The sequence below is a fragment of the Sturnus vulgaris genome, chromosome 15 (assembly GCF_052056855.1).
Source record: "Sturnus vulgaris isolate bStuVul1 chromosome 15, bStuVul1.hap1, whole genome shotgun sequence".
NCBI classification, from domain to species: Eukaryota; Metazoa; Chordata; class Aves; order Passeriformes; family Sturnidae; genus Sturnus; species Sturnus vulgaris.
The window spans coordinates 8,755,953-8,900,131 of NC_142257.1; the positions used below are offsets into that span (position 1 = coordinate 8,755,953).

The 144,179-nt window shown below is 41.0% G+C and overlaps 3 protein-coding genes and 2 long non-coding RNA genes across 9 annotated transcripts in view; 2 read left to right on the top strand and 3 right to left on the bottom strand.

The window, feature by feature from the left end:
- The first annotated feature begins 6,725 nt into the window (after positions 1-6,725).
- On the top strand, positions 6,726-72,967 carry TRPC7 (transient receptor potential cation channel subfamily C member 7). 2 transcript variants are annotated; one of them, XM_014883373.2, is made up of 12 exons: positions 6,726-7,500; positions 26,869-27,051; positions 42,699-42,863; positions 48,618-48,834; positions 53,561-53,794; positions 55,592-55,856; positions 62,063-62,258; positions 65,194-65,415; positions 67,409-67,489; positions 69,172-69,225; positions 70,499-70,574; positions 71,288-72,967. In XM_014883373.2, the coding sequence occupies exons 1-12, from the start codon at positions 6,748-6,750 to the stop codon at positions 71,428-71,430; spliced, it is 2,589 nt and encodes an 862-aa protein (XP_014738859.1). In that variant the 5' UTR covers positions 6,726-6,747; the 3' UTR covers positions 71,431-72,967. The 2 variants fall into 2 exon arrangements, with proteins under 2 accessions (XP_014738859.1, XP_088029812.1); XM_088173686.1 differs by lacking the exon at positions 69,172-69,225.
- On the bottom strand, positions 13,854-27,283 carry LOC148221974 (uncharacterized). Its single transcript, XR_015806981.1, has 3 exons — positions 23,692-27,283; positions 19,667-19,768; positions 13,854-18,761 (listed from the first exon to the last, which is right to left on the bottom strand). It is a non-coding gene; the product is annotated as an uncharacterized LOC148221974 (long non-coding RNA).
- A 22,576-nt stretch (positions 72,968-95,543) lies between the features above and the next one.
- LOC106857389 (uncharacterized) lies at positions 95,544-119,576 on the bottom strand. The gene is made up of 5 exons (XR_015806982.1): positions 118,711-119,576; positions 115,106-115,154; positions 109,165-109,294; positions 107,717-107,918; positions 95,544-101,384 (listed from the first exon to the last, which is right to left on the bottom strand). It is a non-coding gene; the product is annotated as an uncharacterized LOC106857389 (long non-coding RNA).
- A 641-nt stretch (positions 119,577-120,217) lies between these two features.
- Positions 120,218-144,179, bottom strand: part of SMAD5 (SMAD family member 5) — a 38,739-nt gene continuing 14,777 nt past the window's right edge. For all 4 annotated transcript variants that reach the window (XM_088173688.1, XM_014883425.2, XM_014883423.2 and 1 more), the window contains 6 exons: positions 140,257-140,785; positions 138,784-139,035; positions 137,486-137,605; positions 136,628-136,849; positions 134,069-134,325; positions 120,218-133,124 (listed from right to left, as the gene is read on the bottom strand). In XM_088173688.1, coding sequence (XP_088029814.1) covers positions 132,981-133,124; positions 134,069-134,325; positions 136,628-136,849; positions 137,486-137,605; positions 138,784-139,035; positions 140,257-140,659 — 1,398 coding nt within the window. In that variant the 5' untranslated portion in view covers positions 140,660-140,785 and the 3' untranslated portion in view covers positions 120,218-132,980. The remainder of the gene's footprint in view (positions 133,125-134,068; positions 134,326-136,627; positions 136,850-137,485; positions 137,606-138,783; positions 139,036-140,256; positions 140,786-144,179) is intronic.
- Positions 121,510-122,006, top strand: SMIM32 (small integral membrane protein 32). The gene has a single exon (XM_088173689.1). The coding sequence runs from the start codon at positions 121,510-121,512 to the stop codon at positions 121,828-121,830; it is 321 nt and encodes a 106-aa protein (XP_088029815.1). The 3' UTR covers positions 121,831-122,006.

Consider the following 144,179-nt stretch of genomic DNA (forward strand, 5'->3'; position numbering starts at 1 on the left):
TCTAGTATGATCCAAGCCTAAGTTTTGAAGCACTTCAACAGGGTGAATGAGGGTGAATAATTCCTAGTTCCTAAAGCCAGATTAAAAAGAAAGAAAATTAGAGCTCATTCTTCTTGTGACAGTTCATTTGGTGGTCAAACATATTAATGAATGAACAATGGGAGAGAATGTAAAAATAACCTTAATTTTTCTGCATCTGTCTCATGTATTCTGTGATAAATTTGTAATAGTTGGCCAACTTTACAATTAGAGATTGAGGGGAAACAAGGAAGGAGGGGGGGGGGGAAGGACTTATTTTATAAAACAAGATGAAATTGAATAAAAGAACAAAGATGGTTATTTTTCAGTCTCTCCTGCTGTAGAAGTCTTGTATTAGTGCATGACATTTTATGGGATGGGAAAGAAAATGCTGATGATTAGTTTATGAGAAAGAGGAGGGTGAGACAGCTGAAAAGCAGTGGATCTTTTTTTTTCTGAAAGATAGCTGGTAGAAAGCCAAATTCCATTTCCTTTTTTTCCAAACTACAAGACAGAGCTGCCTCCTTTCTAGCACAGACCAGGGAGGATTTGAAAATGTAGATGCTGTTAAAGATTTGGTGTTCTGTCCTAAATGTTTCTAGGCTATTGTCCTCAGACTTTATGCTTCATGTCATAAAGGTGTTAAAAGTGTTTGTGTGTGTCATTGATCAGCATTTTTAATGGCACCAGAGGCCTGATTTGTCTTCCTGAACATTCTCATGCTGCCATTCCCTAAAAAGATTTGAAAAGGTGTGGTTTTTCTGACTTCCCTTGTAATTCCACAAGGAGATACACCTCTTTCCAAATTTTTCTTTTATCTATGTGAGCAATGGGAATGATGGGGAAGGGATATTACTTCCTGCATCTGGTTTGTAGGGCTACTCTGCAAATTAATGAATATCTGCCTGCAAAGGCTAAAAATTTCTATTAATTACATCTAAAAATCTATTAATGAAAAATCTAATACTACATCATAGACATGTACACAATTTTTTATGTAGGAGAATGACCACATTGCTGACAGTATTGAATTGGGGTTTTCAATGCTGGTCACAATCCAAGAATAAATGAAGTGACAGTTCAGCTTTTCAAAGCATAGAAAACTTCAGAATAAGCTGTTGTCAATCAAGGCAGCCATCCCAAATTATACTGAGTCTGGTTACACAGTAAACCAGCAATATGTGAAAAAGGATACTTAAAAGTCTTGTCTTATAGGGGAAAAAAAAAGCTTGACTTAAGGTAAGATTTAGAAGGCTGATTAAGACATCAAAAAAGGGAGTATCAGAGGACTCTGGCAATACGAGCCTGTGCAGCATTTGGAATGCCAGAGTAGCATATTGTATATAGGATAATAAATATATGCAGCTCTCTTCAGTCTGTGCTCCTTGCCTGAAGTCTGGAGTATACTTCAAAATAAGTTGCAATTTTTAATTAAAAGATTAAACATCCTACTATTTTTACTCTGAACAATTTGAATTATTCTTTTAAATTGATTGACTTCTATATCAGTTTGTACTTGCTTTTAGAACCCAATTTCCTTCTTTTTTGTTCATGTTTATAGCATGTCTTGGCTGGCCAGGTTTTCTCTGTGGAACCAAGAGTTAACAGAGAAAAACGATCTTTTTATATATAAGAGCTGTGTCAATTCCAAAGAGGCCTCAGGAAGTCTGCAGATTCTTTTCAGAAGTATTGATGTAAGTAGAAAGAAAAATAATAAGTAAAGTGTCAATTTGACAGTTTCTGAGGCTCTGCAGGAGCTGAGGAAAGTGCTTTCAAAATGGCTTTCAGAAAATGAAATTTTATTTTCAACAAGGCAGAGTCAATGTCTCATCAAAGCCTCCTCTGATGGGTGCTTATAGAGCTTATATAGCATAGAAATGGTTTTATATCCAGAGTCTCTTCTGTAGTTTCTGGACAAAGGGGGCCATTGAAAGGGCACAGGGAGACTCCTACCAACCTCTCCCCACATAGTGAAAGCAAACCCAAAGTGTAGTCAGAGGCCATCCATTCCTAAAGCTGCCTTTGTAAATGTCCTGCTCAATTTCAAGGCTTAAAGACAAGTAAAGGTTGACATAACCTGAGAATTCCACAATTGCTGCAGTTCCTAATACCTATTGATTTCAATACCTTTTATAGACTTCAGATGTTTTAAAAACTCAAGCAGGCACTATTAAGCCTCTCCTACACACTTTCATAGCTCTGGTTCAAAGCCATGTGTAAAAACTCCTATTCAATCTTCTAAGGCACTTGGAACTTTGAAAATTTTCTCTAATCCTCAGCTCCAGGTGGTAACCCTGCCCTTCCATAGGTTTTTGTGTGGGACTAGATAGGCACCAGAAGGTCTTGAATGGCAGAGTGCGGAGCACTGTGGAAAGGAAGGTCAAGTAGAGGCTATTTGCTGGAATAAGCTCAAAATGAAGCAGCTCAACTTCTTTCTTATGCTCACCCTGTCTTACATGTCAGCACTCAGATCAGTTAAGACAGTGTGGTTGTGAAAAAAAAAAAGAGAGTTTTAGCTTCAATGTGTTTCTAATGTCACCACATTAAGAACAAATCTCATGTTACGCCATGTTCCCCTCTCAGACACTGAGTGTCTCAGCACCGTCAGAGCCAATTACAAGGACCTGTTCTTAGTCACTTTAATTAGAAACTAAAATGCTCCCAGAGGAAGATTTGTTATGAGCTAAATCACCTTTCAGAAAGAGCTATTCTTCTCCACTCTCCTCAGGAGTTCAGACATCTTGTGGCTCCCTCAGCCATGGAAAGCTGGATGTGCTTTGCTGCAAGCAGTACTCAGGCTCTGAAATTTTAAATTTTCTTTTCCTGGACCATTTTGTCTCCAAGAGCACTTCATGCATTGGCGTCTTTTCCTGGAAAAACACAATATTTAACTACAATGCCTGATGACTTTGATCACTAGCTGTCTCAGTAAAATATGCAAATAAAGAATCATTTCAATCCAAAGCACCTTTGAAGAAAAATTGTAAGATAAATGCAATCAAGTCACAATTACTTTTATTAAGTGAGCACATTACACATGCTCAGTAAATATAATTATTTCTAAATCTGCCTGCACATAACTGAGAAGCAGAAGAGAACAAGGTGTTGAGTACAATTGTGACACTGCAGTACGGTTCAGTTTCCAAGAGCTTCAGCTACTGCATACATTGCTCTTTGCACTTCTCTCTTGTCATGATTCAGGTTAAGTATAACTGCAACATTTTTTCAGAAGGGGGTTTGATAGCTGAGCATGTCTAATGAAATTTTTCAAAGTTAAAAGTGTAATTTTTTATATATCTCTACTTCTCTATGAAGATGATAAAGTGGGATAGTTGAGATATTGATCTTCTCTGCTGATGAGCAAGAGGGGAGGGTCTTAATTCATCTGAGGTGAAGCCCTCTGAAGGATGGTGCTCTTGCTCCTACCTGCAGGGAATGGAATCAGGTCTGTGCTATAGGGACATCCTGCAGAACATTTATTGCAAGATAAATATCGGATAGCCATTATCTCTTTGAAGAGCAGGTGTTCTTTCCTGTTTCCTCTTTTTCTGATACGATTTCTCTTGTTAAAAACTGTGTATGAAACCAGTGTTCTCTTTGAATCGAAGAAAGTGAAATGAAGGTCCTTTTTTTCTGGCGTGTTATTACATATACAACAGACAGGTGTGAATTAGCTCTAGGCCAAATCCTAACCTCTTTTTTCAGGCAAAAATCTTAACTAGGCCAACAGTAATATTTTATGTGGGTTTATGTTTACTTGGGGTATGATTATAAGATTATCTGTCCCATCTATCTGGGTTGTCCTTTAGAGGTAATAACATACCTGAAGAGAAAAATTTTTCTAACAAAAAAAAAGATAAAGTATCAAGAACTGTACTTCTGCACCAGGAAAAAGATCTAATAGATTCCTCACTGTTGGAAATTATAGATATTTCTGAGTTGCCTCCAGTACTGACACTTAAATATAACAACAAAATAAGGTTGCCAAATGTTTTACCATACGTGGGTTTTGAATATCAAAAAAGCCCAGTGGAATTCCTCCAGCTTGAAGCAGCTAATAAAGTTAACTGTCCTAAAATACTCAGGCATGTGCAATCCTGCTGCACTCATGGGTGATTGCTGAGCGCTTACCTGATCTGGACTGGTTTCCACTTGATCTCGGCAATGATGGCTTAAGTCATCACCAGTTTGTCCTTTCAAGTTTCTTAACTTTTTAAGAGATTTAGTTCAACATTCAGGAACTCCCAAGGCTGTAAATTTTTGAAGTGCTTTCTAATTCTATAACTCCTCACTTAACAAAGTCACAGTTCAGGAGTGTTTATTTGCATGTGTAGTCCTTGCTTGAACTCAGCAAGGTTTCACTACATGTTTAAAACGTAAATGCTGTCCTGAATAGTTAAGGACAGGAGCTCCAGTTTAGAAAATAATTTGTGCATATGATTAAACGCTTAATTTAACCACATGTTACTTGTCCTGGCCTTGCTGGAACTGCTTCTGAGATGAAAGTTAATTGCTGACAAAAAATGTGTGTGTATGCATATATGTTTCCAAAATTTAGTCTCCACTGAAATCAACAAAACTTTTAATGTTTCCTTCAAAGGGCCCCCAATTTTACACCAGGCACTTTTTGGCTTTAGAGAACTCTATACTCTTGTTAGATAGGTTAATTGTGTACTTTATTTATTTAACTGTTATTGTTTTCTCTTACAGTAAACTTCATGCAGTCCAGGGAATTATTTCACTTAACCATATCTCCTTCATTGTTCTTGTATCCCTCACCTATGTGCTTCTTCAACTTCAAACCACGCTGGAAGGAAATAGTTTTAAGATTCATACAGCACTTTATCTCTCAGTGAAGTCTGGGATAATATATTCAGTTCCTACTAGCTTTTATGAAGTTGTTACAGTGATGTGTCAAAGCTTAGGGGGAGACGTTCTTGATTATGAACCTCTGTTTCAACCTTGTGGGGTCACAGAATTGATTTCTTAGGATTTGTTTAAATTTTAATACAACTTTTAAAAATTGCTGTAAAATTTGTTTGAAACTCTCCAGTCCAGATCCACACAAAAGAGATGAATTAAAATGATAGATACATACATATATATTAGTTCCATAAGAGCAGCTACCTTGAGAATTTTGGTGTCCTAGATCTTTAGGTATTTTGGGTTTCTGATAACGCTGTGTTTTACCTCTTTCTTGCTGATTCCTTTACTCCTTTGTTACCTATTTTTGAAGGAAATGTACCTACTCCACTTTGTCTCCTGGCACAGTTCCCTCTCCTCATTCACTGCAGCACTTTCCAACTTCAGTAGTATTTTTTCAGAACAACTTTTCATTGACTGAAGGTCATGACTTAGAGAACAGATGGAGTGTGGAAGGATGAACCTTTGCCACCCACTGAGCATTAACACCTGCTTATTTGTTACATCTGTCCACTGCAGCTCAGAAGCTCTTGAAGATTTTACCCAAGTGATTTAGGACTTGCTATTGGGCTGAGTGCAAACATTGTCTGTGAAAAAAGTTGTTGTTTTTACCTTTTTACTCAGGCTGCACATTCTGTGGGCTTTGGATGGCAATTAACTCCACATGCTAAACTCTAAAAGGCACTATGAATTTGTTAAAATGCTGCTGCAATAAAATGTTTTAAAAGAGCAACATTGAGACAGCGCTGAATATAAAAATGTGAATGTTTTAAAGGCACAGGTACATTTAGAATTCCATACAACAGTGCATTTTCTCACCCATGAGACCAACTGCACATAGCATAACTTTCTTTGGGACTTCCAGAGAAGGTGGAATAAGAACAGTTTGTCTTCATCTTACCAGCTCCAAGTGAAGGGCATTTCAGCCACATAATCAGTGGGGAAATTTATGACCATTTTTCTCCTGCCCTCTGTTTGTGGTGAGAGACCTGTGTCTTGTCTTTCTGCAGGAGCTCTCTGAAAGATGCTTACTGGAGACTGATGTGACACTATATCAGGAGTTATTCCTGTGTTTTTCTAGACTCTTCCCTGGATTTGGGTACTTGTATTTGGAGTAGCAGCCAACTGTATTTCAGTAAGAAATTAGACAGTTCATTATTAAACTCCTCTAGATCAGGAAACAGAAAAATGGTATTATGTACCTTGAAAAAAAGCAGGGGTTGAATAGGTGGTTTGCTTGTACCAGCTGAATCTTAGCAGAATATGCAATATAATTATGCTTGTTAACATCTGCTTAAAATTAGGCACATGGGTTTTAAGTTTATGGAACATAGTTTATTGGCCTGATCCAAGATCTATTGACAAGAGAGAATCCTGCTAACTTTCTTTAGGGCTCATGCCCTTAAGGACAAAATTCAAGAAGAGTAATTCAGAGAAATATTGTCTTGTGTATATTAGTCCTAAACACGATGTAATGATGTTCTAAACAATACAAATGGAAAATTATATATGTGCATTTCTTTTTCTATTTATCAAGTCAAGAATGTGCTGAGCATCCTTGTTGCAATCAGGAAGGGTGAACAAATCACAGGAGAGCTTGTCTTTTGTTCAGAAGCTAATCTTTATTCCACATGTGTCCTGAATGATTTTAAGTGACTGCTCAGACCATAAAAAAACTAGCCAGATCTGGTCATAATGACACATTTCCAACCTTATTTCAGATTCTGTGAAATGATAACTCCGATAGGATGTAACCAACGTTCCTTTCTGGTTTTCTGCAGGTTGAGACACAGCAATTCTAAAGACATGCATCGGAGGCATGCGACCCTTCGCGAGAAGGGCCGGCGCCAGGCCATCCGGGGCCCTGCCTACATGTTCAACGAGAAAGGCACCAGCCTCACTGCAGAGGAGGAACATTTTCTCGATTCTGCAGAATATGGCAACATTCCTGTTGTGCGAAAAATGCTGGAGGAATCCAAAACCTTGAACTTCAATTGTGTCGATTACATGGGACAAAACGCCCTCCAGTTAGCAGTAGGGAATGAGCACCTGGAAGTGACAGAGCTGCTCCTCAAGAAGGAAAATCTTGCTCGAGTTGGGGATGCCCTTTTGTTAGCCATCAGTAAAGGATATGTGCGCATTGTAGAAGCAATATTGAACCACCCAGCCTTCGCACAAGGACAGCGTCTCACACTCAGCCCTCTTGAGCAGGAAATGAGGGATGATGATTTTTATGCATATGATGAAGATGGAACTCGTTTCTCCCATGACATTACCCCCATCATACTTGCTGCCCACTGCCAGGAGTATGAAATTGTTCACATCTTGCTTCTAAAAGGTGCTCGGATTGAAAGGCCACATGACTATTTTTGCAAGTGCAATGAATGTATGGAAAAGCAGAGGAAAGACTCCTTTAGTCACTCTCGCTCAAGAATGAATGCCTACAAAGGATTAGCCAGTGCTGCTTATTTGTCTCTGTCCAGTGAAGACCCTGTCCTTACTGCTCTAGAGCTTAGCAATGAATTGGCCAGGCTAGCCAACATTGAAACTGAATTTAAGGTAACTCACCACTGTGCCTTTTTTCTCGGGCTGAGAGTGTTCAGGCTATTGTGTAGTTTATATGTTTGATCAAATTTTGGCTTGCTGTTTGAGGGGTGGGGGAGTGAGACTGGCAGAGGCTGCCAGATGTGTTAGCTATGCATAGATTCAGATCACTGTCATTCTCTAGGTAATAAATGCTTGGAACTGAACATTGCATATTACAGCAGAAGCTGAAGTTTCTATGTTGCATACTGTGATTGCTTAGAATCTCTAGTTCACAGTAGGAATAAAAATTAGATTATTAAAAAAAATGAAGACTCATTTTTTGTAAGAAAGGTAAGTTTTGTAATTGAGCAATCTATTTTAGAGGCAGAGTTCTAGAAGCTGTTTTAAGAATCCAGTACATCTAGTTCTGCTACAATGAAAAAAGGTATAAATCAAGAAATTTTGGTTCTCTGTAAAGTAATTTAAACTTCATTGCATCTTATTGGTTTGGTGCTACATCTATACATGATGAATTTCATGAAAAAGGAAAAGAGAAACAACCAATAAATTTTTTGAAGTTTATCATCATGCCAAACATAAGAGTAGACCTTGTGGAACTGTCTTAAAAGTTATTTGAGATTTCCATTATCATAATGATTTTCTAAATGCCCCATGCCATTTGCAGCATTTCTCTAGGTCATTTACATGACAAACATTGTCTCCCTTTCTAATATAAATTAGTTGTTAAACCCCTCATTTTCAGTGGCTCAGCCATCAACATAAGACTTTTTTCTGATTTATGGCTATTGGGCTTATGGCTACAACCATTATCAGTGACTCTGAGGTAATAAAGTCCATATTGTGAGTACACTGAGGTAGAATGTTCATCAGGAACCCATTATTTTTGATTTAGAAAACTATTAGCGTGTTGAAGCATCTGTTTCAGGATTTGGAGCTCCATACTAGAAAGGACTAGGGAGGAGATCATCTCCCTGCACCGGGCACTGGTGAGGCTGCCCTGAATCCCAGCCCTTCACTCCAAGAAAGACATTGAGGTTCTAGAGCAGGTCCAGAGAAGGGAAACAGAGCTGGGGAAGGATCTGGAACAGAAGTCTGATGAGGAGCAGTTGAGGGAGATGAGGGGCCTGAGCCTTGAGAAAAGGAGGCTCAGGGGGCACCTTCCTACTCTCTACAGCTTCCTGAGGGGCATTTGTAGCCAGGTTGGGATTGGTCTTTTCTCCCAGATAAAAAGAACAGGAAAAAAAGACTCAAGTTGTGCCAGGGGAGGTTTACGTTGGATATTAGGAAAAATCTCTTCACAGAGAAGGGGGTCAAGCCTTGGAAGAGGTTCCCTAGAGAAGTGGCAGTGTCACCATAATCTTAAATCCCTGAAGTGATTTAAGAGACATGTAGATGTGTCACCTGGGGACATGGTTTAGTGGTGGCCTTAGAGGGCTTTTCCAACCTAAATGATTCTATAAATCTATGGTCTCCAATTTAAAAGCAAGAAGAAAACATATTCTCGGGCTTTGCAACCCTTTAGTGACTCTAACAGGAAAAAAAATTCCCAAAGATATTTTGAGATATTTTGGTCAATAAAATCAGGGTAAAATTTTGCAAACTCTTTTCCCCCATGTGCATCAGAATGCAAGGACACAATAATTTGAAGGGGAAGTTTTATTAGGACTGAAGCAATCTCCTTGGTCTCAGTGAATCTGACTGCTTGAGTGAGAGTTGCTCCAGTGTGAAAGCACTGGAGGCTCATGCCCACACTTAACATTAATCTCTCATTAATGCTCCAGCTTCTTCTCATAGAAAACTGTATATTGAGAGGAGCATGAGCAGCCTCAGCACTGCATGCCTGTCAGTCCTGGTAAGTGTCTTGCTGCAGAAGAGTAAAGTAAATCTATTTCTACCAGAATCCTTCCTTTTGTACCTGGAGCTGCCAGTGGGGTTTACATTGGCACTGGCAGGTACACGAATCCTCCAGGAGCAAACCAATAATCAAATTTTGCAGAGTTTAATGGTGGTTATATCTCTGCACTGGCAAATGGATGGGAACAAATCAATACCAGGATAAAACCCAAAATATTAGAAACCACTTGGCAAATGAATGAATTTCCAGGTTTTCCAAGTTCATTGCCTTATTGGAAGGGTCTGTGCAGGACACATCCATATATGTTAGTGAACTGCCTACCCATACTATTAGTTTGCTTCAAAGATTTCACATTCTTTTAATCTGTTAATTCTTCCAGAAATAAGAAATTTCTCAAGATTCTAATGTATTCTCACTGTAGCAAAAAGACTCCAGAGGTATGTATTTATGTAAAAATATTTATTCTTATTAACATAATCAGTGTGATGTGAAATAGGGTATTAATAAAGCAGTGGGGGTTTTTCACAGAACATGACAATTTCAGAATTTATTTTGAGGAAAGGACACAATTGCTGAAAACGTATTTAAGAAGCCCACAAATGAAGAAAATGTATTAAATTAGAGAAGTTCTAGAAAGCTTTTTTTGTGACCAAAATAGTATTTTCTCAGAATTTTAATATGTTTGATTCCTAAAGTTCTATAATTAAAACTGACACTCAACAGATTTATAAAATTATCACTTGGGATTATTTAAAAACATTATTTAAAATTATGTGCAATTGTACAGTTTTTGGGAGGTTTTCAGGGTGTACCAAGAGTCCTTGAAACGGAAAGACACAAAATTTTAATAATGTAGGTGGACAGATAGTAATTTAGTAACCTCTGAAGAAACTGCTAGCATGAGCTAATTAAAATATAAATGCAGTGCCTCTCACCTGCTGCTTGCTGCCCCAAATCTCTTATGCAATAACACCTTTCAGCACATCAAAATGAGAAGCCAATACATGTGCTAATTTTTTAGAGAACATGAAATTTTTTGAGCAAGTTGTCTCTGTACAGGGAAATGGGAAACAAAACAGCCACTTTAAAGAAGAAAACTTGTGTTACCTGTGGTTGGCCAATTTACTCATTCTTTTGGTTTTTTTACTGTGGCAGAAACTGAATAGATTTTTTATCATCTTAAATTGCTAAGATTCAGTAAAATGCTGCAAATCTGATGAAACAGCTCTGCAAAATGTTACCACCAAAAAATTTCCCTTATTATTGAAAAAAAAAAAAAAGCTATTAAATATGTAGTCTGTTACTCTAGAAATAAACAGTTTCCTTCTCCAAAGTAAAATTAAAAATATGGAACCAGTTGATTCTATGAAAATACATGTAGAAATGGGGTGGGTGGGAAACCCCTGAGATGGATTTCAGAAAAGAGGGAAGTAAACATCGGAGTCCTTGTGTATGCTTGCAGGTCTTTATGCAATCATATTCTCCTGTAGTGGAGGCAGTCCAAATTGAAAGAAAATAACCTTAATTAAATGTTTTCTCATTTTTGTATATCCCACTAGAAAGCTCAAAATTAAGAACCCATTCATGACTTTTTCTCTCCTTCTAGTTTTAATATTTTGTTTTAAAAAACCAAACCAACATCCATTGAAGCAAAGGCAGTATAGATTGGGGTCCTCATTTAGTCCAGTGGATGGGTTCCTTCTTCTATATCGCCCTTGGAAAAACAGAGAAAGAGGGGATCCTGTGTGGGTTGAAGGATTCTAAGTGGCCATGCTTCTGCAGAGTGTAGGAAAAACTGAGTGGTAAACTGAGGGACTCATCAATTAAAAAATCAAAAGTACAATTAAAACAGAAATCTAGGACAAAATTGATGTGTTTTGTAGTTTTCCATAAAGGGTGGGAAACAGACATTAGACTAATGATCAATATGTGAAACTGTTTTGAGACAGCATTTATTGTCAACCTAACAGAGCTAAGAGCCCTTTAGTCCACACAGGAAGAATCTTCCCCTCTCCTTCTCCCCTTTTTCCTCAGAAAAACCCTCTGCACATTCCAATTTCTTTAAAAGCTTGCAGATCTTGGACATCAGTCATAAAGCAAATAATCCTTCTGCCATCTACCAGACAATTCTGTTTGTTTTGCTCATATAAAAAAGTCTGATGTCACTTGCAGTATGAATAACATGGCCAGGATCTGTCCATTTGAACCAGTCATCACCCCTGAGCCAGGCTGATGAGAATTGCTCTCCTCTTTGGTCCAGAGAAATCGATCTCCCTCATGGCAGCTTGGTGTGAAAGCATATGCAGATGTCTGCACAGCTACCAGCTGTTCACAGCCAGGTGACTCATTTCAAAGACTAGAATATTAAAACCAGAGTCAACAAAATCATTTTTATATGTCCATTGAAAACCTTAGGAGATTGAATTTCTAGCAAATAGCCTGCAGGAAATGGTTTTGCAACTGTCTTTAATAGCAGCATCAGCTTAATATTACTGTCGACATTGTGGAAACTGAGTGAAACCCAGAATAATAGTTCTGTTTACTTTTCCTAAAGCAGTGACTGTGTACTCCTTTTTCTGGTGAGACGCCACTCCACAGCCAGGACTGTTTTACAGCCTTGCATGCTCTCAAATTAGACCACATGCTTGTGTATGTTAGGAAGCATCCTTGTGATGAAGTAAATCAGGCAAATCATTTAGCAATCCAGACAAAATCAAATTAGAGACTCACAAAGGAGGCTTAGAAAAGATCTCACCAACCGTAAGCGGTAAATCAGATCTCAACTACTCTTGATTAAAATGTTACTAAAAACAAGATCAAAATCTCCACCTGGAAGACATATGGTGTTTGGTATTTGTTTACTGCTCCCACCAGCATTGTCAGTGAATTTACTACAGCATAACATGTTTTTTTCTCTCTTATGTTTCTTGCTGTCTCCTTCTCCTGTAAAACACTTTCTCTAAAAGCTGTTGGGATCCAAAAGCAGGTCCTGGCAGTGAGCCTGTCCTCATGTGCAGGTGAGCATCAGGTCCAGGCTCAGCTGGCTGAGGGACTGTGAGTGGCTGTGGGATGGGTGGCTGGTGGGGCAGCAAGTCAAGCGTGTAGATGCCTGCAGGGTTGAGCCTGCTGGAACTGCCTCTTATTCCATTGGGGCTGCAGTGATGCAAAGCAGCTAAGACTCAAATTCCTCCATTCTCATAATGCTGAAAGAGTAACAAAACAACCCTTGAGACTTAATGACTTAGGGACGATCTGGCAATCTTCTTGCCGCAGTAAGTCAGCTCCAACTTTTATTCTACCTAACTACCTAACTTCGCAGAATATGCTTAAGTTAAACTTTTTAAGAGAAATTACTTTGTCCATTTTCTCAGTATTTCTTGCTCCATGCTGCAGGGAATGAAAAAAAATCATTATTAGACTCTTGGTCTCTTGAAATTAGTGACAAAAAGATAGAAAATGGCATAAAACATTTAAGAGTAAAATAATAGGAAGGGGAAATCCTTTGAGCGAGTGGAGGATAGCAGTGAACTTGGAAAGAGAAAAATACTTGAAAACCCTCAGACTGTAAACCAGCAAGGCTGCACTTAAACGCTGCTTCCTATCCAGGCTGAACAGACTCAGATTTGTTTCCTCTCAGGAGTGACTGATGGGAGCTGGTGCCTGCAACTCATCTCCCACTGAAACCAGAAACGGGCATGGGAACCTCCCTAATTAGCCTCATGAGCATTCTTGTAAATCCATCACTCAATATTTCCACTCTGGCCCATTCTTCTTTGAGTGATCTTTTAATCTTTTCTTAATCTGTGCCCTCAACATATTATCTGGCGGACGTCTTGCTTCTGTTATGTTTGAGAATACTTTTTATCACTCATTTATTATTTCAGCAAGCTGCTCTCAAAGGCTTAAGTATGTTTATATGGCATTTTTCAAAGTTTTCACTTAGTTTTTCAGACATTCTGTTCTTTTCTTTATTTTACATCCAGACAGAATTTGCATATTTTAAAGAGATTTATTCTTTACTTAAGCAGCTTTCATTTCTTTTCCTCATGTTTCACTTTGCTAGGTTTTAAGGAGAGAAGGCAGAAGGGAGCTTCAGAAATTTGGTCTGGTAGGCAGAATGTATTCATTGCCTTTTACTACTGTTTTTATTTTCTCTTGCACAGCTCTTGATCTTACTTAGTGCCTGTTTTGAAAATTAAGCATCACCAATACAAATACTTATGAGTATATGAACAGTCACTACTCCCCAGTGATTGTTTTTTGGATATGAATTTTTCCAGGTCAATCTTTAGTGAGAATATTATTTTTTTCTTAAGGATGGAGTCAGGGATATGGTTTGGTGGTTTTTAACCTTTAAAAAGAACTGATCCTTTTTTTTCATCTCTCATTTATAAGCCAATTTTCCCCACTGCTATGAAAACACACACAACATTTAGAACCTATGATTTTTTTATTTTAATTTTCACTTGTGCAAAGCAAATGCACAAACAGGTACAACCAATTACCCAACTCATAATACAGGAAAGAATCAAGTCCCAGAAAAGCAGGAAAACAAATTTCCTATTGTTAGAAATTTAACTTCTCGTTGGAACAAATTAGGTATTAAAATAAGAGAGGAAATAAAAAGTGATAATGGAAATAGCCTGGGAGAAGGAGAATGTATTTAAGCCTTGTAGTGAAATTAGTATTTGGCTCACTGAGTGGGACTTGCTCTGTGCAGAAGGAACCCATTCTCTATGCTGTTCTTTTTCAGAGACAAATTCACTAATAATAGATGCTACCAGCTTTATCTTGGGAGCTAAATTAATTAATCACAGTTACATTTTTCCATGGATATATAACAGAGAATGGAAAAAGGATATATATAGTCTTTCTGCCCTTAAAATCTACCAAATTTGTGACTCTTGTGTTGCTTTCTTTAAGTATTTATAAATTAAGAAATATCCTTTATATTTTGAGAGCTGTTATGGTAAGTGCTCTTTCTAGGTTCTGTGATTAAATAATTTTCTGCCTGGCATATTGCCCAAGAAAAATGGTTTTAAAATGTTGCATGAGAAGAAAATCTTCAAAGCTTTTCAGAGGGGTGTAGAACCACTGCCAAGGCTGTGATGTCTGGATCTGTCTTGAGAAACCCAGATTTGTGTCTCTGTGTGTGAAGGTGTGTTAGCATCAGTCTGTGTCTGTTCAAGTCAAGCAGAGTAGTAGGTGCTGTGATTCATAGTGAAGGGTGTAACTCAGTCTACTACAACCCACACCTGGAAAAATTAAGGCCATTTTTCATGGAAGTTGTAGGTCTGTTGGCAGCAGAAGCCACTGAGCAGTCACATAAAATTGGATAATATCCACTGCCCACAAGGTTATTTCACCTACCTTAGGAGTGGCATTGCTAAAATCTCCCAGCTAAAATAAAACCTCTCTAAAGTTATCAAAGTATTTTATATGCAGGAAAATGTTTTCTATGCTTTCCTGGGGAACCAGCCCATTCTCTCTTTTGAAAGAGTAAAAGGGGACAAAAGACCCTTACTACACATCAAAGCATGGACAATTCACCAGTGTAAGAAAATGTAATATTTTAATTAATGCCTTAAGGGTTTTGCTCCCCTAAAACAACCTCCAAAAATTGAAGGAAACTTTCAACATTTGAGGATGGCAAGACAGATGCTACCCTAGAAATATCTGACTCTGCCAGAGAGTATAGCTGGGATACTTTTCTTTCCTGTGATGCTACTGCAAGCAAGATTTTTGGCAATTCCAGTGTGCACACCATCGGTGCAATGTTTATTACTCTTTACAGCTCCCTGGAAAGTCATTTTTAGTCCTACTCAGTTAAGGATGAGCAACATTGCAACAGCAGCACTTAACATCTTACTGCTTCCAGCTTGATTGAACACACCCCTGGAGCAGGATTTTAGTTTAAGTGAGCAACAGAAATGACCATAAAAATATAAAATAACATGGAATCCTCTTATAATCATTAATGGGACAAAACATCTGCGAAGTAGAGAGCAATAGAAAAGTGTCACATAAGGAAGTAGTACAGCAGTTGCTTCACCACTGCCGAGAAATTTACATTTTTTACATATAAAGCTTTTAAGCCAAACACTGTGATGCTTTAGCCAGGTAGAGAAAATCTGGAACCAGTTGAAATTGCTTTAGGGTAATTTTCATGGGATTTCAGTGTTTCCTTACAAATAAGCAGCCCATCCTCCATCAAGAGCACATTTCTGAGGAGCTGGAAAGTCCCTATAAATATTCTTAAGGGACCTGAAAGGCAGAAGCTGGTAAGGGTGGTGAGCAGACTGAAGTCCCTTACACATTAATAATCCTGGGATAAAAATGTAGGAAAAAAAGGGGGGAGAAATCCAGCAATATAAATGAGTTTGTTTCTCCCCTGCCAGAAACATCTGATGTTAAACTTCTGAATCTGAAGCCTCAACATTCCAGTAAATGGGTTGGACTGGGACAGTCAGTGTGCTTCTCTTTGTATACATGGCTGGTGACTTCTACTTTTTCCTTTTGTAGCCTGCTGTAATGATCATATTAAGTCCAGATTTTCCACATAGCTCTTAAATTCTGGATGTGATGAGGAATTTGGAAGTTAATTTTTGTTATGTGAGATGACTTTTGTAAACCATCCCAAGGGCCTTGTGGCAAGTAATTTTATTGAACCCTAATTTTCAGCAAATATATTTGTGTACGTGACATCTCATATACATTAACATGGAGCATATTGAATATATTTAAAAGGAGTTTAGTGCTGAGAGATCTCCTTTTTCTCCTTCTTAAACCTAAACTTCTGTTAGTGAATACAAGAGCCATTTACTTTTGATACAGGCAGTTGATGGATATTCTGTAGTTAGGGTGATGTACAACAAAGCTTGCAACATATTACTTGGGAATGCAAAGTTTTTAGTATATAGAAGGAAAATAAACACCTGTCATTTTGAGATAATTTGTTTTATTTAGGGAGGACTTGTGTGAAGGCAAGGTTAAATACAGTTATATTAATTAGTGTTACTACAATATAAGGGAAGTGAAATAAGATCAAATTAAATTAATATAATGTCCCTGTGTGTTGTAGAGTCATGCATACCACATATGTCTGAGGAAAGGACAGTAGATCACTGCTGTGAAGATTTAAGTGGCATTTAACTGGCTAATGGGAGCTCTTGTAGCAGAAGTGATGCTGATACCTGTTCCTCAGCCAGTTTCTGCTTCTCAGAGACAAGGAGTTAAGAAAATTATTTGGCTTTAGAGATTATTTTGAATTTAGGAATGAAGATGACCTGCCTCTATTATCTTTTGTGTGCAAGCACCACTCTGCTTAGAAGGTTGACTCTAACAGACACAATGACTGTCAGAAACCCAGCAGAGAAGCAACAGATAGTTTAGAAATACTTTCAAAATTTACATGTAAAATTTTGGCTTACCACAATTGTATTATTGTCACATTTTGATCTTTATAACAGCTTTAACATGGGAGAAAAACTCAGCAGCCGGCAAAATCATGACCCATTTGACCATCGAGTCATCTTCAGATTTGTTAAAGCCATAATTTCACCCTCACCCTTTGAAAGAACGATGTGCAGTAGAGCATGGGGTGACCAGTGGATGTGATCCAAGGCTGACCCCTGCTCTGTCTCTATACAAATGAGGAATAACTTACCATGTCTCGGGTACATCACAGCAAGGTGTGATCAGCTGGTGTAGGTGGGATTTATCCCTACCACAATCTCTCCCAGTGATCTGGATTCTCCCACAGGATGGACCTTTGTCTCTCCAGTCTCTAAGCAATAAAGGTGAGACAAACTCCTCCATGCCACCTCCAGCTGTTCCTTTGGCTGCCCTGTCCCAGTGCTGGGGCCTTTCTGTGGTGCTCAGCTGGAGCCTTCATGCTGATCCAGAGCAGAGCATCCCACATTTCCCTGCCAGGTCTGCTGCCAGCTGCTCGGAGAGCTCTGATCAGTAGGGAGAATGATTTGGCCAGCTGCCTATGTTTAGTTAACAGTGACAGAGTGTTTTCCTTTCTTGCCCACTGAGCATGGAAAGCAAAATGAGTCCTGGTGCTCAAATTGGTGCATGCACTCGATGGCAGTGCAGTAAGGAGAGCTCCTGCTGCCCTGAGCTGGCTGGTGGAAAGAAAAGACTTATTGGGCCTTTCCATCCCAGTCACTGGGTCCTCTGCAGGGAGTACAGAGCTCATCTGACTTTGTGCTTGCCCTTACACACTTATCATTCATCTAAGAGAATTTTCTCAGTGCACTTTCTGATATGAAATGACACAGCAACACAATTCCCCTTCTTCCTCCCCTCAGCAATGTGTGGTACCAAGAGGGGTCCACCTTAGAGCACCAAAGATGAAGGTATTTTTCAGAAAGCCAAAATCCAATTCTTGTTGCGGAAAACAGACAGAAAAGGCTGCGATCACTACCGTGATATCAGTCCAACACAACATTGGTAAGCTTTGCATTTAATTAGCACCACCAAATGGCCAACCATTCAGCTGGTATCAGCACTGGGGTTTTGGGAATAGTTAGGAGCTGGGAGCTTTATTATGGGCAAGATGACTGCTTTCCAAAGAGTGATGCTCATTATTCACGTTGGGAAGGGATATCTACTGGAACTACAAATGAGCATAATTAGGATGATTGCTCCGAATAGAATAATGATGTTAGATCAGCAGATGGGAGAATGGAGTCAGGTACGTTTATCCAAGGCACTGTAGGGAATCAATATCATATTAATGAATGTAAACGAAGTAACACATTCTGAGGATCTCAAGTCTGACATCAAATAGGATGCAGATGGGAAGTGATTTAGTTTATCCCTCATTATGTTGTTAATTGTTGTTATTGTAGATAATTATGATGAACTTATCTTCACTGAGTCCAGGCATACTATTAAGAGAATTGTGGATAAACAGTAATGGTATACAAACAGTTTCATATTGCTTTAAAATGATGCTAGGTACTGTAGTATCTATGGTTTTTTGGCATTTATGTGATCAAGAATGACGATTTTCTGGAATATAATTTGTTGTAGGGAAATTGTCACCAGTGCAGCATGGAAACAGCTCATTGCCCACTGGATGTCTTTTCATTCTCACTGTCCAAACCCCAGGATCTGAACTAATTTCAGAACTAAGAGATATAATTATGTACTTTTGATATTCATATTTCTGACAAAGAAAGGTCTGCAGCACAACTTCTAAGTCTGCTCTTCATAGAGAGAGGACAATTTCCATTTGGTCAAGAGTGCTCTGTTCCAGGACTCAGCAGCTGGGATGTTTCCAAAGTGCTTGGTTTCTTCTTATGTGCTGTGTGAACCAGAATTTCACCTACTCTGATGCTTGTGACCAGTTTTATTAGAAGTTATCCTTTCTGGACATTGAGAACTGTGGTAGCTGGTTGTTTGAGACCTGGAAAACATAAGGTTATTTTAATTATTAATATCACTTGCATTGTGGCACACAGTTAAGCTAACGTTCACTAGCAGGATGGATTTAGGAGTCTTTTTTCTGACATGCATGTCCTGCTTGTAGCTAAAATTGCCCTATGAGAGGAAGAGCTGCTAGCACCCCTGAACATATAAATGTGTTGCTCAAGCAAGTTGAAGGTGCCAAATTTACCTCAGCTTTAGGGATAAATGAAGCTGTCTTGAGCAAACAATTACTTTGAATTTAAATGCATTCTTTTCTCCTGATTTTTTCCCATCTAGTTTTCAGGAAACACAGAAATTTCAAGCACCTGAGCTAAAAGGAGTCACAGAATTAAGGGACAGCAGCTAATTCTTTAGTGTAAGGAAGCTATTTCATCTCAATTTGTATAGGAAATAAAAATCTTTCCCAGTGAAGCTTGCAACAAAGGGATCAGGAATGTAATATACATGGGAAAATATCAAAGAGAAAAAGCATGGGTGGCGTGAGGAATGAGAAGCTTGGCCCAGAAGTAACTTTGTGCTTTGATAAATCTCTCACATCAGAGCTGCAGAATGATCTGACAGGAGGTTGTGGTGAGTTGAGGGTTGACCTTTTCTCCCAGCTAAGCAGTGATTCTCAGTGTCATATCCCCACATAAGGAGTGAACACATATTTGAATGTCGTGGAGAGGGATTTGGAGCATTGCATGCATCATCATGAGTTTGATTTTACTGCTGATGTGAGTAGATCCTAAGCTCTTCTTTAACCAGAAAATTATCAGAGTATTACTTTAAAATGCATAGTTTGCATTTAAAGAGAAGCTGTTGATAGGACACAGGAGACAGACCCTCTCCTTGGCTGAATTTGTGTATTCCCCACATTTGGCATGCACATTTTGTTAATACCTCTGTCTAGGCTGTCCTGTTTATGTCACATCCAGGGACTTGATAGTTTATCTTCTGAAAACAGGTGTTTCAGCATAAACATTCAAATGAGCTAGGGAAAATCTGCAAGAAAAAAAACCACTTTTCACTGAGTTGAGGGATAAAAAGCTGGGGCTTATTTGTGATGTGTGCTTGAAAACAAGCTGAGGTGATAGGAAAGAGAAGTACATTAAGCATCAAATGACATCTTATGTTGAAAAGCTGCTATGCCAACCTTGAGACTTTAAATATTCTCATTTTTAAAAAAATGTAAACTAATATCATTTCTGTTCTAGGTTAATTAAATATTTTCAGAGACTTGGAAAGGAGTGGTAGCTCTCTGCTGAATAGCTGCTGATATTCCTGCACAGGGGTGCTCAGTAATGGCACCAGTCAGGCTGAAGATGACTTTGGGGGAAAGGAGTAGAGGAGATGGAGGTGTTTTTCTGGCAACTCATTAGGTATGAAAAGAAAGATTGTATTCTGTTCAGGGTGAGATAAGTCAAATTATCCATTAATTTCAGTGTAGAGGGAGTTCACGTGTACAGGAAACTTATTTTAAGTTTCATATAGTAAAGAAAATCAATAGAAGAATTAATAAAGGCTGAGAGTGGACTAATTCTGGAATTTCTTATGCTAAGGAGTAGAAAACTTTAGTTGAAGAATCAGGAATTGTACTCAGTCTCAGTCCTTAACTTCCTTTAAGGATTATGTTCAATTCCTGCCTTTGCTTCCCCAAATAATCCATCCATTAATTTTAGATTAAAAAATCACCTAGACATCTTATAAAGAAATTGCTCCAAGGGGAAGTCGAAGTAAATTATTTTTCCTTTTCTTATGTTTTTATTGATGGAAAAACAGCTTCCAAAATTTATTTATTAGTTTTGGTCCCACAGAAGCTACATTTATCAAAAATACGAATAATTTCCCAGAAAAAGTTATTGGTAGAGTTGGTAAATTTGTAAGAGCTAAAGCAGAAAAGAGCTAAAGTGCAAATTAGTAGAAACAAAACAGAGAGGTGCAAACGTATTCTTTCTGCTGCTTTTGACAGTGTGAACTGCCAAAACTTCCAGCTTAAAGTTCTTGGAATATTATTGCTGGAGATTAAACATACACCTGGACCTGCAAATGATGCTGCAAAAGCATGGTAACAAATTCTAAAGGATTTTCAACTCCACAACTAGAATCATTACCACCATCTTGTTGAGCTTCTTTATGAATTTGGTGTATCTACCAGTCAACAGGTATAAGGTGAAATCCAAAGTCAATGATTTGATTGATTCTTTACTGCTCTATTCCCTTGGTGGAGGGACATGCTCTCTTAGAGATGAGCTTCTGCAGGGAATATAAAGATGAATTGCAGCTATAAAGCTGAGGAGAATAAAGACAAAAAAATTTAGTCTTACAGTAAATTGGTCAGTGCAACTGCCATTGACATCCTTGCAATGATGCAAGGGATGGCATCATGGGATATTTCCATGGCTTGTCAGAAGTCAGAAAACTTTTTGGTCCTCAAGCCAATGATCTTTTTGTTTTCTGGGCTTCTTTGGAGAAGAATAATGTCAACACAGACAGCACTCTGGTTTGTTCTTGGGATCTTATATGTGTCCTTGGGCTCTGGCCACATATCTTAGTGTCTCCTGACAGAATCTAAGATCCCCCTTTGCCTGGAGGCCCCTCTGCTCTGCCATGCTGCAGCCTGGAACTGCTCAGAGGACAGATCATGGACATGTTTATCTTGGCTCCATTTAGAAGGGTCCAAATTACTTGGAAAGCAACAGAGTCATACTTTTGAAATGTCAAATTCTTGTATATTACCAGATTGCTTATTATATTATGCTCACTGGCGATTAAGAAGTCAAGGTCTGATCATTTTAAAAATGAACAGAGGCATCTGTTCCTACCTCTAGAAACATTTAACAACCTGCACCTGAGTAGGGAAATGTTTTAAACAAGCACTGGGCTTTAAATTCAGAGACATGCCCATGGGTATGGCACAATATAACCAGAGGTCCAATAATTCTCTGATGTGCTGCCACTTAAGAAGCAAGAGAACACAAACCAACTGGATGTGCTTTCTGGAAATTAACTGTACAGACTTGGCATAGACTGTGGATGTAGGCATTTAGCCTAGAAACAATAAGAATGCACTCAACTATATTCAAAAGTGCCAGCAGCTGGCAAAACTCTTTGGGAGGGGTGCTCAGAGCATTTCAGAGGTTGACAAAGTTACACGGTCAGAATCAGTGTAGGGCCCTTCCTCAGCATCTTCTCTCATCACCTTCCCTCCTACAGGCCTTCTGTTTCTTTTCACTCCCAAATATATATGGCCAGCCAAAGACATTGTGAATACCCAGAAGGAAATCTGTTCCACAGCTTTTCTATACAAGCTCGTGCATATTTCACAGGATATCTAATTGGTAAATATTTATAAGCATTTTGAATATTTGAGAAGATAGTTTATTTAACAATTTCATTTCAAATCTTGCATGAAATATTTCTGCTTTTTTCCCCCTCCTTTCTCTCAGCTTTGTTTTCTTTCTACAAGAATTTTTACCTGGGGGAATTTTCTGTTCATATTGACAGAATTACGTCTCCTTTTTTTTTTCTGCTGTCTCTTTTCAAAATGCTAATCTAAGCAATACAATATTTCTCTCCTTGATATATGTGTATGTGTGGTGTAGATTAAATACAAAAAGCCAAGAGCTCAAAGAAACAAAAAGAGACTCCGTGCAATGCATCTACAGCTTTCATTTGCACAGCAAATTTAATGCTACCCAGATAAGTCTCTGATCTTAGTTTTTTCTCATTTCACTTAACTTTTTACTCAAACTCCGTCTCTCTGACCTGAAACAGCTCTTTTCTGAAAAAATCTGGTTGGTTTTGAACAGATGTGGAGACATGACAGAGTTCATTTAGAACATAATCAACAGATAATAATAGGGTACTCAGAGAAATTGCAGTGAATGGCAAGTACCATCAGCCTTTTCAAAACATCAAAATTAGACATTTTTAACTCCACATGCACAACAGTGTTAGAAGAAGCAGGAAATGACTAATTTGGAATCCTTTTATTATGTTCTAGTTTTAAAAAATTATATTGTAACATACTCAGGCATTATCCTGATCCTTCTCTGCTCACTGCCTCTATTGGAAATAAAATTCTCTTCCATGTGTTATTTGAAACAGACTGGCTTTCTTGCCTATTTAGTTGTATCCCTCATCTTCCTCCCTGAGGCTTGATAGTGCTCAGCCTGTCAGGATGAGGCCCCAGCATCTCTCATGTGTGATTTGCAATTTTTATTACTGTAAAAATCCATCTGGTTTATGAGCCTCATAATCCTCAGTCTTTCATAATATGGCACCTAATTGGGGTGCTTGGGAAGGTTTGGGTTATTTCATTGCCTGTGTCTTCTGCACTGCCAGGAGAACTGAGCTGGATTTTGTGTCTCTAGCCCTGAGTTTCTTGTTGTGGTACAAGTCTGACCCCATTTGTCACCCACTGCCTGTCCAGGCTTGCTGCCAGGATGGTTCTCCACAAAACTTATTGAGTCAGGAGCGCCATGAAGTTTCTGATTTAGGGGTCAAACCTGGCTGGCAAGGCAGTGGTGGAGACTGTCCCTTTGCACCAAGACACAGTGACCATCTGCTCTTCTGTGCTCTGGCAGAGTCACGGGAGTCCTCAGGGCTATGATCTTCAAAAACCTTGGTGTTACAAGAATCACAGAGAATCAGAGAATCACAGAATACTCTGAGTTTGAAGGGATCCACACTGATCATCAAAGTCTAGCTCCTGGCCCTGCAGAGAATAGCCCCAAGAATCCCATCGTGTTCCTGAGAGTGTTGAGCTCCTTGAGCTCTGTCAGGTTTGGTGCGGTGACCATTGCCCTGGGGAGCCTCTTACAGTGCCCAGTCGCCCTCTGGGTGAATAATATTTTTCTAATATCCAACCTAAATCTCTCCTAACACAGCTTCAGGGCATTTCCTCAAGTTCTGTAACTGCTCACCAGTGTCTGGAAGGATCTGGAAATGCGTCCTTGCTCTTCTTCACCTCTTCCTTCCATCCCTCTCTAATCTCTGCCTGGGGGTGCAGCCTTCCATCCACTGTCCCAGAATTGCTTCCTGCAGGGAAAACACCATCTTGGATGCTTCCAAATGTGTGAAATACTGGCAAATGTATGAAATATACAGTGCTGGATAGAGCTTGAATGCTGCTTGTAAAGAAATCTTGGCTTCCTTGGGATTTTTCCCATGTGTCAGAATGCACAATTCAGGATTTTAGATGCAGGTACAGAATTTCTGCTTGCATCACCAGAACTGTGCTTTGCAAGCCAGGATCAGGAGAAGCTTGGCTCTCAGACCTCTGTTAACCTCAGTTTTTAAGTAAAGAATAATGTGTGCTTGAGAGAAATACCCTGACATGGGTAAAGTCATTGAGTGTGTTCTCACCATCAGGGTGATCAGGATTTTCTATGATGACTGTGAACATTAAGGAAGCCAGAACAAAGATGACAAATGGTTTTGTAAAAGGGATCATCAGAAGACACAGCAGGTTCAGTGATCTTTGATACTTGTATTAACAGATGAGCAGTCTCCTGAGAGATGTAATCTGCCCTCCTGCCTGGCTGTAGAATTGCTGGAGGGCAGTTTATTTTATTTTATTTTATTTTATTTTATTTTATTTTATTTTATTTTATTTTATTTTATTTTATTTTATTTATCTACAGCCTGTATCTTGGATAGGATGTATGGCTGTTTATGTCTACCTTAAAATCAGAGTAAAAAACTTTGAATGAGGAAATCACCCATAGTTTCTACATATGTACAGAACCAGTAAAAACATTAAGCTTGGAGATGTGCATAAAGTTGGGTCTTGTTAGAGTTTGCCGGCTGGGAACCTGCCATTTGCAGATGCTTTGGAAGCATTTTTCTAATTGCTACTAAATGTCATTCCTTAAAGAAAGGAGAAGAGGGAAAATATTCCAATCTAATACAAAGTAGTTGGTCAGATGATGTGGAAGTGGTGCTGAGAATTACCTAAAATGTGCTGGTTAAGAGATAAGCTTGTGAACATTGCAAACAGTACATAGAGAATGGTATTAAAGCTCAGCAGAGTTCTCACCCTTGTTTTTTTTAAGCTGCTGAGCTAATTAAGCATCTCCATTACCTGTGGCAGCAAGGCATTTCATTCCCACCCTACACGTTTTCAGATTGATCTATATTTTCTGTCCTCCACTTATTTCTGTAGTTATTTTGAGGCTTGTATTTTTGTTTAGCCATCTATTCTCTCAGGGAAGAAGCAAACTTTCAATTTATTGAAATTCATTTAGGTTTGGAGAAGATGAAAGCATGGAATTGATTTGAGAGGAGTGCTTTGAAGCCATAAAGTACAATCTGTCTTTCATTTACACTTCAGACCTTACCTCACCTGAATTTGAAAACATTTACTCCACAAATCCTATCTATCTCCACAAAATGCTCAAATTCTAGATTTAGATGTAAATGGACCATAATTTTCTGCCTGAGACATAAAACATCTTAAATCTTAGTCCTCTAGCTTGGCACATTTATGGAAGTCTTGGTGCCTCAGCTTCTGCAATGGGGCATTCACCCAGATAAAGATCTGCTTGTTGTACTCTTATGTCTCCTCTGAATGAAGATTTGAAGTTCTTGCTCCTCTCCATTAACAATCCAATTAGAACATCTGGTCTGATACAGCACTCAAGAACATAAAGGGGAATACAGATCTAAACTTTTTTGATACATAAGAGGATGTAAACATGCAAATTTCACCTTGCAGGTGTCAGCAGTAAGATCCCTGATATTCCCTAGCTGTCTTCAGCCCCTTCTCCTAAACACTGATCAGAAATGGCTTCTTCACTTTCCTGTGAGAATACCCCACTTACACCCTTTAGGGGCTTTCTGGTTCCCTGTGATTATTCAATTATTCTGTGCTCTTCCCAGCTCTTCCATGCATGAAAAGTGAAGTTGAGACAAACACACATATTCAAGGTAGAAGTAACCTCAAACCTATGACAAAGTCATTAAACAAACTGATTTTAAAAATTCATTATCATCTCAGTTCTGAAGGGGAAAATCTGACCAAAGAAGTTAAGCCACCTCTAATTACATATTTTAGACAGTGCTGTTCTAGCTAATTAATGAATGTTTGTACAGTGCTTAGAGATCTTTGTGTAACAAGGAAGGCTAATATGTTGCTATGTGTAAATGATAGAATTGATAATTTAGAAAATACAGAAGCGCAAAGCCAGGTTACCTTTATCATTTCACCAAAGTCAGGTTTAACTATCTTCTTCTTTTGGCTGCTGGCTTAATTAGATAAGGTACTGAATTTAATTAATTCATCAAATCTAATTTGAAAAGATCTCTCAAGTCAGTTAGAGCTTGTCTTATGCTTATTATTCCTATTTGCTGCATCGAGCCTTTAATATCACCATTTTGTTATGATATTAATGGTAGCCTTAATTGTGTTCTAATTTACAACATTTACTCAGATGGTGGCACTTTCCTCATTTTTTAAGTGTTAGCATGTGAAAATCAATCACAATTTCATTTAAGGCAGGTAAATTGCTCCTTTAGCCCTCTGTCAAGTCAGGTGCAAGGTTATCTCTTTCCCCACAAGTGTAATTTGGGTTTGCAAAGTGAAATTATTTTACAACTATATAATTCATTTGAATACATCTGTGTGTGATGCTCCAGCTTGTTGTACCAATCTGAAACTTGAAAGTTAAGACAGAAAGAATTACTAAGAAAGAACCAAACCGGAAAAATTTGCTGTATATTTTAACCAGTTAGCAGGACCTATGTTTTGGCCATATTTTTACATTCCTAGAGATATACCACACAGAGAGCAGAGATCAACTAATTGCTTAAAATCGTAATTTTCCTAGAAATTATTTACTTGTTCTGTAAAACTTGTTCTGTTGTCATGCAAACTATGCTACTGAAAGAGACATTGCTAATTAAGTCTGGAGGAGTTCCTGTACTTTTGTGAAAACCCATCCACATGCTGTGTAAATTAAATGCTTTCTTAGTCTTCTAGGCAGTAGTTTTGCAGAAGTAACCTTGCTCACAATTGCTCTCTCTTTCTTTTTTCATTTGCCTATTTGCAGCCCAGCTTTCCAGTGCACAATTAAATACCATTTTTTTACTGTTTTCCTCAGAATGACTATCGGAAGTTATCTATGCAATGCAAGGACTTTGTCGTGGGGGTGCTGGACCTGTGCAGAGACACTGAAGAAGTGGAGGCTATTCTGAATGGAGATGTGAACATCCATTTGTGCCCTGAGCACCACCGGCCAAGTTTGAGCAGGATTAAACTTGCGATTAAATATGAGGTCAAAAAGGTAAGCTCTTCCTTTGGGTCCCTGGGGAATATTCTTCACATTTAATTACACTTCCTTGATGCCACCTGAAAAATAAACAAAAGATAGATTTCAGTGGGACCGGGACTTTCCCTAGAATTTTAGCAACTTGTGGGTTGATTTTCATTTTCTCACATCCTTTAATACAGAAGTTATCTGAAAAGTGAAAAATAAATTCTTCTAGAAGTATTTGAAACAACTATTCAGCCTTACAGAAGTGTGTTGTGTGAATGGGAAATGTTATTCTGGCAAATTCGAGGCCTGGGTGGTCCCAATTAATTGCTCCTACAATATGCATTGATGGAAACTGGGCTCCTGCTACAGGACTCAAAGAGCATTCCAAATTTTCAAGCTAACATCTGATTTCTCTTTCCCCTCCCAAACCCACCACCTGCTCCATTTTGCCTCTTGACTGTGCTGCTGTGCTGGCTGGAGAAGGTCTTTTCCTGTTATGAAAGCCATTAATTAAAGAGAATCTTTAAACATATTTGAAATTAAATGCTTTCATGCAGGAACATGTAGTATGGAGCCAAATATTTTCTCCTAGAATATTTTGTCTCTGCTTTCTTCCATCACCAAAACCAAGCTGAACATCTCAGTTCACTTTCAGTCAGATTTTCAACATGCTGGGTCAAGTTTAGTTATTGAAACTGTTGCTTTGGTAACAGGAGGCCAAACTTGCTCTAGTGGTCTTTCAGAAAATGAACTGATCTAAAAGACAAGGATAGTACTTCATCATGGCACAGTGCCCAGTGATCCATGGCCTGAGAATCATCAGTCACAGAATCACAGAACATTCTCAGTTGCAAGGGACCTTTGTCAGAACCTCAAACCTTCTCAACGTGTGAATTCTCCTGTGCTACTTTGCTCACATATCCTTCTAAAAATTTGTATTATCCTTCTGATACCAAGGCCACAAGCTGGAGCTGCTGTGCTGCTCTGAACACTTCCATCCTGGCTTGCCTGGTTCCAGAGGGACATTCCCCCATTTCTTACCCTGTCTGCACGGGCAACTTTTCACAATGTTCACAATGCACTAACATTGACCCAAAGCACCCATGGGAGGTCGTGTACAGTTGATCTTTTCATGAATAAATATCTTCCTAAGCCCAGGAAAGCTGAGCATCCTTTCTGGATCACAACAACTTATTTCACACTGGTAATAACTGTTAAATTAAAAGCACGAGCATTTAGCAGTCTTGTGATGACTCTCAGGTCAGCACTTTTCAGCACATTCTTTTCAGCAGCTGGTGTGTATCTATGTGTAAAATGAGTATTTAGTGCTAACTCGAAAACAAGATAGTTCAATCTGTGGGAGACAGAGACACGCTCAGATAAATGGCTTTGGACTTTGGCAGTGACATGATAATAGACCAATACTGGTCACACTTGCTGAACGAAGGTTATGGTAACAAGTAATTAATTCCTTAAGAGTCAATGCATTTCAGGTGCAAGCTTTTTATTCAGTTGACAAATATTTAGGCTTATGTGTACAAATCTTGTGCTTTGAAATCCATTTTCATTTTAAGGAAATCCTAAAATAGAGAGGGGTCAGAGAGAGGGTGAAATATTATGCATATTTAATAAACCAATTCTTGGACAGATTCTGTAGGTTTCAAGTGACTTTTTCAAAGCTAAGGACTCCTCCTCACTAGACTTTGTCCAGTTCTGGGCTCCTCAGAATAAGAGAGATGTGCAGCTCCTGTAACAGGTCCAGCAGAGAACAAAGATAATTAGGAGACTGGAGCATCTTTCTTATGAGGAAAGGCTGAGGGAGCTGGGCCTGTCCATACCTGGGAAGAGACACCTGAGAGGAGATCTCATCAATGTCTGTCAGTGTCTGAGGGAATGTGTCAAGAGGATGGACCAGGCTCTGCTCAGTGCTCCAGGTAACAGGACACCAGGGAGAAACTGAAGTTCCACCTGGATATGAGGAAGAATTTCTCTGCTGTTCATGTGACCAAGCACTGGAACAGGTTGCCCAGTGTGGAGTCTCCCTCACTGGGGATATTCAAGAACTGTCTGAACATAATCCTGTGCCATGTGCTTTGGGATGACCCAGCTTGTGCAGTTTTATACAAAACAACTTAAGGGACTTCAGAACGGTCTGACAAAGAAAAAAGAAAAGAAGGTGTTAGTGGTTATGAGTTATTTTTTCATTAATGGTTATGAGTTATTTTTTCATTAAGTTCATATTCAGACTAAATATTTGCACTTGAATGGGAAATTTTAAGAAATATTTGATATATAAAAAAATCTATTTCTACCATTAGCTTCTTAATTCACATTTCCATATTAATACTCAGTGTCTACAATAGTCTTTCTTTAATGAAAAATTGCAGAGAACAATGAAATGCATTGAAAATTATTATTTAATATCCATTATTTTACTTTTACAGCTGCTGATGCAGTCTGTATTTCATCACATTTTTATTTCTAGAGTCTGGGAAAGATGTCAAGAACTCTTACCCTCAGACAGAAGAGCAATTGCATCTGCAGAGTTTCATCAGGCCTTTGCAAAATCCTCTAAAATCTTCCTTGTTCTTCCAAACTTCTTTGTTACTTCACTGTCCTCATACAGTGCAGTCACAGCTGTCTAACGAAAATCTTGTGTTCACATCAGGGCTGAATCCTTCTTACCTCCTCTGCTCAGTAAACATGCAACTGGTACCTACAGCAGATTTTTGTCCATGCCCTGTATGATCTGTTTCTGCATTTTTCCTTCTGTGCTTCCAATTAAAGGTCCCTGTTACCTTGTTCATTTTCAACTTCAAAAAAGTAATTCTCTGGTCAAGTGAAAGGACACAGTTTTATTGATCATAATCTTTTTTCCTAATTTACAAAGTTTGAGATGAATCTTATAAAGTCATTCAAGAAAGCATTAAAAATCCCAGGCTACACTTGTTGGTCTCTTTTTTCCTTTTCTTCTGCAAAGCATGCTACTAACACATATGAGAAAATGATGAGAAGCTTAAGACTCTAATTCAAGGACTTTCTAGAAAAGATATTTGAAGAATCAAGAAACTCTGCTTTTACATATAGAAGAAACTCAAAATTACAGTAGTTTACAAAGTTCTTTATAAAAATGCTGCATTGTTGTTATTATTCACAGTTTTTAAAGAACTAAATAATCACTCTATACCCCAGGACTTCTGGAAAAAAATTCACTCGAATGTCCTCTGCCCAAGTTTTCCAGAGGCATTTTTCCGTTTAGATCAGCTGTTTTAATGATTCCTTGAAAATTATTAAAATGGAAGCAATTTGTCAAGAGCAAAACAAACAATATTCAAAGACTTCAGCATTTACAGAGTCCGGGATTCTTTCCAAGAACTGAACTTTTAGCCCATGTAATGGGATTGTTGCAAATTCACCGTTGTCTCCCCCGGTTTATTTAGTGATGCTTTGCACTTGCACACTTCAGCCAATAAGTGATTTCTTTCTCTTCCAGCACTGCAGGGTCTGGGGCACAGGGAGGAGGAGGGTTGGGTGCAGGAAGAGCAGCCAAGCACTCTGATGATGCTGCAGCCAGACTGTTCAGGTGTTCACTTGGACACTGGAGCAGAGGCTGGGAACTCTCATGGTGAGAGCAAACTGGTGGAGTCCAGCAGCTGCTCATAGAAGTGGCAAAATAAAAAGCAGCATTCATGTGGAACAGGTTGTTTTGGTGGATTATAACCAAAAGTGGCTTGAGTTGCTAAGTTCAAGCTCTGATCCCAAGGACCATGAGCTCTGTGGCCCACGGATATCCTCAGCTGCTCCTCATGCAGGTTTGCAACATCTGAAAGCTTACTGTGAAAATTTTACATTAATTTTTTTTTCTTTTATTGAAACATTCAAATAAATTTGTTTTCACCCAGGTACTTGAAATGTAAGGGTAGCACACATTTTTTCTGTGTGTGAACTAATTTGTAATTAAGCCAGAATATGATTTCTACTTTTGAGAGGCAGAGGTACAGAGGTCGGAACTACCCTTGGACAGCCAACGGTGAGAAAATTAAAGTTTTGATGTCTCACAACAAAACCATTTTCCTGCTGTTTATCAGCTGCACAGATGCCTTCATATTTTATGTTCTCATTTTAGTCTGTACCAGTATGATCCTTTCTTGTCTCTCTTTAATGTTGGCAGGGGACTTGTGTCAACATTTACCTCTAGGTGTAAAGCTGTGGCTTCTCTGTAGGTGTAAAGCTATTGCTCCTCTGTGGGAGGTGACATTCATTTCCCTTCTTTCCCAATGGCAAAATTATCATTGCTCTATTCTTTTAATTGCAAATGTTGAGTGCCCATCTCTGTCTTCTCAGCAGCTCTGTTCATAACCATCACAAAGCCAGAGCATCTTTCTCTTTCACGAATTTTAATTGAATTAACAGTAAGACACACAAATTGGGTTGGAAAAAAAAAATAATTTTACAGAACACCAGATGTCTGTGTAAATCCTATTTAAGAGAGAGATGGAGCAGGAACTCTTTTCATAACTATATTATTAATAATTAACATACGGAGGATGCTCTGAACAGAATACTCATGGCTGCATTAGATTATAACTTTCACTGTGTTGGTCACACAACTCAGATACCTGAGGGCATGAGAAGTCCCAGCTCTCATTAACTGCTGCAACATCTTGAATGGGAGCTGGAGAAGGTTAGTCCCTGAATGGGCAAGAGAACCAGCCCTTCCTGTGCTGAAGAGACAGCTTTGCCCCCCAAAACATGCAGTAACAGGCACTGCCCCAAACAGAACTCCACTAGAACAGCCTTAGGAAGGTTACCGGGGACAGCTTGTGTTTTGCCCAGGAAGCACAGGAAAATAAAGTGGAGGACAGAGGGCAGGAAAAACTCAAAACTGACAAGATGTTGTGGGACTAAGAGAGCAAGGAGTGTATCTGTGCACATCCATGGTGGGTGAGATCTGTGCGCTCTCAATTTGCAGTTATCCTGCAGAACCCTGCAGAGGGACTGCTGCAGGGGAAAGTGGAGAGGGAACACCAGGGCCTGGCCCACAGCCTGCACACCAGCCTTAATACCAATGGGAAACTACATTTGGGTAACCCAAATGAAATTATTCACAACTCTAGTTTAGGAATTTCTCATAGGACAAACATTGATCTTTCAGTGCCCCAGTGCCTGTAACATGCACAAATACAGCTTGGAACAGGACAGGGTTATGGTTTGTCATCTGATGACAAGCCTCAAGGAGAAGAACTCCTCAATCAAAAGGGCTTTCAGAAAGTTGCATTTTTGTTTCTGCAATCCCTCATTATTTTTTTCCCCACTTTTTAGTTTCAGGAATATTTAACTGAGGTCTTGTGAAGTCATTGATGTCTTGGATGGTGGTAGTGGGAAGAAAAATATCTCTTGCTTCTGTCAGGGGAGAGCCAGTGAATACTGTAAAATGTAATTTAATATCAGTGGAAACACTGTGGTCATCCTGGACTCTAAATCTTATCCATGTAATTTTTCTTTTTATATTTTAATTGCATGTTGCAGATGTTTTGACAGAGATTGGAAAGGGAAGGAGTTACTTCCCTTCCCCACAGAATGCCTTTCTATATTGGAGTGTTTCATTAGCAAGGTTCCTTCCTCCCACTAAAATCTGTAACTCTGATTATTTCCTTTTCCCCAGATGTTTTAATTTCTTTTCTTTTCCTTGACGAATTTCATTTTGTTATTTCCTGCACATACATCCATCCTCTTAAGGTTTCAATGAATCATTTATCCATCCTGAATATTGTCTGCAATATTCCCAGTTTACTGTAATATGCAGACTTCATTATTTTCATTTGCAAATTGCCACAGGGTCTTAAATGTCCATCAAGATACAGACAAGTGAGCACAAGAACACATCAAAACCATTGCATGGATGTACATCACAGATGAAAGGACTTAAATTTACCTTAAAAATTAATAACACAATTGGTATGGAAAAGAGCAATTAATATGGCTTGCTACAAACCTTAGCTGACTCCGATTCTGACTTTGCCTAATTCCCCATAGGCAATAGACCTGTAAAGGTGCATTTGGGATGGAAAGTCAGATATGGATGAGTAGAACCCTTAAAATAAATATAAATAAATCCGTATTTCAAAGTTATTGAGGGTCTTTTCCCAAGTGATGCTCAAATGTGGATCTGCATGGATACAGAGTGAGGCTCTCCTGTGTGAGCTTCTTGTCACACACCTGTAGATGTCTGCATTAGGGCACTTTTTTGGGACTCTATACCTGATGGAGAGAGGAGTCTCATTCTATGAGTGAGTCTGTCTCCCCATCAGCCCCGCTGGGAATAAATCCATCTACACTAGAGGCATCTGAGCTCAGGCACCAGCCCAGTTTCTTCACCATATAGCCAAGGGAAAATAGTTCCTGGCTCTCCTGGGGAAGGAAGAGGCTTTGGTGTTTTAAATCTGTCCTTCTGTGCCTTCTGGGCTGTTTTTTTTAGATACCAAAGGGACATTGCTGTTTGGTAGTTTTTTATTGTGGCATGTTTTCATATGAATAATTCAATAATAAGGATTTTCAAGTGGTTTTGATTTTGCACAGATATGAAAATCCTGGAATGTTAAAGGCTGGGACTTGTAATTCAGTTTCTTGTTTCAGATAAATAATTCAGTGATAAGATTTATTCATATATGTAAAAAGAGGAGAAATCAGACAGTAACAATAAATCTCTTCAAAAAACATGCAGCCTACTAGAAGAAGAAATTGAAGGTTTCCAAAGAGCCAACCACCTTGTTCCCTACCTTAGAGAAGAATGCTGAGCCCAAAAACCCCCTATCTTTGTCTTAGAAAAGTCAAATTATAATGAAACTTAAGGCAAAACTAGGTTTCAACTGAACCAGTCAAAGAATTTGTGTAAACTCTATATTTACTAGTTACACACACCAAACATACCAAACCTGCCTTTTCATTTCATATGGTATAAAATTAACAGGAGAACAACAGAAGTCCCTTCTACTACTATTACTGATTTTGCCTTTCCAGTCAGCACTGAAGAACATTAGTGTCAATGGGCAAATTGCATTTGCAGTGGTCTTGGCAGTTTTATTTACCCCATTTTTCTATTAGACAGATTTGTTTTTATTGGGTTTTAAGTTGTGCCTGGGTTTTAAGTGGGTTTTAAGTTTCCACCCACATCACTCACCCTAACAGGATCATGCCCTTTAGAGAGCTGAGCCACACAGGGGGCTTGGGGCAATCACACCAGCACTGGGATGACCTTTACTGCCCTGGTTCTGTCCCATGTCACCTTTGCATAGTGAGATCTCAGTCCTGTTAATGCACTCACTGATTTAGCAGGGAGCAGATCTGCCCCCAAACACTCTTGGGTGAGCAGAATGAATCACAGGAAGGAGATGTGGCTGTAAACTGGAGCTATGTGAAGGTTTTAAGTCTTTAAAATTATAATTTTGTATTGGATAACTCAGGTCAACGAGCAAGTGGACTCAGATGTTGGATTTCAATAAAACTGGGGAATGTGTGAGTATCCTGGGTTTTGATGTGAGTATTTGCCCTCTGCCAAATGGCTCTAATAAGAAAGATATTTTGATTCAGAAGGAAATAATGTGAAAGGTTTTGTGAAAGGTGCAATTATTATTAAAACTGTACTAAATACTTGCGTGTTTATGCCCTAAAAGCAACTCAGAAACTGAAGCTGCACAATTAGTTGGGGTTTTTTCTTGATAATCCTGACTCATCTGGGCCTTGCTTACAAATACAAAACTTTTCCCTTTGCTATAGGTTTAAAAACGCTGAAGTTAGACTCCAGATAGCAGGTCTGAATATTCACCAGGCCTGTCACAAAGCTCATCTGGAGGATGAGCAAGAACCTCATGAATATTTGTGTGATGCCATTAGACAGTCAAATGAACCCCAGGGACAGAGGGAAAGCCGCAGCAATCCTCAGGGCAGGGACATTTCCTTGTGCTCTGGGTGTCTGTAGCAATATCTCAGAGGACCTTTTGTCACGTAGATTTTCCTTTCATGCCATGGTTAGATCCCATTGAAACAAGACTTGATCAATTGAATTTTCTTTCATCCATGAAAAATCTTTCTTTTGTATCTGGACAAAGGAATTTGGACCTGTTTTTACTCTCTGTTGTAAGATTAGTCTGGTGAAAAGTGTTTTTAAAACAGGGCCCGTGGCCATGGATAGACTGTAACTAAAATTAGAGTAGGTCTTTTTTTGTGAAGAGGTCCCCATTGTCACAGCACTGGGAATGGAACCTTACTTGTTATTTTTAATTCATTAGTAGTAGACCATGTACTTTTAAATTTCTTTCTTAAACTTTCTGCGGTTTTATTTGCCTCTCTTGCAGCCACAACAGCAGAGAGTGAACCAAGTTCCAGCCATATTTACCCTCTGATAATTTCAGCAGTCAGAATTTAATAGCACATGCATTTGCTAAGGACAAATCTTTCTTGCACTTCAGAGCATGAAATAAATAACATAATATAATATAGCATATCCCACCTGCTTCTGCTAAGGTCTCAGAATAGTTTCTACAAAACAAAGGGCTCTTTGTTCATTTGGAGGTTCCCAGAGCAGAGTACAACGTGGAGGTAAGGAAAGGCTTCTGCCTGTGCTGGTCTCTCCCTGCACTGTGTTTTCCAGCAAACTCCAGTAATTCCCACTGAGCTCTGTCATCTTCTGCTCTGCATCAAGTGAAACGACTCTGTAGTGGGTCTTTTACTGGATTAAAAAAAAATGTTTTGACACATTTTCCACTTTTTTCCTGTCCCCCAAAAAAGTATGTTCCAGTTCAAGAAAAGTATTTTCTTCAGTGTAAATGCAGACCCTTTATTTAGGCTTCAAGTCTTAAAATAAGCCTAAAATATCAAAGGAATCTTCAAAAGGGAAAAGTGTTATAAAAGCAAAGAAACTATGCTTTGTTTTAATACATTCATTGAATTTTTCCCCTGTCATTTGCATGTGGGCGTATGTTTACCTCTTAATTCATCTGATCCTCTTTGGTGAAATGGCACTGTAGAGCCATTTCACTGGCTGAAGAGCAGTAATATCCTGCTTTGACCTTTCCCTGAGTTTTTTCCACCCCTGCCAATGTTTGCTGATACTCCCACAGTCTTCAACGACCTTCTGAAAAAGGATGATTTCATTTCTCCTTTGGTGAAAGCTTTGCTGGGAGAAACACAGCACTGCCTATGCAGCAAGCCCAGATTTCCTTCCCTCCCTCCTTCCCTCTGGTTTTGCTCAAGCACAGAAAAGCTGCCAAGGAAGCCTCAATTCTCCTTGCAGACCAGCCCTGGCTTTGGTCCTGCTGGGAACATGAGCGTGGCAAGCTCAGCTCAGGCTGCTTGTCTGTGAGGTGTCAGGAAATCTTCATGATAATTCTGATTTAACTTTCCAGAGTACACAACAGGTGTGGTTCAGATCCCACCTGTTTTTTCCGATGTGTAGATCCCTGCAGGAGGACTGCTCCTCTGTTCCTGACAACACAGAGTCACAGAATAGTTTGGGTTGGAAAGGGACCTTAAAAGATCATCCAGGTCCAACCCTCCTGCCATGGGCAGGGCTGGCAAAAGCCATGTATGCAACTCATTTGCTGCCTCTTCTTTTTCACTTGTAATTCAGAGGCACGAGGTGACAATTGAAACCCTTTGGATGACTAATTTGAGTCAGCATTTTCCCTCAGATTTCTGGCATTTGAAGCACTGCACACCCAGCTCAGAGTTCCTGTCAGCAGGTGCTCAGCCTAAAATGTGTTAATAAATGTAGGTTTGCAGAAGCAAAGAGCCACATCAAAAGATAAATGCTTAATAATGAACCCAGAAAGGTTGTTCCAAGGACATGAATGCAGCTACATGATGGAAAGAGAAATTGCTCATCCCTGCCCCTGCCAGTGTCTCTTGACATCCTCAATGTTCTCCTGAAAGTCTATTTATGCAGCTCCTTTTTAGCTCGCACTCGGTGATTAAACACAGTGAAGTTTGCCATAAGGCTGAAAGGGAAGGCACAAGCTGAGAGGACATGACAGGAGCACCTCAGGACTTTATAGTCACAGGTTCATGTTGTTAGCTCTGATACACATGGTTTTATCTGCTTTCACTGCTTACTGATGAGTTTTGCCTTCCTACCACAGCCCCTGGCTATTCAGTGTAGGGTACATTAGCAAAGTGAGATGATCCTGTCTGAGTCGTTAATTCTTTTGCCTCAGTGGTAGATTTCTGTATTTTTAAGGGAAATAGAATTATTTCCGTAATAAAAGAGATACTGGTTTCTTTCTGTACGATTAATTCCAATCATCAAAGGCTGACCTCTGTCTCTTAGCTGTCTTGCTGTAAGTTTCCTTATTTCTGCTGACACCATTTTTCTGTCCAAGATAGACTCTCCTCTCCTCTCCTCTCCTCTCCTCTCCTCTCCTCTCCTCTCCTCTCCTCTCCTCTCCTCTCCTCTCCTCTCCTCTCCTCTCCTCTCCTCTCCTCTCCTCTCCTCTCCTCTCCTCTCCTCTCCTCTCCTCTCCTCTCCTCTCCTCTCCTCTCCTCTCCTCTCCTCTCCTCTCCTCTCCTCCAGGCTCTTTCTCTGTTCAATATAATACAAAATAAAAAATTAAAGTCTCTCTATTACAGTGTTTTTTATCAGAAGTAACTTTCTATATGTTTATAAAATATAAAGGTATTTTGTCATCTGTGGAGTGAAACTCCTGCTTTTATGAACAACTGTGCTAAGGAAAAACTCTCATTCTGTCGTAAGAGCTCAAAAGTGTTTCCCCACAATGCATATAACATGTTAAGCTACGAGAAAGAGCTTCTGCACATCAAATTAGATAGAAATGTGAAAAAGTGATCACTCAATGTGGTATCCACAATGGTCTCTGAAACACCCGCTTTATTCCTGTATGTAAAACTCTTCCTTTGGGTCCTTTCAATTCCCACTGCAGTCTTCGAGAAACTTTTTAACATATTCCAAATAAATATTCATGTCTCTCATTTAATCCCCTGCATCATAGGACAGGGGCTTTTGGAGGTGTCAATACTTTCCTGAGTCTTTCACTGCCTCTAAAAATACTGCTTTGTTGGCTTCATTATATGAGCTGATTGATGTGTGATTTTATTATGGGGTTTTTTAGCCTTTTTTAACTTAAAAAGCTGTGTGACTGATAGGCTGGAGGGAAGAAGAATTTCCTTCCTATATCAAGAGGTATGCATGGTACCAGGAAAAACCACTGCCATCTACTGGGATCCCAGGGCATGCAAAGCATGCATCCCAGCAAAGCTCCCATAATGGTTTCTGAATGCAGAAGCACTGGAAAATATTTTGCTTGGTCCTGATGCATTACCTTACTGACTCTGCCCAGGAGATAAAGCACTCAATGCTTTTAAGTGGCTGGTTTTGGAGCCAGGCAATCCCCTCCACTGCCAGTGCTTCCATTTCAATCAGAGATATCCTGCCCTTCTGCACAGCCCTGGTCACACCACTCCGTCTTGTCTGCAGCACAGGAGCATCCATGGTTTGTCCCTAAAAGCCTCCTTGCCTCATTTTCCAGCACTGAGGAAAGGGAAATAGCGTTTAATGGGAACATTGGAAAAGCACTGCAGCATTCAGTCCTCTGAAATTCAATATCACACACCACCATTTGTCATTATGCTTAGAAGCATCCTGCCTTGAAGCTTTTGTCTCAAACTCTGTTCTTCTCCATGCCTAAGTCACTAACCAAAACATTAGTGTAATCTTTAACTTGGTGCCAGTGCCCATTCCCAGGGAAGAGAGAAAGTTAAATGGCTCTGTAACATCTCTGAGGAGATCTGAGATTCTCAGTTTCTGAAATGTTGATAGAGGGCTGGCAGTGCCCAAGGGTCACTCTGGGTTTCATTAATGTCTGATACAGAAAACAATGAAAATTGTTCTGCTTGCTGTAAGCAAATAACAGATCAAAACTCATTCATATCTAATCCTCCTGATCCTTAACTTATTCTTCACTCATTTTTGTAATAATCAGAGTAAGATGATGTCCTGGGGTGACTTTATGATGCTGAATTGTATCCCCATTTGTCTGTTTAGTGCAGAAATAAGTTTTGTACCTTTAAAACTAAATCTGAGAGCAAAGTGGGGGAGAAGGAAAAGCAGTGGAATTTTTTCGCGGCTCTATTTAAAAACACAGAGATAAGAGCCTCAGCTCTCTCTCACAGACTGTGTTGTCTGCAGAAGGGACAGGGACCGAGAGAGAACTCTCTTTTCATATCAGTTAAGTTTTTTTCAGTTAGCTGAGGCCAGAAGTTTTTTTGGAACTGTTCAGCTTTTGTTTGGTCCGGGAACACCAGGACTATCGTCCGGGGTTCCCCCAAGCTGCGCTGCAGCCGGACCCGAGCCCAGAGAGACCCAGAGAAAACCGAGGACACAGCCCCGAAAAAGACTCTCTCTCTCTGATCCACAGAAGGACTTTCTGAATTTGCCATCTCTTCAGAACTATGAGAGGTTCCATTGTTTAATAGTGTTAATTTTTTCACGTTTGTGAGTACTTTGTTTTTTTCCCACTTTTCTCCAAGAACTCTTTCCCGAGCTGGGCGGGGGAGAGGCAGGGAAGGACCGCTTGAATTTCCTGTCTAGAGGGACCCCATTCAGAGGTGTCCTCCGAAATTTTCTCCGCAAATACTCTTTTGCTGCCCAATGTGGGACTTGAGAAAGTGGAGAAAACCTGCACTGATTGTATTTGGTTTCACTTACTCTGAACTGGGGTAAAGCAGTCAGTAACCATGTTGTTTGAATTCATAATGTCTCTCGGGGTGGAGGCTTTCATGCATCTCTGGCCCCTCGGCTTTTTTGAGGTTTTAATACCTTTCTGGTCCTTAGGCTTATTTTCTTGTCTGGAGATAGCTCCAGTATTGTCCCTAACACATAGCTTTTACAGCAGAGGGGCACGGATTGGGGTTTGTATTGTGCTGGGCTCAGTGGTAATGATTTATAGGGAGTTTACAAAGGTACTGGAGTTTGTTCCAGGTATGTATGGTTTATGGTTTCTTTGTCCTACTCTGCATCCCAGTTCCAATAGCATGTTTTGGGGGTTTATTAGTAATTGCATCCAGTTTATTAGAGGAGGAGCAGGGGATGAGGCTTTTCAACTTTCCTTTCCTTCTTCTCCTTTGAATCTGTTACATCACTTTTTGAGAATGTTCGGTTTCCCCTGAATGTTAAATAGACCGATTTCCTGGTATTTAATCTGGTAAGATTCTTCCATATGGTCTGCACCATGTCTAGAGTGAGGACTGGTATGTCCAGAGGAGCTGATGAAACCCCTGGTCTAAGAGTGGACCCAGTAGTGGAAAATCCTGAGTGCTGTGGGGAATGGAAGGACATGGGCCAAACACATGATAGATGAACACCATCTAGGCTCTATGGCACTCTGCCTGTCTTTATTGCCTTGTACAAAATAAATTGTTCCACTGAACTGGGTTTTATGGCAATTCCTTCTCAATTTTCCTATATTTGTATTTTCATTGTAGCTGTTTCCAGACAAAGTGAAAAAATGGACAGATTAAAATGTCTGATGAAGTCTCTGAAATGCCAACCAGAAATCTTTGACTGTCTCATTGCCAAAGACAACTGCATTTCTTTGTTTGAATTAATTCTCATAATGCAGTGAAAAATGAACAATTGCAACAGGAGGAGGAAGTCTGAATATTACTTGGGCCCTTCATCTCAGAAGTCTGCACATTCACCAGTGTCATTTCCCTTTCCATGAGTCACTACTAGTGTTGTTGAATTTAAACAATAAAATAAAAAATTTGAAAATAAAATTTGCAGAAGGGATCAATTCTCTATTGAGCTTCCTTCCACTTCATTTTTCTGTCCATTTGCCAGGTAGATAACAAGCCCAAGCAGCATTAGGACAAACATAAACATCAGGCATTAGGAAATGCCTCCTTGTAATACTGCTGTCACCACCTCAACCTTAAACTTTAAATGCTCAGGACTAGGACTCATTATTTATAATTATCTTTTTTGAAAGCTTTTATTTTTGTGAAAGCAGCTTTAAAAAAAGAATATTAAAATGTTAATATTTCCAGGAAAAAAAATTAAAGACAAAGGATGTTAAAAGTACTCATCAATTTTCGTTGTTCTGATTGATTTATTCAGTAGAAGGGGTAAAGTCTCATTTTCTTTTATTTTGTTCTTCTTGAGAATTGTAGACCCCAAAGCCTAATTTATCTCAAAAGCATATTTTAAACAGCTGCTAATGTGCTATTAATGAAGGAAAAGTGTTACTCCAGAGTAGTCCTAATTATTGTGCAACTGTATTTCCTCCGGAACAGTAACAGTTTTGTTATGCAAACATCTTAAAAAGAGTCCATTAAGTTCCCAAATCGATACCCGATCACCGTTCACAGACAGTGAAGATGAAAGCACAGCTAGAATTTTCTCTGCTTTTCAGTCCCAAAAAAGCTACAGATGACAGCTGAAATCCTCCAGCTGGGTGACACTTAAAGGGCTGATCCAGGGCAAGGGGCGGTTGCCAGGCTTGGTCCTGTCCCTATCCCTGTGACAGCCAAGCCCTCAGCAGCCTCTGCTTTCCTCCTCTCTTTTTTCTTAACCCCTTTCATCCTCCCCTTCACCTCCAGAAAATTCTACTCTTTGAAAGAGTAGAGCATTTTGCATTTCCCTCCTAGGAACATTTATTCAGCCACTGAATTAATAAATGAAACCCTCGCTTCTACTAATACAATTAGCTGCATCAGCAACATATATATTTTTCATTTTTTCTTTTGTTATTTTGCATTTTAATTATCCTTCTCTGTGATTAAAGATAGCCCCATTCTAAATTCAATCACCTCCAAGAACAATATGAACTAAAGAAGTTTAATCTTTTATTATAAAACTGTTAGGTGAGATCTGGTGGTGCAGTAATTCTGCCATTAAGAAATTGCCGTTAAGAAATTGCCCTTTTCACTTTTCTGCAGCTCACCTTTTATTTTACCTTTTGTTTTGTTTTGTTTTTTTTTACTTCTGAACAGTAAACTGAAGAGGACTTTCAGTTATAGGGTATAAAACAGGTACTTTCTGTACCAGAGCACCACAGTTTTTCCTTCTGCTTTTGAATTTGTCTTTTTGTCCTATCAGTAAAGAATGAGCTGTCATATTTTGAAAGGTACGCTGAGATAAAGCATTTAAAGTAGCAAAATACCAGCCAGACTTCATAATTTGCGGGAGAGCCTTGCAGAATGGCTCCCTTTTGATCTTTACAAAGTAAATAGAGCAATATAATATTAGTGCTGTGTTAAGCTGCTGTGTCAATGGCCTCTGTCCTTAGCAAAGTCATCACGGTGTTTTCCAGCTTGGCTTCCAAGCACTTCTGTGTCTTTTCTGAATCTCAGGATACACTGCCTTACCCCAAGAAGTAACTTGCTCAGAGACATTTTGTCAGTGCTGACCACTGATGGATTTTGGGGTTTGGCTCAGATTCTTCTTTTTAATCATATCATAATAGCTTTTCTCTAGGGAAGACAAGGAGCAGACGAAATGCACATTCTGCCAGTACCTGGGGGTCCCATGTGCCTGGTTCACAGTTTTCTGTTTGTCTGTTGAACAACAAAGACATGACCTGTCATGTTCCATCGGCAAGTTCATGAAATCTCATCCTCTTCAGACAATGCTACTGATATCTCTCTTTTTGGTTTTCTTACAGTTTGTTGCTCACCCCAACTGCCAGCAGCAATTGCTCACCATGTGGTATGAAAACCTCTCAGGCTTACGGCAGCAATCCATAGCTGTGAAGTTCTTGGCTGTCTTTGGGGTGTCCATCGGGCTGCCCTTCCTTGCCATAGCCTACTGGATCGCTCCCTGCAGCAAGGTACAAACTCCTGATGGTGTGTAGGGTTTACAGGCATTTTTACCCAGGACCTGGAATGAAACCCCAGGTTTTTCCATAAAGCTGTTGGGAAGTGATTCATGGTATCCTCCAAGATTGCCCCGGGTTCCATTTGGGCCCTCCAAAAATGAAACTGTCATGGTTTGAGATTCATCTTTACAAGGAAAAGAGTGGGTGATGGGCAAAGAGGGTGAGGGAGTGGGTGGCATGAACAAAAAAGGAAAAAGAAATGTATAGATAAGATAACAGCATAGGAGTGGAGTGAAGAAAAAAACAGAAGAGCCACCAAAACTGGAAATAACTGAAGGAGAAGATTCTTGTTTTTGTTAACTCTGATGTTTAAATTCTTGTTCTTTTATGCACTTCTTGTTGTGGGTTCCTCCCTTCTTCAGGGCTCCTTTGTTAACTTCCCTCCTTCATTCTGAGCTCATGGTTTTAATTAGTGGAGCATTATTGTAGTTTTAGTTAATGCAGTATTATTGTGGTTTTAGTTAATAGAGCATTATTGTGGTTGTAGTTAGTGGAGCATTATTATGACACGGGCCTGAAACTCTGGCAAGCCCCCCGAAACTTCTTAATGTTGCAGCAAAGACTAGACTTAATGATAAAATCTTTATGATTTTGAGAGAAAAGATGATGAAACTTGGAATATTGCTGTATACTTAAATATAGATCAGATGGAGGAGGAGATTTTGTTGAGACTTAGAGGTCAAAGGACCAGAGACAATCATTGCCTTTGGTAAAATCTCAAGATGTTTGTGGTAGGAAATCTGTACAGGTTTCATCCTGAAAGAGTCTGCTCAAACAAGTGGAGATAAATAGGTGTGTGGCTGAGTGATAAATAGCTTTGTCACTGCTCTTGCCACAGAAAATGGGGTGGCAGGGGAGAAGATGATTTTACATTCAGCAACAGCCAGCAACATCATCCCTTACAAGGCAGGTGTCTTTTGCAGGAGGCTTGTCACAGGTACTTAAATTTGATCAAAATGACCCCTGGTGCTGGTATTGTATTCAGTCTTGAAAGTATTTTCTCCCATTTCCTCTAAAAACCAGGGAGGAATCCTTTCTAAATTTATCAAACTCAAGTACCTATAGATCCATCAATTAGTATTGAGGAAAGTCTATAATTTGAAACACATGTTAATACAATCAGAAAAATAGTCCTTCAGTATGTCTGAGATAATAAAATACATTGAAACCTTAGTCTCTTCCAAAATAGCTCCAAGAGGAGTACTTTGTATTAGAGTATATGAGGATGTAACTTCATCTCCTTGAGATCAACACAAAGTCCCCCATTTTTCATGAGTACCAGACAGGACTCCAGAAGTGCTCACAGAGAAGTGCATGTGAAAGCCAGGCTGTGCTGTGGGTAGTTTTGGCTGGGTCGTAGAGGGAATTATTGTGTGGAATTACCACCTTGATTCCCTCATGTCAGACCCCAGGCTAGCAGGGATTTATGAAGCTCTTTAATTTCCTTCACCTCTGTCGAACATGCTGGGATTTGGCACACCAGACAACAGCAACATTTGTGGTGCAGTCTCAGAATTACAGAGGCTACATTTGAATATAGCAATAGGTGGGAAGAACAATTAGACTAGAAGTAAGTGGAGGATTTAAAAGAAAAAATAAAAACTAAGGGGAAAGAAACTGGGGCAAAACCTCTCTAAAACTAAAACAGTTTTACAGCAGAAATAAGAAATTATTGAGAAAGTTACTTGGTTTTAATTTTTTGAGGTAGGTGTATTAAAATTTAAAAATGGGGGGGAGATACTTTACTTTTCATCAGTTTTGATTTCATTATCCTAAATCTTTCATGCATTCTTATTTTTCAATGTTCCTTCCTTTTCATCTCACTAGACTGTGAAAAACCACATGTAACCTTCTAGCACAAAGTCCAATTGAAATTTCTTTCAGGCAGTTATTGTCTTCTAATGCGTGGATTTGCCTTGATCAGAACAATATCGTCTTGATTTTTGATTGGGACCTGTGATAGAAATAACTGAATAACAAACACAATTTTTTCCCTAAGAATTGGTATCTCACCCAAAATCATCACTGTTAATTTCGAGGGCTGCAGGTTGATCTAAGAGCCTGGTATCTTCTCACACTCTTATTGCAGAAAATTCTACACAGGCAGTGTCTTCACTCTGAGCAGCCCGTTTTTGTCCTGGTCAACTTTACAAGTGTTTTATTGGGTTTTTACTGATGGAAGTAATCTTTATGTTACACAACTGGGCAAAGAAATAATTTTTTCATAGTAATTATCACTTAAGATATTTAACTTAAATCAGATCTGTCTCCAGAGACACACAGGTGCCCAGGTGTGAGTGAGGGGCTCGTTTCTGGACCAGGGCAGCAAGAAAAATGGAGGAAATCTCTAAGGTGGAATACTGCAATAGGAGCTGTCCTGAGCAACACTACTGTATATCACATTTTTATGATGATCAAATTCTGCAGTTTCACATAGGGTAATAGAGGAATTCATATTCAAAATGCCTTCACTGATATATCTTAGCTAGGAGCACACTTTAAAGCCTATCCTACCCAACACAAAATTTTCTTTAATAAAGCTCTGTGGGATTAGAATGTACTATACCAAATACTTTGGTACATATTATTGACAGGAGTTTGAACCTCAACCTTACTTTTTATTTTTTCATTCAGTTGTACAGACCTGACTTTATTAAAACCAGTTTTAATGTCACTCACTCATTCATTCACTTCTAGATGCACAGACGATTGACATGACTCATGAAGTTTAAACCTATCCTATCGTGAAATATCCTTGCTGACTTATCCATGTCCTGGAGGCCATGACTCTGAAATAAACTGTTGCTTTATGTGTTGGTCTCCAAAATATTTTCATTGGTGATCAAAAGAGAAAAGAGATTGGATAGAAAAATTGCACAGTCTGTTGCCCGAAAATGTAATGACAAGAGCAAGAGCGGCTGTTTGGATTGTCTGCAGAGCTTCAAGATGTGTTTTCTTTCTTTCTGGGTTGGTTGAAGTGCATGTTCAAACACTGCAACACTGAGAGGTCACTCACTCATACACAGCCCTCATTGTCTGGGCTGTTCTCTCCTTTTCCTGAAGGCACGCTGGGGATTTGTGGACTACAGCTCCCACTGCAACAGACTCTGCACTGTTTAAGCACTGCAACTTTAATGGTTGTCTCTGTCTATGCTGTATCTGTACCTTTTTACCCCTAAAATACATGAGATCACTACAACAGTATCCTTCATGCTTCTGCTATGGGCATAGTACTGAACATAGTAATGGATTTTTTTCTTTATGATGTTTCTATGTCTTTTTTTCCATCTCTTCAAACATTTGGAAAATTTTGTAATGATATCACACTGTATATTTCTGTTTTGACATGAATGTGTGCTTCATTATTTTCCGATCATGGACATAGGATACTAAGTCATGAAATTATCTACTCTCTTAAGAATGAACCTTTGTATTCACAGTCAGTGTTTCTATCTTAGCAGTAACAGCCAGACACTACCCTGCAATCCTGGTCTGATGAAAGGTGGTATTCTGACTTTCTAAAAAATCAAGGTATTGATACACTCATGCAGTTACACACTTTGAGTTTAGCTGCATCATGTTGTTTGAAAAATCTTATTGTCATAAAGAATTAGACAGGCTGGAGGAATTGACACTTCATTAATTTTTTACAGAATATTCTATAAAACACCTTCTTTAGCTCTTAGCTAAAAATCAGATTTCTGAGAAGATATAAAAAGTATCAGCTCAAGAAAATAATGGTAAGCTTTCTGCAGTAATAAATAGGACAAATGGCTGATGTAATGCAAACTAAATGCAGATTTCTATTAAATCATGAGAGAAGTAAGGGAAATTACCCATAGAATTCATTTGGTTCTGTAATACATGGGATTATTTCTCTGATAACTGAGACTATGCTACTTTAATATAAGGACTTTTTTTTTTACATTTCTATAGACAGCAGAAAAAGTCTAATTATGAGAAGAGTCATGATTCAATAGGTAGTGCTTTTTCTCTTTCAGTGAATTCAGGATAGAAATGAGCTTCATACAGACTGCAAGTGCACTTTCTTAAAAACTTGTTGCTAAGGATCCATGGCTGTTGTTCCACTTTACGCTTGCAATCTGAACTCTCTCAGGTCATAGGAGGAAATCATCTCAGATTATTACTGTGTGGGACATTTTTCAGACTCATCCCATCACCCCATCAGCTCAGTACTAAAATTATAAATTCTACTACAAAGCATAAATCTACACAACATCAACCATAAAAAACTTTGAGAACTACACAAATGGTGACAGCATTGGAGATGAACCAGAATTGCAAGTGTTGAGACTGTTTTAACACACTTCATCCACTCTGCCATATTATTCCTAGACAAGATTAAATAAACTTGGGTTTCAAGTCAGTGCAATATCTACCCAGTCAAACATGTCCTTTCTGACCTCAGAGAATGTTAATAAGGACCTTGGGAAAGAGGAGATATTTTCATTCTCTTTAATGGAATGTCTCTCCAGTATTTAGAAACCTGCACATTTTTCAATAGGATTTCCTATTCTGTCAACTTTATAAAATATTTTATTGATGTTTTAAAAACTCTGATAAGAGAAAGAAATAAACCCCAGAATCCTAGGACTTCCTTTGAATTTCTGCTAGACCTAGAGACCTCTGCTTTTGAAATATTTCCTGTTCTGCCATAAGCAGAGACCAGGGCTCCTTGGAATTAACCTGGTATTGGAGATAAATACGAAAGCAAGTAATTTCCTTTTTATGTCCTTTTTCCTCTGACGTTTTATTATTGAATCAGTGGATAGAAAGAAAAAATGGATGATACCTTGGCATCAAGGGGAATGAATCAATGAGTAATATACTGAAAAAAAAAATCCAACTGGCTTTGAGGGGAGTTTGGGAAGGCCCCATCCAGGCCAGCTCTTCCATTGCTCCCTGTTGTGTCCAACTCTACAGGCTTTGGCCCGGGTGCTTCTGAAAATGCTTCTACTCTTTCTTTCTATCTTTCTCGAGTAACGTTTTCTTGGTTCACAGAAAATGTAAAATTAAGAGTGATATTTAAATTTATAAACAAAGAAAGCTTTTCAAGAAGAGTGGAACAATTATCTGTAGTGAAGAGACCTGCTGCTCTGTTTCTTGGCTTAATGTCTTGAAAGAAATCCTTGTGTTCTGGGAGTAATTCTCCAGCTTTTGTACTAATTATGAGAAAAGACTATCATAGCAAAGCATATGAAAAGCATTACTGAAGAATATTTAAGCAGAAGGCTGTTTCTTACACATTGATAATGAACCAAAAATTCACCATTAATAAAAGATTCTAACAAATAACCATGAATTAAGGATGAAAATTGTCTCCGTCATTAGGATTTGTACTGACATACAAATGCGTTCATGTAACACATACACATACAAACGTGTCTCATATAAATACCTTTTCTCTTCATTTTCCACTCACCATATGGCCAGGACAATTAGATATTACATGTGGGTTTAAAGAGGCATTGTAAGATATTGCCATGCATAGAAAATTACCCAATGCATATTGTCTAGTAATAGCAAGTAACAACTTGAACAAATCTAAACCCTATTTAGCTAATGATTCAGAATTAATTACTGAGTCCTTTTCACCATGGGCAAAAGGTTTCAAATGTTAATAGTGAAGAAACTTCTAGGAGGTGGGTGAATAAAAACCTTATGGCTGTGTATGTTCTATTGCAGCTGGGACGTACCCTTCGAAGTCCTTTCATGAAGTTTGTGGCTCATGCAGTTTCTTTCACAATCTTTCTTGGACTGTTAGTAGTGAATGCTTCAGATCGGTTTGAAGGAGTCAAAAATCTCCCCAATGAGACCATCACGGATCATCCAAAACAAATATTCAGAGTCAAAACAACCCAGTTCTCATGGACAGAATTGCTGATCATGAAGTGGGTATTGGGTAAGTAAAACCAAAATGTCTACAAGTCTTCTGTGGAAATTCAACTACATTAGGAATAGCATGATACACAAGATGACAAGACAGAGAAAAAGGAAAAAATTAAAACAAAACAACCAACAAACAACAACAAAACACATAACCCAACCAAACAAAAAACAACAACAACAAAAAAACAAGCTAAATAAAAAATGTAAACCAAGAAAACTCCCCAAAACTGAAACAACCCACTAGGAGTCTAGAGGTTGATGTAAAGAGTTTTGATTAAAAGAGGAGCAAAGAAGACTTTGATCTTGGTCACCACTTTTGAAAACACTGAATGATGCTTAGCAAATTCTCATTTACCTGATTTTTCCACTTTCCATTTTAAATGCTATTTACCTCTTAAAGGAAGCAATATTGTAATAGAAATATTATGCTTGTGGCTTCACTCTGGGGCAAAGTGAGCAGAAAGAAGTGTGGTAAGTCTGTGTGATTTATTGCCCTTCCATGGGATCCTACTGTAATTCACTGAACCTCAGTGTCTGTCTGCAAAACGAGTATAATAGTATAATGTCATTTGCTTTTTTTGTAATGCACTCCAAGATCTAGTGTTGGAACCTGCTAGGCAAGTAAGAGCTGGATTTTATGAAATTCATAGTATGAAATTTTTACTGGTGAGAGGACAGTGCAGTGCTCAAATCTTATAAAACAAAAAAAGTTATTCAACAATTACAAAGTACAGATTCATGTGGGTGAACTCTTTGAGTGCAAAAGTGTGCCACATGCATAAGGTAAATTTCAAAGGAGTTTCAGACAAAAAAATTCAGATCTCTCACTTTTCCTACAGGCATCATTTACTCCTGGCAGGTCACTTAGTTTGAACCACTAATCTAAACAAGCTCAGGAGAATTTATCGGGAAATTGAGCTTATCAACTCTGTAGAATCTTTGTCTGCGTCTTCTGTAGCTATTTTTGCTCTCCACTGTTCTATAAGTACTGGTGGCATTAAATTCCCCTGAAAAATAGGATATGGCTGCTATATCTGATGACTTCCTGGCCAGTGTTTCTTTGTTCCCTATCCCCACAATAATCAGAATCCCATACAGGATATTAGGCTAGAAAATACTGAATACATGCCAGACTGGATAGAGTAAGACTGTAAGATATATTTTAAAAATTATATTAAAGCAGTTGGACAAGATGATTAGATTTTAAACTAGGTATTCTTTTCTTATAGGCAGTAGGTATCTGTCTGCTTGTTGAGTTCCTGAGTGATGGAGAAGAAAACATTTCATTTAAAGCAAAGGTTTTCACTTTTCTGGGAGAAGAAAGGTGATTCATTGTACAGACTCCTGAATATAATGAGATTTTCTAATGACTCCCTACATCTGCACTGACAATCTTCTCCGGTCACTTTATCTGCCTGCCTCCATAAAGCTCCAAATAATGTTTCAGCAATACTGAGGTGAAAGTTTGGTGCACATGGCCAGCAGACACCTGCACTTGTTTAGCCCCATGTGTGACCATGAACTTTAAGGACTGTAAAAGCACTAATGGTAGCAACTTTTGGTTGTAAAATCTTATAGGTATTATAAATACCTATATGCAAGTAGAAATGTAATTAAAGTGGCCAGCATAAACTTGCCTAATGGCCTTCTCTGATGGAGTGACTATGTAAGTGCACAAGGACAGGCGCAGATGTCATTTTAACTGGACTTCTGTAAAGCCTTTGACATGGATCTCCACAGCATCCTTCTCTCTAAAGCAGGGAGAGATTGATTTGATGGGTGGACTGATAGATAGATAAGAAAGCTGCTGGAGGATTGCATGGTCAGCAGCTCAGAGTCCACTGATGGACATCAGTGACAAGTAGTGTCCCTCAGGGGTCTATACTGGGACCTGTGTTGTTTAATACCAGCATTAATGACATAGACACAGGGCTCAAGTGTACTCCTAGTGAGTTGGCAGATGGTAAATGCTGAGGCTGACACACCTGAAGGATGCATCATCCAGACCAGTTTAAGGAGTCATGGGGGTCTCATGAGGTTAAACAAGACCAACATCCCCTTTGTACCTGGTGCATAACAATTTTGGCTCATGCATCCAGAGCTCATTACATGCTTTGGCTTCCTCTTCCCTGTGGCCAAGTCTTCCCATCTCTTGCCTTCAAATGAGGAAGGCTGTGAGCAATATGGACAGAAGTGTGCACTGAAAGCAGGGGAGTTTATTTCTAAATCCCCACTGCAAAAGCAGACAGAGTAGCAATTAAACTCTGGGTAGATGCAATCTGAGCACTCTTAATCTCTTAATCCAACAGCCTTTGGTGGACCCAGGACAGCTCGAAGACAGCTCTGCAACATCAGCTGCTCCTGATTTATGTACCAGACCAGAGAATATAAAAATCTAACTGTTCCTTTTTGTGCACGGGTGGTAAACAGCACTTCTTGCCCACTCCCATTTTTCTTCCAGATGGGCTGTGCCTGTATCTTGACTCTCCTTCCCCTGCTGAAACCAGAATTGCCTATCAAGGTGACATTTCTGATTATCCCTGCTGTGGGAGCAAGAGACATGCAGAAGCTGGAGCCTAGGAGCTGCTCATATCCCACATCTCTGAGCATCAAATTCAGGGAAATACCTCCTGCCAGAGCCATTGGGGGTCTCAGAAACACCACACTGGAATGTAATCACATCCTAGCAGAGATGCTTTGCCTAACTGCTTCTCCTTATTTCTTACACCTTGTTTTATATCCCATCCCCTGAATTTTAGACGATTTTTCTCTTCTCAATAGTTTTACTGAGGAGTTGCTTTGAATTACTCTCTCATAATGTATATACAATTACCCAGCAGTACTGACCAAGTAATTACTGTAACTTTTCTACTTGTCCTGAATAGACATTTTTTTAAAACGATTGCCACAAAGCTGGGGAAAAGAACGGTGGAAATTATAGGCCAATAGCATGTTACTTTCACAGAGGGACTCTAATTTTAGTCAGACTCCTCAGTTTTAGACACTTCTTACTTCATTAATCTGTGATTTAGGTACATGAAATAAGCAAGATTAGAAATAAATTTGGGAGTAACTTCTGGTCATCAGTGAACAAGTGCTTTGTTGGGCAATGCTGCCATGCGTGTGATATTTCCTTAAGTGTTTTAGGACCTTTATAAAGCACACATGTAATGCACAGGGCTAATGGCTCCTATCCATCATTTCTTGAATGCTTCTTTTTTCAAGGTAGAAATGTTTCTTTAATATTTCATCCTTGCTCCAGGAAAATTCCTGAGAAATCAATTTTTCCACCTTCTCCCTTAGGCTATTTATTATTAAATCTCACTCATGGTGAGTGACAGTGTGGGATGAAGTTCCTGCTTTTACGCAGCCAAGCACCATAGAGGAGGAGATTGGGAGGCTCCTCGCCTGCCCCCTCTCTGCCTCTGCTCAGCGTTCTGCAGATCTCAGGCTGTCTCCCAGGACAGACCATTACTGGGCACAACCTCTATCAGGATACACTTCCAGGGACGTTCCAGGGCTGTGGAGGTCAGGGGCTCGCTATGACCTTGGCTGATGCTGCTATGGATAGCTCAGTTCTCCTTTTTCTCTTTAAATCCTTCCCCATGCACAAGGGCTCACAGCAGCAGTTCTCCACTCCTCCACCCTCCGGCTAAGTTCCCACTGACCTGTTTCCCTCCTTGTAACCCGGCTTCCCAGTACACCTCTGGGGACACCCTGTGCTTCCAGGAGGTTCAGAAGTAGCCAAGCAAATGCATTTACATGCCACACCACGAGAGCTTCCAGCAGAGAGAATGAAAGGAGTTCACAGAAAGGAGAAGATTGCAGAGGGTTACACGGAAATTGGCAGGCACTTCTCCTTCTTGATTAAATGTGAATTTTGCTGCTGCTATGGAAACAGGACTGGGTAGAGCACAGGAAATATTTATCAGTGGGTTAAATATTCCAATACTTTAGCTATTCAGGAGCAAGATTTCAGCCCTGGAGCCATACTGGGACTGAAAGTTGGGCAAATTGGTGAATCCGACCTGAGCTCTTTGACTAAATTCACTTGTAGGATATGGATGTCAAATATTTGAATTCACTGGGTTTGGCATTTAGGTTTATTTTTAAGTGCTGTCAGAAATCATAAATTTGGGCTAAACTCAATGTTTTCAAAGTGGTAGATCACGCTATAATATATGGAAATTCATTATTTAATACAGAAAGCTTTATGAAATTGGAAGGACAGAACTTCTGCTTCCTCGTATTTTAATCATACTAACTTACTCTTGAACAGCTCTGTTTGCATTCTCAAAATGGGCACACCCACTATTTTAAGGAAGGAGGAAAAGAGCAGCAGAGCAAACAGTGCCATCTTCAGTGCCATGGTGTAGGCAGGTCATTTTGAGGGCAAGAGAGGAAATCTACATTTTTTCCATTAAATCAGCAGTAGAATTTTCTAGTGTCATCAGAATTTCTTAATGGTGTTTTTTGTGTCATCATGGGAAATTAGCTGTTCCATTGACTTATACAGTGACATTTTGAGATTTCTGCTTCATAAGCACAAAAGGACATACAAACTAAAATGTTGTATTAATTTTTAAGAAAAGATGATATGAGCTATTCTCAAGAAATTGCTTTAATTAAAGAGTCTTTTGCTTCTGTCTTAGAAGCCACTGCAAGCAGGAAACAGATCTGTCTGAATACAAAAACACCTTCTGTGTTTGCCAGTTAAAGATGCTCTGACCCCTCCACAGGTATGATATGGTCAGAGTGCAAGGAGATCTGGGAAGAGGGTCCACGTGAATATGTGGTGCATCTCTGGAATCTGCTGGACTTTGGGATGCTGTCCATCTTTGTGGCATCATTCACTGCTAGGTTCATGGCTTTTCTTAAAGCATCTGAGGCACAACAGTACGTAGATCAGTACGTTCAAGATGATGACCTCAATAATGTCACCCTTCCCCCTGAAGTTGCTTACTTTACCTATGGTAAGATGCTTTTTTTCTATCTAATACTTCCTGTTCTTTTAGGTTAATGTGTGCCAGTACTGAAAGCAGCTTTCTTTTTGTGATATTTGTGTAGTTTTTTTCTAAATCAACCAAATTATTTTCCCTAGAACTACCCATTCCAGCCATCTTCCTAACCAGTCAGAAAGGATCCGAACCCAATTCAGCCTCTGTTCTTGTGCTACAGCTACATTCAGGTCAATCACATCCTGAAAATGTAGCTTGAGCAACAGATAATCAGGAACTCAGAGTGAGCAGAATTACAGATGCATTAATCTGCTTGGTTTTCCAAATGAGAGAGGAAGGAGATGTGTGAACAAATGCAGAATCTGAGCCTGCAGTAACTGCATTTCTGTTACCTCCAACACGTCTATAAAAATAAATAAAAATAGCAATAAAAATAGCTGCTGCTCATCAAAACCTACATTTTTGTAGAGCCCATATCATCTATAAGTGCTGACATTGGGAAATGCAAGCCACAGCAGTGCCTTGAAATTGTTATTTTGGATGGCTGAAATGGTTTGCCTTTGCTATACAGCAATAAATGGAACTTCACACACATGTGAGAACTGGAGACTGCACACCTCTGCAAGCTCTAGATGGCACCCTGGGCAAAATCCATGGGGATTTCTGCTCACAGGGAGGCTACAGGAGCTCCAGATCTGGGCAGTAAAGAACACCACTTGCTCCCTAGGGCTGTAAGGTGGTTGCTCTAGTGCTGTGCTTGGGCTGCAGAGGAGAGCTGAGGCAGCATGTCCTCCAATGCAGACAAGCTCCACACAGCCCCAGAGCCACGTGGCTGACCCACAGCAGTTCCAGAGCCACAGGACCTGGGTGGCCCCACCAGCTCAGCCTCTGGCATCCCTCTCTGCTTACACAAGCAGGAGATGATGTTGTGGCTTTTCCCTCTCTGGCTTGCTGCTCACCCATTTAAAATGTGTTCATGATACAAAGGTGGAAAAGGTCCAGAACAGAATATCCCAATGAGATCCTGTGAATTCCTCCATCTGCTGCTTTTCCTTTGGTTCAGATTATTGCAAATAATGCCTAAGTTTACTGCTGTGGCCCTGAAGATGCCACATGTTTTGACTGTGAGTCACAATGTTTCTATCAAGAATCTCAGTTGATGCAAGGACACTTATAAGCCATATTAATATAAATGTTTACATTTTCATCAGATTAGGTAAATTATGCATATCTGGAGCTTTCCAAAGTAAATATTAGAGTAACTAGAATTTGGGAATTAGTTTCTATTTAGAGATAACATGAAAATAGTACACAATGTTTATACCTGTTTTATCTGAATAAATCCTAACTTTCTTATCTAATGGTGAGAATAGAGATCATGGTCTCTCCCCCTAATGATTCCTTTCCAAATACTGACACAGTGCCCTGTATCCAAATCTACAGCTATACTCCACTGTGTTGTGGTTTTGGTTCTCCATCTCAAGAGCATCAAACAGAGAAGGCACAGCACAGCTGATATTCACCTAGGAAACAGAAAATAACAAGTTTGCTTAAAGCCATGCTGGTTTTTTTTTACTGTGTGGCTTCACTAAATCCCAGTGACTTGGTCATTACCTGCCTTTACCACGTGAAAAGTACAACTAATTCACCATATTTGTACAGCATGTCCAGTGAACAATTGCCCCAAAGTTGTTTTTTTCTCTTTAACTCCCACCCAAATGCAAGATGGAGTCTGGAAAGGGGTCATTTATCATAGTAGCTTCCGTCTAACCCTGTTTGTTACTAACACCTAGTGTACATGTATTGTTTTAGCCAGGAACAAGTGGCTTCCCTCGGATCCTCAGATCATTTCAGAAGGCCTGTATGCAATAGCTGTGGTACTCAGCTTCTCCCGCATTGCTTACATTCTTCCAGCCAACGAAAGCTTTGGCCCCCTGCAGATCTCTCTGGGGAGGACTGTGAAGGATATCTTCAAGTTCATGGTCATCTTCATTATGGTGTTCCTAGCCTTCATGATTGGGATGTTCAACCTTTACTCTTACTACCTTGGTGCAAAGTACAACCCCGCGTTTACAACGTGAGTACCCATGGGAAAGAGGCTCTCCAGGACTCAGTCCCTTCTGGCCCGCTGCAAGGTCTGTTCAGGTAGTTTCTGCTGCAGCTGTGTGGGGAAATCACACCCAGGTTTTGACAAGGAAACTTGTACCACAGCCTGCAGCCCTGGCAGCCAGCTCTAGGCCTGAGTGTAGGGGAGGATCAGTTCAGAACTGATTATTTCTGGAAATCAAAGTAGCACATCAGGGAAATATTTTGAGATGTTCAGTTCAATGTGTCAAAGAAGCAGTGGAAAAGTTAAGATTACTGTACTTAAACCAGTAAGATGAAATGTATGTAAAATAAGGAAGGCTTTTGCTTCTCTGAGAGCCAACATTGTAGTTCAATTCCCATAGGGACCATTCATTTAAGAGTTGGACTCAGTGGTCCTTGTGGGTCCCTTCCAACTCAGAATATTCTGTGATTGTGTGATCTGTTTTAGGACATCATCTGAGTGCAGCTGTGATTATTGGGTGCCTTTCTGCAGAGCCAGCTACTGGTCATGGGGCTCAAAACAGAGCAAAACCACCCAGGGTGCCTGGGATGTGGGCTTTAGGTCCTGAATGGCAACTTTTCAGCAGAAGCCATGTGAAAACTGCACAGAACATCACACCAGGCTGCCCCTCTCCACAGTGGGCCCGCCTGGGCCACACTCAGCTGCCAGCACTCACAGCCCTGCAGAGCTGTCTGTGCTGGGTGTCCCTCCTTCACCTTGTCGGGGAGTTGGGAAGAGAAAGAGGCTGGCAAATGCCAATGGAATGAGGTTCAGAGTGAGGCTGCTTTCGAACTTACAACCCTTTAGTGGCAGGACAAAATGCAGTCTCAATTCCCCAGGACCCCAGGAACAAAGTCCCAACCCTGTGGGGACAGCTGAGATCCTGAAGGAATTTTCAGAGCAGGGGACAGTACTGCTGAGTATGAGGGATATGTCCCATACATCCAGGGGAAATCCTCCTCCCTTGCACTGCAATGTGGCACCAGCACAGCACTGGGATAGTCAGTTTTGTGTCTCACAAATCCACCCTGACTTGTCTTAGGGGCACAGGGGAAGATTTCCTTCCCACACATCTGTCTGTGGGAAGCTTGGCATGATGTTTTCCCCTTGCTGTGAGCTGACTTCCAGGAAACCACTCCAAAGCCACAGTGCCTGACCCCTCAGTGATTACTGTGTGCACAGCAGACATTTGATGCTGCATTTGATGTGCCAGCTCTGGAACGTGTTACACAGTGAGCCTGGGGCTCAGATCATCACTCCTCTTGGAGAAATGACCTTTCCAGCATCTTTTCTGTCCTGCTTTTGGCTGTTGCCTTACAGTTTTACTATACCACCCTCTTGTGTGACATGTAACCTGTAACACAATGTTTACTTTCCCTTGTTGAGCCAAATTTGAGTTCTTGACCTCTCCTAGAGCCTCAGGGAGCATTTTAATAGAAGGATTTGTGAGACCAGATGCATTTACATCTATCTGTGCTCAGTAGTTAAGGAGAACTGAGTGTATGGGATGTGACTTGCTTCAGATTTGAAAAGAAGATGCCCTTGAAGCACAAGACTTAATGAGAATCAAGTCGGTACCATCCCTGACTGCCTGGTGGCACAGCAGCCCTCACTTATGGCATCCCCTAGACACACCTCTGGAGACCAGCACTGACAAATTCCAGTCGCTGGTGCTCTCTTATTAGCACTTATTATCTAAGTGCATCTTCCAGTAGTTACTGCCTTTCGACTGAAATAATGATCAAACATTCCCTAAAATGATGACTGCTCACTGGAGTAAAGATTGCTCTAAATACTCAAGGGATATTTGGACTGAGGGGAGATCCTCCTTAACTTCAGCCTGCTGACTACTTGTCCTGGAGGGGCTTTATGTTGTTATAAAGTGAATTTTCCATGAGCATAAATTTTCCTTTCAAGAATTTGGAAGAGACTTTAAAAATACTTACTTTCTTCTGATTATTTAAACACACAGGAGTGGCAAATGATGATCAGTGAAAATGAGCCCTTTAATCATGTGAAACAAAGAGAATAAATTTATATTCATTCTGAAAATCCTTTTTAGCTATTCCATGTAACAAACTAGAAGCCCTGAGGTAGACAGTCTCAAACAACTGTAATAAGCTAATTACAGGGTTGTTTTGGCAGATGGGCAGACACCAGTTGTAGCAATGCTTCCTGCTTTATTTTTTGTGGCTGCTTGTTGGCCTTGCTGAAGGTGGTGGTCTCCTGATGCCGTTAACTGACTCATGGAAAGGAGGAAGATTTCAGTATTAGAGGTGGATATGAAACTCAGCTATTCATTCACTGAAAAATCACTGGGGCAAAAAGGGGTAATGAATGCTTACTTTGGTGTCCTCATAACCCTTCCGTGACTTCAGCAACATCACAGAAGGCATATCCTGGGAGCATGTTTGTGACTTCTAATAAGGGTGGGTGAAGTTTTACTTCAAGTTTTGTAGTCAGAAATGTGACAATTTAACTGTGGGACGTGATTCTCAGAGGTCACTTGGATAGTTGTGACAGAAAAAGACCTATTGGATTTGTGCACATAATTGGCTGTGGCCAGTTCCAAACAGCATTGACAGCTCCCTGGATTGCCTCAGTGGGAAACCTTAGACAAACAGCTGCTCACTAAAACAACTCCAAATCACATATTTAAGAAAAGCACACCTTCCCAGGGCAATATGTAAGTAGAAAAAAAGAATGTACGCTGAGGGAATTGCTTGCTTAGTTCTAATGATAATAGTGAATCTTTGGTTTAACTTTAACCTTCCCTTGCTATTTTACTTTGAAATTGTGTACTCAACTTCTCCTCTGTTGTCATCTACAGAGCAAGCACATAGCACCCCAGTGGCCTCTGATTTGAGTTATTATACAAAGTTTCTGTCATTTCTATCATTTTGATGTTCTGGAAGCAAAGGAAATAAGGATGCAGTTGTCTTTACTCCACAGAGTTAAATAGAGAGATTCTTTTAACTAACCATACATCAAAAATTTTTGGAAGTTCTTCAATGCTGAAAAGTAGATAGATCATTTCCACAGCAGTTTCCACCACGCCAGCTATGTTTATCTGTTTATCAGATGCTGTGTACAGCACACAGCTCTTGAAACAGCCTGTAATTAAGAACATGCTATGCAAACAAAATCGAAATGGAGGCAAGGTTGATTGTGTTCATCTTGCTTTCTGCATCAGAAATCAGGCTGAAGGCTACAAGGCAAGGTTTTCTGTCTCACTCTCCCCAAAGGGCAATGTGACTCACTGTTCAGTGCCAAAGCCACTTCAAGGCTTGAAGGCTTTTTTCTACTTGTTTTGTTTTGTCAAAATGTGATAGTTTTGTAGATTACATTGACTGCATTGCTTTTTTGGCAGAGTTAGTTCTCAAACTCATTTGAGGAGATAAATCTGAAAGGATGCCTTAATCTTTCCTAAAGAGGAGGGCACAAGAATGATACGAAATGAGAGCCTTGCCATGATCCTTTTTTGATGAACAGCACACTGCAGTTTACAAAAGCGAGGAAAATCTGCAAATAGAGAATTGGCTATAGTCTGTTAGGAAGCATCACCTTCCTCGATGCAAGATCTTTAAATTTTACTGAAATAAGTGTCATCAAACAAACAAAAAATCTTTGTGGTCTCCCCAGTGCAGCAGTCAGTTCTACCACAGTAAAGGGTGTTTGCTGTGTACCCAGCTCCACAAAGAGCATCAGTCAATCTGTCACTGCCAGACCCTCCTGCTGCCAGGAGCTGTCAGTCTGGGCAGGACTCCTCACTTTCTAAATCCTTCATTTGCTTGCCTTTGAGAAGGATAAAACACCTGCTGACCTTGCAGGAAGGGGGTAAATTGCTGAGCTGGCAGCAAGGAGACACATTGGCATCTTGGAATCTTTGAGAACTTGGCTCCCAACGTCCTCCTCTCATGTTTTAGTGAGATGTTCTTGGAAAATAAAAAGAAAAAAAAAAAAAAGCCCTGATGTTCCCTGCAACCTGTGCCAAATCTCAAGCAATCTGGCAGTAATCTAAAAGGGAGATCCAGCCTTTTTGAAGGGTAGGGATGGACTAGTACAAGGTCTCCTTAAATAATTTCCTCTGACAAAGGGAGACCTGCATCTGCCTGAGGGCACTGCTAAACATCGTTTTGGTGCTACAGGTTAGGTCAACCTCTCCACCAGCCTCCCAGTCCCACCACCACGGGCACTGGTCTTTACATGACACTGGAAATAAGGTTTGTGGACATTACAGAGGAATCTGGCACCCACGCCCCTGCCTGTGGGGTTCGGGGTGGTCCAGGTTGCTTGCCGCTCTCAATTAACTTTCGGAGGAGAATCTGGCCCCGCTCCCGTATCGAGGTTAATGTTTAAGCTGCAGAAAAGGAGCAGAGCTGTCACATCGTATTAAAATCTGCCGGCAGGGGGAAACTGAGGGAATCTTTCTAAATTAAAAAGGAAAGTTAACAGCACGGCGCAGCTGGGCTCAAGGCTGCAGGTCATGGTTTTTATTAGTTTGGGAAATCACTCCGGTAGTGGGTTTCAATACCAGAGAACATAGGAGCAATGTGTGTTCTTTAACTGTAAAGTGCAACATGTATCGAAGAAGCAGTGGCCAGATTGCTCCTGTCCAGTGGAGGGAATCTGACACATTAATGCCAGGTCAGCGCGGCTGCAGATGAGAGCAGGAGAAAGGAGCAGAGTGTTACAGGAGAGATGGGCAGCAGGTGGAAAAGTGATGGCACCTGAGTGTAGCACGGTCAGAGATCATCCCCCAAGGGTATCTTTGCAGCTCTACAGAGCAACAGGGGTCAGGGAGTGTGGTATCAGTGACTCTGGGGACCAGTGAAGTTGTGCAACATTTATTTAAAGCATCACTCAGGGTTACTCCCCAAAATACAATATAGAGAGTAAATATTGTACACTTCACTGCAGTTTTACTTGTAAATGAAATATGGAGTACCACAAATTATGATGGGAATTAAAAATCAGCTTGCTGCAGCAGAAAGGAACTGCCCAGGAATCTGCACCAGCCTTTCAAAGGGTTGAAATTAATTTCTCTTGCTTTTATAAATGGTGCAATTGACACTGGAATTAATGTAAAGTTTGTTTTTCCTATTGAATATGCTATGGTTTGCGTCTATAAGCTGTTTTTATAAACAGATTTAGCAGGATTAGTCTGCCACCCTAGTAAAAAACATTTCATCAAAATAATTTTTATATGGCATTGATTCATTTGGAGGTGTTACCTCCTGGCAAACAGGAAGAGAAAGGAGGCAATTAACTGTTAACGGGCTAAGGATTGCTCAGCAAAGGCAACATGCCTTAGAAGTTAAATATTAGGCAAATTGCTTTCAAAACGTGCCAGCATCCCTCCTCCTCCTCCTTCCACCCTTTTCAGCTGTGGCTGCTCCCCTCCCCTGTTACAGCCCTGACTCCTTGGGTCTGACTGTCCTTTTGACCTGGTAGTCCAGCCATATTCTTTCCAGCCCCACTTCTCTTTGTCACTGACTTATTCCCCTTTTTCCTATCTTTCAACCTTTTAATTTTCCTCTTGTTCCTTTCTACTTTCAAGCAAGGATAAAAATCAAATCAAAATGCCTCTCTGCAACATCTTCTACCATTCCTTATATCCAGTTTTTTCCTACAAATGCTTGGGTGTCTGACATGTTTGCAGTTCCAAAGCAGGATGGAAAGAAAATCAGACAATGGTTTGACTATATTTGCACTCTGTGTTCTTTATATTAATGCCACAATGAAGAACTTTTCAATCCCTTCTACTGAGTAAAAGACATGCTTCTCTTCTGCCCTGGAAATTGCATAGAAGGGGGTTAGACTTGGTTCTGTCTTCCTGGGATGAAAAAAAGAGTGAGTGAGTAGAAGCAAAAGCCCTACATAAAAAGTTTCAAACTGCAAGTTGCCCATGGATTTGACATCCCTATTAGGGACACAAAATCCAAGTGTAATGCACCTGATAAGAACAGATGGAGCAAATCAGGGCACACTGTAACTTTGTAATATTAATCAGAAATCATATTCCTTTATCAAATCAAGAAATATGACTTGGCACATCCCTGGGTGATGGATAATGGGTTACAATAACTGTGCCAAGACATATGTATATTTGTGCATGGCTGCTTTTATTATTAGCATGTGACCTGGCTAACCCGGTGTCAACTCTGTAAAGTGATTGTTTGTTTTATTTTTAGGGTAGAAGAAAGTTTTAAAACCCTATTCTGGTCAATATTTGGCTTATCTGAAGTGATATCTGTGGTGCTGAAGTACGACCATAAATTCATTGAGAATATTGGATATGTACTCTATGGAGTATATAATGTGACTATGGTGGTTGTGCTGCTTAATATGCTAATAGCCATGATCAACAACTCCTATCAGGAAATTGAGGTAAGATAAATCAAATTACAAACTCAATGTTCTTAATTACTAATAATGAAAATACTAAAAAGCCAGGGAGGCTGTAGCTTACTCTACATCCAAGGTTAGAATCCTGAAAACATCTTACATGGTACAAGAGTTAAGGCTGAGTTTGTCCCCAAATTATGATTGAACTAATAATTAACAATTAATCATTTCTATAACTATTTCAGTTTCCTTGTTTAATGACCCTCTGTGAGTAAAGCCAATTTCCTTTACACATATTTAATGAAAGAGATTTGTGATGTTTTTTATTCCCTTTGTTGGTTATTATAATTTATCCATGTGTGTTGCCTTAGCTGCATTGTTTGCTTATGACAGAGCAATATTTTTTCTGACTTTTTGCCCTGTTCTCTATTGCTTAAACACTCCAGCCCATGTAGATCTGAAGCTCATGTGCATTCATGAAAATGTTAGGAAGTCCATATTTTCTAATTACCAGGCATAAAACTTGATACAATTTTTTGAGGAATCTCTATGATCTGCAAAACATGACTTCGTGGATATTTACAAAATCCGTCTTGTAAAGCACATAAACAGAGCCCTCAAGGAGTATGAATAGGTTTCTGCAGAAAGGCATTTGCAGGGTTTACTCAGCCCTGCTCAGTAGTGTGGCCATTAGCAGAGTGGATTTGCTAAATGCTTTGGACATAAACAACTCCCTGCTAATCTAAATAAAGGCAGGGAAAAAATGTTATTTGGATATTGTTAATTTTGGGTCACCTTTTACTTCTGATTTGTTAAATGTCAAACTTCTGCCGTTGGGTTTGTATTAATTACTTGTACTAACCTCCCCTCAGAGCCTGACATTGAAAAAGGCCAGGGCTGAAAATATTTTCTCACTGTAATGTCTGATTCATCCATGAACTGTAGCACAAATATAACTCTATCCTGTGCTGTAACTGAGCTTAAATGTCAGAGAGACCTTACATATACTGTCTGCCACAGAACCTTTCAGGATTGCAGAAAGCAGTCTCATTTCTCCAAAGGTTTCTAATCACTTAGGATCAAGCAATTCCCTGAATCCTATTCACCTGAAACAAGCTTTACTTCAGAAGGAGTCTCAGCCTGTTACTGCATTTTCTAGTTTATTGTAGTAGACAGAGATGCTCTTGAAGAAAAAAAGATCTCCGAAAATATCTGAATAGATGACCTATATTAACTTTCCAGTTTAAACTTTGTGATGGCCATTTTCTTGCCAAATGCTTTGTCATCCTTCTGGATTGCATGGAAATTTTCAAATTTTTTTTAAAGATTACTTGTAAGTATCAGCAAGCAAAACAAGTGTGAAATGTTTGGCCCAGATCCTCCTAATTGAAGAATAACTAGTTCTTCTCATACTAATTCATTTCAGTACTCACTAGAAGTGAGATTAAAGAGAGTCATAGAATCAGAGTCATGTAAGTTGAAAAAACCTATAAGATCATCAACTCCAACCATTCATCCAGCACTGCCAAAGCCACCACTGTACCATGTCCCCAAGTGCCACATCTACAAATCTTTCAATATCCCCAGGGAGAGTGACTGACTGCAGAGAAAGTCCCTATTGTCAAAGTGTATATCTGACAGAGCAATGTCAATAATGTGCTACTAGGGACATTACTTAGGAATTAAATTCCATTTATGGTCAGTAGGCAGATGGTTTACTATTAGCTGGAGCGACAAGACCATATTTTCCTGCCTTCCATTTAACATCTCTCTTCAGCTTCTTCTGGTTTTCCTCTGTTTATGCCTCAAGTAATGGCGCTTCCTGACAAATTTGGATTTATGGAAAGTAATCCTACTGCTTGCCATAAAACAGAACTACTCCTGTCAGTAGTACTTTTAACTGCTTAACAGAAAGGCACTAGAACTCTTCACTAGTGGTTTATTCTGTAATTCACCTTAAGGATTCTGTGAGGTGCAACCCCAAACCATGAGAACAGCAAATGGCAGAAGTGAATGATGCTGCTCTGGTGAAGACACATTGCTGTAACTGTGGAAGAATTAATCTCCATGGTGCCAGTTCCTGACCAGGTTCCAGAGGTACAGGGTAATCAGAGGTTATGAATTCCAGCAGAACACAGATGTACATGAGTATGGGGAGATGACAGATCCACACCTCTGTTGCTGCTTCTGTCCTCCATGTAGACCACAATGAACAGAGTGGGACAGCATCTGTATCTCATTTTTTCTTATGCCTGATAAATGCTCCTGGCACATGGCCCTGATCATCCTCCCGTACAAATGCCAAGCGAATGATTTCCTCCATAAAATATTTGCTAACCTTGCCCTTGTTACTTGGAAGTGATCCTAGCCCACTTTGGCAATTCATAAAGGATATTCACAGACACTGAATGATGGAGTTTTTCTCCATCTTCAGCAGTGACAGAAGGTGAATAGTAGGAGAATTAAGGTGTATGATGGTGAATGCAGACAGGATCCAAAAGGAAATCAGCTGATGATTGAAGAAAGCAGTGTCTGAGCCTCCCTAAGGGGATTCCTGGCCAATGCAGTGGTAGCAGATGAGACAGAAAATTGCAGTTCATCACAGACAGTCTTTGCTGTTGTTGTGTTCATAAAAGTTTCTTCTGCTTTCCATGTCTCTATGTTCTGACACATTCCTTTATCAGCATAGCAAAAAACCCAGATTGTTACTGAGACAACCCCTTTGATATAAAAGGAAATATTCTAATATTTGGAAGACACATATGCTCTGTTTATGCATCACTTTATTTAAATTTTTCTTGTTTTGACATTACCACAGAGAAACCTACAAATACACGTTTAGTGCAGGGGCCTTGTTCTGGCAGGCAGAAACTGGTTGTAGTTAACTCCTACCTGTATGTTTGTCCTGGTCATAGCTAAATTCCTTCCTGTTTACTAATTTAGGCTTTGATTTGTTTTTCCTTCTTCCCTTCCCAAGGAGGATGCCGATGTGGAGTGGAAGTTTGCACGTGCCAAGCTCTGGCTATCCTACTTTGATGAAGGAAGGACTTTACCTGCTCCTTTTAATCTAGTGCCAAGCCCTAAATCATTTTATTATCTCATACTGAGAATAAAAATGTGCCTCATAAAACTCTGCAAATCTAAGGCCAAAAACTGTGAAAATGACCTTGAGATGGGGATGCTGAATTCCAAAAAACGGGTATGTTTTATCTCCACTTTTCAGCTTCTTTGTGGAAAGGATTCATGCCAGAAAGCTTCTGGAGGGGGTTGCATGGTACAAGGGGACTGCAGGAACAGCACAGCCTCTCACAGGACCTCATTATTGCACGTTGTTCATATCACAATGCAAGCAGAGGGTGCTCCCAAAGGTGTGGCCTCATTGCACCAGGCACCAGAGAAAGGGTGATCTTTATAAAAGCAGGTACTTTATAAACTTTTGTAAAAGCTGGCACTCCAAGGCCAAATAAGCAAGGTGACAGAGAGGGACAGAAGCAGAGGCACAAAAAGACTCACAGCTTGTCTGGCTCAGGCCCATTGCTCCAGGCTCTCCCAGCTGAGTCTGACTCTGCCCAGGGAGGGGAGAACAGGGTGACACTCTCCAGCTGTGTGCAGTGCACCCTCAGCTGTAACCTTGAAAGAGAGACTGAGGAGAATGGAAGGAAAGTTGGAGGAGGCTTGGCAGAATTTGCCTTTGGGACATGTAGGCTGCTTTAAGGTCTTCCTGGATCTATTGGAGGAGCAAACAGCTGAGCCATCCAGATCCTGATGAGCCATCCAGGACCTGGTGAGCCATGCAGCTCTAGGCAAAGTCCATGGCCTCTGAAGAGGATCATCCTCCCAGGAGTTTCAGGAGTTTGCTCAGGTCTGGTGTTCACCCAGTCTCTGGCAGCACCTAAATTGAAGGGAGAAGTCTGTCCATGGGGTTTACTCCATAGTATCAAATAATTTAACTACCAATATGGGGAGCATTGCCAGGATAGACAAGCATGTCTACAAATTCATTTAACACTGCTATTGTTGACTTGAAGAACCACTAAAACAGTGGAGTCCGAAAATGAAAAAATTGTTTCTCTTTTAACTACCTCAAATAGTGATTTTAAAATGTTTTAAAAATATTATTTGAATCAGACCTCACTAAGCTTGCTTTGTTTGAAATTTAATTTCTGTTTCAAAGCCTAAAACAAAGTAATAAAATTTTCTCTAAGCCTTTCTTTCCCCAAGCCAGATGAGTGAAAGTGTCTGGCTTGCCCTTTTTCATGGAACTCATGCAAAATTAATGCTTTCCATGGCTTTAGCTTAAACAATTAAGAGTATCAGTCATTTCTTGCTTGCCTATTAATCAATTGTTCACATATCATCTTTAAGAGTCTCTGTAAGCTCATAAAACACCTGATGAGTAAGAAAGATTTTTTAAAAAAATTACATAATTACTTTAGACTTTTTTTCTAATCATTATAAACATCCTGTTTTGGAAGAAAAAATATAATCAGGATCTCTGGTTCAACCAGGGAAGAAAAGCCCTTATCCAGGGCCTCCCCTCTACATACAATTGCATATAGGTGCAGAAGTCTATGATATTTATTCCTCTGAATAAGTGGGGATTTTTTTGTTAATATTGGACCAATAACCTCAGCAGTGGATTACAGTCAAAGAAACCTCCAACAAGTAGTAGTATAGTGTCCAGAAAAGTCTCCTTGGAAGTTTCTAGAGCTGTGATGCCTCTGATAAAAATAAAATGGTCTATTTAAAAAATACATATTTTGCTTGAGCCAAAGGAAGTAGCTGTTTTAAAAGGACCAGTGAAAATCGATTGGGTTTCAGAATTTGGTTTTGTACCACAGTCTTGTTCTTTCCAAATACAAGTAGTTATCTTTCTTAAGTGGTGTTCTAACTTGATAAGTATCAGCCTCATTAAGGTAAAAGTATTTTGTACCTCTTAACACTTTGTTGTCTAAAACTTGTTTGTGAATACCATTTCTGTCTAGATAATTTAGAATCTAGATTTTTTTCCATTAATTTGTGTATTCTTTTTCTTCTTTTCTGTCTTCCAAAAGTTTACTTTTTTGGCCCGAATGTTCAGGCTTTTACTGTACTGTACATAGAACCATTTCCTACTGTTTTTCTAAAGCTTAGTTTGGGGCTATCTGGGTATAAGAAGCTATCATTGATTTAATCATGATGTTTTATTTCAGAAAGTTCGTTTTCACTCTAGTATTCAAAACACAGAGAGTTTTTCTGGGAAGAATGCTTATAGCAAGCCCACAAGATACCAGGTAATCACAGCATGATCCAGGGGAGAGCTCTGTCAGTGCCCAGCTCTTACCTGCAAGGGTCACATTTGCCTTCTCCCAGCCGATGCAGACCTGGGATGTGCCAGGCTGGGGCACTGGCACAGGGTTGGGCTGGGGTATTTCGGAAGCAGAGGCAGCCTGTACCCCATGGAAATAGGCACAGTGTTAGCTTTTGTCATGCTAATTAATTCCACTCGACGGTGTTTAACTTAATACACAGACATCACCCAGCCTTTACTCCTCCCATCTTGTGTTGACAGCATTTCATCTCCCAAGGCTCAGAATCATCTTTCCAGCTGCTGCATTAACATTTGCATGTGCTTCTTCTGGCAGTGGGTCGTCCTGCCAAGCTAAACCTGCGATGTGCTATGGTTCAGAACCCCCATGTGGCTGCAGAGGTGGCACAGGGAACCACAACTGTCTGTCCAGCATGAGTGTCGTGCCACAGATGTGTTATTTCTTGTGCAAACGTGTCCTAGGCAATATAATCAACAGAATGTGCCCCACAGGATTTTTGCCTTCTTTTTTAACATAAAGTGAAAAGGAATCTGATGGCAAGTGATATGTCCGAAGGGACAGACATTAAAGACAGATGAGGAAAATAATAGTTAAATTGGCTAAAATGTGCAATGGCAGTTCTACAAGTGGTTTATCTTGTGTTGATACAGCTTCCAGCATAGTAAGCTCCCAAGCTGTTCAGTAGATGAGTAAGAAATTTCTACTGGTTTTAAAATTTTCAGGCTTTTCTGCCACAATAGGAGAGGTGTCTAAAGATCTAGGTTGGAAATGGGATACATTCACTCTGGCATCTACAGATAGTTGGCTTGATTCCATCAAAGGAAAAGGGATGAGAGATTGTGTCCTGCTCGAAGTGGCATTTCAGCACTTCTGACACATTGCCATCCATTCAAACCCGCAGATGATGTGTCAGCTTCTGCTGGACTAGCTCTCTTCCTATAGCTATTATTTCTCAATGAGACCACCTAGTGTTTGTGATAACTTAGACCTTTATTTCCAATATTGAAAAAGCCAAAGGTGACTGTGAAAAATAGATTGAAAAAGATAAGTACCTGTTATTTTGTTTAAACAAGGCCAGATTTGTCTTCAAACTACCTTAGAACATTTTAGTTGCTGCACGAAGAAATTGCCCAAATAGTATAAGAAGAGTGTAATAGTCTTGATTATCTAAACATAAGGAAGAAGGAACAGTGTGATAATCTGGCTGGCAAGCTTTTCTTCTACAACTGGGAAAACCTTTAAAACAGTTGCCTCTTCTGAACTTTTTTCTTTAGCAGTGTTTATCAAATGATGTATCTGCAGTCTGTGTACTTAAGACTACATATGGACAGTGCTCTAGAGGAATAACAAAAATATACAGATTTTAAACATGCAATATTTTGAAAAGCATGGGGAACAAGTCAACACAGATGCCATGATTTGGAAATAAATTAGTCTAGGAAAAACAATACCTTTATCAAAGAGAATATGGGAACTGGTGTAAAGAGAGGTTATGTATCATTTTTTTCCAGATAATAAGAACCTGTGTTCAGATTCCTTATTTTAGTCTAAATTTCCTCTGACTTCTGCTCTGGAAAAAAATACTTATTTTTGGATCCAGGATTTCCCTACTTTCCCCAAACATTACTTCATTTATGTTTTCTCAGGTGACAACCCTACCTCCCTCTGGATTCTACTACCTTGGCCATCTCCAACACACCGTACGTGCTGTGCCTCATCTCTGTTGCCTTAGTGACTCACCTGCTTAGCCAGATGCCTCTGACATACAAGGACAGTCTTAGTCATCCCACATTCCATGTCTGCATGGCATATAAAAATGACTGGATCCTTCTTTGATCTTCACAAGCCTTTTGCACTGCTATAATGCTTATTTGGCTACTCAGAAAAAAAGAGCAGGTGTACTGTTTTCTTAATCCGTATTTCACACCCTTTGTAGCATTTTTCAGATGTTCCAAGTAGAGACATGATTGGTCTGTGAAGAAGTGAGTCCATGATGGGAGAGGCTTTTCATTTAACTCTGGACATCTGGTCAATCAAAGACACTGAGCTCTCCTGTGTTTGCAGAGGATGTATCTAAATCTCTGTGTCTGAGAGAGCAATTCTTTTTATGTATATGTATTTTTGTTCCTTTTTTCCTTTATGGGTTTTTATTATGGGATTTTTTCCCCACTGGGGTGTCTTTTCTGCAGTGAAGATGAGGCTGTCAGCTGTACCCCAGCATGCTGCCCATGACTGCCAAAGTTACTTTCCTTCTAGATAAATAGAACTAAAACATTCTTGGAACAATAGCACATTGCAAGCTCATATCCATAACCATCATCTATTTCCATATGTACTCTTCCTTACTATCAATCATCTTCCATTTTTTAAGTTTACATGGCTATTTTTCACCATATATGTCTCTTAAAATCCAACATTTCCGTAAGAAAATTTTCTCATTTAACCCAAGTTCCCCACCTTTGTTCAGACTCTATTTTCTTTTTTTTCTTGTCCTTCTCTAAATTTATGTTCTCTTAAAAATCCAATGACAAGGCTAACAGTCTTCTGTGAATCTCAGGTCAGCTACATTGTGAGCGAGTTTGCTAATATCATTAATTAACCACTAATTTCTTCCTGTAAAATACTATTAGATAGCAATATGCTAAAAGAAGCCTCTGGAACCCATTTCATTAGCTTTCTATTGGATCGTCTGTGTTTTCATTCTGTCTGTAGGACATGCCCTCCATTCACATGCATCCCACAAAGTACTCCAAAGTGCTGCATATATGGGGTCGTGATTGAGTGGCTGTCAATCAACTACTTTAGTACAATGTTCTCAGTATAAAATGTAAAATAAATGGGAAATAATGATGATGATGATGATAATAATAATAATAAACCATCCCTAGTGAAACCAGATGTTTGAATTGCTCATAATAAGTCTGGAATGTGGACAGCCTCCCACTAAAGGAGTGTTTTCTGTTCTCCTTTCAGAAGATAATGAAGCGTCTGATTAAGCGCTATGTGCTGAAGGCTCAGGTTGACCGGGAGAATGACGAGGTCAATGAAGGCAAGTGAAATTTTATAATTGATCCACCTAATGAGCATGTGCTGTTATTGCTGCTGATCTGGCCAGTATGAGGGTTGAGCTTAGTTAAGATCCTCTGTAGAGAGAGCTTGCTTGTGCTCACACTCAGGTGAGAAGTGATTCTGGGCCGCCCTCGTGCCCTTGAAATTCAAGGTTCTTATTTTTCCTTAGCAGAACACACATCTCATAGGATCTTCACCCAGCCCTGCTCACCCCTGTAGCTCTAACTCTCCTTCCTTTACAACTACCAGGGTATTGCCAATACCCAACCTTGGTGTCTACGTAAAGCATTTTCTGACTGAGCTGCCCAGGCCTACCCCAAGGACACTGTTTTGAATGGGATCATATTGCTGTGGTGGCATGTGGGATATATGTGCAGATGGAAAAGAACCTCTAACATCTCTTAACTGCTATGCTCCTGCAAATATCCTATGTAGGTGGAGATCAATTCGTGGAGAGAGAACAAATTTGAGAAAGAAACATGAACTCTCCACACATATTTGCTGTTGCTGTTGGTACCACTACTGCAAGTACAGGTTATTCCTTATAACTACAGATATTAAGTGTGTAATGCAGGGAGATCAAATGCAGCTCCACACACAGTCCTGACCAAACACACTGAAATTATTGCTCTCTCAATTCTTTGAACCATAGGGATTACTGACTTGGCTAACAAGAACATTTTCCTCTTTCAGGAGAACTTAAAGAAATCAAACAAGATATTTCCAGTCTCCGCTATGAACTCTTAGAGGAAAAGTCCCAAGCTACTGGTGAGCTGGCAAAACTAATACAGCAGCTGAGTGACAAGTTTGGGAAGACCTTAAATAAGGACATTTGATGGTGAATACAGAGAAAGACAACTTGTTTTCTAAACATTGTTCATTCTCAACCAGCATCTTAGGAGGGCAAAAAGCAAGATGAAAGATGGGTACTGCACACTCAGCTTTTGCTGACAAGCAAGTGTTGGTAGGAGCACTTTGCATTTCTCCTGCTCTTAGTGAGTGACCAGTTAAATCTTTTCTGATACAAAAGTTATTTAATAGTAAAAATCTGTGCCCTTTGACATCAGAAACAAATGCACCATAGAGAAGGCATCTCCAATTAAAGGCAAAAAAAGCCAGATCTTCATTCATCTGACTCCAGAGAAGACAACGTAACTGTGCTCATTAACACCAACAGAGTCTGTACTGACCAGAAATGGGTGAAGTCTGAAGAAAAAATGTGCCAAGCATATTCCCTGCAAAATTTTTAAAATTCCTATTCTTGGGTCTGTACTCTTTTATGTTTACATTGGCAACCCTGAATATAACTTTGATCAGCACTGTGGCTAATGAAAAACTAATGAGAAATCATCTGTTGATGTGACCAAAGCAGTGAATAACATGTAGACACTGACAGCACTGGAAAAATGAAATCAAACTTGTGGGGTAAATTATCCTTTAACCTGATGCAAGGATTTCCAGCCAAACACTCCTGTTCACCTTTTCCAGCTGTATTAGCTAGTCTGCTGATGGATATGGTCTCTTTGTATGCACTTAGCCTCTCTTTTATCCTTAGTCGATCCCATCTCTGACAACAGTGTACTGAAATAGTCGTAATGATGTGAAACTTGCTTCCCAGGAATACCCACAGATAAAATACCTTGTGCTAATGTGTTCAGTTCAAAGAACAGCATTAATCCTGAGACAGCGATGCAACTGAGCTCAGCTTTCAGACTTCAGAGGTCAAACTGCAAGCCATAGGGAGAGATCAATCACAAAGAACATTGCCCAGTAGTTTCCAGCCTTGAAATCAATAAAAAAAGGCTCCAGTTGAACATTCTGAACAAAAAAGAAAAAAAGGAAATAAAGGAAAAATCATTGTAGAAATTGTTGTCATGTTTTTGGCTCTTAGAGAGGATGAGAAAGGGATTCAAACTGTTCTAAGGCTGTGGTAATAAAAGGATCACACTTTTTCAACAGGAAAGTTGTAAGTCTGTGCAACTACAAACATGGATGGCTTGGGGTTTCATGGTTGGCTACATGATTTCAACTACTTAAAGCACACCTTACTACTTGGGAACCATGGAATTGGACTGTTTTTTTACATGAGACACCTATAAAATGAACATGACATCTAGGTTTCAGCTGAGACAAAACAAGCAGAGCCAGAAGGTGACCTGTGATCAGTTCTTAAGTGCCGGATGAGAATACATATAGCTTATTAGAATAATAGTTATATTTGTAAAAAAATAAAAGAAAACAAAATAAAGAAGTGTACTGTACGTAGATATGTTTAGAGAAAAAAATACTGTATTTTTACCTTTAATAAAATTATCTTGTATACTGTAATATTTTTACCTAAAAATGGGAAAAAAATAAAATTACCTCATAATATTTTGTTGTACACTGAGTGAAATATTCGCTTGATCTTTCGACTGCCTATTACATAACCTTTTTTTTTTCTTTTCTGCAATATATGAACAATTAAATCATTATAAGAAGCAATTTTACCAAAGGAATTCCTAAGCCTGAAAGAGGCAAAATGCAACACTTAGACTAAAATACACTTAAAATTAATAAAACTAGGGAATTAAAGGCCCCATGACCAACTACAGCCCACAAAACTGACTCCTCATTCATGGTTAATCTGAAATTATGGTGTCATTTGTAAAATTAACATCTCAGAAGAGAAATTCAGCTCTGCTGGCTTCAGACAAACAGTGGTGGTACTGAGTGAACAAACCAAAGTCAAATGAGTAAGAAAAGCTTTGTAGGTGTTAGCTGGCAGGACAAGCGAGGGGGCATCTGCCCTGATCACCCAGTCTGGGCCAGTGGTGCCTTGCTGCCCCAAACCCCTTGTTTGCAGCTGTGACAAATCTGTCCCGTTGTGTGACAGCTCCTGCAAAGTGGTGTTGGGATGAAACCCTTAGCTGCCAGCATTCAGCAGAGAGTACCCAACACCAGTGTGACAAATCAGACACTGCAGGTAGCAGTATTTACTCAGCACTCTGGGCTGTCTCCCACAGCAAGTATTGCCAATATATATTCAGTTTGCCCCATAAGAAGGAATATATTTCATGGCAATACTACTTTCCCCCTCCCCACATGTCCAGCTACTGTGTAAAACTTCATTTCCATTTGAAAAACCAGCACTGTTGTCACGGCACTGTTTTAAGATTTAATCTGATTACAGCTCTTCACCTGGCTCCTGATCAAAGTATTCCTTCACCCTTCCAATTTAATGTTTTAGGGATTTAAAGAAAATTGTTCTAGGTAGAACTTACAAGGACCACCATAATTTAAATTTCTCATTATATTGAATGCAAGTCCTGCAAAAAGGTTTAGCTGAAATGCTATGATGCACTTATATTTTGTATATTTAAATGCAGCTCAGCAAAATACCTTATCTACAACACAGCAATATCTACAGGAATATTCTTGTACTGCTAAATATTGCAATATTTTGCTCTGGTCAACACAAACACCATACTGTGGATAACTTTGCTGAATTTTTGGGTCCCAGGTGGAGGTACAGCTGTACCCTTCAGTTCCTGTCCTTCCAGCCTCTGCACATGTGTAGCAGTGCAGTCCTGCCACAGGGAGTTATGCTGCTCTCACTCTCTGCCAAGAAAGAGCACAATATTCTCTAGGATTTCAAAAGTAGACTAAAAGATGTATTGAAAATATTGTTTTAAAAAATCTGCTTCCTTCCCTTTTGCATTTACATTCTTGAAAGTATCAAAGTACAGAGACTTTATATAAATATTCATGACAAACAAAATCTCACTACATCAGAGCACTTTTCTGGTCCCAGTAACACATCCAAGGAAGTTGCTCACTGTGTACTAATGGGCTGTTGACAGAAGCAGAGTTTATTCTCCAAGGTCAGTTTATAAGAAGTTAAAATCAAGAAGCTTCATTGAAAGAGAAGCCTAAGAGAACTTACAGAGTTTGAAGAGGAAAAATCAAGGTAGGTGAGTCCCAGATTGGATTAGACCTGAGACATGTGGGTCTCCTGTCCTATTTCCCATCACCAGGGTGGCCTCCTGGCAGTGCAGTGTCACATCAACCACCTGCTGAGTTGAATTTGATCCAGTCTATAACACCTCTTTGGCTTTGTAATGTAGGTCTTAGTATTCCTTGGACAAATTCATACTGTGAAGGGATGGAACTTATCCCAAATTATTTGTAGATATAGAATTACAACTTTTTATGGGAAATTAGAGAGGTCACATAAAAATGAAACTAATCTGAAGTCATCCATACAAAGGTGAATATTCTCCAAGAGTTCATCACAATTCTGCAAATACCACAGGCGAATCAAACTGGAACTTAAATAGTTACTGAGGAAGATCAGAACAAAGTCATTCACTAGCCAGTATTGATTTATTGACTGCCCAAGTCTCTAGAAAGTTGTTTCACACCTTGCAAAGGCCAGGCTGCTGCTAACAGAGAGGAAAAAACAGAAGGAAGCATTGACAGGACTTGATATTTCATGGGGCTGAACTGCCTGGTGTTAAGACAGGGACCCCTGCTGCCCAGAGGTACAAGTCCCAAAACAAAGGAGCCACCCAAGGGCATCTGGCACCATGCCCCTGCTTTCAGCAGCAAGGGATGGGCTGTGCAGCCACAGGGCAGATGAGATGCTTCATGCACATCTTTGCTCACCAGCTGGATTAATTCTGCCTGTAACTCGGGGAGAATGACTAACAAATACTGTCCTCAGTTCCTGAAACACGTGGTTTAAAAGTAAATATTAAGAAGAATATGAATGGTGTAATGAATAATGGCTTACAAGACTGCCTGCATCCTGACCAGAGCTCATATTAAATTGTCAGAGCTAGGCTTTATTTTAAATTAATCTATATGAGGAAAGCATTTCCAGCAGGCCAGAAGAAATTGCCCTAATTAAAAGATACAAGAAATGAATGATCACTCAGTAAGGACAAGCCAGGACACAGTCCATCATCATGAAGGCAGGAGAGCTGAGCAGCATGGACAGGGTTGCAAACACATCTCCAGCCCTGGGCTGCGGGTGGGGAGGGAGGAGACAGGACCAGTCCTGCAGCAGTGGGCAGCACCCTGCCACACAACACCTCTGCTGCCTGCCAGGTCCGAGCAGGAGCCTGACAAACAGGGCATTTCATTTCTCAGTTGGCTTCCCTGACTGACCAACAGGCAGGGAAAGGAAAGCCACGACTTCATAGCCAAGGCTGGCAGGCTGTGCTCAGATGGGGAGGGTAGGTGCTTCCTCTCTCCAGACACTATAAATACATTCCTTGTGACCTGAAAAGCAGTTCTGCCCTTGCTTTGGCCACAAATCTCTCATCTCTGCAGTGTTAGATGCTGCAGGCAGCAGGTCCCATTGCTCCCATTTCACCGTGGCTGTGACTGGGAATAAACCCTGCAGGTACCACAGCTGGTGCTGGACAGCAGCCTGCACAAACTACAGCCCTAAGAAACTTACATTTTTATTGAGAAAGGATGACGATTGCACAGGGGAAATGAAATAGTCTTAGCTTCCTGTGAAGGAAGGCAAATGCAGAGAAATTCAGTGATTTGCCTTAATGACCTGAAAGGAAGGGGCCAAAAATGGGGCTGTGGTTCTGAATCTTATTAGAATGAAAATATACTCATTAGCTTTGCCCTCTCTTAGTCCCTGTTCTACATCTTTGTAGGGCATATACTCCTCAGTCAGGGATAAGATCTGCCAATGCCTGATGCCAGCAGCACAAGAGCAACAGGGAAAAAAAAATATTGCCTCAGTGATCATATATAATTTTGGGAAGTCATTCCCTTTGAACCCTGGGAGATTTTAGTGTCTCTATATAAATGATAAGTCTTCAATATTGTTGAATTTAAATAAAGTCAAATAGAAAGAGAAATAATAACCAAAGAAGCAAAATCACTAAACTGGTTCTGGAATTTGTGAGGCCTTTTACAGCAGGTAAAAGGACACTCACTTCAGGTCATTTTAGACAGACATTTAACACAAACCTGCAGGGTGACAAAGGGGATTTTGAAGAGCTTAAACAGTTAATGAACAGCTAACGATCCTGTTAATATACAACTAATGTTTACTATAATACAGACTAATATTTAATTCCCTTACTAATGATTAATTATTGTGCTGCAAGGTTTTAATTAGGCTCACACAGCAAGAGCATGGAGGATCTGGTGAGGAGATGGATTTCTGTGTGAAGTCACTGCCCTGACTCCAGACCCTTGTCCAGCAGCTGCCCCTGTGGTGGGCACAGCTTTGACAGCACAGCATGTCCATGTGGCAAAGGAGCAGGAGATGAAGGTTGTCCCCTTATACATCCAAGTGGGTGGCACACAGACACCACAGCAGGTCGCTTCTGAAAACAAGCTGACAGAAACCTGTCCCTGTGCCCCATCAGCTGAGAGCATCCTGCACTGTGCCATGCTCTCCCCTTGGAGCAGGGCTCTCAGCCTCATTGTGCTGGCACCCAGCATTCCTGATGGCAAGGACACTGAAGCAGGGATTGCAGTAACTCACTCCAAGATTTTCATTTGAAGATGAAAGCTTCCATGAAATTAAAAAGCTGGTTTTATGCAAAAGTTCCCTCTGTACAATAATATGCTTTGGCCAAATCTTCGTCATGATTCCCAAAAACAATTTAAAAATTGAGCTCATCCTAAAAAGAAGCTTGTTGGACTCGTGTTTAGAAGCAGCACTGACTGGTTTTGTCAGTCATTCCTGCAGCCTGCCAGGATAGATAGACAGGGCTTCAGCAAGATACTCAGAAAACCACACTCCTATTCCCAATTCTGCATTTGCAGCCAGCCAAGTCAGCCCATAGTTTAGGGAGTTTTATTTTTGTCACAGATTTCAGTCAAGCCTTTAGGTGATGAGAGGCCAGCAGGCTTGTTGAAGGGGCAGCCTCTAAGCACACCTAGGAGCAAATACTCCAGCAGCAGTACTCCAGCCCCCAGCTTTCAGACAAAGCCTCAGTGAGATCAAAGTGTGACAGGGAATGAATAACAGACACCTAATCAGAAGCAACATTCACAGAAGAGTGAAAAGGTACAACTAGAGGGAGACTTTCATACTTATTAAACACTCTTAAGTGTGTGTTGTGTAGCTGGTAACACCTGGCTTGGTCCCTGCTGCCATCTAGGCATCACACCAGAGCCACATTTGTCATGATGCTCTGGAGTCACCGTTCCTGCTGTGTCAGGAATCCTTGTGGGAAACACCGTGGAGGGATGTGATGGCAGAGGCAGCCCAGCACAGGCACAGGAGCTGCAGAGAACAACAGGGGTAAATCTGCTGCCACTTTCCTCCAGAACAGGATGGAAGGGATGATATTACACACTTGAAGCTTACAGAAGGTCTTGCTTTCAGAGCAGGACAAGGTGGGAGCAGGTGTCTGCAGGCAGAAGAATGAGAATGAGGGAGGAAGTTTGCACTCACAGCAGCTGAGCTGTAGCATGGAGACTGAGGTGTGCATCACCTGCCTGTGCCTCGTTACCCTTTAAGGTGAATTACAGTCCATGAAATCTGAGTTTTACTTTTGGGTTTCTTCAAATACTTAGAAAAAATATGGGGAGGAGGGGTGGGAGTCGTGTTCTGCATCCATCCTAAAGTGAAAATGATGAGGAGGGAAAGGTGCAACTGAAAATATAATTAAAGGAGAAGAAAAAAATAGTATCAGCAGGCATAAGAGAAAATAATAGCCTTTTCTCAACTGGAGTTACAGGCACCAGCACAAACTGCTGCCTGTGAACACCTTCACCCAAGCTGTTCTGGCTCAGAGCTAACCCCTGGGGACCAATAAAGCATGGACACACCTACAGAGTCTGCCAAAAGCCACCCCTGACCCCAGACACTGGCTTTGGCTCAGAGACACCATAATAAGGTGGTGGGAACAATCGTGCCTGGTAATGTCAGTTGATGCCACAGCCTGCAGTAAGCCCTCAGCCCCTAAGACCCCCAAGTACCTTGTGCTCTGAGAAGAGAGAAACAGTTTGCTGTTTGTTTGATGTTTTTTTTCAGGAGTTTTCCCCTGGCTTTTAACTGTAAAAGTCCAAAGCTCCTGTACCTGCAGAGAGCTGTGAGGAGTTTCCCTATATTTTCTCCATGCTTTAGAATAATCTGTGGATGTCTTGTAGGGATTTCAGTGGGCACGTACATTCACGAGGGGAAAACACAATTCAGAACACTCCCAAACACAAACTGCTCTGGATGGGAGAGAAGGGAGATGGACCCGTGTCTCTTGCTGCTGGTTGCAGTGGGAGCCAGCAGGTTGTGCTCATGAACAAGAAATCCACAGCTCTGCCTCTGGGATGCTCCGCAGTAAAAGCAAAGCTACAGGAAAAAAAAAAAATCCTCTTTCTGCAGGGTTTTTCTCCAGCTCATTGTAGCAGCCTGCCTACATGTTTCAACAGCCCATAAAGCCACGAGGATCTGGCACTTATTAAACTCTGTTATTAAAAAATAGAGATGTTGAACTGATTGATGCTTTCTTGTTAGAAAGTCAATATTTCTTCAGCTGACTTTGATGCTCTTTTCTGCTTTTTACTGTCTTACTCTTTTTTTTTTAAGTATCTGCTGGCTCCCAGGGGCAACACATATCAGTATCTCTCATTCGTACCTGCACAAAATATAGATATAGAGCTCCAGAAGAAAATTCCCTCTTCAGCTGAATTTTGTGTGTAGGACCTACTGTGGCCAGAACTGCTGCTTCCCTAATGTAGGGATTCTGCTATTTAAACTTATTTAAAAATATAAAGGTGAGGTTCTCTTCCAATCTGTACCTATATAAACCAACATCAAACTGATTTAAATTAGAAAATAAAAACATATTTCTGCTATCATCTCACATGCAGGGTTTCCTTAATCCATTCTTTAAATTCTAGTAGTGTTTCTAACTTCTTCTAAAAGGTGGACAATTCATACATCTGAGGTAGCCAGATATTTATGATAACATAATGACTGACTTTTTTTTCCAAAATCTAATGGGGAATTCCTCCAGCATTCATCCTTCTTGGAGCTGGAATTGAGCCTTAAGCCTCTTTCTTGTTCCCCTTTCTAGTCACAAAGCTTGTCCTTGATTAGAGACAGCACTTCAGTCATAACCTGAATTCCATAAGTGCAGTAGTTTATTTCTTGCTAGTCTTCTTCCAGCAGTGACTCTTTGTGTTACAACAGCTTAAACCAACAACCTTGGTGCTCTAACAAATATAAGAGCCAGGTGAAAGCTCAGGAGCCAAGTGCAGCCCTCCAAAGGCAGCATAAACTTATTCCTGGTATTCAGGTCTTCAGTGATAGCTGAGATGCTCTCTCAGTAGTAAGGGACTCCTCTGGGGCTGAGGTGGGAGGCAGGAGTGATACAGAATTATGGGGATGACACATCCACCACACGTCAATTTAAATTGGTATTCACAGTAAAAAAGCGGAGCTGGCCCAGGTAAAGAAGTTCAACTGTTTCTTGAAAAAAGGAATAAAACAGACATAAAAGCATGTTGTAACTGAATTAGTGAAGATCAGAAAAATCAAAATGAGTCTATCAACAGCTCCGTGTGTCAGTCCCACTGCTCCTGAACTGCGGGGACCTGGAGCCACCCCCACACCAAGGGCACCCCCTGAAATGTGACGTGCTCAGCCTGAACCACAGCCTGCATCTTGTTCAGGCACAGGCTGTGGTTCAGAAACATATTGTTATCTAAGTCAATCCTCTCAGCCAACCAATTCCAGCAACTCACTCTGAAAACACCACCCACGCTCGGTAAAAATTCAGATTTGAGATGCAGCCCACAGAGATTAATGAGGATTTGAATTTATGAGTCAAGAGCTTCCAATGGTTTGATTTTTCTGCTATACCATTATAATCTTCCTGTACATGAAGGCTGTATAGGAAGGGTTTGATCTCACAGCTAATGAAAATTGCATTCAGGAAAATTAAATAAATAAAGCAGTTGCTATTACTCAGGCTGTATTTTAGCACAAAGTCTGGTGATACAAATTAGTGTGCAGTGGCCAAACTGAGTTTCAGGTGGTATTTTTCTCAGCTGAAGCTCTGCCATGTGCAGGTGGGCCCCATGAAAGGGACCCAGTGGGGCGGGGGCTCTGCACCTTCCAGCAGCCCCCAGAACATGATGGGGGTGCTCCCTGTGGAAAGCTTTTCAGTCAAGGTTTGAGGAATGGCAGAAGCCAACAAGACCCTTCCAGTGTTCCTTAGCCTAGTGACAATTCCAGCAGACCTAGTGACAATTCTACTTAGGCACAAATGCTGCTGGAAGCCATCCTGCTGAATGCCCCCATAAAAAGCAATCAAGCACAGCTCTGCACGTACCAGGCACTGCAGTACAAGCACTAAACAAGGGGTTAGCTTGGGCACAGCAGCTGGAAAACACCTCTGTGAATTTATAGTTCAGTCTATTGTGCTACAGCAGACACAGACAGCCCTGGGAGACCACCAGAGTTTTGTCTTTCCTGTGAGTGCTGCTTTTCAGATTTCATTTTTATCAAGTTTGAATTGGACACTCTGGGGCAAAGAAGGGGCAAGAATCCAAGAATCCCAGCACTGGCTGAAAAGTCAAATAACCTTGTTCACACAGACTATCAGAAGATGTCTATCCTGTCCACCTCTCCCAGAAAGGACAGAGAGAGCATTTACCTTTACTTAGCACTGAGTATCTCCTCATACATATTTCTGAGTGAACCAGGAACCTGTAAAGCTGTAGGAAAGAAAATACATTATTCCTCTCTACACATTACGCGTGAGACATTCTGAAAGAAACTCTCAGGATTATCCCACAGACCAAGCCCAGAATGATAGTGTGGACCTCCACTGCCTGTCACTTGTGATATTCCTGCTTCTTCATCCCTTTGAGCCTCATTGTGCACAATCCAGCACAACTGTACACATTTTCATGGTTCATGTACTCAAAATAAGCATTACTCAGACTGATGACTAGGTCTTCCCTTACAGCCATCTGGATGGTTTATTTTAGAAAGTGATTTGGGAAACAGTGCTTTATTCATAATTATTCCAAGGGCTCCAATAAAGAACAGGGGCTGTAGGGATCCAGCTCCTGCCTGTGTCGTGCTTTTCTCTCACTGGCCTCCAGCTTCACATTCCTCTCAGCAGTTCCCACAGTTTTTGAAGGAAGAAGATCACATTTATCATTAACCACAACACCCTCTTATCATCAGACTTTGAACTGCAGCAAAAACTCACTGCAGCCCAGTGCGAGGTGACATGTGCTAGAGTTGTGTGTGGAGGCTCTGGGTCAGCCACGTGACAGAGATGCACTTTACAGAAATCCAAATTAATGTTCAAATTGCTCACTCAGGCCTTTGCTGGCATTGCTGCCTTTCAGTGTGTCGCTTGCTGCACTGGAGGCATGATGGACAGTGGCAGGTTCAGGATGCCACCAACACAGGTCCCAGAGGCTGATGCCATTCTGCCATGTAAAAATGGAGAGGCACATTAAATTTAGGAGGGGTTCTTGTGTATTTCATCCAAGCCTCATGGTACCTAAATTATGTATTGTGCATTTGCTGCATTATTTATTGAGTCCCTTTTGCCCATGCATGCAAGGAACATGAGCCAGTGACTCTGCCACAGATTTCATATCCCATCCTAGCTCCAACAGCTCCTTCCCATTCTCCTCCAGAGGACAGATTACCATGACATTTTCCCTTGGGTGCAGAGTTCTCCTTGAGTGAAAAGGTCCCATCCAACCTCTGGAGAGGCAGGATCTTGCTCAGCAGCTGTGGCAAAATGAGCTGAAATTATCCCAAAAAATCACAGAAAGAGTTTTTCTATAAATGTGGTTCTGGTCACTGTGAATAAGGAGCCACCTTTCTACCCCTGGTTATTCACATGCCTTGGAGGGCACTGCTGACTTTCCTGCTGTGGCTTCCTCTTCCAGGAAACCATCACAACCATGGAGCCTTTCCCATATTTGGACCACCGAATCTGTTGGGGACTGGCATGGGGCTGTGTCCGGGGAGATTTAGGTTGAGTATACACACCCAGTGGGTGGCTGGGCACTGGAACAGGCTCCTCAGGGCAGTGGTCACAGCACCAAGCCTGACAGAGCCCAGTGAGTGCCTGGATAAGCTTCCTGGGACAGAATGAGATCTTTGGGTTTGTCCTGTGCAGAGCCATGAGCTGGACTCTATGATCCTTGTGGGTCCCTCCCAGTTCAGGATATTCTGTGATTCCATGACTGCCTTTGCTTTCCCATGTCAGGGCAAAGCTTCTGTCTGCTATTTCACCAGAGCCAATGCTGCCTTTTCAGAGAACATTTCCATCTGTAATTACTGCACAATGGGACAAAGTGAGGGTGCTTTGATCACATATTCATGATATCTCCCCTGCTTTGAAGATAACTCTGCAGAGTGACAGCAGATGTTTTAATCTCCCAGGTGGTGCCAATAAATACAGGAACTGGTAGTTTAACACGCTACCCATGTTCTCATATTCCTCCAATATCTAATAATAGAACAGAACTGTGAAATATAGCAATGATCCCACAGCTGCAACTACCTATTAAACCAAGACAAGACATGTAAAGGATGGCTGTTAGCACCCTCCAAGCCAGCGAATTGTCAAATGCCCTCCCCTCTGCAGAAAGGATTGAAGATTTCATTTATTTCTCCAATACCTGTCAGAGCAGAAAAAAAGAGAAAGGATATTTTGAAAGGTTATCAAAAATCAACACTGGACCAGAATCGAACTTCTTAAATTGTCAGATTTCACAGCAGTCAGCATGACACTTCTGCAGGTCTTTCATAATCCTGCCGTGTCAGAAGGTTATAGGGCTGCTTGTGATTTGATGTCTAATGTAATTGCTAGTTGGGAGAAATAAGCAAGACCATTCATTATATTTCACAAAGAACAAAACAAAACACAAAAATAACAAGATAGAGGATATATTTGACAAGTTGAAACAGATGGATATTCCCTCAACTACATTTCAAGGGCAGGAAGATGCACCAGTCTCTTTCCCACTGTGAATTTTTAATAAAAAAAGCAGAAGCAAGCAAGGAGTGTTGATACCATGAGGCTGCAAAGGCAGCTGCAGTCTCAAGACAGGCAATTTTGCCTACAGTTCATGCTGTGTGGTCTCCAGGGATGTATTCTTTGCTGGCATTAATTGGCACGGAAAATCAATACAGCCACATGTATAAGCTGCAGTTGTTGCCTGGGTCTCTCTTTCCTTCCCCTCCACTGGCAGAGATGTGCTGTATATTGACAAATTGCTCCTTGGGATGATATGTGCTATCTCCACAGTTCCTCAAGTAAACTCATTTCTCTCTAATCCCCTCTGGTGAAGAGGCTTATCAAGGCAGTCTTGACTCCTGCATCTCTGCCTTTGGCTGCACCTGTGATTAATGGCATTCCCCAAGTCTTGCAGATTTGGGATTTTGAGAATACAGTGGGAGAAAATTTGAAGTTCTTGGGCCACGGGAGTCTAAAGTGTTTTGTGTCAAATATTCCCTGTATGGCACTAAATTATCCCCATTTACACATTATTTTTATCCAGACTTTGCATTTCAATTAGTGATTCTTTAGGGGTCCCTCAAATCCATTTTTTGTTAAAGAAACACACTCAAGTTTTTTTTCTGCTCTTTCCGTTGAGACTCCATCCATTCTTGGCTGTACTGTCCTGTATATTATTCTCTTACTTAAACATGAATACTTTACTCTTCTTTTTAATTTCTACTCAACCTTCCACTGTTTTGTTATTGGTTTTTGCATTTCTCTGGTGCTGGTGTGACATCCCAGAGAGGACAGGATGGATGCCCACACAGTCCCAACAGAGTTGTCCACTCTTGCTGAATCTCTGGAACTGAGTACCATTCTTTGCTTTTGACTGGACATCTACTAAGGGCTGAAATGACAATAAATAAATAAATCCAAATTGAGACCATACTGTACATGGTTAAGGGAGAATTAAGCTGGCTGCTGGTTTTCCCTCTCAGTGGCTTTATCTCCAAACCAGCGTCAAAGAGATTTGCTTGACAGCAGGCAAGCAGATAGGAACCTACAGTTCAGATAAATTATATAAACAAGGAAACAATAAAATAATTACATGAGTTGTGCTTACATAGGAATGAGAGCAGTAACAGGGGTGTAGCCAGGATGATGCAACTCCACAAGCAAGAGTTTGTAAGTGTCCTGAGGAAAGGATTTTCTATTCAAAACCTTCTGTTTTCCCAGAATTATCATCTGGTCTGGCAAAAGCCTCTGCCTTTCCCTAAGGATTTGGTGTCAGTCATAGATGACATTTGATGCCAGGTTGAGTGCTAGTCTTCAACTCTCCCTGTGTGAAAAGATGCCCCTGTTGGTGTCCCCACAGACATGGGCCAGAGGAGGAACATGTAGGACTGAGGGAATTGGGATTGTACAGTGTGGAGAGGGAAGGCTCTGGGGTGGCCTCTCTGTGGCCTTTGAGTATCTGAAGGGGCTACAGGAAATCTGGAAAGAGGCTGTTTACAAGGGCTTGTTGTGCTAGGACAAGGGGGAATGGCTTCAAACTGAAGGAGAGCAGGTTTAGATTGGATATGACAAGAGAATTCCTCTCCATGGGAGTGGGGAGGCCCTGGCACAGGGTGCCCAGAGAAGCTGTGGCTGCCCCAACCCTGGACAGGGCTTGGAGGAACCTGGGATGGTGGAAGGTGTCCCTGCCCTTGGCAGAAGGGTTGAGACGAGATATCTTTAAGGTCTCTTCCAACCCAAACCACTCTGATTCTGTGTCCAGGCCTGATTCTTTGACACTGCAAAACAAGGACAAAATGAATCCAACTTTGTGATACTTTTCAAAAAGGAATTGCTCATATCTCTGAGGATTTAAATTATTCTATCAGACATTGCTGCTGGCATGAACTGTTGGCATGGAGACTGATGTGAAATTTAATACAACATAAATAAAATATTAATGACATAGGAGAAACCAGTAGTGATTTAAAGAGATACTGAGCTGCCAACCAAGCTATGGTTTGGAGTTCATCATATGAACAGAGAAAACAGTGATTAAAGCTACAAAGGGCAGTCAGGAGCAGCCTCATTCTGCCAAAGTCTTCTGACCATCCAAAGCATTCAGAAAGGTCTGATTTGGTGGAGGGATTAAATGAAGAACTTCCTAAAAATGTCAGTTTTTTTTCTTTTTCCACAACAGAAATTAATGGAAGGTCCCTGCATCAGAAGCAACAAGGCCAGGTCAGCAGGCTGTGGGACACAGCTGAGAGCTGGACACACCAGATGCATCACAGCACTCACTGAGGGCAGAAAAACTCTTGCCTCAGTCTTAGGTTGCCTTTGCAAGAATACCCAGAGGAGAGGAGAAAGGATATTGCTAGAGTGGGGTGGCCAGAGCAAGGAAGCATTGCTGATTATATTATCATGGGTATAGTCCAAGAGATTAAGGCTAAAACTCCTGTTGCAATAATAAAATTGTTCCAGTAGGTTCAGCTGATTCAGATACCAGCCCAGATGTGCAAAAGTGAAGTTAGAGTGTTTACTGGAGGCAGTTTGAAAAATGTATCCCGTTCTCCAATACCCTGAGCAATCACCTTTCCCAGTACAATTGCTGGGTTGAGAGCTGCATTGCCAGTTTGAGAGCTCTTTTTCTTCTACAAAGTTATTTCACTGAAAAATTCCCAACAACCCCTCAGTCTAATACTCACACTAAGTTATATTTGTAGCCACATACTTCCAAAACATGCAAAGATAATGAGCACTGAGTATAACCTAGAGCATGACAGAAAACACTAAATGAAATCAGATACTTATATGATCTTTTCACGGGCTCAAGTAATTGAAAAGCTGTTGGTAAACTGTCAGAGAGAGTCAGTAGAGAGGCAGGAATGATCACAATGGGTCATGAGCTGGTGCAGCCAACAGAAAGCTCAGAGTCAGACCAACTTTATTGAAATAGCTGATCTCGGTGGACATGGAGGCAGAATTTCATCCCAAAACAGCATGTTTATTATTTATTAATGCTTAAATGAATGGGAAGTAAGTCCTCTCTGCTCTTGTCTTTTCTATTTACACGGCTCTGTTACCCACATCCCTCGGTCCAGATCCTGTTACTGGTTGCATGTCAACAGGATTAAAAAATAAATAAATTTTCTGAAGCCTGGTAATTTTTCATTTACATAAACCATAAAAATTTCTCTTGTGTGCATTGGAAGAGAAAGGCTGAGTGGTTTGGGAGTAATGTAAGTATATCTGGGCTAAATATCTGAGAGAGAGTTGGAGATGAAAGACTCCCAGATACCATGTATTAGTCATAATTTAAAAGCCACGTCTCCAGGAGATAAAATTGTCCCAAGTAACTACTATAAATGCTGACTTTCTAATACAGAACTTAGAGCACTTGTTATTGAATACTCTGTGCATTACAGAACATCATCACAAAGAGCTGTAGGAGGACATTATGTTGGGTGACAATGAAGACCAGAGCATAATCACTGGGGATTTGTGCTCTATCATTAATTTACTATTCAAAATGAACCAGAGAAAACAAGAGACACATCCTCCAGAGCCACAGGGCAATAAATTCAAGAGCCCTTTTCTGTTTGCAGGTGCAGATCAATCAACAGGGCATTTGTGCATGTGCAAAAATTGTCACAGTGCCTCTTGCACAAATGGGTACAATTGTATCTGAAATATTTGAAGCATAATCTCTTTGTAGGGAGCTTACACAGACACAGGGATTAGTGGGAATAGTCACTGAGACCATACACACAGCACAAAATCAGTTCACATCTCCATCAATTATTCAGTGAATGAGAGCTGATGTTCAGGCTGTATCAGTTTATTGCACACTATCTAGAAAGCTGCATGAGGTGCTTATTGACTCATGGGGATGTGGGGAAATGCAGGAGAATGGTGTGGAAGTGCTCATTAAAGTGTTTAGCACATGCACCTATTGTGCTGGTTTTCCTTCTATTGTGTCTTAGGCAAGCCAGGAGGCTGGGCCGTCTCCCAGAGAGGATGTCTGAAGTCAACATCAAAAATATTTTCCTGGGAAGTGGATACTGATTTATAAACAAAAGTACTCCCCGGGCAGAGGCCAAATGTCCTCATTGCCTGGTTGACATCACCTTTGCACCTTTCATGGTCCCTCTGAATTCGTCCCACAGTGGATAAACCTCCAGTCTTACCTGCTGGGGAGGGGCAACTGCAAAGGGCTGTGCCCTGCACCAGTGATGCTGAATACCTGCTCCTCTGTACCTTCTCCACAGAACTCCCCTCTATGGGCTCTGTATTCTAGACTGAAACTGCTTTTATTCAGCAATAACTACCCTGCAATTCTCACATCTTTTTAGGAGAAAGAGACAGGGAAAACCAAGATGCCTTATTCAGTCACTTAAAAAAAAATCGTTTCTTTCTGTCGGTGCCCATGACCCCTATAGCTTACAACGGTTCAAAAAAAGGCTTCTGGTCTCCTGGTCTCCTGCGTTCCCCTCTTTTCTGCATCTCTACCATCTCCCTTTCCCTAATGCCCCTTGCCTGTCCACACTTAGAGCAGTTTCTTGCACTGAGAGCTCCTAACTATGCACCTACAATTGGGATCTCTCAATGTTAATCTCTCTCAGATCAGTCCTTTTGGTGGTGTTATCATGCTGCCGTGTCACATTACATTTTCATTACTATAACCTCAGATGTTACTTTAGTCCCAGTAAGTGCTAACAAAATTGTTTGTGAAAGTACTTGCAATTAGGTAAATAATTATAAACACATTTATTGTAACTCACCTAGAAGCTGAGCATTAGGCTGCTCAGGAAAAGTTCCTTTCCAGGCAAGTACTTTTCAGCATTAGTTCTTTACCACTGTGGAAGGTGAGGGTGAATAGAGATGGATACCTGGGGTGAGCGATCCCAGCTGTGCTCCCAGGCTGAACCCCTCTCTTCCAACCTCGGTGAAGGCTGTGGACTGCCAGCAGAGAGAGCAGCACCTCCACTGCTTACCTTGGGAGCTCATACAGCCCCAGGATTTATTTTTCTGGAGCAAGGTCTCACGGGAGTGTGTTTTCCTGTCTACCATCTGCTGTACTGGGCAGAGTATCAACAGCATCCATCAGAGGGGCTGCTGTTATAAATAAGCAATAAGGCACAGGATTAGCACTTGAAGAGCAAACCAGCAAATATTCAGTTTTAAACAGCAACAAGGCCAGAGTACGTGAGAGGTTCAATTTTTCTTATTCTTTAACATAATGCAAAAGCGAGATCTTTCAGCAACTCTACCAGAAAGCATTCCCTAAGCTGCCTGCTGAGCAAATCTGAGAGACCCAGCAAACCCACAGGAGTCAGTAGCCACCTACTTTCCAAACAGCAGAGGTTCTGCTCTCTTCAGGCATTCCCCATTGTGCTGTTTTTAAATGATGACTAAAACACTTTAAAAGCATCCGTGTTACGCCAGATTTCTCCAGAGGTGACTTGCCTAGAGGAATTTAAGAAGTTGTATGCATGCCCTCCTTCGACCCCAACCCTGGGGCTGTTTGCTCTTACCTGGAGATGCAAACACTGCCTGCACACCTTCCCCCCTCCCATCCTCTCCATCCTGGCTCAGCTCACAGAGTTTGGTCACTAATAAAGGTTATTAAAATAAACCAGTTGATTTTGTGCAGAAACAGTAGCCTTTATGTAATTTTTGTAAACTTTGGCTGTGACAGTGGTTATTATCAGCTGAGGAGTTGTGAGCATCAAACGGAGATATTTTCTGCAGCTGCTTCAGCAAGATCACAGCCGACCTCCTGGTGCCATTTAAATGCTTCTCTCTCATTGAACATTCAAAAGCTGAAGGGCTCAGACACATTCTTTGCCCCTCATTTCATCACAGCTGACCCAATAACACACAAAGGGAGCTGATTTGCCTTTGGAATGCCAGATTTTGCAACCATGGAAATACTAAATGTGTTTCCCTTCCCCCTTCTCAGGGAAACTAGCTGAAGTACAAAAGCCCAAGAAGAAGAGAAAAGTTTGCTTGTTCAGTGAACCTGGAGTGAGAAGGCTGTGTCAGCCGGGAGGGACTCGCCAAGAGTCTCCAAAGTGCCCGATACAAATCCTATGCAAGGGACTGACAGCTTGCAAGGTTCATACATGTTAATCTACTAGCTGAATTTGCTATAAACTTGGCCCAGCTTTTAAGGTTTGCTATAAGCTACCAAACAACCCTGTCTGATTAGTTTCAGTCATTCCAGGACAGCTTTCTGAGTCAGAAGAATTTAGTGTTTCTATGGCAGAAAATGATAAGTTCCACTTGGACAAAGCTTGTATGCAAGGAAGTTCAGAGCCTGAGAGGAACCTCAATATAATTTTCACCTTGTGCATCCTCTGAATTTCATGAGTTTGTTTTCTTCAATGAGAAAATACTGATACTTCAATAGATGCTTAAGTGCAGCGGAACAAAATATTTATACCTTTAGTGAAACATGCTCATGTAGCCTGTGGCTCACTTTGGGTGCTCATCTCACTGGTGATTCCCACCCTTATCTTAACACATGCCATTTCTCTGGGTGATTGCAGCCTATTTTCCAAAGGAAATTAAAAAGTCTCCTTGAGACCTGCAACAAAATCCCTGCAGCTGAATAGGAAAAAACTTTCAGGGCTGCTCTGTGGCTGCTCTCCAGCCTTTCCCTTAGCTGTGCCGGTTGCACTGTGAACAAGAGCTGCTCTTTGGTGAAGCTGCTCCCGCTGTGCAGGTCCCAGCCTCTCCGTGCTGTGTGTTTATTTTCCTGCTGCGGATGCAGGCGGCAGACGTGCGGATACCGGGAAGGCAGAGCAGATGCTGGGCTTCATCCCCCAGCTGGCTGGGAGAACGAGCAGCTTGGCTTCAGTCCCATCCCACCCCGCCCGCCGAGGCTGAGCCTTGTGACAGGGAAAGGTAAAGCCGGCGGCTCTTCTGGTGCTGCTTTAGTCATCATGGCAGAAAGCATTTCCGTCTCCCTGTACCTACCGGGAATAGCGGCAGGAACACACTGGCAGCATCCTGTTGTTCTGAACGAGAACTGCCCCACAAGTGCTTTCCCATGTTACCTCACCCCTTTGCCATCCACAGTGTCCGTCTGTCCTGGCTGGCTGGGAGAGTGGGACACACAGCAGGGCCCTGAGCACAGGGCTCAGCCACGCTCGCCTCTGCTCCTCTCTGGCTGTCAGGCACACCCCTGGCTGACAAATCACCCTGTTTTACAGGAGGTTTTATTGGAGGTTTGCAGAGGACGCCTGACTCTTGCACAGGTGAATGTGGGAATCGTGCTCTCCTGTCTCTCCCACTGACGGTAACCTGCTGTCCTGTACCAGCCACTTCTTCACAGTGTACACCCCAAACTTCCCAAACCCACAAACAAACTCAATTTAATAATGAGGTGTCTAAATGCACTAGCACACTCTTACATGCAGAAGCGGCTGTTGCTAATAGAAACAGATACTCCATTTCTGTAGAGGCAGTTTACTCAGAAATTGATGCCAACATAGGGCCTCATCCTGCAAGGAGCTCAAGGAGAGCAGAGAACCACATAAGAGGTGCTGAGCATCTTTCCATTAACGCCTTCTTGAAAACAGGCAGTGTCTGTAGCTGTTTGGAAAGCAGATTTTGATTTCCCTATGGTGTGAAATAGTTATGGGAGGGAGGGAGGGAGGGAGGGAGGGAGGAAGGAAGGAAGGAGGGAAGGAAGGAAGGAAGGAAGGAAGGAAGGAAGGAAGGAAGGAAGGAAGGAAGGAAGGAAGGAAGGAAGGAAGGAAGGAAGGAAGGAAGGAAGGAAGGAAGGAAGGAAGGAAGGAAGGAAGGAAGGAAGGAAGGAAGGAAGGAAGGAAGGAAGGAAGGAAGGAAGGAAGGAAGGAAGGAAGGAAGGAAGGAAGGAAGGAAGGAAGGAAGGAAGGAAGGAAGGAAGGAAGGAAGGAAGGAAGGAAGGAGAACATTCCCCCATCAACAGGACATCTGAGCAAGTGCTCTGAAAGTAGTCACTAGTTTAGAGTACACAAGCAATGCCACACCTCTGATCTCACATTTGGTACTGTGGTGACTTTTTGCTACTGTTGCCCATTAGCTTCAACACCAAAGACTAGAAACCCCATGGGAGATAAATACTGTTAAGGAATTTATCTAAGAATTTATCTAATGGCATGTGAGCCACACAGCTCAGGCTGTGTCTATATTCACCTGGGAATCTCAAGGCATCCCTGAGGGCTTTTCTGCAGCAGTGAAAAATGATGGAAACTTGTTCAGTTGTGACAGGGATGCATGCACAGCATGGGATTCCCTGGGCTTGAAGGTCCCGGGGGTTCAGGGATGAGAATGAGCAGGTGGAAGTTGGAAGGATGAAATACCCTGCCATTCTGGGGTTGTGAGTCCTTGAAATCTGCACCTGGCTACAGGATCTCCAATCTTCTGACCACCTGAGCATCTCAAGCCCTTCACTCTCTCAGGATGTCTTGTGCCCAGCTCCAGGCAGGAGGCAGCTGTCCAGGCTGTAGCCTGTGCCGCTGAGCCATGCAATGGACAGTCCCATGCCCATCCATTAATTAGAATATCCCCCTCTGGGTTACCTCGGCTGTCCAGAGGTGGCCAAGGTCAAGCCTGAATTTCTTATTTCCCTCCTTGCCTGTCTCTCCCAGCCAGCAGGCACAAAGATTCAGGAGCCTGAGACACCTTCAGAAAAACACACAAGACGTGGAGCCCTTGATGAGATGTTGCTCTCACTGCTCACCAGTACTACAGTTGCTTCTTTCCCTCCCATCATGGTCTAAGAGACACACACCCAGGTAAGCTCTTAACAAGTGTTCTTTATTCCTATTTCATTTTGAAGGCTGCCATTCCTACTTACAAACACTTGGATGGTGAAAAGCCTTCACAATTTTCTTGTGATACCATATCAATTAAAAAAAATTCTCTCTGCCTATAGACCTTGCACTTTACATATGGCCTCTCTTGATTATTGGTCAGTATAAAATCCAAAATTGCAATATCAGCATTTAATCTGGTTTCAATGGTAGATTCATCTCTGATTTCTATAGGTATAGCATCAAGCAGTAAGAAAAACTGTGATTTTATTTTTTTGGTTTTTTGTTTTTGTCTACAGAGATGGTGAGAAACTCTATTACATTTCCCTCCTTCTGCCCTCAAATCTGCCTTATGCCTCCCATAAAAGAGCAGCTCTTTATTCTGCTAGGAGCTAAACAGAGAGCAGAAACTCTGGCTAAGCACAGGCTTATCTCTCCTGTAGCCACAGGAGAGGATACAAGGTCCCTGCAGGACCACAGCAGCCATCAAAAAAGCTTATTTGCTCAGTGAAGGAATCCTCTGAGGGATGAGGGTTTGGGGTTGGAGCACTCCCCCTGCACACATAGATGCTTTATGAACATGTTTTGTGGAGGTGCCAGGAATTTCTACTCCACTCCCAGCAGAAAGAAGTGCTTTCCTGGTATCTGCTGCCAGATAACCACAGCAGGACAAGAGCAATAAATGCTGCAGCTGGCCCTGGGCTCTGTGTGTGTGTGCTCAGATGGAGATGATGTTGGCCAAGCAGGAGTCTCCAAGCCCTTTCTGCATCTGTCTGCCTCCTGTGTGAACTGGCAAGGGACCCAGAAGATCTGACCTGTAAAATCTCCACCTGCAGTCCCTCTGGGTGAGGGGAGGGCAAGCACAGGGGGCCATGGGATGCCTGAGCACAACCAGAGCTGGAGGAGACCTCCAGGGTCCTCTCATCACCTCCACCTCATAGAGCAATGACCACACCAACATCATGCCTGGCAATTTATTCCCTAGCCTGCCCTTAGAGGCCCCAGGGACAATGTCTCCAAACCCACCTCCCCAGATTCATATCTGTGCTGTCACCCCCACCAGTCACTCAGCCATCTCTTGCCACCCTCCTTCCCAATCAATCACATCTTGTCTGTCTTCTTTCGTTTTGTTCTGCTTCTTTTTCTGTTCCCTCCCTGCCTATTCTTTCTCTAATTTCTGACATTGATTTCAACACCTTTTATTCCTCCTCGTCCTTGTCTTTCTTTCCCAGGTCGTCTTCGTGCCTGTCTCAAGCACAGTCCAGGCTGTGCAAAGTAATCAGCTCCAAAAACCTTTCCAAATTATAATTTCCTTCTTGGAAAGAATCTCAAAACCAAATAATAGATGTTTATTTTAATTAATGATAGACCACAGCCTAGTATTAAAATCATCTTCTGCTGACAGAATGCACTTAACTGGCTCCTGATTTTCTCAATCAATGGGGCTGCTGGATTCTTTCATTAATTCCAGCCAAGAAAAGTGTCCCACAGCAGACTTGGCTCTGCACATAAACACCACTGTAATTACAGAACACATCTGTAGTTAAGGTTAAGGCAGTCTGCTTCTGCAACCTGTGATTTTCCAGGCTTCTAACCAGGAAATGATGGGACCTGCTGAACCAAAACTTCTGCTCTTTGCTCCTCAATGAGTGTCTCATTGCAGCAGCACTCAAGAGAGGCAGGACTGCACTTTTTAGCCACATAAACTGATAATTAAGACCCCTTCTCACCTTTCACATTAGTTTTCCTATTAGATAACTGCAGTGAATCAGGGAGCTCAAGCCCTCAGTCCTGTGAGTCCTGTGCAGTCACATCCCTGAGACTGAAAGAAGTCCTTCCCTGATGTCTGGTTAGACAGAATATCTCAGGTCTTTCTCAGAATTCTTCCATGGACAAAAATTAATTATGACCCAACCGAATTTTCTTTGACTCACAAGGGCAGGACAACTCACTTGCTTAACCTTTGCAAGCATCTTCTCTTAGTACCAGCACTTCACAGAACTGTAGAATCACAGAGTGGTTTGGGTTGGAAAGAGCCTGAAGGATCATCTTATTTGAATTCCCCTGCCATGGGCAGGGACATCTTCCACTCTTCCAGGTTGCTCCAAGCCCCATCCAACCTGGCCTTCCAGGGATGGAGCAGCCACAGCTTCTCTGGGCAGCCTGTGCCAGGGTCTCACCATCTTCACAAGCAAGAATTTCTTCCTAATTTCTTCCTAATATTTCTTCCTAATACCTAATCTAAAGCTATTCCCTTTGTGTTTGAAGCCACTACCCCCTGTCCTATCACTACATGCCCTTAGAAATTCCTTGGTTTCCCTAGGAAGGTTTTTTGATTGTAGGAAGGGGGTTTTTTGAGGTAAATATGTAACTAATATTTTACACTGAGAGTGGAGTTAATGGCTGTTAATATCAGCACACTCCTACCCCCTCTGCCCGGATAAGCACACCAATGTAAGCTCCCAGTGGTGGGTAGGTATCTAGAGTGCCTCACTTTTGCCATCCCCATGTCACATTCCCACTGGTGACTTTGTCATGCCATGTGCATCTCCATATCCTCCAAGCAGTGGGCAGGCTTCTATTGGAGGTGCTGAGCAATTGCTGCTGCCAGTTACCAGTGTTCCTCAGGAAATCCCCATCCAGCCCCTCGTGCTTTGCTCTGAGGGCGTGGGGAAACAGGATTCATTGACTGAATCTGATCCAAGAGGAGACACAGCCCTGAGCTGGGAAAAGCAGACAGACTTGCTTCACTGCAAGGCACCATGTGCTGCAGCTGCCAAAATCCCCGAGGGGTGACGACCCTGGCAGATTTATCTTCAAGGCTGGCAGAGCAGGGACCTGGGGAGGTGCTGTGTGAGCACTGGCAATGGGGCCAGCCCCTCGGGCAGCGGGGGCTGCGCTGTTCCTCGCAGCCATCGCTGGGACAAGGAATGGAAACAAGCCGGGTTGTGTCACTAAACCTGCCCCTGCTACCCCGGGTGTCATCCTGGCTGAAACACCTCCGGTGACACCCCTCAAAACAGCTTTTCCAGGCAGTGTTTGCAATACACCCACTCGTAAAACAGGCGATGCTGCTTTTGGCAGGACTGCTGCAAGCTCAGATCATGCTGCAGCAAATCTGCTCACAGGCAGAAAAGTTTCTAACCTGGCTATTAAAATGTTGAAGATAGACTGAAATAAATATCATCCCCCCCCCCCCAAGTTTGTTTAAATTACACGCTTTGTACATCCCAATTTTATGTTATATATTTCTCTTTTTTTAAGACAAAAGGTCTGGATCTGAGACATCAGCCAGCCTTCTGCTGGCTGACACGTCCCTCATGAGGCTACAAAAGAAGAACAAAGATCTTAAGTAGAAAAATTATTTTAAAATATAGACAGTTTTTTCACAATGAGCTGCTCTCAAAATCAAGAGCCAAATTTCTATTAAAAATGAAACTTTTATACTAAATGCCAGTCAAGTCCCAGCCACATGCTGGGGAAACCATCAACTCTCAAGAATCAACAGAGAAAAGTCAGCAGCCACTGTGCCACACGCCCCCAGGGAAGGAGGAGGATTTCCAAGGCTGTTTGCAGCTTGCCTTTCCCCCAGCCAGGCACCAGGTAACATTTGGGAGCCAGCGATCGTCAGGCTGAACCCTCTGCTGCTGACAGGCTGCTCAGAAAAGGTCAGTGCCTTATTAATGAAGCCATACCCAGCACCAGCACCGGGAGAACACAAGTGACAGACTGCTGGGAAGCAGCGGCCACTGCACTGCCCATGCCACTGATCTGTCAGCAACAGCCCCGGTTTTTCATTTGTCCCGTGCCCCAGTGAAGAGAATCAGAATAAATCAGGAGTCAGGATGGGAAGTCATCTGTCCATGTTTCTTCTGTTCCACGTCAAACCAGAACCATATGTGAAGGTCTCTAGGAAAAGGTTCAGACAAGGATCACAGTCTGAAGCTACTGAGCTTCCACTCTGCCCTGGAAACTGGGACACACACCCAAGGCTGTGCCTTCCCCTCCCCACAGTGGTGTCTCTGATGTCCATGGTTTGTCAGGAAGAAAGCATCTCTTCATTTCTTATGAGCCAGAGGAAATCCTCTTAGAAGCAAATGCTGTGATGACAATTCCTGAAGATGGCACACAGGGATAATGCCACATGTCACCTTGCAGCAGGTACAGCTGTGATGGCTGTCCATTGCTCTGGTGGACCTGTGCAGATCTTAGCTGGATCAAGCATCATTCCATGAATTATCTTTCTCCTGATAAACATATCTATATACATATATATGTATATATCTAAAAATACAAATATACATAGATTTGTACATTACACAAAAATACAGGCATATTGTATAACATAACTGATAGCATTTGACATGAGGATAGGTTACTAAATACCTGGAATAATCAAAGAAGGCAATTTTTTTTCCATACAGGAGAAGGATATTTAACAAAATTACAATTTAAACATAATAGTGTGATCTTGTCACCAAAGCCTCTTGCAGTGGAAATAAATTAGTGCTCATCCATCAAGAGGAAAGGCTGCTGTTCCAGTCTGCTCTGCTGCAGTTTCAAACCAGACTAAGTAATTTCCCAGCATTTCACCAAGAAACTGGAGCTGATCCGATCTCTGCTGCCCTCGGCCATCGCTGCCTGGTTAATGACCCTTTCCGCACGAGCACTCCAGATGAAGTCAGCACCACATTAAGGTAATCTGGAGCTGCCTGATTCAGATAATCAAAGTCACAACCCCAGGGCTTGCCTCCACTGAGAAACCAATACGAAATAGCCAGGATGTAAATTACCAGGATGTGAATTATCAGTGCCACAAGTGCTTGCCTTAAGTCCTCCTTCTCCCCAAGAAAATTAGTATCACCCTGTTCTGCCTAACCCAGTTACCACAGTGACCTGGGATCAGTGACCCGAAGGTGATTCAAAGTGGAGGGAAGGTATGGTGATGGAAATTAGTGTGAAAAGCTGCAACTCGGCAGAATCAGCTCTGCTGCTATTTCAGACGTTCCAGGTGGCTCTTTGGACATCTCTTCCTTTGGAGATAAGGAGGGTCTTCTTCTTCACTGCCTACCCCTCTCTTATTTTAAGTAAGGAATCATGTTTTACTTGTCCCTCTTTTCGAGTCCTTCAAAGTTCCAGACTTCTGCAGTGTCAGCAGCAAATTACCTCTGCTGCTATGAAATATTATTTTATCATTGTAAACCATAATTTGTCATATAAGAATGACAGTTCTGATTTCTTAAAATGTTCCCCATGTGAGAGACCTTGATTTCCCCCTAATTAGCAAATTCCTTTCTGATATTCAGAAATAAAGGACATATTACTCTCTGAAATTTCAGGATTAACTGGAGGTCACATCCAGCATGGCAGTGAACCTCCTGAACCATGGAAGAGGTGAGAAGACTGTGGACACTGTTGAGTCATTTTTGTCAGAGAAAGACAATGAAAGATGATTTTATAGACTTTTATAATAGAACACAGTAATAATTGGAAATAATTTCCGTTTGAGAAAATGACAGGGAAAAGCAAAGCAGCAAACCAAAGTGCCCCAGAGCTGATGGCTCGTCCCCAGAGAAGCATGCACGATGTCCTTCAGCTGACAGCAGCTTCATTAGCAGCCAGGCACACTGCATTTGCTCCAAGGTGCCTCAAACACACCAGACTGACAGCCCTTCACTTGCTTTATTGGGCCTGTTAGCGAGAGGAGCAGGAAATCAGTTAGCAGACAGGCTAATTGAGTTCCATGCCACAGTGTGGACAAACATCCCAAAGCGACTCTCAGCCCTGTGTGGGTGCTGGACCGGCAGCCCATCACCCTGAGGCTGCAGGAGCTTTAAGGGAGAAGTCAGAGACAAACAAGGACAAATTTGTCAAATTGTGTGAGATGCTGCTCTATCGTGCAGATAGATTAAATAAATCCGGTCTATCCTATAGAGGAGGGATTTGCTGTGGGGCAGCTCTACCCACAGCCACCGGCCAGGACTCATATTCCCTCCCCACCCCATCTTCACATTTTTTGTAAAGTTCTTCTCATCCTCCCATATTTTAAGGTTCTTCCCTGATGTGAAAAACCTATTTGGATTTGGGGGAGAGAGTTTTCTAGTTGAATCCTAACAGAAAAGCGTCTTTTCCAGGCAGCAAATTACTGCCCAGCATAAAAAAACCTGAAAACCCAGGAGGAAACAGAAGGTAGGAAATCCAGGAAAATAATCACCCACTTGGCCAGATTAAAAACAGCCGATTTCTTTGCAAGCTTATCCAGACCATATGCAAGTATCCAAGATTTTTCCCTTTTAACTGTAAAGTAATCAATACCTACCCACTTGTGAACTTCAGTGAAAATAATGAACTGGCATATATTTACAGCAAAAGTCACGGCACATTAGGTATTCCAAAGGACTTATGTAAGCGTCACTTTCTTTAATACAGCTTTTCAGAAAATGCTTTAAGAAGCTTTATCAGCATAAAACATATTTTGAATTTAATGGAAATTAGTAATAGGCATGGCAAAGTCAAAGCCATCTGAGTAGGATGACTTAACCCTGTTGGACAGTATTTTTCACTAACTATAATGGTTAATCTGCTAGTTGAGAGAGGAAAATTCTCTCTTATTGTCAAATGCAGTGAAACAAAGGAGGAAATTTCTGCAGCTGATGGGGACTTGTGGAAATAAATGTAATATGCTAAGTTTTATGGAATAAGGTGCATTCTTCAAAATAAATCTAATTAACCCTAAACCGAGGAAACTGATTCAGAGCAATGTCCCTATGACTAAACTAAGCACTGGGACTTAGTCTGGCCTCAGCCTCTGTCTCCTGAGCAGGTATTTTCTTCTGACCAGGCTGGAGGGCGCTGGTGTGAATTTCCCATGGAAATCCTCTACTTTAAAATATTTGCACCTTTTTCACACCCATTCAGTGGTCGACTCCAAAATACATTTTATATGCAAATGGTAGAGCCTAAAGCTTGGATTTCCTTTCAGGAGTTGGTAGCAGAGTCCAGGACAGCCTAGTCCTGTGTTGTTACACATTCCTGAATTTGTTCAATTAAATGTATAAATTAAACATACATTTACATATGGAGAAGCCTGACAACGCTTTGTGGAGTTTAATTTATACCCTGAAATTGAGCTTTGCATCTTACCCTGACATTATTGCAAAGAACACCCAACCCCACTTACTACAGTAGATGAATTTAGAAGAAAGACCCTCTCTCTTGGGTCTCATGATAATTTTGTCATTTGAGGTAGTTAAGGACACCTCAGGCTTGGGATGCATCCTTCTATAGCTACAATCATTCCTTCACGAATTCACTTCCCTGCTATCATCAAATATATCCCTATTAAGTGGAATTGAAATTCCTCACCAAAAAAAAAAAAAAACCAAACAAACAACCCAAACATTTTTTTTCTTAAAACCAACAACATACTCTCAAACTCCCTCCCACAAAGGACAGTCAAGACTCTTATTTATCCTAAATTCAGCCAACCTGTGGGTACTGCTGGGCTGGGTTGACTCTAGCCTCCTCCCAGCCATTCCTTGCTGACTCCTGCAGCTCCCTTATATTCAGACTGCAGTGCTGCTATAGAGTTATCCTGGAGCTATTTAAAAAAAGATCATTTTGGATTACAACACTTTGCCTGAATTCTTCTCTTTTCTGGAATTTATCACTTGCCAAATTTTTGGATTCTTCATTGGAAGCAGCAACAATATCAAAGCAACTGTGGCTACCAAGGATTGTCAGGCTCCAAATGAAAGCCCAAATCCCACAGGAGTTAGAAAAGTGAAGATTTGTAGCCTACTAAAATCTAAGATCTAATGAAATCTCCAGCACCCCAATGCCACTAAAATGAATCACTTCCCTTCAACAAAATGAAACTGCCATACCTCCTAGGTTTTCTCATAGTACACTCAGCCAACTGTAATTTCTACTTTACATATATATAATTTGCTTTTGTTATAAAACTCTGAACTCTGAGAAATATATTGTCCACCTGTTACTGTCTTCCAGAACCTCCAGCACTGAACCAATAATGCAACCTTTCGTAGAAATACTCCTTACTCTCCACCATGAACTCCTTGGGGCAAGAATTTTTTTCCCCTCTTTTTGTGTGTTGTTCCTGACACAGCAGGGGCCAGATTCACATTAAGCAGCACATAATAGGATCTACAGCACAATGAGTGATAGCAAGCAGAGTGGTAAATGATATCATTTAGTGGATACTGTCCCTGTGGTTCACTGATGGTAGTTTTTTATTGAACAGGTGTTTCTTCAGAGTTTCTTACTGATCTAAAAGTCTGTCTCTATCATTATGCCTGTCTGGGCCTCTATTTAATGCTTTCCTGCTGCAGCTCCTCTTTTTCTGTCCCTCTTTCTCGGCCTCCTTCAGGAAGCTGGAGACTCTGTTCCTGTGCATCCTTTTCTTTTTCTTTTCCTTTCTTCTCATTTCTTTTCCTTTCTTTTCCAATTTCACTTCCCAGCCTGGTAAGCAATGTGGACAGTCAAGTGCTTCTGAAGGCCACGGTGGGACTGCTACCACAGAGAACCAGATTTGCCCCTAAACCAGAGATGAGCCTCATAATCACACACTTCAGAACATGCAGCAGGAGCCAATACAAGGCTGCTTGGTATATTTCTATTAATCATCTTGCCCTCATCCCATCTGCCACCTCTTTGCTTTGGTCTGGCTCACCCAGCTTCCAATTTTATAGCACTCAGTGCAGAAGAGCAAACTGAATCCAATCTCTCAGCACAACCTCCAGCACCTGCTGTTTCATATTGGGATCCCAGCTCAGGCTGTTCAGTCCCAGCCTCTCTTCTCTTGTTTGTACCACAGGTCCCATTAGACAAAATGAAAAATTAATTACTAAGTACTAATTAGTACTAAGTACTAATTAATTTGTACCTGAACTTGGAAGTTTCACATGCATTGTTGAAAAGAAACAAAACAGCTCTGCTCTGTGTGGAAACACCTTTTGACTATGTCTTCTCATCATCTGCAGGGCAGCAAAGCCAGGAGCCCAAGCTCACCCTGGGAGCTCATCTCTGCAGGTCAGAAGCGAGAGATGCAGGTGAATAAATGGAGGGAGAGAAAGCAAAACAGGGAAAGATAGGCAAAATTCCATGGCTTATACCTTATGTTCCTTTGAATAACACTTATATGAGTGTTATTAACATTTTTAAAAGCTAGTGAAATTTAAACAGAAGTAAATAATCAGAGCAGTGTGTTTACCTCCATCAGTTTTACCTGTTTTTTATAACAAAGTTTCTCAACAGTTCATAAGTTTTAAAGAAGATGCTTTTAAAATCATAACCACAATGTTTGACTTATCACAGATCCTGAGGCCAGGGTGTTTTCTGGCACAATATCCAGTGCAGGAGGCAGGGCAGGAGGAGGCAGCACTGGAGTCAGGCAGTTCCAAGCACTGTCTGATGAAGAGGGTCAAGTCCCAACAGCCCCAAGCTGCCCTTTGATACCACAGCCAGCTGTTTCCTGAGTTTTGCCCATGTGCTTGCCCCTGAGGAATACCTTGCCGTGCATGGCCTCTCTCTGCATTGGCCATTCATGGATTTCAGCAGGCACAGCAGATCTCTGAACGAGACATGATTGTCCTTTTTGTACCAAAATCAGCTCAGTGAAATGATGAGCCTGGGTAAACTAATGGAAAACCTATTATCCACCAGTCTAGTTCTACTTTTGCTCTTTTGCTTTCTTTTGGAGAATGGTACCTCAGGCATTGACTTATTTGACATTCATTACTTTTTCTGGAGCCCAGCTGCATTGGCTCTACCCCTCATTTCTTTTCTTCACAGTGCAAATCATTTTGATGCCTGCATAGCTCTGAAACAAAGCAGCCATTTCTTCCTGCTCTGCTCAGCCTGGTCCTTCTGCTGGAGATAATTCATGTGCCTACTGTTCTCATCCATCCCTGGAAAGGGGGAGGGCTGGGCTATGTTTAATAAAAAATATCTTACATTGTTTACTGACCAAAGAGTTGTTCGACAGATGCTCCATTCTTAGCCATGCTTAAATTATTCCCTAAGCAAACAATACAAACTGGACACTTCATCTTACCCAACACAAAAATAAACAGAACACACAAAATATATGGTTCTGGTTTAAGTTCCCATATAAAGAACACTGATTTCTACGTTGCTTAAATATTTTCTGCATAAAGTTTGCTCGGTAATTTGTTCTTTCACTGGCTACAACAAATTAAATGTCAAAACCTGTTTATTTTACGAATTTTTAAGACTGATAGTGAGTCTCCTATTTCAGCTTAAATAATGTTGTTGATGAGATACTTCTTGATGGATTGTATAAATAAAGCCAGATACAGAGATTAAAAAAAAAGATCTAGTTTTTTCCCCATTTTTCTTAGTTTACCAAAGAGGCAAGTGAATAAAGAGAACAGCTCTATTTTCCCTAAAACTTCTCAGGTGTTTGGGTCTCTTGTAGAGAGAAAAAAAGACACTACCTACAAGATCACTGCAGATCTGCTTTGTTGCTTCAGGGTCCTTCCTACAACATCCCACTGTGTCATGTCTCAGATGCAGCCAAGAGGCCAGAGGGGATGGGGTGAGGCTGGAGCTGGGGTGTCCCAGAGCACTGAACCAGCCCCCTCCATCTCCCAGTATGGCCCAGGCTGCAGGGACCCCTGGAAAACCAGACTGGGAGCCGCTGAGGCCGGTCCAAACCACAGAGCCCCTGTTCCTCCTGGCCAGGGCCATCCCCTGATGGGCTCTGCCCAACCTCGGACAAGCCAGCACAGGCAGTGCAGCCCTCAGCCCAGCCTCACATTCCTGCACAACAGTGCAGACACTGCCATGGAGATGGATAAAAATCACTTTTCACCCTGACCTTTGAAATATGGAGCTACATCAGACATACCAAACACCAGATCTCATCTGGAGTGAAAATATCCAAGGATCTGACCCATCATGGACCTTAATCCCAGGCTCACTCTGGGCTCTCGAGGGCTGCCACATAGTTTGGAATAAGATCCTGGCTGAAGTTTACACATGCACTTAGTGTAAATATTTCCCACTAATTGAACAATTTGCTACAAGCTGTAAATGGATTACAACTGGCAAAGACCTTTTGTATCTCTGAAGCCACCTTATGTTAATTCACAAACAAATTATACCAATTTACTTCACACAAGAAGGCAGGAGGAGTAAGAATCAATTTAGAAACACCCTGGCACTGCCAGGTGCTTACTATAATTTTCACTGCAAAAGCAGATGTTGGGCTGTTCTCTTGCTTTCTTGAAGCTAAAAACCAAAACAATGTGTAACACAGGTCTCCAAAGCCCCAGAGCTGCCATCTACCTGCTGCCAGCATCTCCTGCCAATTGCCATGTGCTTGGAGCCCACCTGGGATGAATTTTTGTATTAAGACTTTTGTAACAGGGTCAGGAACAAGCTCCTACCTTGCTTTCACTACTGACAGACTTAAAATTGTCAGCAGCAATGAGTGGAGGGGTTGACAGGACCCAGTGTGTGTGTAAATCACATGCTGCAGCAGGGCTTCCCCTGGGGACATGTCAGTACTGGCTTTTTGGATGTGTATCACCATGTCACTTCCCACCAAACATATATAAAGAGAAGTCAAACAAAAGAATAAAATGTCAGGGAACTCATGGATCTGATTCATAGGGGTGTTTCTTCAGATTTAGGCAATTGCACTCAAAACCAATTGCACTCAAAACTGCTTCAGAAATGCAGAAAAACTGAATGCAGAGACCAACAGTAGAAGCAGAGCAATTTCTGTGAGTAGTGATGCAGGAGCAGTGACGCAGCCCTTGAGGGAAACAAAGGATGCAGGTGGAAAGAGAAGAAAGGAGATTGCCTCAGTTTATCAATTACTAATGCAATGAACAGATTAACAAAATGGGGAAGGTCTGGAGGTAAAGAAATAATGCTCTGGCTGTTGCTGAGCTCTGCTGTTCCCTCTGGGATCAAGTGGCAGCCACAGTGGCTCTTGCAGGAGTGCTGGGTTCTCAGCAAGGGCACAGGTGGGTGATGGGGATGGATGGCTGGAGAGGAGATATTCTCAAGGAGGAATGAAAAATGCAGCTCTTCAGATAACTGGGATGTTTCTCTGGCTCTTGGTGAGGGTGGACCAGTGAGGGTGGACCACCACCACTACTGGTGAGAGTGGACCAGTGACAGACCCTTTTGTTTATGCTCTCAGTCTGAGGATGAAAGAGCATTTTTGGACACTGAAGGGGCAGGAGGGATGGCACTGACACCTTCCCAAGGAAGACAGACACAACGCACACCAACTGTTTCTAACATCAAAGAATTCTGAGACTCCACCATCTTTTGTACCAGTGGGTATTCCCAAAACAAGTGTAGAAATATTGGTTTCATTTCTCTCCATAGCCAGCAGGGTGCTTGTCTTGACTTGGCAGCAGGGATGAGACAGCTGGGCACAGAGGTGTTTCCTCTGTTTGCCCAAGGCTCCTTGGTGAATCCCACCTCTGTAAAACTTGGAGGACTGGATCCTAACACTCCCAGGAACAACCTGCCCAAGTGGCCACTCTACAAATGAGATATGGGTCAGAGGAGTGTTAAAGAACACAGAATTATAGAAGGGTTTGGGTTGGAAGGGATCTTAAAGGCCTGTTTCAACTCCCTGCCACAGGAAGGGACACCTCCCACTAGACGAATTTGATCAGAAACAGTAACAAAAGTGGCAGGATCCATGCAAAATGGGTTCTTCATTAAAAAAAAATTTTGACCGAAGTTTATTTCTTATGCAGCAGCAGTGCTAAGAGGGAGGGAACATCTCTTGGAGCTTCTCACTAAGAAATTCCAGACTCAAGAGAAAAGACCTGTAACTGAGACAAAGAGGATTTACTTCAGTTCTTTTTGTATCCCTGTAGGTTGCTGAGTCTTTTCTCAGTGAATTACAATAGATCGCTCGGCTCAAGATCTCTTTACAGTCTTCTGAAATTAGTTCCAATAACAAGTGATGGAAATATTCCATTCAGGCGAAGGATTAGAAGAAGATACACACTTGGTGTGAAAATTAGCAGCTCATAAGAACAAAATTATTATTTCCTCTCCACCCTACCACCAAATCTGCAGTCAGTAGCAGGTTCAACCAGCTGAAATTAAGGGCTGTTTCACATTTTAAGGGGGCTGAAGGAGTCACCCACTCTGCTCATCATCTGTTGGGGGTCAGACCAGATTTGAGAAGACCTCAAGGCATGAGGAGTGGCTAGGATCCCAGCAAGAGGTGGGTACAGCCCTTGGGAAGGAGCTGAGGTTCAGCCTCCCCTGTCAGAGCACAGTTCTGCTGTGCCTGCCACAACCCTACACACAGCTCATGGTGGAAGGAAACACTGACATCCTACAGGAACGGCTCTGTTGCTCCTCTCGGCTATTGTGAGGGGAAAGCTGAGCACACTCTCTCATCCCTGTGCATTGGTCATGTCATGAAGCACTGCCATGAATCTGCTCTCCACTGATGGACTGAGCTGTGTGAAAGAGCTACCAAATACTGCCTGAGGGTTCAGAGTTCTCATCGAGGGAAGTGGCACATTCAGAGCTGGTTCACTGGGACTCAGAGCTGGAAAATGCTTTCAAAATGCACTGAATAGAAATATAGATCAGTAGAAGAAATACATCATAAAACGACTCTTCAAACATCACTGTAAAGGGACCCAGTATCACCAATATGTTTATGGCATGTTTGCTTGAGAAAGAGACTGTGAAAGGCATTATTCTGTGAATATCGGTGTATTTTCTTCTGCAGGATGATACAGCACAGACCTATCAAAGCAGGCCCCAAGGTTGGAGCAACCCAGATTATCTAGAATATAAAAATTTACAGTCATCCATCGCCTGCAAAGGCAAAAAGATCACTTGGCATTGAGTAAGTATAGCCTCATTATCATTGTAACTTAATTATTGTTTTTACTGCAAAGCTTTTCCCAGTGTCAGATCCACAATCATCTCTAAGAGGCTTATATTCCTCCTCCTGTAAATCAAACTCGGAACAAATAAAATTTTGTGAAATTTTGCTGACCTCCTGCTGTTGCCTTTGCATTAACCTGCCCCAGCCAAATCCCTGTGTGTCCTCTTGGACAAACAGTTCAACTCCTTCCACCAAAATTACACAGTAAATTTGCAGACCCCTTGTTTTTCACTATTCCATTACAGAGTAGAAACAACCTAAGACTTGTATAAAAAGTGACCCCAAAACATGAGAAACTTGCAACCTCTGCACAGATCATCTCTGAACTTGAGAACGTGCTCAGTTAGTTAGCTAACAGAAATATTTACCCCCCTTGAGGAAAAATGCTCAGCCACAGATTTTTATCTAACAATATCTCTAGTGACAGCTTAACATGGAATTTGTACTCAAAGGGGTAATTTAACTGCAACAAGCTTTTCCTACAAAGAACACTGAAAATTGCACTTTCTCTGGTCGATAGATGCTTTCATTGTTTCTGGTATAATGTTCTCTCAGTGTATAGAAGATTACTCATATTTTGTTACTCACATTATTTACAGACATAGGTCTCAACATATACACAGGTATTGTGTGTACCACTGAGATGTTGGAAAGAAAAACTGCTGAGATTTCCACCTCTCTAAAAGAGAGAGGTTTGAACCAGTTCCCAGATGTCACATGACAGTTAAAATAGAACTATACTCATGTTTTTATTCAAATAACTACTCTAAAATTACAAAAGATAAGTACTACCTTTCAGCATGAATAAACTTGAATACATGCTAAAAATAATCCCACATTAACTTCTGAAGTCACTGCCTTCTGGAAGGTGTAAATGGATAGAGTTTGCTATTAGATATTTTACATAACCATATGTCAAAAAATTCAATAGTATGAAAATTGCATATCTGCAAAGAGATTCTGCAGCATTTTGAGAGGTAGTGTCACTTTTTTTTTTTAAACAGCAACTCAAATCTTTTATCTAAGATGAAGATTTTTGATGCGAATAATTTTTACTCTGGTGACATAAAAATTTTAGGGGATGGACAAAGAGGTCTGAAATAGTCTAAGAATTAAGGTACAGTTCTCTCACCCCCACTTAGAACTGTTTGTACTTAAGAATGTGAGTAGCCCTGATGAAAACAATGAACTCCACTGCAGAGAAAGGGACAACTCCAAAGGAGGGCAAGCATGTCTGAGCCACTTCTAATAAATGTCCTCTAGTGGCAGACTCTGGTTTCAGCTATAAACCAGAATCCTCTCCTTTTTGATTTTTTGCATATCCTAGTAGATTTGTACCTCAGCCAACTGGTAAGAACAGCACAGGACATCACCTTTTGGCTCTGCTGCCATGGAAGGTCCTGAGGCTCCTGCAAGCTTAGAGAGGAGTTATTTACTCTATGTCACTTACTTCTTATAAGGTTCCCTCAACACAGTGTGTGGCATGGGATAGAGGGACAGCAATGCTTCAACAGCTGTCTGGGAGCTTCCTGAGGAAGGGCAGTGCTGGGCTGTGTGTGTTTCTCATAACTCAGAGGACAATTTTCATCCTTGATTCAGGCATTGCTTTCAGAAAATACAGCTGCTGAGCTTCACCAGGAGAATGTCTGGAACTGTGAATAATAAAAGATGTATTAACTCAAGTACACAGATTACAAGATATAGCACAAACAGCTTCTTTCTATATGCAGGGGGTGAATTCTGTAAATCCAAGTAAAGCAATACCATAAGTAGGCAAAATACAATACAAAATGAATTTGTAAGTACTAAGCAAAGAGTTTGAGAACTATGGCAAACAGCAACTTCTGAGCATTTAAAATGTGTAAGATTATTCCTGACTGGAACAGAATTCTTCAGGACTCATCATTTGGGCTGCAGTGTTAAACACAGGATCTCTAAATACCTTGGCCTTCACTCTACCACTTCAGTACACATCTGAGTTACAAAGACAGGTTTTCAAAAATTATGGTATATATTACTATGAAAGAGTTCTACTTTCTAACAGTATAGTGGTATCCAAATTTCAAGCTGATAAGTGTGCAGTGAGACTCCTTAATTTTACTCAAAGTTCCAGTGTCAGGGAGGAAATGACATACTGGACCAGTTCCCAGAGAGAGTTTGTAAATTCATTCATGGTCTCTAAACTCTGTGCATGTGAGCTCGTTTTCCAATGTGTTACTAAGGCTCGACAACATTGAATAGCTTTGGGGCAAGAAATTCCCTGTAGAAATCCCAGGAGAGGATAGCATTTCCAATACAGAGTCTTTCCCTGTAGTGTGCAACTCAACATCCAGAACTCGTAGGACAGAATGACTTAATCTTTCATTACTGAGATCTATTCAGCATTTAGCTTCACAGTTCTCCCTGCTCTAAGTTGGTTCTGCTCTGATGACTTCACCCTCTGGCAGTATAAATGCCTGCCTCATTTGGACATCAAATACCACACACTGGGGGTGGGAGGATTTTGAAAGTCCACAGCTCACCCTTCTGTCTTCTGACATGCATCAGAAATTTTCCCTACTCCAACTTGAGCATAGAAATCCCAGCACAGGCTTTCTTTCACACCCAGTCACTGCAGTCATACATTTGTAAATCATTCTCAGCTGTGGATACTTATTATTCAAACATCTCTTCTTTTATCAATAAATATCCTTCAAAGCCACGTCTTTGCTCTGTAACAAATTTGAATTCAGCAAGCAAATTTTAGGCATTTTTTAAAGATCCTAACAATATGAATGTACAGTTAAGAATCTTTATCTTTGCAATCAGTCATTTGCCATCATTTTCCGTCTCTCTACTTTCAAGTTTTAACAGAACTGCATGATATTATGTCTTACATAATAGAGACTAGATAATTACCAAATGTCCCACATGTTGTAGGTCATTCTCACAGCTGTTCATGCTTAAACTCTTGCCTCCTGTTTCTCCATGAGCAGGCATCCTACCAAGTTTTGATGCACACAGTAGACTGGGTAGAGAAAAAGGATTCCTTTCCATTAACAAAAAAGGAAAAGGAAAAAGCAAAAAAAATTTGAACTATCAGAGCAACACATTTTAATTAGGCTGATAAATAAATCAGTCAAAAAAAGGATCAGAATCTTTAATGAGATGGAAAAATTTATCCAGGTGTGAATTTGAGGAGTAGATGCTGAGGGCAGCCTGGAATCTGGAACAGAGACAGGAAATTATACAAACAGCTGCAGGAGAAGCGGGGTTATTTTATTTACATGAGACACAATAAGCAGCATGGCCCCTGACACAGGGATTCACAAGGAAATCCACATTGCAGGACTCTAAGTGACTGACACTTTGGATCTCGAGGTACAGAATTCCGGAGGCTCCCACAGCCTCATGTTTGGAGGAAGGTAATGAGAGCATTTTGTGAGCAAAGTAGGTCATGGCTCAGCGGGAGAGGCACGTTGTCACATCAAACTATGAAGATGCACATCTTCCAGGAGTGTTTCTTTTCTCCTGCAGTTGTTTTGTTTAGCCAAGTATAATCTGTATTTTAAGGCAAACGAGATGGTGTTTACTTATGGGTCACCTCATTCTCTCACAGGGGCTTTGTGAAAAGGGAAAGTGATTGGGCTGCTTCACCAGAAAAGATGGTGATTTGAGTAAGCAAGCTCAATTGTCTGAACAATATTCTGAAAATGAGTGAAAAATATTGTATCAGGGAACAAAGGGAGAGTCACAAAGAATTACTCAATAAGAAACAGCAAGCCAACTTTCATAGGATTTGGGTGATGTGGATATCTCCTGAAATTATGCTTCACTGCAGTATCAGTCATGATGGAAACAAGACACGTGCAGCAGTGTCGTTCCACAAGTGGAAAATTCCAGGTGACAAAAACCAAAGCAAAATTCAGTCACACTGTATTTCTGATAGCTCATGCAAACTGCAAAGTGAGCCCAGAAATCTCCCAAAGAAGTCTGAGGGGCAGTGATGTTTTACCTGCTATCCCACCAGGAACAAGACACTGATGACAGGAATGATTGAGGCTGGATTTTGACACTTGAGCATACATAGAGTAGGTGTAGGGAAGATTACAGTTATGCACACAGATGGAAGAAGTAGATCACTGGAGAACAGAAGTGTGACAGTATTAAGACAGATAAAGTAATTTATTTTATAGGAAACGATTATACAGTTGAGAATCGTGGGGTGCTTTCCATCAAAGTGAAAAGAAAAGAATATCGGATTTTATTCCACATGATCCACAAGATGTGTCATGTGCTTCTGATGGAGTCAGAGACATAAAATGGTTCAGAGAGTGGGTGAACATTTGGATTTCTACCTGATTGACAATGTGCAAGTCAGGAAATTGGCCCAGCATCAATGAGTATCTCATTAATTTTAGCATTAAATACTGTCAACACTGAGGGAAGAAAGTCATGTAACAGGTTCAGAATCAAGACGTTGTCCTATATTTGAAGAATCAGCATTGAAATTAATATAATTTTACTAATTCCCTGTCCCAGGCTTTGCCCTGTGGAAGCTGGAAAAATTCTTGTGTTTAGGTGTGGGGTTTTTTGACCAGTGTTTCTCAGGGTCCATTTAATCTAGTAACCAAACGTAAGAAAACCCCAAAACTCTTCTGGCAGTCACCCACTGGGAGTTACCTTGATGTCGGCAAGAACTTCCACCCAAATCTGGCAAAACATGGTCTTCTGCTTGGAATTATAGGATTTTGTATTGCTTTCCAGCAGTGACACCATGCACAGATCAGAAAATATTCTGCATTCAGGTACTAATGCTCCTGTCTTCTGTCCCAGGTAAGGTGTGCACAAAGCAGAGCTGATACCTAGCAGCAGAAAATTTGTATTCTTTGTGTTCTGGCATGCTGAGGCCAAATTCTCTCTTATAGACAACCTAGGAGTTCTACAGAAATTAAAATATGAAATCTGAAATTCTGCTTGAACAGGATGGAAGAAAATTAGTCTTTAAGGAGGAGAAGTAATTTGAGGTAGCTCAAAATTATTTCATAAATTAATTGACTTTGAAATAATTGGTAATGCTATCTAGGCACCAGGTAGGCAATTATTTATTTTATAAAGTAAGAGTTCTAAGGGATGTTGAAATTGGAGAGCAGAATACTTGAATAAAATACATGGTTTTTCCTGCTAGTTTTCCATAATGTTATCAGTAAAACTCATACAGACAGTACAAAGGCATCAGAGCCTTTCAAAGCCTTTTGTGCATTCTTCCTCTGCACATTAGAGAGGGAGATATTAAGAGTTGAGCAAGTCATCAAAAGAAACGTATTTGCCTAAATTCTGTTTGTTTGAGTAGACTACATATTTTCTGAGGATCTGAGTCCAGAGACACCAGATGGTTGTTTTTCTCAGATATTTAGGCACCTACACATGCAAATAGGTGCCTAGCAGTATTTTCAAGCATGTTCAAACACTTCATTCTCTAAATAACCATTAAAAATATTGATGCAACATTTTCATCCTACGATTTTTTTTCTAAAATATCAAAGGAAAAAAATACTTCTGTAGAAATTTGTAACTGAAGAGATGAGCACCCCCAGGCTACAGAGTGGGGACCACACAGATCTGGGATATTTCTGCCAAATGCAACACTAGACAGTAGAAAATGATGGCAGAAACTCTAGGAACAACCTGACACTGGAGGAGTTAAAAACTGCAGTTAAAGAGAGCTTAAGAGCTACAGCCAAATTTAGCTGTGTTGAGACCATGTAGTTAAACATCTCTGTCCTTCCCTACCTTCCAGGATGCCCCAAAACTGAATGGGGACACAAAAATCTACGTGGGAGGGGTGATTTGAAGAAGTTCAGCTGACATTTACCCTATAAAAATTCAGCAGAGCCCTGAACCCCAAAAAGAAAAGAAGAAAGCAGCTCAGAGAGAAGATGAGAAGTATAAACACTAAACAAAAATACCAAATTTAGTCTCTCTTTTCTAGGAACGTGGATCTTGTGTAGCTGAATGCCAGCAGGGCTCTCAAAGAGCCTATGCTGGGTTCTGCTGAAGAGGAATAGGGTGTTGCTTCTGTTCTTAAGAAGAATACATGTTAAGAAGAATATATGATATTTTGTCCAAAGGTACTTTATTTTTAGATTCCTGACACTTCAGTAAATTAGTTTATAGCAAAATACAAAGGGAGATGGTCTTGGGGAAAAATTAGGGAGTTTTAAAATGCAACAAAAAGTTACAGGGAAAGATCTCTTCGTTATAATTGATAGTTTTGTCTCAAAGGGAATTAACAGAATTTTATGGCTTTGATCTTCTAAGGAATGAGGTTCTTAACTTCATTAGTCATTTTGCTTTAGTTTCAGTATGGATGCCACAAGAGAGAAACCCCCAGCCTTTTAAAAGGGGCAATCCTCCTACATTTGTTACAGCTGCCCTACTGAAGTTCCATTCAAGAGAGTTAAAGAGATTTTGTGGTAGAAAATCCATTATCATTAATGAGCATTCATAATTAATGGCTGGCCTGATGTAGCCTTTGAGAGGGATCACAGCTTTTCTCCTTATGATCTTAATGCAACAATTTCACTTTATGATCATAACCTTTCTCTCTACTTAAAAACTTAACAATGGGTTAAATGATAGCAGAAGTTAGATAATTCCACTATTAACCAAAGTTAAAAGCTCTTTAGTTTGCTGTTCTCAGAGACTGCACTAACTGTTCTGATTATAAAGCATGAATTTTAATAACAATACTGTACTGTACTCCTCACCTGCATAGGTTTAGAACTAATTAAAATACAACAGGAATGTATCTGCTTCTTTCTAGGCAAGGAATATGACTGAGTAACAACATCTTCTTGCATCACCTCAAAAGAACCATCTCTTGCTAACCATCTCTGCTTTCCTGTGCAAAGTTAAAAATCAGGTGAAGTTTTTACTTTACTAATGGGGGAAACTAGTTGCAAATATTTCTGTTTGCTTTATATTTTATGCAGCCTTAGGAGCACTGTTACAGGTGGGAAAAAGAAAATATTGTTTTTGTAATTGATAATGGAGTTTGAGTTTTTCAAATTTATTTCCATTAAATTATGGCAATGAAATTAAAACCAGTTTTCTTGCTCCATGAAGGAGCAGATGTTCCAGAAGCAGTAAGATTTTAGATTATTAAAATAACCCTTGTCACACCCTGATAGATTTTACTTCCAGGTACATTCAATAAGCACAGGTTGCAGACCAGCTTTGCCAAGGGCATTTTCCAGCTTTGCTGGGAGTGGCCAGTGAGGACCAGGGCACCCCATGCCCTGCCATGGAGCATTTCTCCAAGGCTTCCCACAGCACAGGCTGCTCCAGCACACTGCACTCCCATCCCCTGTGACAGCGTGGGCAGGCACCTTGCCTTGATTGCTGATAATTACAGGCTCAGGCAATGAGAGCCGAGGGCACGGAGCTGTCACAGCTGGAGAAGAGGATGCAGAGGACTCACAGGGATAAGCTGTGCCAGCCACAAGGATGGGGAAGGTTGGGTTCAACTCCTGCAGGCATTGACAGCTGGGATTTCCACTCACAGATCTCGTTTTCCATCTCTCCTGGCAGCTGGGCTTTCTTCTCTTCTGGCTCTCCACAAAGGTCTGACCAGCAACCTCTCACAGAAAGGAAGAGAGGGTGCTCCAAGGTTTGTGGAGAGACTGAGAAATCTGAATCAGCAGAAAAATTTCATCTGATTCAAGGCTGGGTCTGCATAGGCAGGGACAATGCATTGTCACTTCTATAATAAAATGTATCTGAAATAGAAAGTGCTGACAATATGTATTAAATCCTCTGGGGCTCAGAGTCTACCACAGAGCAAGGAATAACAGACACAGAAACCTGATGTACAGGTCTAAGAGGTTTTTGTCTCCCTTTTTGGGTGAATATCTTCAGTGAGCAGTACAAATCTTTCAGATCAGCTCTTCTGCAGTAATGGAAATGATGAATTTACCCTTCCCTTCTACATCTGCATGTGTTTTAGAGAGCAGAAAAATAGGGAAGAGGTTGCTTTTCTCAGTTAAGGATTTCATAGAAAGAAATTGAAAGAAAGTTTTGTTCTGCCATCCTACAGATAATTTACTTCAGTTTGGGACACAAACGAGATTCCAGTTGATGGAAAGCTTGTCTCTGCTGAGGACAGACCATCCCTGCCATGGGCAGGCCATGTTTTCAGAGGTGTTCTGTGTGTTTCAGAGAAGGTTTCTATCATAGCACCAAAAAGATCCTAGACAAAAATAAGCAATTTGATTTCTTAAGTCAGATTGTTCTGAATGACAAATTAGAAATCACAAAACTGTTTTTCTTTATCAAGCAGCACACAAGCAATTAAACTCCCCAGTCCCTGGCCTGCTGGGGAATGCTGTGTTCAATTTTCCTTTAATTTTTTTCACAGTCATAGATGGAAATATGCCTTAAAGCAGTAGCCAGCCACACTGAGGGACAGGAACTTGAGTGGGATGATAGTTTAACTTTCCAGAGAGTGTCAATGCCTTATTAAAATTTCAGCTTCATCACCCCCAGGGTTCAGCTGCATCCTCCACCCTGTTTTAGATGGTTTTTTTAGTCATTATTTTAATTTTTTAACCACATCAGAGCACCTTGCAACCTTTACTGATTAATCCTCTGGATCCTTGCAGGGTAAGGAAGTATTAACAAGTCTGTTTTTCAAACTAAGGAGGAGTCTGAAAACTAAGATATTTCAAAATAGGCATCTAGCTGCACAGAACATGACCAGAGATACCCAGGTTTGGCATACAGGGAGGCAGGAACACCCATGGGCTGTAAAATAACTTCCATCTTATGTCTAGGGGATCACCCAGGTTTAATAACTCACCTTATTACTTGGTGTTGACTTCCCTTAGAACTTAAAATGAATATCAACCCTAAGAAAAACAGAGCAAAAATCAATAACCAGAGGAGAAAGAGGAACCCCATCTCCCCAGCCTGTCACCTGCTGCCTGACAGACACAGCCACAGCTGCCCACCACTGACAGACCCTGCCCAGAGGTCAGAAAGAGAGGAGGAAAAACTTCTGACACCAGACGGGTGAGTTGTACCAACAAGAAGCCATAAATAAAGATAGATTCTGGTAATAAAGAAACCCTGTGGTGATCTGTGAAGCTTCACAAACAATCCTTGGCTTGTCCATACACCTGATACTGGTACAATTAATGTAGAGTGAAGGAGGGCAATGACAGAGGATTTCTACCTGAGAGTTCAACACTTTTTCAAGAGATGATGGGGTCCCCCAGCCACCCCTGATGTGAATTCCCTACAATGAAGTTAACATTACAGTTAATTAGAAAGTTTTGCAGCATACTAGTGGAACAAGCAGGAGGAGGGTTATGCATACAGGTGGGATGTGTTTTATACAGCAGCCTGGAGAAAAACTCCTTTTAATCCTTTAGAGAAGAGACATGAATCGGAGAGAGATGAAAAACAGCATTTTTCATAGCATCTCCAAATCTCCTTCTCATCTCCAGAGAACCTCTTCAGGATGGGACTGATACTGCCTTTTATTCATATTGCAAGTTGGTGAGAAGCAAACCATATTCAAAACTGAAACCTTGTAGTGAGTTGTAACCCTTCGTGCTTTCTTTTCTTAGTAAAATTCAACCCCCGATAACTGGGGTTAAACACTGGGAATACAGGCCCAGTGAACAGCACACAGCCTTGTTTCTGCACATACCTGTCCTTGGACATGCCTCCCTGTCCAAGAGAGCACCGGGCTGGGCCAGAAACAGCCCAAGGGAGGGTCCTTGTGCTGCAGGGACAGGACTGACGTGGTCCTGAGCCAACACAGGCAGGCAGCCTGCAGAGCAGCACCACTGTGTCCATCCGTGGACTGAGCTGACCCCCCTGACCTGGGTGAAGCTTTTCTCCTGCCCAGAGCTCGGCTGCTGCAGAGCCCAGCATAGCATCCACAGCCCCTTTTGTTCTCAGCTCAGCTGACAAACCAGTGCTGTTTGACTCAAGATCAGCTCAAATGTAGAGGAGGCACCAAAGACAACCTTTCTCTACAATTAAACTTTTTGCTTTTTCTTCCAGAGCATACTCCTGCTCATGTTCTACATGTGTGGATGTATGGGAGCTGCATCCCCAGGAGCATCACTGGATGCCCACCCACATCTCCTGGCTGTGTGTAACTCTATCAAGCTGTGCTTTGCCTTCTGAACGCACCAAGAAGGCGACTGCACAAAGAAAATTACAATTTTTGTCAGGACGCAGGGAATCCGTGCATGACCACACACAGACTTTCACCAAGGGTGAAGCTCTTCACCCTGCAGAGCTCCCCAGAAGCTGTGTGGAGCTCACCCTATGCTGGAGCAGTGAAGGCAGGGCAGGGAGCCTGGAATGCTCCCACCATTCAAGTAAGAGCTGGAGTCTTTTCCCTACATCTACTGGAGCAGTGGCAAAGCTTACTGGGAAGGTAACCCCAGTTACTGATATGTACTTATTGCCCATCCAATGCCTAGATGAATCACAACACTCCTCCCAGCCTAGAGAAGGACAAAGGATCTGGATGCAGCACTGACCAAATGCACACAAGCCCCCTTTTATAGAATCACAGAATGGTTTGGGTTGGAAAGGACCTTAAGATCATCCAGTTCCAGTCCCACTTCCTCAGACTTCTCTGGAAATTTCCTAAATGCTCCTTCTTTAGCTGGTGTAAACATGTCCTGAGAAACCTAATGGTAGAAGTTAGTCTGAAATACACACAACCTATTCTGAATCAAAACATTTTCAAGACTTCTCTGCACTTGGGCCAATTTCTTCAGGTATCCTGCCCTATATTTAAGAATCAAAGGCAAGATCCCCACATTAGGTATCTAGTGCTAAGTTTTATGGCCCTACACTTGGAAATATGTTCCTAAAATATCTGAATCTCAGGCACCTGCAAATAAGTATTTGCCTTTGGAGTGAACAAAAATTAAATAATCCCTGTATATTATTTTTATTTTCTTTCCTTTATATGGTTTTAAGCTGCTTTTATGCGGCACTGGAAAGTTACAGCCTGTGATTTGTTGCATTCTGGTCTGCTAATAGAAACATCCCCCTGACTGCTGCTCACTCTGCAGAGCAGAAGGATCGTAATGCAGATTGTAAATGGTTGCATTACGGAGAAAGATAATGTTTCTTTCCACTTTCATTTCCCTTGGTTGGTATTTATCGTGGTAGGGGTTGCGTAAGCGTATGAGAGAGAGATCATGCATTATTTACCAGGCTGGAACTGGGGAAAGGCTCCAGCCTTTTGGAGTGTGGATGAACGCCCAGCAATTCCCACCCGCTAAGATTTGTGCTGTGTTTAGTGGGAGCTTGGCTGAGGGATTGCTAAAGCAAATAGGATCATCCTGCCAGCCTGGAGAGCAGCAGTGGATGGGGCTGAGGGTCACAGGCTCTGTTCTGCCTCCTTTCAACTGTGGACAGTTTCTGTCATTATTTATTTTACACCTTGGCAAGACTGGACCAAAACTGCTACTGAGTCACCACAACCATCAACCAATTCCTTAAGGTCTGCTGGGGGTCCAACACATCTGAACAAAATTTCTTGCTCTTGAATGTAGCTGAGGGCAGACAAACCCAGAGGTGGGGTTGACACAGGAGGAGGCAAAAGCCTTTCCAGCCCTAGGATTGTCCCTGGGGCCAGCAATGCTGACCCAGTTTCTAAACGGGACAGGAAGTTGCAACACTCTAAGGTTTGTTATGATTAAACTCTAGCCAGTGTCAGAGGCTCTGTGTTTGTCCTTGCAGTGCTACTGCAGTGCACATAAAAACTAACAAAATAAGCCACTAAATGCTGGCAGCCTTGGGAAATAATTATAAAAATCCCAAAACCAAGAAACAAACCCTGTGAAACTAAAAAAACTAAATAAGGAATAAGTTAATGAAGAAAAATTACAAGGAATTGAAGACTTTAAATGCTCTTCCAAATTAAGGAGAACAAAGGGAAACGATCAGCTCTTATTTTTGCAATTGAGGTGTTATTTATGGCAATTTAGCTGTTTTAAGAATAAGCCTGGATACAGTGCCACAGAAAATACATCTGATTTACTCCCAAGGCTTCTCATCAGTTTCTATATGAGCACCAGCCAGCCAGCCAAAAAGGAAGAGGAGTTCTGAACTCCCTGTGTGCACACATAGTGTATGTAAAACACCCTGAGGATTTATTCCCGTGCTGGGCAGCTGCACTGTGACCACTGGAAACAATCCTCACCCCACAGCACTGGCAATGGAGCTGGGCTACAGCACCTTCAGGGCAGGAATCTTCAGGGCAGGAGAAAGAACATTTTGTTGGAGCAAAAGGGAAAAAATAAATATTCTGGTTCTGTGTCTACATGCAGCCTGCATGTGAAGAGGGGTGGAAAGAGGCTGCTCAGAGGGGCAGCCTGTGTGTGCAGGGAAGGGACACAGCCCCACAAGGCTTCTGGAGGCACTCACCGGGCAGAGCAAACAGTGCCTTTGCCCTGTCCCAGCAGTGAGGGAACCACCACATTCACGGGAAACTCATCAATGACCATGCCATCCCCATGCATCTTCTGTAGTATTTTCCCCTGTTACAGAGTTGGAAACATTTGCAGAGAACCTGTATGTTAAACATTAAAACTGTCAACACTATTTGTAGGATTCAGCCCCACATGTCTTCTTGTTTTTCTTACATATTAATAAAAACAATAAAGGAAATAAATAAAAAAGGACTTAAAGCTTTCTTAAACTCAAAAACAGTTCAGAGAGGAGATAGCTGAAGATGGGATGGTGCTGGGAAGACATTCAGCCTTGCTATGCTGCTGCTCACAGACTCTTTGAAGGAGGCATGAAAGGAGACATTGCAACATGACAGTTCAAACTCTGTCGAACTCTGTCAAATCTGCTGATTTTTCCAGCCCCCATGGCTGCCTGCCTCAGCGTCCTGTTCTTTGAACCTGCAGAGTAAATAGGCATGACTCCTGTGGCTCTGCGGGCAGGAGATGTGTTCCCAGGAGGAGCGCTGGGAGCAGGCAGGAAAAGCCCCTGCTAGCATCCTCGAGAGCAGCATGAGGCAGTCAGAGCACTTGAGCTGAAAAAGGGAGGAAAGAGAGAGAGGAACAAAAATCAAGAAAACCTTCCATAGAGGAAGACCTTCTTACGAATGAAAAGATCCCCAGGATTTGTAAGTAAACACTATGGCTTTTCGGAGGATGGATGCAGGAGGATGTGAACAGGAATGTGACAGAGATGTGTCAGCTTTCTACCAGGCCAGCAGAGCTGCTGGAAGCACAAGGGGTTTAACTGGAGCACCTGGAGCTTGGCAGGAGATGAGGAACAGGCTGACCAGGGCCTCAGAGGGTGTTGATTTGATTTTATTCAAATCTAACTGACCAGAAGATTTCTCTTCTCTTCATTCGCCCTCTCTCAACAGAAACATTTATCATGCTAAGTGAAATGTTTAACCACTGGCACTGTTGGCTGCAACAGCTCATCATAAGCAGCTTTAGCATTTACTGGGATCAGCACCCTGGGGCTGGAGATGTATTCCTCTGCCCAGTTACTCTTCCTCGCTTCTCTCGCCTCCAGCTCTGTCCCCTGCCCATTTTTCAAGTTGCAATGCGTTAAAATAAAAGTATTAACAGCGTTTATCTGATGCATGGGAGCTTGTGAGAGCAAGCTGGAAAGCAGCCAGGAGCTAATAGCAGCATAAAGCAATTTGCTGGGGAAAAAAAGAATTAACATGCTAATTGTCAGGCTGGAGAGGGTGCTGGGGATCACAGAGAAGTAAGGAAAAAAAAAAAAAAAGGGCATTGATTACTCTAGATTTAAACCATAAAGGACTGAAGGAGAAAGAAAGAAAGAAAGAAAGGTTTTGAGGCAATTTTCTTCTTTTTTGTCCCGTTCTCTGCTACCCTCCCCCAGCTGAGAACCTCCAGCCAGAGCCTCAGCCACTCACGGGAATTTATCCGAAGATCTCTTCCTTTTCAGCATCGTGTCACTGCCAGCTGCACCACGGGCTGCGGAGCCGGTCGGCACCACCGCGCAGCTCTGCCCTCCGCACGGAGCGAGCGGCGCTGCCCTGGGGCGGCTATCGGGGCAAAGCCGGCTGGGACAGAGCCCGCACAGAGCCAGCCTGCACAGAGCCAGCCTGCACAGACCGAGCCCGCACAGACCCAGCCCGCACAGAGCCAGCCCGCACAGACCCAGCCCGCACAGACCGAGTCCGCACAGAGCCAGCCCGCACAGAGCCAGCCCGCACAGACCCAGCCCGCACAGACCCAGCCCGCACAGAGCCAGCCCGCACAGAGCCAGCCCGCACAGAGCCAGCCCGCACAGACCGAGTCCGCACAGAGCCAGCCCGCACAGACCAAGCCCGCACAGAGCCAGCCCGCACAGACCGAGCCCGCACAGACCGAGCCCGCACAGAGCCAGCCCGCACAGAGCCAGCCCGCAGCTCGGCTGAGCCGAGCTTCCCAAGAGCTGACCCTCGCCCCTTCCCGGGGAAGCTTTTCTGGAGTTTCTTTCTTGAACAAAGGGACATCGCTCTTTTTTTTAATTATTATTTTTTTTAATTATTTTTTCTCAAAGCAACGAAAGGAGTGCCTGGAAAGCTCAAGCAGAAAGCTCAGCCTCTTAGCACTGGCTCCACAGAGGATTAAGAAAGTCAACTAATGCTTCCCAGCACCAGGATTTCAGCAGCACGGAGCCTCCCGAGGCAGAGAACTGCGACGGCAAATCCAGCAGGATCTCAAGGCAGCAGTTGCCTCTCCATGCAGATGCCGTTTAACCCCGGATTTATGTGCATCCCACTTCTGAAAACCAGCTGGAAAGCCTTCGTGCCTCCCCTTCACGGACAGTGAGCGCTGCCAGCCCAAGCCTGGTGCCAGCACCGGCGCTGGAAGAGGCTCTTCCTCAGCCCGGACAGGTGGAGCGGCGGCACGGGGCTCCCGGCACATCCCAGAGCACATCCCTGCTGACCAGCAGATGAGCCGGCGCATTTCCCCAAAGGAGGCGTGCTGGGGGAACGAGGGCCAGGACACGAGGTACCTGTACCATTTTTGATTAATATTTGTGGATAAACGCTGTAAATATGAGCCAAGAAGATTTAAAAGAAAGTCACTAAGCCATGCAAGTTAATTAATTTGTTTTAGACAACATGTGGCTGGGTTGCAGCCTTTTACAAGCAGGAACATTATTTCTTTCCTGTGCCAAAGACTGACTGCGTTTGCCCTCCTGCTTTACTTCTGCTGTGGAAACAATTTAAGCAAGAACATGTATAGTGAATTGCTCAATTCAACCAGTGCCACTGAAGCTCACCTAATGATTCAGACCAACACGCCCTACCTGAGCAGCACTCCGAGACCCGTGAGCTCCTCCGCTCTTTACATGTCAACAGCCAGGGTGTTGAAAGAAGGGGAAATAAATAAGCCAGACCTGGTGACTTACATAATTCTGTTTTTTTTTCTGTTCTTGACTGTGACATTCATTGTGTTCTTCATAAACTGCCAGCTGAAAAATTCTTTTTTTGCTACTCTTCCTTACGACAGATCACTCAGGGAGGCAAGGAACCCGTGGAGGACACAAGCTGTCTGACACTTCTCATTCCAGCAGGAGCAGGCACCAGAAACCCTGTGCAATAAGAACTTAGTGCCATGTGCCAGTGCAAGGATGTGACCCCCTTTAGAGGAATGAGCAGGAGGAGATGGCTGAAAATTATGCTGTATGCCAATCTGAGTAGCTGTAAATAAAAAGCTCTGTTATGAAAAGAATGCTTTAGCAAATTTATACAGTTTTTTGCAAAAAATTGCCCCGTGACTCCAGATTAAGCTCTGTATGTATGCAAATGTCATCATCTACCCATTCAGTGTCCATACAAGGATAATTGTATTAACAACAATCTCTGATTTAGGCATCTGGTGGAGCTTGTTCCCCCATGTTTATGAAACCAAGCATCAAATGTAAAAAACCCAGAGTATTTACCTAACAGCTCCACACTGAGATGAGTTTACTTTCCAGACCCGTTTTTCCCAACTGCTGCTGGAACTGCATGGTGATGTCGTGGGAGGCTGCCAGGCAGGAGGAGAAAATGAAAAATGTTTATTTAGGCTTTTGATTGTCATTCTGTTGTGTTTTTGATGTTTGAATGCATCGTCGATCAAGTTTTAAGTTATGTGAAACGCTTATTACCTAAGGAATTTATTTTCAACTTTCATAAGCTGCAAAGGAAATTACTTGCCACAGCATGAAACCAAAATAATCAGGATGGGGAGAAGTGGGGAAAGAAAATGAATATATTTAATACTATGCAAACTAATGAAAGGGGTGAGCAGAGTACTCCAAGTTTGGTACACAAAGTGGATAAGTTCTGAAAGCCATAAAACACAGCTTTATAGGAATAGTTGCTTTACTTCACAGTATCCCCACTCCTTGCTCTTCATCAAAACCTAGCCCAATTAGAAGCATGAATTATCAATATGGTAACAGCATGATTCAACACTGGTCACTGGCAACCCCCACCACTTCAAACTACTAACTATCTGATTTTGTTCTAAAATCAGAACAAAAAAAGCTTCTGCTTAACGCTGGTAGCTGACAAGCTATTTTGTAGTGCTAATTTCTTGTGAACGTGCAGTTACAGCACAATTCCAGACCAAGCTGCATGAACCCAGGAAGAGTATCCATAATTCCAGAATTCCCACAAACAGTGGGCAAGGGGGTGCTTTTCTTTTCTTTCTCTCTTTTTTTTTTTTTTTTTTTTTTTAATCAAATAGCTCAACATACAGGAGAATTGCAGCTATCCAGAAACACCCATTTGTAAATTCTATTTTAGCTGCAGTTTTGGGTATTGGATCATCTGAAATGGGGTTCAAAGTGGTGTCAGACACTGCTTCTAACCCTATTCTTGACCTGCAGAGTACACCAGAGAGGCTATGTGTGTATGTGTACATAACTTACGTCCAAATGAGGAGATTTTACAATACATTTGCACACACACAGAGGCTTGCACTCGAGAACACAAAGTGTGTATATATGGAAGTCGGTTTGCAAGCTTTTTCTTTTTTTAACCCCAAATTGGCACAGTTGATAATACTTCCATGTCATTGTCTTTGTTATCATGTTTTATTTTGTTCAAATAAGCTAAACTACTACATAACAGATTTCAATATTTTATTCCTTGATATGTGGCCAATATTTCCTCTGAACCAAATTTAACTAGTGTAATTCCAAGTAGTTACTCTTATGCAGAGAGCAACAATAAATGCAGGTGTATTTCTCTCAGCCCTTTTTGAATAAATCAAGTTTTATCAAACCAGACATTTCTTATTTATTTTTAAGTAATGACAGCATGTTTTCAGCTACCAGCCATAGTGAGTTTGGTCTAAGAATTTCTGCTGGCAAAAGCCTCAGAACCTGACAGAGCACATGTTGCTTTGCACTCTTTATTGAAAGATTCAAGTATAGCTCTGGAATAATCCTATTTTTTCTCTTATTTGGTTGGAGTAATACTGCAGAAGAACCTGTCATGCTGAGAGTGTTAACCAATTTTCTGGGAACATCTTTATCCATGCCCTGTGTTGCTCTCAACAATATCCAAGATCGTTTCTATTGCAGAAGAAAATTTTATTAATGATACTCACAATCACGGAATCCCAGAACAGTTTGGATCGGAAAGGACCTTAAAGATCATCCAGTGCCAACCCCCACTGCCACGGGCAGGGTCATTTTCCAATGCCAGGTTGCTCCAAGCCCCTTCCTATCTGGCTTTGAGCATTTCCAGGGATGTACGAAATGCACGTGTAGAAAACATTTGTTTCGCCAGGCTCAGAATTCAAGCTGGCCAAAAAATCCACTTTCCAACCACAAGCATACCAGGGAAGGACAGGCATTGCTTCACTTGTTGGAACTGTTTCATTTGATGTACGACAAGTGTGGGGTCCCACATGGATTCTCCATCCCTTTCCCTCGCTCTCTGCCAGTCACAGTCCTGTCCCTGACACAAACACACCATTCCCCGCATCTTTTACCAAATCCAATTTTCTCAATGTGCCTTTTAAAAGAGCCTCTGAACACAGCCCTGCAGCAGCCTCCTCCCTCCTGACGGTTTTTCCTCAAGGCAGACTGGAGGTCAATACAACGCAACATGAAAGATGAGTGAAACAGCAGGAATCTGGGGCACGAGGCTGTAAAAAGCAGAGTGGTCCCCATTTAGAGAAATTCTTAATTATTTGCTTTGCTTTCAAAAGATGAGCAGCTCCTGTATCACTTCACATCCATGGCTAAGTGCTCTGTTGAATCAGGAGCTGCATACTATAAGAAGGTTCTAACTCTCCCTCTGGGCCAGGGAAACAACTCATCACTTCCACCTGGAAGCAGTGAGACACTTTGAAGCTGATGCCACCCTTTCAATGGATTATTATTATTATATTTCATTATGTTGGCCTCACCCTCTTAGTCATGGATGGTTTTGAATGCAGCTGCCCAAGCTGTTGGCACAGGCAGTGCCCACAGGGAGCTTGTCACAGCACTGTACGGAGTAACCAAGGAGAAACCACCATCACTGTGCTCCTCTGTGAGAGCTTCCCATAGCTGGGAGCTCGCTCATCCCATTGCTCTGCCTGAACATTTTGGTTTAAAGTTTTGGGGACCCAGCAGTACCCATCCTTCTTCTCACATTTCCTGCTGTAGGTGGGCTTCTCCATGAGCATTTGTCCATCTGCACTTCCCTTTCACCCAACAAAGATCCGGACCTAAGGGTTTTCTATATCCCATGCCTCATGGCCATGACAACTTCTGCCTGGAAAGAGCTCGCCTGTAGGACTCACAAGTCAGTCAAACTGCACAGCAAGACAAAAGGCAAAGAATAAATCCTAAGAGCCAAATATTCCATGTGTGCCTGGGGTGTCAGCCGGTAACTAACCCAGTGCTGCATGGCAAGGCTGCATTGCATGATCATGCTCTCCAAACCTGTATCAAACCACTGGAGCACTGCAATTTGTAACTCACTTGCTTTAAGGAGATTTCTTCTAGCAGGTTCAAGCCCCGATTTCCTGGTGACAAGCAGCTACCCCACTCCCACTCAGCAGTGTGGTCAGACCTGACTTCAGCAGAACAAAAGGTTCAGTTCTGCTCTGCCAAAGCAGTGTCCCCACTTAACGCTGCTCTGCCCATAGCCCTTGCTCTTCTACACATTTTGAGAGCCAGGAGCTTTACCTACATGATATTTGAAACATTTAAAACAATGGAAGATATATCAGACTGAGATGGTGAAAGGAAGAGAGACCTGGATTGTGCCGGCAGCACATTTGTGTTTATGAGGTTCTTCCAGAAACTACATGTTTAAGTAGAGAAGTTCGCTCTAAATCCATTAATCCATATAGAAAATCTCCCAGGCAACAAGGTACATAGTCACATCTTTTCAGTTGTTTTTTTCATCTTCTTGCCCTCCTTTTTGTCCTCCTGGTATCATCAAATTCTTCCCTGCAGGGCTGAGCATCTGCATAGAGCACCACTGGTGAATTCTATTAATGGACAACCTGGTCACTCCTAAGTTTGCACTTTTAAGTTTAATATACTGTAATTACCTTGATTTCCTTAGAGGAAACTTAAAAATTCCTTCTATTAAATTCTTTTAGTGACACTGCTCACCAGAGACCTGAAATCTCAGAAACAAACAGTCTCCATTTGGCTCTTACAGAATAGAGCCTATTTTGTCTGTTTTGTGTCTAAAGTCAAAATCAGACAACTCAAAGCTATCTCAAGTGGCTCCTGAGTCTACCATCAGAAATTTCTCTAAGAGACTTCAGAAAATCAGGATTTGCCAGAGTGACTGGGTTACACAGCATTTCTAATTCAGTCCTGGAAGTAAATTCTGTTATTGCAAACAACCAACTTATTTCTCAAAAAGAGAATGGGAAAAAAAATTTATGAACAACAAAATAGAACTGGCCTTAGAACAGAAAAGCCTCTAATTTAAAAGTTTTTTCTTCCAATGTCTTACGGAAAAAAAGGAGCCCTGCAAGAAGATGGAACACAGAATGGCTGTAGATGACCCAACAGCTCCTACCCCCCCTATAGCGTCACGCTTCCCCTCACCTCACATCTCCATGGCAGTGAAGTAGGTTTACAGCGTTTGTCTTCGGGAGGGAAAATGTTATCTAAGTACACTTATTTCTGAACACAAGTTGGAAGCTTATTTTCAAGACCTAAGTCTGAGAAAAAATTGATTTCACGTTAATCTACTGGTGTGTATAAATACCATCTGTGATTTTGTCTTTATGAGACTTTTACCATGCCCTCGCTGTCCTACATCGCCTGTAGCAGGAACATTTCCGTGCTATGGTCCTTGCCTGTGCAAACCTCGCTTGCAGTGCAGCAGCTCAGTCTCTGCTAACTCAGAGCAACCCTTTGGTGACAGCCAAACTAACTCCTGCCTGAGGCAGGGGCTCCAGGTGATGACAGTGACACAGCTGCCTGTGACACCTCTGCATGTGCTGCTTCTGTCCTGCTGCTCCTCCCTCCAGCAGAGCACGGGAAAAATCAAACAGCAACAGAGTTCAGCAGTTAAATATGGAACGGACTGACTTGGTAGAAACCTGCTCTGTACCCCAGGACAAGAAAGATCTCTCCGGTCGCAGGGTATGGGACACCCAATGTTTAATTACTTTAAATAACAGTGAGGTATTTGCTTCCCATGTAGCAGTGAACAGAAGCAGCCTCTGACTTATTCAGCACACAGTGTAGGCTGCAGAGGGGGTGGAAGAGGCGTGTTTCACCTAAAACATTTTCTCATCTAAAAATCCCATGAATAAAGAATTTGAGAGTTTACATTGGCTACCTACTCCCAGAGTTGTTACTCTACCTCCAGATTCCCCATAAAGACCAGTAAGATTAAAAACCCCCACTTCATGTCTACATTACTTAAAACTTAATAATCAAAGTGTTTTGTTTGCTTGTTTTTTACTTTAAAAACTATTCATAAAATCAACATAAAGCTTCTGGAAAGCCAATAAGCCACTGAAACTTCATCTGAGATCTTGCTTACAAATTAGGCTGTATAATCTGTGTAATGCCTTCATAGTAAATCTTCTGGAGATTTTAATGACAATCATTGTTTTGGAAGCAAATCTATAAAAATAGATAGTATAGTATCTATACTATCAATGTAGTATCAACAATAGTATCAAATAGTATCAACAGTTTAATTAAAAAAAAATTACTGGAGTGACTGGCTTCTCATTCAGAGGAAAAAAGCTCTTATTATTGAGAAAATGACAGAATTTCAGAGTATTACTGCAGGTGGCAGTCTGCTGGTAAAATTAAATCCCAAAGCAGGAAGCCTAGACAAGATAAAGTTTTATCAACATTTTCATTTCAGTTTCACACTAAAGAAATAATTTGTCATTGTGGAATTGGGATTCAGTGCTTTTGTACTCATCCTGCCAAAAAAGGATTTAATATACCACTTTTCAACCTCTATTTCTGCAGTATCTTTTTAAACAAGGGAAGTTTTCTTCCCCTCAATCTTTAAACATAGCTAACATACTGTTCACTAAACTTCTAAATGTACATTTTATTGCAGCAGTACTGAGTTACAAGAGATATGTGAGCAGCCTCATTCACTGAAAGGCTGCTGGTGAGCAGTTCAAAGCTCAACACATTCAGACATGACGAGTTGTTTCAAAATGTGGTAAAAAAAATCCCCAACCACTCCCAACAATCATCAGATTGCTGAAGTCTTATAGATAAACTATTTTCTGTACTACCAACTGAAGTATTTCTATAAGTACTATCAAAATGATACCATTTTGGCTGGTGGCATTCTTCAAGAAAAAAGAACTCTTTAAAATGAAGTAATGAAATAACTTAAGTCTCTGCTTCTGAGAGCACAGCAGCTTTTACTTTACCAAAAAGCTATTGAGAAGTATTTTTTAAATTAACAGGATCACCTTTGTCTGAGGAGGAATATGGACATGGAGAGGCATCAGCAGCAAGTTACACATGATAAATTAACCCTTGTAAACAAATAACTTGAGACACAGAGTTACAGACAAAGGAAGTCAGAAGAATGTGTGGGGTTTTTGTTTTGTTTATTGAAATATGAGCAGCAGTATGCAAAAAATATCTTTAAAAACATAACATAGCAAAACCTAGTAATTTTAAAATTAACAAAATAAAAAGATGTTTAGAGTTAAATGAAAAAACCTCATTGCTAGAACTGTGTTTCCTACAATGTAAACAAAAGCATAAAGGTTATGCTTGCAACAAACACAGAAGCAGGTTTATGGAGCAGCACAAGAAAGCAACATTATGTTGTAATCTGATGGTTTGGTCTATTGATTTGAATTCAGAGTGGGAAACCCTCCTTAACAGAGACTTCACAACTACAGAAGAAAGTTAGTCACGTGTTTGTCATTTGAAGCAAAACATTCAGGAAATGGTTTGGTTTCGTTTTTGGTTTTTGTTTGTTTGTTTCCTTCTCCAGAAACCATCACCAGCAACGCTTTGAGCAAGAAAAATTTCTGAAAAGATTATTATTTCAGACTAGTGAGGAAGCCTGACACATCATAATGTCCTCTAGAGTTATACTGCAAGAATCCAAGTTAATCTTACATCCAAGAACTGACAACTTCCACACTATAATACTGTGGGGGGGAAAAAAAAATCATTGCTTCAAGCAAAACTAAAAGAATTCCAACATTTTAAACAATTCTATCCTGAATTGGAACAGCTGGGCTATTTTATCATTCTTTTGCCTGTTGGGCTGTTCTGTCAGATTTGTCTCTCACTGGTCAGTCGTGCTAGAAGGTTTTATTTTGGTCCTGTAGATTCCATAACCCAGTGTCAGTCCTTCATGGACAACTACTTCATGCCTAATGCACTTCATGACTGTGATACACAAGGCACTACCTGACTGCCAGCAAGGCCAAGGTGTCTAAGGAGCAACAGCCAAGCTGCTGTCTTATCTCTATAAAAGCACTCTCAGGAAAGCCTCCAGGATGAGCCTGCTCCAGGCTCTCTGCTGGTATTGCCAAAGCTGTCAGTCTGTGCTGGGATTGGTGCAAAGCAGAAAGATGCCCAGAAAGAAGAAAATACACTACAAAAGCCAAATCAGTTTTTACTGAGGAGTAACATTCAGTTTAAGCTGGACTATACTGGAAAGGCTCCATCTGCCACTACCACACCACTAGCTGAGCCAATTTCTCCATCCCTCTATCTAGACCAAGGGGTGATTTTTTGCACAATGTGCTGTACCATGAGCAGCACTCCCTGCTCTGGCTACACTTTAGACATTGTTGGCACCAAACTTTCCATCTAATCTATCCATGCACGCATATCTGAATTTTTATCAGCAGCAGAGATGAACAAAACTGGATTAGCCACACCATGAACCAGTAGCACACAAAATCTGTTAACCAGAAAGCTCTTAAAAAGCCCTGCTAGGGAGGAACAGAGAACTAGAACGCAGACAAATCTGACTGGGTTTGCTCCTGCAAGCCTGCCCTGCCAAAATCAGCAGTCACAAGGATATTCCAGCACTGCAGCTACTACAGTTCCAGAATATGTACACAAGCAGAAAAACGCCAGAGCACTTCAGTACTTAATGACAGCATCAGAAGAGGGTTAACTGGATATTATTGCAGAAATTATGGTTCAGTGCATGGGTAGCCAATCTAACCACAATACTACCACTAAGCACCAGCTCTGGCTCACAACAGCCACTGCAACACCCATTCTTGAGTCATTCAGCTGGCCACATATAAGCATACAACTGAACAGAGATGAAGCCAGGTGAAAAACATTTAGGATAAAGTAAAATCTTGTACCTACAACTGTAGTCTTTCCTTAATTCAATATGCCATGTCGTTTATTACATAAGCTAGTCAAGAGATATAATATTCTGTAGTGTTAAATATACATATTCAGCAACTTGACAAACGTCAGGCCCCAAGAAGAAAATAGAAGCTGGATCCTGTGGCCAACTGACTTGGTATCTTATTCAATCAAAAGAACTGTCTGTGGGTTACAGCTCCAAAGAGTGAAAGGGAAGAAACCAAAGCTAAGTGGCAAATAATGTTACTCCCCTTCTTCTGAAGATGCACTCATCTTTTTTCAAACATACTTGAGAAACTGTTTAAAAAAACAAAACAAAACACAAAAAACCAAAACAGTAAGACAGAAATTCCTGTACAAGAGAACATTAGGGTTCTGCAGAAGTGTTACAGTTTATTCCCTTAAGGCAATTAATAAAAAACATTTTCATGACACGTAAACAATTTTAATCCTTTAAGATCATTTGCTACTTAGGTACCATACGATGCATGATTTCCACATTTGAGGAGAAACTGTCATTCAACAGAAGACACAAAAGCTTGTTTAAAAAATAATTTTCTCAGGATTGCAGTAAATGCATCTTTTAGTAAATATTTGCATATTAGTTTTCAGCCTCTCCCCAACACTGAACCCTTTTTTGAAGAGATGTTCAGGAAAGAGAAAAAGCAAGGTGAGGTTAAAAAAGATAATAAGGTCTTTCTGCATGCAATATTTTGTATATAATTCACTTCTACTTCTCTTAATATGTTTCTTTCAGCCTCTTTTTTATTATATAAAGGAGGGAAATATGCATATGCTACATAATTGATTTTAATATTTAGTACAGTGTTTAAATTCTCCACCTAAGTTTGCCAAATGCAAGCATCATGAAGTTCAACAAAACCAAGTGCAAGGCCCTACACCTGGGTCCCAGCAATCCCAGACACACCTACAGGTCAGGCAGAGAAGTGATTGAGAGCAGCCCTGCAGAGAAAGACTTGAGGGTAATGGTTGATGAAAATCTCCCCACGAACTGGCACTGAGCACTCAGAGCACAGAAAGCCGACAGAATCCTGGCCTGCATCCCAAGGAACGTGGGCAGCAGGGCGAGGGAGGGCACTGTCCCCTCTGCTCTGTTCTTGTGAGACCCCACCTGCAGTGCTGAGCACAGCTCTGAGGCACCCAGCCCAAGAAGGACACAGAACTGCTGGACCAAGTCCATACGTCCCAATGCTGGTAAGAGGACTGGAGCACCTCCCCTGCAAAGAGGGGCTGAAAAAGTTGAGGCTGTTCAGCCTGGAGAAGGAAGGTTGAGTGGAGACCTCATGGGAATCTGACAGGGCTACAGGGAAGCTGGAGATGGACTCTGTCTGGAACTGCAGTGGCAGGACAAGGAATAACAGGTCCAAATTGAAAGAGGGCAAATTTAGTTTAGACATACAGAAGAAATTCTTTACTGTGAGGCTGGTAAGGCACTGGCACAGGTTGCCTAGAGAAGCTGTGAATGCCCCAACTCTGGCAGTGTTCAAAGCCAGGCTGGAGAAGGCCTGGAGCAACCTGTTCTGGTGGGAGGTGTCCCTGCACATGGAAATGGGGTTGGGACTGGGAGATCTTTAAGGTCCCTTCCAACCCTTAACATTCACTCTGTGATTCTTTAGATGTGAGACAGAAATTCCATAGTCATATTAACACAGTCCTTCAATCCCATAAAGATGCCAACCACAGTTACAAGTCTTCTGATTGAACCCCTGCCATCAGGGACAGGATCAAGAGCACTGTTTCATGCAGGCTACAAAGAAGTGATTACTTTTGGTCATTACCAACAGGTTTGAATTAAATTACATTATCTGGAAGTAAAAGCTTCTGCATTCAGTTACTCATCTGCTAAGCCACTCACAGTCTTCAAAGAGACTCAAACTCATACTTGAAAGTGAATTAAATACAGTGTAATCACTAATACTGCAAAATGTCTACCGAGACTAAAGAGGCCTAACACAGATCAATTCCAGACAGGTAAAATAAACAGCTAGAACACCAAAAAGAAAACAAAAAACTTCTTCCTTCCAAAATGTAGTAAGCACTGCCATTTACAAATAGTAGTGTTTATGTTAAAATAGAGAAAGGTACCTAAAAAGAAATAGCCTTGGCAACCAAATCCAAACGGCATGAGTGTAAATCAAAGCAAAACAAGAATCACTACTCCAGAAATGTGCAGGATGTTTACCTTGGATCAATTACTACTTTAAATGGTGGTTAAAAGAGATATTACAAAACCAAAGTGGGAAAAGGCTAAGAACTGCTATTCTGCATTAACATACAATGTGTTTATGACAGCATTTTCCAATAGAAAATACAAGTGTTTTTACACCACTCCAATATTTGTAAAAAGTATATTTCATGTGTACACTTAAAAATCACATTGTTCAATCTGAGGCAAATTAGCAATAATAAAGTCTAATTTTGCTTATGACAGATGTCAACCTTAAGATGTTAAAACACTAAGCTAAAAACACAGCTTGCAAGCTGGAGCTGCATATGTTCAAACAGTTTCATAAACATTAAAAAATCCCAAATTATGATATGTATTTATTTTTTGAAGTCAGTCTTCATTAATTCTTGTCCCTACAGGACAAAAAGGTTTTCCAGTTAAGACATTTGTCTGTTTAAGTTTTAAGGGGAAAAAGGGGAAAAGTGTTCTGACTTTTTCAATAGACTATTTTTTCCCTTAGGGCTCAACTGTCACTTAAGCATCACAAGAACAATTCGAAATGTAAAACTGATTAGCTATACACAGTGGAATTGGTCACAAAGGGATCTAAAAAAAAAGTTAAATCATAAGATCCATTCTCCATGTAGCTCACAGTATCCACTGGAAGTTTCTCTAGAATTAGAATAAGTTCACTAAAAATAAGGCTGAAGATGGAATTTCAGCACTATGAAACAGATGAGATGGGGTTAAGAGGAGAACCCATTTGTGTAAGTACTTTATCCAGCCACTGGAGGGGCCCATGAAGATGAATTTCTATCCAGCATGGGGTGCTTGTGACATCCTGCCGGTGATATTCAGCTCCCCAGCCCTAGAAAATGAAAAAAACGGCACTGATCAATTTGAGGACGTGCTTGTCTTTTAAAATAACTACTAACAAGAAGCAGGAAATCATGATCGAAAGATAAGTATCTTTTTTGTGAACGTAATTCACAATCCAGTAACACTGATCTAAAGAAACGAACCCGAGGCTGGGAAGGAGCAGGAGGGAAGCTGCACCTGGAAGCCTGAATCAATTGTATGCCACAGCCTCCTGTGGAGATCACTGCTGACTTGAGGATGACTCCCGGCCATGGCCACATCTCTCTTCACTTTCAACCTCCTGCTCCCTTTCCTCCAGACTCTCAAACTAAGCAGTATTTGTCATAACTGACAAAACCGAGACACCCTTTGGACAACATGCAAACAAAACGCCTGGAAAGCTCAAGTTCGGACTCCACACTTAACCTGAGACAGACAACACTTTGATTAAACAATGCTCAGGAAACGCTCCTGTGACATTAACAGCACAGCTTGACTTCAGAAACTCAAATCATTAGGGTTTGGGGCAGTTTGGGGTCTTTTTTCCATAAGAAGGGTTCTTTTAAAACTAATAATCAATTTGAAGAAGTTGAAAATTTTCTTCAATAATTATGTTCCTTTCTACTCATATTCTTTTAGTGGACTTGTTATTCAATTTACTCCTTGAAATTTAGAGCATGAACTTACATCTCGTTTAACAAAATTACAGCAACCATAAAGAATAAATTCCTGTCCTGAATACTGAAGTAACTGAATATACAGTCAACATTCAATACAGCAATCTGTGCTTTTCCTTTCTTGCACTGATTTCCTTCTCCCCCAATTAATCACTTTAAATATACTTATAATTGAGAAGAACCACATCAGGCCAGAACAGCTATGCTACAGTGCTAATGGAATTACTGATTAATACCCAAACCCACAATAAACTTAAATACTCTCAGAATAATTTACCTTTACAAAACTCATTCGAATGGTGCACATTTTGGTGAGCTCATATACTGCTTCAAATCCATGGTTGACAGACTGAGCTAAAAGCTGAGCGAACTCCTGATTGTTAAAAATTTTCAGACTGCATCCACTGGGAATCTTGCATACAGTTGTTGGATGAAAGCCATGGTGGTAGTTGCAGTTCCTGCTCTGTACAAATATGCTGCTATCACTTAAACACTCAGCATAGACTTCTCCACCAACATAGTAGAGATGCACTCCTTGAAAACAAAGATAAGAACATTTCAAATTACTTTGCTATCTCTGATTTCGAGGTAGTTATTGTAAATTCTATTTTATTGGAAAAAGTACATCTTTGCCTGAGGAAGTTTTCAGAAAAGCTTTTGCTTGTACGATAACACACAGTCTCATTTCAATACAGCAGGCTCATGACACACCAGCCACTAGATGTCCTTCTCTGATCAATTACAGAATAGAATGAAAAAATTACTGACACATTTCATCGTAATTTCAAGCTATTTTTCCAGAGAATTCATGTGGATTTTAAAACTCCACTTTTATGCACCTGGCAGCTTCTGCCTATAGCAAGTAGAACAGAAATAGGTGTGTCCTGGGAGAAGGGTCAGTGACGGACACGAATGAGGAAGTATATCCACAGTCTGCTCTGATTTTCAGTAAATTTTCCAAGCCAAAGGACAGCTAAGTCCAACTAGTTGCTTCACTTAATTACCATCAGGCTATACAAATGTTAACATCAACAAAGCCCCTAGAATGATCACATCTGTCTGCATTTTCAGCTATGCACATGTTTTGAAGTCTATACAACATCATTACTGACTAAATATACACAAAAGCTGCCCATCCCTTCAGCACCCAAACTCAGGTGCTCACTGCTGCCTCACTGAGACACCTGCCTTCCTTCCCCTATCCCAGTTTTACGTGGTTGGGATATAGCTCCATTTAAGTCTTCCCTGCAATACCCTGATCCACTATGGACTATCCCAGAGGACTACAACAGGGGAGGCTGCAGCAAGTCAACAGATGCAAATTAATCTTTCAGACAGCAGCAACTGTTGTGAACATTGCTAAGACCCACTTGGGACTGAGGTAGGATGGAGGTTACAGAGAAACCATTGGCTTCAACAACTACAAGCAGCTGTCAGAGAATCTGGGGTGGGCAAGAATGCATTTTCACAACACAACCCTATTTATTTAAAAAGACAGTGACCATCACCTGCCAGCTACAGTAAAAAACCTTAGCACATAGGATTGGGTGGTTCTAAGGAGGCAAAACCTCAAGACCTTTCAAGCAAAAGCCATAAATAAACAGTATTTTATCCCTAAACAACCTTAATTGTTGTCAGAACAGTTACCATAAAGCAAAGTTTAAATTCAATAATTACTATTAGAGATGCAGACATTTTAAAGCTCATTACTATATTACAATAAGATGATGGGTCCTGGTTACACTTCTGACCTTAGGCAGATGCACAAGATTTCTCTGCCAATACCATCAAAAGGGGCGAGCCAAAACAAAAGAGCCTGACCACACCCCACAAATCAGTTGTTCCCCTTTATAATGTTATTTTCTTTATAAAATTTTTTTGACAACTGCATTGCAGAGCCAAGTTTCCAACAAACAGAAACAGAACTTCTGGTCTTCAAATTATCTTCAAAATTTTGTCATATTTATAGTACTTTCTAATTAAAGGAATGTTATGGGACAGGGTGAATTATCATCAATCAAAACTCAGGACCAACTTTACCAAATGCTCTTAGGTGGTAAAAAGGCTTCTAAAAATGTGGAAAAGAAACAGGGCTCTCTTCTCAGGTCTGAGTCAATCAAAAAAAAAATATATTCAGAAAAAATGTTTTACAATTTAAGATAATCCAGGCACATTCCATCAAAGATGAAAACTGTGCATCTCTATGTACTATCAGCCAAAACAGTACAGGAAAACTAGAAGATCTTGCAAAACCTGCTGTCTCCAGGAATCCCTCCCACACACATCCACGCCCCATGGATTCACTCAGACAAATGAGCCCTTGCAGTTTCGCATTAGCACTTCAAAGTCCTGCTGCCAACTCATCAAGATATTTGAACATACTGTAGAGACAGCAGGCAATACCTTACAACAACAAAACAAAACAAAAAAATCTCTGACATACTGTAAAAGCGTATGGAAAATTTGATTTAAGAAGTAGATATAATGTAGAGTATCATGGCATATCCTGCAATGTTTCTGGGTGCTGAAACACAGACCACTACACATCATTTATCCTAACAAGCAAGTCCCAACGGCAATCTAGTTTGGTAAGGAAGGGATAATATTTAGTCTTTTTAATCAGTGACAAATAAAAATGCATGCAATTTCTGACTAATTCGAATCAAATCATGCCTAGCTGAGTTGTTTTCTGATACTGGAGAGGTAGATAATGTATCATATCTCAGACTACTTCTAGCATTCTCATCTGAGAATAATCACTGCTGCAGTACAGAGAAGCTGAAATAAAACCAAGGACTTGCGTTTCTCATCCATGAATAAAACAACTCAGTTTTACCTTTGCCAATGTGCCGTCGAGTGTTCTCAATTGTTGAGTTGCGATTAACATTGGAGAGCAAACCTAAGCAGAACCTGTTCTTGTTATTGGAGGGATCTGTAAACCCATCTACTAAGACACTTGTGGAAGATGCATGGAAAGCCTCCCCAACACGGTTATTTAACTCATAATACACAATGGAACACCAGTGTTTGGGTTCTTCATAGGCAACAGGCTGAACATCTGAAAAGCAAATAGAAGTAACAGTTTATGTAACTGTTAAAACATTAAAGCTACAATTGTCAAGTAGACCTTCCAAAACACCAAGAGCAAAGTAAAATCTTAGTAAACAAATACGATGGGCAAGAAGAAGTGTCCTGACTATAATCCTAAGGATTTTGACCTTCGTGCATTTTAGCTGGCCTATTGGTTTTATGACTATTTTCCAATTTTAAGCCTAATATTAAACAAAAACCTTACACACACACACAAAAGACTGTGATAAGAGATAAAACATAACTCTTCTGCCCACTTTTAAAAAACCTGTTATAACTGGTATTCTGGAACTCAATTTTCAGAGCCTTTGTGCAAATGTTATTCCAGCAGTAGGCAAGGTAGCAGAAAAGAAATGAAAAAAGTTCAACTCACACATTATGCATATTAAGCCACATTATGCACCTGAGGCTTTAAAAGGAAAAGACGAAATAAGCAAGGCAAGCTTTATTTGTCATTTATGTCTCTTACAGCCCCAGTTTGCCTAGGGGGACTGCTTCCACCTACCAGCAAGATTTACTGTCCCATTTGAAGTTTTTCATTCAGTTTGGCCATGAGTTGCAAGAAGCCAAACTACGTAATTTTACACCAGACTATACAACTTACCTCTAGTAGATATATTTGGCATGATTTGAGGAATCATTGTATTGCTTGTGTCCATAGACTGTGAATTATCCTGCCCCATTTGCTCATCAGGGGGCATATAAGCAGGAGGTGGAGTATCAGCTACAAACATGAAAAAAATAAGAATAAATTTCAACAATTTAGAGTATTTATTTATACATTCTACAGTTGTAAACACACAAAAATATTCCCCAACAAGATGTTAAAAGATTTGGCCTAATTTTCAAAGAAATCTGAACACAGCCAGCTGTCTTTACAGTAAACTCCTTCAATAGCTGAAATTTTACCTATGGGACCAATAACAAGATTAGAAACTTGAAAAAAGAGATTTTTTTTCTTTCTGTGCTTTTTTTTTTTTCAATACCTGCACTCCTGCATTTGGGCCAGATGACTCTGCTTCCCCCTTTTTGTCACACAAACATGAACTTCCTTGCCTATCCTCTTCTCAGTGTTCAAAAATAAAGCAGTAGAAGAAATAACTATTTGCTTAGTATAAGAAAGGCCTAGAACAGTTTGGGGTTTTTTGCTGCTCCTGTAGGCTGAGTTCATTACAAAAGTGTGGATGCTTTCTTCCATCAGCACAGCACTCACTGTGGCAATATCCCACTATGCCCCATAAATGCACCCACCCCAGTGATCCCAGTATTTGGCCAACACAGGTACCCATTGACTGGGACACTTCTGAGGAACTCAGCAACCAGACAGAGAACAAAGATCAGGCGACCGAGCTAGTGGAAAACTAAAATCTTCACTCTATTAAATTCCTGGCTTTATAAACCACACCAATAATCAGACAGAATCAGTAAGACTTACTTCCTTTTTGTCTCTATCAAATTTTTTTTGTGTTCTCCAACTCAGTTACAGTTAAAGAGAATCAGTTTAATCCAATCTGTTCACAAGAAAAATGTTACTTTTTCATTTCAAGTGTTTTTATTCAGTGAAAGACATCAGCAAACTTCCTGTTCAGCATCCTGCATTTGCTTTCCTTTCATTGCTAAATATTCTTCTAAGTATATGGATTAGTTATTCTATAGTGAAGCTGTGCAAAATAACTCCCAGTATTGAGAGAGATTTCATCATACATCCATGACAAAAAACAGTTGGAAAAATAAAACCGGAACGAGTAACTCTGACCAGTGACAAAACTAGGAACAAAATCCCATAAAATGCAAAAGAAAAAACTATTTATGGCAAACATCACGAATTCCTGAGGTCATACGTCACAACAACATGTGACATTTCAGTAATTATTATTAAACTGACATTCAAGCTGTACTCACCTGGCAGCTGAAAGGGACTTGATGGTCCAGAGCTGGCTGGGGAGCTTGGGTAAGTGCTGCTGGCTGGAGAAGGGGGGTAGGGGCTGTTTGGCGAGATGGAGAACGGAGTGCTGTTGGGCTGCTGGAAGGAGTCCGGAAATGTCGCGTTGTGTGGCATGTGGGGCTCGTTGTGGCTGAGGTTCCTGAACTGAACTAGCAGACTGTGCTGGGGGTTGAATTCACTATGTCTAGGCACTAACACTGGAGGTAGAACTGCAAAAAACAAACAAAACCCAGATACATTTAGATTAAAACCTGAGATATAAGGTAAGAGATACAAATAATGTGTATTCTGCTCATTGTGATAATTTCAACTCTAGCTGGGGTGGAAAGAGGAGCAGGGGATGAATCTGGCATGCCTTTACCCCATCCTCTCACCTGTATTTTTTTACATCATGCTTGATGGAAGATTCACATTTTACTCTTGCAAGAATCACAAAAACACACACATATTTCACACAACATGAAGATGACCTTTTTTAAAAAATAATAAACCAAACCAGGCTACATGTGGCACATACTGAAATTCTAATACAGAAGTGCAAAACTCACGTCTGCATGTTAGGAAATCAGATAAAATGGAAATACATTCTCTATTACTACAGGCAAACTATATAGTTACATACTGTCCTTTCCACTGAAGAGAAAAGAATCTATACAGCCATGTATTTTAACTTCAGGATTGGTGGAATCTGGAATTCCAGTGCTGCAGCACTGCACTTATGCACTACAGTCAATACAGCAGATTCACAATCAATTTGGGGAGCAAGGACAGCACCTTCTCACCACTCTGTCCAGAAAAACATTCTTGATCTATCCCACTGCAATCCCAATTCTCCTCACCTTTCCCATGCCAGTACACTTGAACAGCAGGCTCCTTACCTGACATACATGTGACACATACCTTGCTCTAACTGATCACGTCATCTCTTGGTTCTATTCATCTCTGCTGTCTCCTAACTGGAAGTCATGTGGGGAACTCTACCACCCTAGAATTTTATTAATTTTATTTTTCATCTCCTCAGTTCATTTCACACAGTGATTAAATAGCAAGCCCCTGAAAGGCAGCCACCAACCTCCTTTCAAAGACTGAGATTTTGAAACAAGTTTCTCAAACTGAAAGAACACACCACTGCTTTCTATTTCACGACAAAGGAGAACTTTGCTACTAACTCTAAGGGCGGCAGGCTTAAGAGGTCTGTGGGAAAAAGGTGATTAATCCCAAAGAAAACAGCTAGTACAGAATGGACCACACACCTCCCCCAAATCCCACCAGTAACGTACACTTTGAACATTCCTCTTCCAAACTGCCTCATACACCTCTTCTAACTGGTTGTACAGTACCAGAGGAGGAGGAGGAGGAGGATGGAGTGAATAGTTAAGTGGTTACTAAAGATTCTGTTCAGTTTTTAGGACAGTAACTTTCAAACGTACCTGGGCTCTCCACCCTCTTGTAGTGGTATGGATTGATGCAGACTTCCTTCTGTTTGGATCCAAAAGGAAATTCACAAATATCCAACGGCTTCAGCTCGTGATGGCTTTGTAGATCCGGCCAGCGCCACACACGACAGTAAATCACGTGGGGAAGGCCTTTTCTGTGAGAAACCTGGAGCCGTCCATCTAAAGAGCGGGGGATAGTAACACACTTGCTGGGCTGCCCTGGACTGCTCAAGGCTTTCTCCAGTTCTTCCATAGCACCCTTTTTCTTTTTCAGCTTTTTGACCAAAGCATCAACAGCTTTTTCTGCCCATTTTTCCTCTTCATCTCCTTGTTTCCAGCCCAACAAACGCTTTACAGCTGGGCTAGTAAAGGAGAACAAACTGGCCATTGACGTCATTTGACACAAATCTTCAAAAGTTTGTTGGGTTTTGTCTGCTGGGTTTTTTGCTTATTTGTTTTTTTTCCAAATAAACGGCACTGTATACCCAAAGCAGTTATTGCAACTGATGAGCCGTATTATTTCCTGGAGGATGACAAATGAACATAGAGATGTCAGTGATGAAGTCTTCACATTAAAAATGGTGATCAATTTCACCAATTTAATCCTAGTAAAGATAATTTAACTAGGAATTAGCAAACAAGTAAAAGCTGTAGTAAAACAAAAAGGCAGATATGAAGACTTTCTGTTTCAATCCTAGCATTGCACCTGATTTTGTTTCAAAACAAAATCTCAGAAGTACTATGACCCCACTCCAAAAAAGTGATCAGTCCCCAAAGGTTTGCACTGATTAGTGGGAAAAGGGACCATCAAGGGATGATAGAGACAGCACAGCTCCTGTCAATATTCCTTAAATTGATTACTTTCTCTCAAAAGATAGGCTTGACAAATATGCTTTAAAACTAATGTATCCCTGTCACAGTGCTACATTAGAAGACTAAACTTGCTATGAAGAAACAGGGAAGAGGGAGGGCAGAACACCAGTTCCAAGGCCAATACTACATGGAAATACTCAGCTTCTCAAATGGATCTTTATTTCCAAAATGGAAAAAAATCCTAAAGCATCTGGTTTTTCTTGAGCTCTAATTAGTTACCCCATGTTTCTGAGAGTATTAAACGAAATTAGGAAGAAACTGTAGATGAAGAAAACAAAGCACAATTAAAAGAAAAACCCAATAAAAAGCACAAACCAAACCTTCTCCAGTCACCCAGAGAGGTGGTCAACCTTTTTTTAGCTGTAGCTAATTTTATGCTGCACTTCCTTATATCTTTTAAGAAGAGCATTTGAAGAGCTGGATATTTTTAGCTTTGGCAAAAAAAAGTTGTTTTCTTCTCCCCAGAAAAAAGAAGGGGGGAAAAGACACGGTGGAGTAAGCATCAGAAATGTGACCTTTACTACAAAGTGCCTCGAAAGGAGAGGAGCAGAACAACTGGCTCATGAATGGTGTTTTACCACTCACCAGCCTTAATGCAAATCCTCCCCCCAGCAATTTAAGGAGTACCGATGACAAGAGGAAATGATGTGCTGTGGCAACGAACTGATAAGAACTTGTAAAATCCCTTGTGAATACTAAATAAGCAAGTATAGACAATGAGCAGCTGGCAAAAAGCAAGAGCAGAGCTAAGAGAAAGGATGTCAATAACAAAAGATGCTTCCTCTCCTGCTACAGAGACTGCCAAACAACATTGTCTCTCCACTTTTGATAAACCACAGTGAATTAGAACACCTACCCTAGCCCAAGACACCAGATCTGCACATAAGAGAAAAAGGGAGTGGGGGGGGAGCAAAATATTAAATATCTCTGTGCTGCTTCTCTTAGATTGCTACCTTTAACCAAGAAGATCCTTTTTCCTCCCATCTTTGATAAACTAACAGTCATCTGATAAGGCTTTTTAAGTGTCTAGGCACATTTACAGACTCACTCAGGCACTTGGACAGGTACTCTTATATAACAGAACCGTGTACTAAGCACCATCAGCCAAAGCTACAGCAAACAACCCTAGGCAAAGCATTTATGTCTCACATGTAACCATCCTATATTTCCTATTATGGAGTTAGAGGGTGAGGAAAGCAGGGAACAAACCCAAGGACACTTGGTGTTCCTTTACAGGAAAAAAATGCATTTATTTCATGCAGTAGCTTAATCCCATTGGTACTTCTTTGATTATTCAGCTTTGTTTCAGTAATATGGAAAAAAAAATCGGAAAAGCAAAACAAACAAAAACTGTTTGAAGGTCTTTCTTCCTAGAGCTCTTATAAAAAATCAAAATGGAAAAAAAGAAACTAAGAGAATAGAAGTTGCCCACTGCTTCAGTAACTCCCTAAAATAAGATATTGAGAAAAACCTAAAGGAAAAAACTCAAATAATTACATATCACCTACTTTCTTCAGAAATATCACCATGTCTGCACTTTCAGACTAATTTAGTTCCCCTGGACTATTATACATGAGAACCTTTGCACCCTTCAAAGTAACAGGAAATACATAAAGGGAGATAAACTTGGCCAGGAACTCAGACTGAATTTTTTCTTTTACTGAGGATAAAAGTTAACTGTTTTAAAAAGTAAAAGCTGTTTATAGTTGTAACTAACCTACTTTCAAGCCTTGCATATATTCAATAGCTGCAAGATCAGCAACTGCTCACACCCCTAGAAAAGGAAACGAACCCACCTAGAATCTCAGACTAGAGGACAATTAAAATGTTCTATCTTTGCTTTCAGCTATGCTTTCAAAGAACCTTAAGCATCATCAAGGCAGAAGATGCACTGGAAATTCCTCCAGTTAAGCTGAGCTCAAAGGAGATCTTAACAAACATCCCCTGATCTATCCCATTACAAGAGCCCCATCTGTATTAAGAAACCAAATTTAAAGATCTACGATTCTATGCTTTGATCATGTAAAATTTTATTTTGTTTTATAGTATTTTGAACAAAATGAATCCACTAGGAAAGATATTTGATTGGTTTTATATAATTTCAGCATCATTTACCCACAAGAATGCTCATGGAATAAACAAGCTCACTAAAAGGAAAGGAACTTGGAACAGTTCTACTAAGATGAAATTTTTCAGTATCTAGTATTTGTAGGCCAAGTGTCAAGGGAATTATGATAAATGACTGTCCTATAAACTATCATTTTAGAAATAATCTGCTCGCAGTAAGTAACACAATTAACTCTAAAAACTTTATATTTGTCTGAGGGCCCATTAACAAAAGCAAAGCCTGGTAAAACAAGTATTTCAGAAGCATGAGAACAGATTTGATCAAAACTGCTTTAACTTCTTCAGAAAAAGTTTCCAGATACATGCTTGCAACTAACCACTGAAAAATGAGACTGCTGAAGTTTAAAACCTTAATACCATTCACTGTAACTCCATTCTGGCCACTTATGAGGCTTTCAAGACTCCAGCAAAGTGTATTTGAACACGTTCAAGAAAATCAAGGATAAGAAAGAAAATGCAACAAAATACTAATACACTTTGAGAAGCACAAAATGACACTGAATTTATCCCACTGCACACCTTCCAGAAGTTCAAGGCAAAACATTGAAGGTTCACAGCTTTCACCTTTTCTTAAGAAAACAAGGCAGAACTAAAAAGCTTCATGAGCTATTGAAGGTCACAAAGCAGTAGGTTCAGGGATTTATGTAGAAACCAAACATTTCCATGTAAAACTGCAATTCATGTAGGGTTTTTTAGATTTCTGAATGTGTGGCATAAACCACATTTAGAGCATTTACTTGTATTTGCTATAATTTCAGTATCTAATTTGTGAAAGGTTTCTAAGTAATCCTGACATCTGCCAGAACAGCTTCCCCAGATCTCCTGTATTTACAATCAATTTCTTCTGAGGCTTAAAAGCACAAGTTATGAGCTGTGACTACAGTACCACAGAGCATCACTGAGCTTTGAATACAGAA

Bases quoted from the DNA above. Each gene is read 5' to 3' on its own strand.
- TRPC7 (XM_014883373.2), top strand. From the start codon at position 6,748: ATGCATCGGAGGCATGCGACCCTTCGCGAGAAGGGCCGGCGCCAGGCC. The intron at 7,501-26,868 runs GTAACTCACCAC...TGTTTTCCTCAG, and splicing joins ACATTGAAACTGAATTTAAG to AATGACTATCGGAAGTTATC. The intron at 53,795-55,591 runs GTAAGATGCTTT...GTATTGTTTTAG, and splicing joins AGTTGCTTACTTTACCTATG to CCAGGAACAAGTGGCTTCCC.
- SMIM32 (XM_088173689.1), top strand. From the start codon at position 121,510: ATGTATAGTGAATTGCTCAATTCAACCAGTGCCACTGAAGCTCACCTA.